The sequence below is a fragment of the Rhinoderma darwinii genome, chromosome 1 (assembly GCF_050947455.1).
Source record: "Rhinoderma darwinii isolate aRhiDar2 chromosome 1, aRhiDar2.hap1, whole genome shotgun sequence".
NCBI classification, from domain to species: Eukaryota; Metazoa; Chordata; class Amphibia; order Anura; family Rhinodermatidae; genus Rhinoderma; species Rhinoderma darwinii.
Genome location: NC_134687.1, coordinates 590,315,258 through 590,459,436, shown reverse-complemented (window position 1 = coordinate 590,459,436; position 144,179 = coordinate 590,315,258). Strand labels below are relative to the sequence as shown.

Sequence of the window (144,179 nt, the reverse complement as noted above, 5' to 3'; positions counted from 1 at the left end):
AGGGGCTTCGTGTTAGCCAGTAAAAAGGCTATTAACTAACCCCTATTATTACCCCGGTTCTCACTGCCGCGAGGGGAGTACGATCCAGTACCCGACCATCTGAAGCGACGGTAAGGCAGCAGGGAGGTCACAGGCTGGTTTTACCAGGTTGGGAAGGGATAAAAAACGTGGCCCTTCCCACCCTGGGGATGCTAGGCTGCAGCTGCTTTATTGTATCTGGCTGGTTGTGAAAAATAGCGGGAACCCCACGTCTTTTTAAAAAAAAAAAATAGAAAAAAAATTACGTGAGATCCCCCTCCATTTTTCATAACCAGCCAGATACAATAAAGCAGCAGCAGCCTAGCATTACCAGGGTGGGAATGGCCATGGTTTTTGGCCATTCCGAGCCTGATAGTACCAGCCTGCAGCCACGCCAGTACCTGCCCTTCTCTTCAGACGGTCGGGTGCTGGATCGTACCCAGCTCTTCCCGGTACTCCTGGTGGCGGTGGGTACCGGGGTAATAATAGGGGTTAGTGATAGCCTTATTACTGGCTAACACTAAGCCCCTTCTTAGTAATGGACGCTCTCAATCAGACAGCAGCCATTACTAAGGCGGTAATTATTAAAAAACAGAGACATAAAGAAATTTATTTTATTGAAATGACAACTCTTCCACACAATCCACTTTAACCATTTTATTAAAAAAAAAGAAATAAAGCTTAAATCAGCAAAGTAGTCCAACGAATCTACGACGTAGTCCAAATGGTCCAGCGGAACCTGCAAAACAAAAATTAGCAGTATGAAAAATAAAAATAAAGTTGGCTGTCCCCACAGACATATGAATAAATAGCTACCTTCGGGCACATATTAAAATAATTAGAAAAATTAGGCCCATAAAATAAAACATATCAAATAAAAAATAATAATTATAACACCTTGCTTTTAAAGAGAACCTTTCACCTGCCCATACATGTGCAGCTGAGTGCAGCATGTAATGGGGAGGGCTGCACAAACTCTGGGGCATTTTACATTTTTTTCTTAGCCTCCTTTGCTATTTAGATATCAGTGCTGTAATATTTGGCGCCCGATATTTAAATAACCCCATGAACTGTCAATGGGGAGGTAATTGGCAAGGGGGCGTGTAACATCGCTGTGACACTGTCCAATCAGCTACGGTCAGCGTAACGCTGACCGTAGCTGTAACAGCTGTAACAGCAAGAGCTGGAGAGAGAGCGCGTGTGCGCAGCTCCGCCACCACTAAGGAACACAAGAGGAGAAGAAGAGTGTGAATTCTTCTTCATCTGTTCCATGGCATCAGAGCTGTGCGCGCACGCATGCTCTCACTCTTTAGCTCTCGGCAGACAAGGACGACGACAAGACTGATCTCTCACCTGAGATCACAGTCTTGTACTTGCCTGGAAAAAAAATGTAAAGTGCCCCAGAGTTTGTGCAGCCCTGACCATTACATGCTGCACTCAAATGCAAATCTGTGGGCAGGTGAAAGATTCTCTTTAAAGTGTAACAACTTTTTAAAAAACTTTTGACATGTCAGAAGTTTTGATCAGTGGGGTCCGAACACTGAGACCCCCCACTAGTCGCTAAAACGAAGCAGCAGAAGTGCTCGGGTGAACGGTGTGCCGCTTCAATTCTGTTTGGCTTTCCTTGGAGCAGTGTACGGGCTCAATAGAAAGTCTAGGAGTCCATACACCGCTCACTCGGCTGAAAGTCGATCATAAATGAAGCGGCACAGTGCTCACCCGAGCCCTTCTGCGGTGGGGGCCTCAGTGCTCGGTCCCCCACCGATGAAAACTTCGGACATGTCACTATGATATATAAAGATATCTATTAATGCGATTGGTGCAAGTTTTAATTACTTTTTATTGAAAATGATTTGCACTTTTTGAGATACAGCTGCTTTGTATCCTGTATACAGAGCAGCTGTATATAGCGCTGAGACCTGAATCCATTAGGTAGCACATTACCGATCACATCTAAGTTATGTACTTAGATGTGATCGGTAACAGCTCGATCCTGCAGGACTCCCGGACACTGAATCAGTCAGTCCCGCTGACCTGACGGATACAGGATACAGCGCTATATACATTATATAATATATTTATTTTAATTAGCGGGGGCAGGTTTATGGGGAAGGATTAGGGCCTGTTCACATCAGCGTTGGCTTTCCGTTCCGGGTTTCCGTCGGGTGAACCCCGCAACGGAAAGTCAAACTGAAACCACAGCTTCCGTTTCAGTCACCATTGAAATCAATGGTGACGGAAACATTGCTAATGGTTTCCGTTCGTCACCATTCCGGCAGGTTTCAGTGGGAGTGGCTATTATTATTTAAAGCACCTGCTCGCCCTTTCATCAGCGTTTCTGACCTGGCTGTGTCCATTTGTAAGTATGGCCTTTTTCGGTGTTTTTGTATATGTCCCCTTGTTTTTATCGGTTCTGTTTGTGCATCAGGAACGTTCTGTTCCAGTTTAGGAGTTAGGGACTCGCAAGTCTGGGGATCCTTGTCGTGGATTGCGAGCTTGCGTCCTTTTGGCCAAAATGATTACCAATACCCCAGGTATTTTTCATTATTATGTATATTCGCTTCTCTTGGACACAGCCGGGTCTTTGATGCTGGGAGAGCATGGTGTGTTGTTGTTTGGCATAGCAAGCAGGGTAGCCCGCTCTATGAATTATCAAGGCGTCACAAATAGGCTTCTACCTGGCTATACACGTTGTGCCTCATGACGTACACACTATCCCTCCATGTTTCACTCACTTGCACCCCATTATCCATTTATTTCTATTGAGGCACTTCACTCATTACTGCCCCCTATATTTCACTTATAGTATTACACTTGCACACACACTATTCATTTATTATTTCTTACTACACATCCCATGCACCACACACCACTCCCCTCAAGACTAGTGGGAGTGGCTATTATTATTTAAAGCACCTGCTCGCCCTTTCATCAGCGTTTCTGACCTGGCTGTGTCCATTTGTAAGTATGGCCTTTTTCTGTGTTTTTGTATATGTCCCCTTGTTTTTATCGGTTCTGTTTGTGCATCAGGAACGTTCTGTTCCAGTTTAGGAGTTAGGGACTCGCAAGTCTGGGGATCCTTGTCGTGGATTGCGAGCTTGCGTCCTTTTGGCCAAAATGATTACCAATACCCAGGTATTTTTCATTATTATGTATATTCGCTTCTCTTGGACACAGCCGGGTCTTTGATGCTGGGAGAGCATGGTGTGTTGTTGTTTGGCATAGCAAGCAGGGTAGCCCGCTCTATGAATTATCAAGGCGTCACAAATAGGCTTCTACCTGGCTATACACGTTGTGCCTCATGACGTACACACTATCCCTCCATGTTTCACTCACTTGCACCCCATTATCCATTTATTTCTATTGAGGCACTTCACTCATTACAGCCCCCTATATTTCACTTATAGTATTACACTTGCACACACACTATTCATTTATTATTTCTTACTACACATCCCATGCACCACACACCACTCCCCTCAAGACTAGTGGGAGTGGCTATTATTATTTAAAGCACCTGCTCGCCCTTTCATCAGCGTTTCTGACCCACAGTATAATGCCCCACATAGCTGCCCCCCATACTGTATAGTGCCTTCCTTATCAGCCCCCATACAGTATAATGCCCCCCATATCAGCTCCCCATTATAACGGTTCTCACCGGTTTGTTTGTGGATCCTCGTTGTCGTCTGGGAGATGGTGCTTGGAACCCAGGCAACGCTTGGCACAGCGGGTAGAGGCGGTCGGAAGGATAAGCAGAAGTCAGGACAGACGGCAGGCGTAGTAACGGGTATGGCAGCAATAGGTCAAGGCATGCGGCAGACGTCGTAACGGGTATGGCAGCAATAGATCAAGGCAGGCGGCAGACAAGGATAGTCAAGTTGAAGCAGAGGTCAGTAACGGGAAATCCAGACAAAGGCAGAAGGAACGGAAACAGGGAACTCACGGGGAACTTGGTTGAACTAGCAGGGATGGTAGGGAGGAGGAACCTTGAATAGGAAGTTCAGGGAATTAAGGCGCGCGCTGGCCCTTTAAGGCAGGACGAGTCAGCGCGCACGCCCTCTAGTGGCAGCAGCCGCACATTGGGGATGCCGACCGCGGAAGGAGGTGATGGCTGCACTCACCTGACGCCGACCAGGGCCAGCAGAGCGTCCGGACCGGGTAAGTGGAGCTCGGGACGAGCAGCTGATGAGGGAGGGTGCCGGAACCGGAGCGGAGGCCGTGGGAACGGCGGGAAACGGCACGGCAGCCGTTACACCCATACATTATAATGCCCCACATATCAGCTCCCCATACAGTATAATGTCCCCATATCAGCTCCCCATAGAGTATAATGCCCCAATATAATATCCCCATACAGAATAATGCCCCCTATATCAGCTCCCCATACAGTATAATGCCCCCAATATCAGCTCCCCATACAGTATAATTCCCCCATATAAGCACCCCATACAGTATACTGCCCCCCATATCAGCTCCCCATAAAGTATAATGCCCCCATATCAGCCCCCCATACAGTATAATGCCCCCATATCAGCCCCCCATACAGTATAATACCCCCCACCATATCAGCCCCCTATACAGTATAATACCCCCGCCATATCAGCCCCCCATACAGTATAATACTCCCCGCCATATTAGCCCCCCATTCAATATAATACCCCCCGCCATATATGCCCTTCATACAGTATAATGCCCCTATATGTGCATAATAGAAAAATAACATAATTACTTACCTCTTCCGGTCTGTGCTATGAGTGACAGCGCAGACAGGCGCGATGACGTCACTACATCGCGCCTGCCTGCGTCGAGCCGCTCAGGGCGTAGTGAATGCTGGAGCAAGGCGCCGTCAGCTCCTTGCTCCAGCATTGAATGGAATTGGGACCTCGGTGAGTGATTCGCGACCACCCGGAGGTCTTTACACGACGCCCCAGGGGGACGCAACCCACAGTTTGTATTGTATTTTGTTGTATTGTGCAGTTTGTGGTGGAGAGAGGGGGGGAGGGGGGTAATTGAACCCCATCCCCTCTACTCTCCACCGCAAACACAGACAGCACAATACAACACAATACATTACAATACAACCCAATACATTATAATACAGACTCTGCAGCTCACCTGTAGTCCTCAGCACCGGCTCTTCCAAGCTTGCTGGAACGCCCCTCACGTGACGTTATGGTCATATGGTACACTAAGTGTACCATGTGACCGTAATCAGGAAGTGCCTGCTTCACTGCACAGAAAATGTATAGCAACGGCTTAGGGGCCCGGTCGCAACTGTGACCGCTGCGACCCCTATAGCTACGCCACTGCATATAATGTATTGGGAACCTGGAAAAAAATCTTTGTGGGGTGGAATAGGAAAAAAACTGAGATTCCTCAATCTTTTGAGGGGTTTTGTTTTTACGGCTTTCACCGTTCAGTAAAAATGACGATACCAAATTTATATATATATATTTTTAATGTTTTCCTACTTTTTTTTGTTTTACAAGGAAGAAATGAGTTGTTTAAAATAAAATTAGTGTTTTGTCGCCATATTCTGAGAGCCATACTTTTTATTTTTCCGGCGATTGAGCGGTATGAGCTCATTTTTTTTGCGGGGCTAGCTGTAATTTCTATCGGTACCATTTTGGGCTACATGAGACTTTTTGATCACTTTTTATATAATTTTTTGTGTGATATGAAGTGAACAAAAAACAGCGAATGTGTTCGGGGATTCCGCTTCAGGAGTTTCCCCTGATGTCACTGCCCAGATATGGACAGAGACATCAAGCGCTCTGTCCAGGAGCGGAATCCCCGAAAACACGGGGATTCCGCTCCTTCAAGGAGATAAAATGGGGCTAGCACATAGCAGAGCGGGGAGATACCTCCCTGCTCTGCTATAGTGGCGTCGCTACAGTAGTAGCAGCCGCAGCAGCAGCAGCTGCTAGCGGCGCCATGGAAGGTGTCGCCGGGCCAGGGCGCTTTTAACAAGCAGGGGAAGGGAGCCAGCGCAGCGCTCCCTCCACCTGCTGTACACCCCGGCCCTGCCACACAGTGTACAGCGTAGCCATTCGTCTGAATGGCATCAACTCCTTCTCCTCACATGCACTCTGCGCTGTGAGGAGGAGATAGAGCGCAAGCCACGGAAAACCCGGCCATCACTCGGGACACATTCCGGTGAAGGCCGTGTATTACCCGGCCCCATAGACTTCTATGGGAGCCGGGCGGCCGGGGTACCCGGCCGAAAATAGAGCATGTCCTATTTTTTGACGGCCGGTTTTCCCGGCCGTCAAAAAATCGGTAGTGTGAATAGCCCCATTAGGGGTCTATTATACCTAATGCAGCCGGGTGCCGGCCGATTTATGAACGGCCGGCACCCGGCCGGGAAAACCTGTCATGTGAATGAGGCCTAACAGTTGAAATTTTGATGTGTTGACTTTATATCCTGAATAAGACCCAAATTCATGTAGTGACTGGAAGATGATTGGGACATCAGGGCCAGAGGCTCCAATGCCAGTTTAAACAGTAGAGAGGATAGAGGGCAGCCCTGTCTTGTACCTTTATATAAAAAGAAGGGCTGGGATAGGAAACCTGTTGTATAGATTCTAGCTTTTGGGAACTTGTAAATATGGCCTAGTAAAGTTCTAAATACCCCAGTTATCCCCAACTTGTCCAAGACAGCATCCAACAACTTCCACCTGACATTGTCAAAAGCTTTCTCTGCGTCTAACAAAATTAAGGCTGGGTGTTCATTTGGTAATGGTCTGAGATGCACTCGGTCTAACACCGCCAGCACCATCCTGATATTAGTGACTGCTGCTTTACCTTTAGTGAATCCCAATTGTTCTGGGGCTATGAGATGAGGCATTATGTCCGCCAATCTATCCGCTATGATCTTAGAGAGAAATTTAGCGTCAACGTTAATAAGTCATATGGGTCGATAAGACCAGGGGCGTAGCTAAAGGCTCATGGGCCTGGGTGCAAGAATTCAGCTTGGGCACCCCTACCCCTCCCCAACACCATCATCATCAGACCCTTGCACGTGCCTATGCCCAGACGCCTTGCCCAACAGCCCCCATAGTATAATGCCACCAACAGTATAATTATCCCATAGCTGCCCCCAAACAGAATAATGCCCCATGACGTATAATGTTCCCCATAACAGCCCCATACCATACAATGCTCCTCATATCAGCCCCCACAGTATAATGCCACACATAGCTGCCCTCATAGAGTATAGTGCCCCCCATATCAGCTCCCCATACAGTATAATCCCCCATATCAGCTCCCCATACAGTAAAATGCCCCCCATATAAGCTCCCCATACAGTACAATGCCCCCATATGAGCTCCCCATACAGTATAATGCCCCCCATGTGAGCTCCCCGTACAGTATAATGCCCCTCCATATCAGCTCCCCATACAGTATAATGCCTCACATATCAGCTCCCCATACAGTATAATGCCCCTCCATATCAGCTCCCCATACAGTATAATGCCTCCCATATCAGCTCCCCATACAGTATAATACCCCTCCATATCAGCTCCCCATACAGTATAATGCCTCCCATATCAGCTCCCCATACAGTATAATGCCTCCATATCAGCTCCCCATACAGTATAATACCCCCATATCAGCCCCCATACAGTATAATGCACCCCATATGAGCTCCCCATACAGTATAATGCCCCCATATCAGCTCCCCATACTCCCCATACAGTATAATGCCCCCATATCAGCTCCCCATACAGTATAATGCCCCCATATCCGCTTCCCATACAGTAAAATGCCCCCCATATCAGCTTCCCATACAGTATAATGCCCCCATATCAGCTTCCCATACAGTATAATGCCGCCATATGAGCTCCCCATACAGTATAATGCCCCCCATATGAGCTCCCCATACAGTATAATGCCCCCCATATCAGCCCCCCATACAGTATAATTCCCCCATATCAGCCCCATACAGTATAATGCCCCCATATGTGCATAATAGAAAAATAGCATAATTACTTACCTATCCCCGTTCCCTTGTCGTGTGGAGGATCCTTCACCTCCTCCGGTGTGTACTATTAGTGGCTCGTCGCAGACAGGCGCGATGATGTCGCTACATCCCGCCTGCCTGCGTCAAGCCGCTCAGGGCACAGTGAATGATGGATCAAGGAGATGTCAGCTCCTTGCTCCAGCATTGAATGGAACCGGGACCTCGGTGAGTGACTCGCGACCCACCGGAGGTCTTCACACGAACCCCCAGGGGGACGTGACCCACAGTGTGTAATGTATTGTGTTGTATTGTGCAGTTTGCGGTGGAGAGAGGGGGGGCTGCAATTTAATGGGCCCCCCCTCTCCACCGCAAACAGCACAATACAACGCAATACATTACAAGGCAACACAATACATTACAAGGCAACACAATTACAACACAACACAATACTGGTCCCACCTCATAGATGGGCAAGATGCCAAGCGTTGATGAAACTGCTCATCATACCGCCACCACGCTAACCCCCCATAAGTCTTACACGCATCCCAGATACCCTCCACGTAGCAAAACAAAGACGTGCACTTATCAGGAAACTTCGCCCCCATACACTCGCAAAAACACAAAACGCCCGCAGCCAATCACCAAACGTTTTCGGAATTTTTCGGTACCAACGTTTTCTCTCCTATTCCTCCCGCTTCTTCTGCTTTTGCACCCCTTCCGTTTCCTTCGTCTACGGGAACTCGTCCAATGGCAATAGCGAGAAAAGCTCCACGTACTCCCCTTTTTCAATCTTCTCCCAGACCTCGGTCTTCAGATGAGCCCCCAAAGGGCCTGAAAATGCCAAATAAGAGCCCCTCTGGGCCACATCCGCCACTGGACCCATCCCCACTCCCGCCGCAGACCTGTCTCTCCCCATAGACGTTTCCCTGACCTGCGACAAACATTCTTCCTGCTCCACCCCACTAACCACTTGGGAAAAAAACACTGATCCCACAACCGACCGCCAAGCCCCCCCACCCCAGGGTCAACCCCTGGCCCTGAATTAACACCCCGAGTAGTTACCAGGTCCCTAACCTCACCCAACACCTTAACCAATTCGCCAGGCGCCCCACAGCACTCACCTCCACCTCCTGAAGACCGACCACCTGATCCAACGGTGTACTCCAATGCCTGCCGCTCCAACTGCCGCTCCACTGTCCTTCCACCCGGTTCAACGTGACTCCCACCAGCAGCATCCATCCATGACGATCGTCCACCCTGCGGCGCCGGCAACAAAGCCTCCCACCCTGCGGTCAAACTAAAGGACATCATCTACACGATCATCCCGCGCCTGCCCCGTCCTCATAGCCGCATGCCCCAAGGATGGGGACCCGGCCGTAGCCTCAGGAGCCCACTCATCTTCTTCCATGTGATGCACCACCGCCTCTGGTGAAATGCCTTCCAGTGGCCGCGTGCCACCCACCCCTGCCACACCATTACACTCGCTCAGGCTATCCCTCACCGCAAGAACGGAGCCCCTTTACATTCCATGAAGTCAGCTGCATGTTCTAAATTTAGTAACAAAGATCAATAATGACTTTTAATATACAGCTATGCATAAGCGTGGTTGTCCCATTGCTGTGGTTATCACTCGATTGTGTCTGCTCCAATTTTCTCCCAACATTACAACAATACCATATATAGACAATATCATATGAACTGACACAGAACATACTAAACCATAATACCTAACCATAAATGCCTGCTTCTTTCTCCCCAATGTAGGAATCTTTTCGGCATACATAACTTCACTTTTTTCTGGGTTGTGGCCCTTCCCCCCTTCACCCCCCCTCTCCCGCCTCTATGTGTATACTAGTTGACATTCACTGTCTCCAGGAAATGCGTGACACCCAGGTGATATCACATGTCTAGGAGGCAGTCTATCAGGAGAATAGAATAGTGTGTGTAAATGTTCATTTATACGGTACAACCGTTCCCCACTCAATGAAAAAATTCCAGAGCTACCGTTAAAACAAAATGTAGAGCCACAGCCATATCAAAAACATTTTATATACTTATCAGTCCAGTGTTATCGCAGTCGGGTTTTCTGTGCGGTGGCGTTGTTGAGTCTTAGAAAACCTTGCCCGTGTTTGGATGATGTTGGAGGTGCCACCTCGGACCAAGAGCGGTCCTGGAAAGGAGAGACTGAGGATGGGGGATTAGCCACTCCGGCACCTTGTCTTGTGGTCGTTGCAGACACTGTTCTGGGACTCTCTGTTACGGGATTCTTGCCTATGAATGTTGCTGAATCTTCAGTCGAGTCGAACACCTTAATGGATCCATCCGGCTGTGTAATCCTCGAAATGGCCGGGTACTGGAGTTGAAATTTGATTTTACACTTATAAAAAGTGGTAAAAACTCTGACAAAGTGTGACTTCAGCTGAATAGTCGGCAAATAAAATTATTTTGGCACCCCGGACATGTAAAGGGGTGTTGCGGCTTCTGAAGTTACGTAGGAGTTCTTCCTTATCATTATAATACAGGTAGCGCATGATCACCTGTCGTGGTCAGGTTTGCTTTGGTTCTTTAGCATTGTCCAGCGACACAGGAGGACCCACACGATGTGCCCTTTCCACCCTGCAGAACCTGGTCAGTCCCAGCGCTTCAGGGAGTTCAGTTTCACAGATCTTTTGTATGTGCTGCTGCTTTATATGCTCAGGTTAACCGACTATCCTGCGATTGTTCCTCCTGGAACGATTCTCAAGATCCTCCATGCAATCTCTAAGTTTGTTGTTTTCTCGTAGCAAGTCTTTGATGCAAGTATGAGTCCCTGCTGATTCTTTCTCCAGAAGGCCAACATGTCGCTCCAACTCATCAAGTTGTGTACCGTGTGAGGTTACCTCAGTCTGGCTTTGCTTTGCTGCAGTGTCGTCGTTACCGTGGCTATTAATGAGTCCCTAATATCAGGGGCCAGGCGACTTGGAACCTCAATCGCCAGTTTTCTGTAGTCCAGTGGTAATTCGGCTTCAGCCAACATGGGGGTAAGGTCCTCTATATGTACTGGGCACCTGTGGTCTGCTCCGAGGTGAGGTCTGATGCGGCGCCGCCATTTTGTATGCGGCCGCGCTTTGCATGCTATGTCCTGCCAGGCGGGTGGTGATATGGCTGCCGCTCCGAAGGAGGTAACACTCCATACCCCCGTTGCCTCCTGCCTCCGGACCTTCAGCTATCCGTTAAGGTATGTTTCTCTTGCGGGTGGGTGGCTGCAGAGGGTCAGGGGAGTTAGGATTCGGGAAGCTCACCTATCTCCGTCCTCAAATCCCAGCGCCAGAACCGGAAGTTGATACTTTGTGTATGTTCTTTTTGTGGTACATAGAGATTAACATTTTTAGTACAAAGAGAATAGTAAAAATTTGCAAAAAAATAAAATAAAAATGAATACAAGTCTATAATAAAAATCAGAAAGCCGACATACACAGTGTTTTGGTTTGTGGTGTTTATGGGGTCAGTGGCATTTTTATCAAAATTCAGCATGCTCTAGATATGATGTTCTTTCTGGCATTTTTTTCCATAGGCTTTTTTATACAAATGAAAAAATGGCAGGTAAAATGACACTAAATAAAAAACACCACCAAAAACACATGTAAAAACTTATTTACATGTTTATATATATATATATATATATATATATATATATATATATATATATATACTGTAAAAGAAGGCCTAAGACATATAGTAAACATTATTCTAGATAAATCTAAGCTTTTATTAACAGACAGCACACTGACCCATAGAAGTCAATGGGGCTATTCACACATCTGTTCTTTCCAACCGAGCGTATGTCTGTTGCAAGAACCTCACAGCGTGCCATATTCTGATCTGTTTTTTGCTGAGAAAACTGCCTATTTTTCAGGGTTCAGTTGCTAAAGAAATGCAGAAAAAGAAAAAAAAAGTAAAACCTAGAAGTGCTTGCAGAGGAGAAAAACAGACGAGAAAAAACCCATGACACACGGAAATCACACGGATTCAACATTGATATGGATGAAAAATAGTCTGTTTCCTGCGCACAGACACTCTCGTGTGAATAAGGCCTTATGGCACAGATTTTTGAAGCGCTCTTGCTTTGGATCTGGTGCCATCTAGTGTTAGAATTTATTCATACATATAAAAAATATCAAAATAATTGATACAAACTGTCTATCTATATTACTCTATTTCCGTGCATAATAAATAGTGGTGAATTAATATGGAAAAGCCCTGAGGCCATGTGAAAAAAAAAAGAAATGTAAAATTCTAAGTAAAAAAAAATAAAGAAACCTCAGGATTCTAAGATTTAAAACACAAACAAACTGAATTCTTAGATAAACATGGACAAACTTTTGAGATAAAACATTATTAGATAAAAAGTTATGATTCTGATGTAACAAAGTCAGATTGGTAATGTGTGGAAGATGCAGTGACCCTAGGTTTTAGCAAATATCTATTTTTAGTGAAAGGAATCCAGTGTAATATGAAGATTCCTCGCTTGGGACCAACCTGTGACGGGGATTCCGAGTAACGGGAATTCCGCTCAATCAGTAGCCACTGACGTCACTGTCCATATAAGGACAGTGACGTCAAGGGCTTCCCCGAGCACAGCGCTTAAAGTAGCGCTGTACCCGGGGAGTCCTTGGCGAGCAGAGGAGCTCCCTCTGCTCCTCAGCTCTGAACGAATTCTAAAGCAGGGAGCTGATGGTTCCCTGCTTCAGAATTGGGTTCAACTGTATCTGCGTCCTGAGGACGCAGACACAGTTGACAGCGGGACATACCCCAGGCCGCCCGGGACAGTGGCATACCTCCCAACTTTTGAATTCGGAAAAGAGGGACATTTTTAAGCCACGCCCCCTAACCACACTCAATATCCCGCATAAACACATAAAATCACTGCCAGATCCTTCTGCAAATAACAAGCGCACATTCTCACTGCAGATCTCTAGACTGTCTGGATATCACAGATATTATGGATCCGGTTATGTCGTCTTTATGTTACTTTTCCTATCTTGGGTATAACATTTGCTCATCACGGCGGCAGCTGCAGGACAAACCAAAAGGCTGAGAACAATGAAAGTCCAGAGGGAGACCCTGTGGTTGATGACTTTTCAATTGACAGGTAGCAGAGTTACATGATGGGGATTTTTTTTTCCAGTTGTGTAACTCTGCCACCGGTCAATGAAAAAAATCATCCACCAGAGCCCCCCTGTAGATTGCTCCACACACAGCCCCCCTGTACATAGCGCCAGACACAGCCCCCTGTAGATAGCTCCACACACAGCCCCCCTGTAGATAGCTTCACACACAGCCCCCATGTAGATAGCTCCACACACATCCCCCTGTACATAGCGCCAGACACAGCCCCCCTGTAGATAGCTCCACACACAGCCCCCCTGTAGATCGCTCCACACACAGCCCCCTGTAGATAGTGTCACACACAGCCCCCCTGTAGATAGCTCCACACAAAGCCCCCTGTAGATAGCTCCACACACAGCCCCCTGTAGATTGCTCCACACACAGCCCCCCTGTAGATAGTGCCAGACACAGCCCCCCCTGTAGATAGCTCCAGATACAGCCCCGCTGTAGATAGCTCCACACACAGCCCCCTGTAGATAGCGTCAGATACAGCCCCCTGTAGATAGCTCCAGGCACAGCCCCTCTGTACATAGCTCCACAAACAGCCCCCCTGTACATAGCGTCAGATACAGCCTGCTGTAGATAGTGCCACACACAGCCCCCCTGTAGATAGCGTCAGACACAACCCCCCAGTAGATAGCGCCAGACACAGCCGCCTTGTACATAGCGCCGGTTACAGCCCCCCTGTACATAGCGTCTGATACAGCTCCCCTGTAGATAGCTCCAGATACAGCCCCCCTGTAGATAGCTCCACACACAGCCCCCTGTAGATAGCGTCAGATACAGCACCCTGTAGATAGCGCCACACACAGCCCCCTGTAGATAGCTCCAGGCACAGCCCCCCTGTACATAGCTCCACAAACAGCCCCCCTGTACATAGCGTCAGATACAGCCTGCTGTAGATAGTGCCACACACAGCCCCCCTGTAGATAGCGCCAGACACAGCCCCCCAGTAGATAGCGCCACACACAGCCGCCTTGTACATAGCGCCAGTTACAGCCCCCCTGTACATAGCGTCTGATACAGCCCCCTGTAGATAGTGCCACACACAGCCCACTGTAGATAGCTCCACACACAGCCCCCTGTACATAGCGCCACACACAGCCCCCTGTAGATAATGCCACAGCCCCCCTGGTAGGTAATGCCACACAGCCCCCTGTAGGTAATGCCACCAAGCCCCCTGCAGGTAATGCCACCCAGCCCCCTGCAGGTAATGCCACCCAGCCCCCTGTAGGTAATGCCACACAGCCCCCTGTATGTTGCACTCACCCCCCCCCCCTTTCCAGGAGAAGTCACTGACTTCAATGTCCATATATGGACAGTGTAGTCACTGACTTCTCCTGGAGAGGAATCCCCGGCCACAGGGTCGGGGATTCCGCTTCAGAAGTGAGTGACGTCACTGTGTCCATATATGGACAGTGTGGTCACTCACTGCTCCTGTAGCGGAATCCCCGGCCTCAGGGTCAGGGATTCTGCTTCAGAAGTGAGTGACGTTGCTGTGTCCATATATGGACAGTGTAGTCACTCACTACTCCTGTAGCGGAATCCCCAATCCCCGACTCCTACAGGGAGCAAAAAAAAGACCCTCCTCCTCCTCACATGCACTCTGCACTGTGAGGAGGAGGAGGAGAGAGAGCGCGAGCGATGGAAGATATGGCCGTCACTCAGGACACATTCCGGTGATGGCCGTGTATTACCCGGCCGCATAGACTTCTATGGGAGCCGGGCGGCCGGGTAAACGGACGAAAATAGGGCATGTCCCATTTTATGACGGCCAGGTTTCCCGGGCCATCAAAAAATCGGTCGTGCGAATAGCCCCATTAGGGGTCTATTGTTCCTACTGCAGCCTGGTGACAGCCGTTTTATGAACGGCCGTCACCGGGCCGGGAAACCCTGTCGTGTCTACTGCTGCCAATCTCCGCTCTGCTTTGACGTCACTCACACTCAGAAGAAGGCAGGAGTCTTGCAGCGGCGTTCTCACTGGTGTCGATGCCGGCCCGGGAGTGAACCAGTCCAGTCACCTGACTGGTGAGGTCAGGTGACAGGTCAGGTGACTGGACTGGTCCACTGACGGGCCGGCATTGATCCCAGTGAGAACACCGCCGCAAGACTCCTGCCTTTTTCTGATCGCTGCTTCAGTCAGCAGCGATCAGCTGTTCTGATACAGCACCCAGCGGGACATTTACAGACCGCCCGGGACGGCGGGACAGCGGTGAGAAACCGGGACTGTCCCGCCGGATCCGGGATGGTTGGGAGGTATGCAGTGGGACACTGCCCGTAATCTGGGACTGTCCCGCTGAATCCGGGATGGTTGGGAGGTAGGCCTTTATATACAGCCAGAGCGGGGAAACTATGCAGGCAGTTGACATTAGTATTGCAAGCAATCCAACGATCACTGGTTGAAGTACCTATAAAAAGTTAAATAAAAAATAAAAAATGTATAAAAAAATTTAAATATTAAGTTAAAAAGAAGATTTTCCTAATTTTTCCCCAAAAGCAATGTAAAGAAAAAGAAATTAACATAATTGGTATCTCCGTACCCATATCCGTACCGAACTATTACAATATAACGTTATTTAACACGCACGGCGAATGCCGAACATAGAAAAAATAAAATGCCAGAATCGCTGTTTTTTTGGCCACTTCATCTCACCCAAAAAAATTGAATAAAAAGTGATAAAAAAGTTTTATGTACCAATAAAAACTAAAGCTATAACATCGCTCAATCAACAGAAAAATAATAAAGTTAGAGCTCTCATATGTGTCGACACAAAATAAATGAAATTTTTTTTAAAATTTGATTTTTATTAATTTTCCACATAAACAACAGGGTAAACAAGGCAGTGCACTACAAAATTCGTACAAATATAAGTACATTATCATTATCTAGTACAAAGGCTTCGGATATGAGGTGAAGGGACAGGAGGGGAAGGTTAAGCTTCCTGCTCTCAGCCTCTCTAGACTTCCCCGTTGCGACCCTCCCTTCCACTGATCACCAGAAAGTTCCTTTATTAGAACTTTCATCTTCGAAGAGGAAACCCACACAGGGATTATTAGTACCAGCACTTATTATCTGTTGTATGGACTGAATTATCACAATTGAGGGCCTAGAAAGAATCTCAATATCTCCCAGTTCCAATGGAAGTGTGAGAATGTGGGACTGAAAATGAAAGCTCCTTGCCACCATCAAAATAACCGGGCCAGATTAGGGTGTCCATGTTACAGAGCAGTTACCTGAAGCCCTTAAGGACACTCATCCTTTTTGCATCCTGAAGCTCATCACTTTTTATTTTTTGTTCGATGTAGCTACATGACACTGTTATTTTGTGTGACTTTTTTGCACTTGTAGGTGTCATTTTTTGTATATTTACATTATTGTTTAATTTCTATACATTTTTATTTTGGCAAAAATGCAGAAAAAAAAGAAGTTTTCATATTTTTTACAGCATAGACCAATCATCATAAATGATGCCATAAATTTGTTGTGCTAGTTGTGATGGTCGTGATGATACCAAATATGTGCATATTATTTAATATTTTAGGCCTTATATTTATAAAGTTAACTTATTGAAGAAAATGTGCATTTGTATGTATTTTTTTTTTTTTACAGATTTCTTTATTCAACATTGCTTTTTTTTTTTTTACTTCATTTTAATGTACTGGCATATATATATATATATATATATATATATATATATATATATATATATATATATATATATATATATATGCCAGTACATTAGCCTGTGTACTGTACAACAGGAAATACGGTCATGCAGACCTGGGGTCCTTCAGTCTGGCCATACAAGGTATTTCCTGTGACGCGATCAAAGAGGAGTCCCGCCTTCTCGTTTTCCCTTTGAATGCTGTGATCAGCTTTGATTGTGGCATTTAAGGGGCTAACGGCAAAATAAGAGGTTTCTCTAATCTTCGCTGTTAGAGCGGGGCTGTGGCTATGTATAACAGACTTTGCCCTGCTCCTGATTGCGTGTGCACACCTGTTGCGCCCGCACGATCAGCATCAGTCATTTTTGGGAACATATTGTAAATTGTAGTTTATTATTTATAGGAATTTTTTTTAGTATGGGGAACTGCACAAAAAAAGAAATTCCACCCTTTTTTTTTTTTTACTGGGTTCACTATTAACCCCTTAAGGACGCAGCCTAGTTTGGGCCTTAAGGCTCAGAGCCCATTTTTCAAATCTGACATATTTCACTTTATGTGGTAATAACGTCGGAATGCTTAAACCTATCCAAGCGATTCTGAGATTGTTTTCTCGTGACACTTTGGGCTTCATGTTCGTGGTAAAATTTGGTCGATATATTCAGTGTTTATTGGTGAAAAATTGCAATATTTAGAGAAAATTTTGAAAAAATTGAATTTTTCAGAATTTAAATGCATCTGCTTGTAAAACAGACGGTTATACCACCCAAAATAGTTACTAGTTCACATTTCCCATATGTCTACTTTAGATTGGCATCGTTTTTTTAACATTCTTTTATTTTTCTTGGACGTTACAAGGCTTAGAACATAAACAGCAATTTCTCATATTTTTAAGAAAATTTCAAAAGCCTTTTTTTTAAGGTACCTCTTGAGTTCTGAAGTGGCTTTGAGGGGCCTATGTATTAGAAACCCCCATAAAACACCCCATTTTAAAAACTAGACCCCTCAAAGTATTCAAAACAGCATTTAGAAAGTTTTTTAACCCTTCAGGCATTTCACAGGAATTAAAGCAATGTGGAGGTGAAATTTGCAAATTTCATTTTTCTTGCTGAATTTCAATATTATTCCATTTTTTTCTGTAACACAGAAGCTTTTACCAGAGAAATACTACTAAATATGTATTGTCCAGATTCTGCAGTTTTTAGAAATGTCCCACATGTGGCTCTAGTGCGCTCGTGGAATAAAACACAAGCCTCAGAAACAAAGGAGCACCTAGTGCATTTTGAGGCCTCTTTTTTATTAGAATATATTTTAGGCAGCATGCCAGGTTTGAAGAGGTGTTGAGGTATGAAAGCAATGGAAACCCACCAGAAGTGACCCCATTTTGGAAACTAGACCCCTCAAGGAATTCATTTATGGTTGTTGTTATCATTTTGACCACACCGTTTTTTCACAGCACCTATTTGAATTGGGCTGTGAAATTAAAAAAATGATATTTTTTCCATTAAGATGTAATTTTTGTTCAAAATTTCTTATTTTCACAAGGAATAAAACACCCCATTTTGTTGCCCAATTTGTCCTTAGTGCGGCAATACCCCATTTGTGGTGATAAACTGCCGTTTGGGCCCATGGGAGGACTCAGAAGGAAAGGAGCGCTATGTGTTTGTTGGAGTCCAGATTTTGCTGGATTGGTTTTCGGGTTCCATGTCGCATTTGCAGAGCCCCAGAGGTATGAAAGCAATGGAAACCCACCAGAAGTGACCCCATTTTGGAAACTAGACCCCTCAAGGAATTAATTTATGGTTGTTGTTATCATTTTGACCACACCGTTTTTTCACAGCGCCTATTTGAATTGGGCTGTGAAATAAAAAAAATTATATTTTTTCCATTAAGATGTAATTTTTGTTCAAAATTTCTTATTTTAACAAGGAATAAAACACCCCATTTTGTTGCCCAATTTGTCCTTAGTGCGGCAATACCCCATTTGTGGTGATAAACTGCTGTTTGGGCCCATGGGAGGACTCAGAAGGAAAGGAGCGCTATGTGTTTGTTGGAGTCCAGATTCTGCTGGATTGGTTTTCGGGTTCCATGTCGCATTTGCAGAGCCCCAGAGGTATGAAAGCAATGGAAACCCACCAGAAGTGACCCCATTTTGGAAACTAGACCCCTCAAGGAATTAATTTATGGTTGTTGTTATCATTTTGACCACACCGTTTTTTCACAGCACCTATTTGAATTGGGCTGTGAAATAAAAAAAATGATATTTTTTCCATTAAGATGTAATTTTTGTTCAAAATTTCTTATTTTAACAAGGAATAAAACACCCCATTTTGTTGCCCAATTTGTCCTTAGTGCGGCAATACCCCATTTGTGGTGATAAACTGCCGTTTGGGCCCATGGGAGGACTCAGAAGGAAAGGAGCGCTATGTGTTTGTTGGAGTCCAGATTTTGCTGGATTGGTTTTCGGGTTCCATGTCGCATTTGCAGAGCCCCAGAGGTATGAAAGCAATGGAAACCCACCAGAAATGACCCCATTTTGGAAACTAGACCCCTCAAGGAATTCATTTATGGTTGTTGTTATCATTTTGACCACACCGTTTTTTCACAGCACCTATTTGAATTGGGCTGTGAAATTAAAAAAATGATATTTTTTCCATTAAGATGTAATTTTTGTTCAAAATTTCTTATTTTAACAAGGAATAAAACACCCCATTTTGTTGCCCAATTTGTCTTTAGTGCGGCAATACCCCATTTGTGGTGATAAACTGCCGTTTGGGCCCATGGGAGGACTCAGAAGGAAAGGAGCGCTATGTGTTTGTTGGAGTCCAGATTTTGCTGGATTGGTTTTCGGGTTCCATGTCGCATTTGCAGAGCCCCAGAGGTATGAAAGCAATGGAAACCCACCAGAAGTGACCCCATTTTGGAAAGTAGACCCCTCAAGGAATTTATTTATGGTTGTTGTTATCATTTTGACCACACCGTTTTTTCACAGCACCTATTTGAATTGGGCTGTGAATTAAAAAAATGATATTTTTTCCATTAAGATGTAATTTTTGTTCAAAATTTCTTATTTTCACAAGGAATAAAACACCCCATTTTGTTGCCCAATTTGTCCTGAGTGCGGCAATACCCCATTTGTGGTGATAAACTGATGTTTGGGCCCATGGCAGGACTCAGAAGGAAAGGACCACCATTTGGCCTACTGGAGCTTTTCTTGTGCGAAGTCATGTATGCAGAAGCCCCTGAGGTACCAGTACAGTTAAAACCCCCGAGAAGTGACCCCATTTTAAAAACTACACCCCTTAAGACATTCATCTAGTGGTGTAGTGAGCATTTTGACCCCACAGTTATTGTGTAAAAGGTAATGCGCAGCAGATGGTGCAAAGTGAAATTTGCAATTTCCTATGCATATATGCCATTTCAGTGTCTGATATATTGTGCCCAGCATGTGCCACTGGAGACATACACCCCATAAATTGTAATGTGGGTTCTCCCGGGTACGGCAATACCCTACATGTGGCTGTTATTAGCTGCCTGGGCACACGACAGGGCTCAGAAGGGAAGGACCACCATTTAGCCTACTGGAGCTTTTCTGGTGCTAAGTCATGTAGGCAGAACCCCTGAGGTACCAGTACAGTTGAAACCCCCGAGAAGTGAACCCATTTTAAAAACTACACCCCTTAAGACATTCATCTAGAGTGTAGTGAGCATTTTGACCCAACAGTTATTGTGTAAAAGGTAATGCGCAGTAGATGGTGCAAAGTGAGATTTGCAATTTCCTATACATATATGCCATTTCAGTGTCCGATATATTGTGCCCAGCATGTGCCACCGGAGACATACACCCCATAAATTGTAATGTGGGTTCTCCCGGGTACGGCAATACCCTACATGTGGCTGTTATTTGCTGCTTGGGCACATGGCAGGGCTCAAAAGGGAAAGATGAGGGGGATAAGCTGTGCGGAGTGCATCAGGGTAAATTAAAAATCAAGGGATGTATGGTAAATTTTAAAACAATCTTTCATACAGAGCCCTGGTTTTTCGGGACACGTGTCGCATTGGTATGTTGTGTCCTTCCTTATCCCCCTCTTATAGCACACTTTGCACCTCTTTTGACTTTTTCCCTTCTTGCCAGTTTGGGGAACTTCTCCTGGAAAGTGTTGCCCTGGTACGATGCGTGTGGCCTCGCTTCCAGAAGTACTGGGTGCCCCTCCTTCCTGGTCGCCAAAAATTAGGTTCTTTATAACCACCTCTTGAAATTCCAGGAAAGTTCCCCTCTGGCCTGCACATCGACGTAGCACGTACGCATTGTACAATGCCATCTGTATGATGTGCACGGCCAGCTTCTTATACCACACCCTCGATTTCCGCGTAGCGCTGTAGGGCTTCAGGACTTGATCTGACAAGTCCACCCCTCCCATGTACCTATTGTAGTCCAGGATGCAATCTGGTTTGGGGGTCTCTGTACTGGTACCTCGTACAGGTACATGGGTACTGGTGTGGCCGTGTATTGTTGTCAATACAAGGACATCTCTCTTGTCCTTGTACTTGACACACAATATGTTGCTACTAGAATGTGCCCTGCTCTCACCCCTTCTGAGTGTTTGCCCAAGCAGTGTTTTAGGGAGGCCTCTAAGATTTTTTCTAGCAGTGCCGCATGCCGCAGTCCTTCTGGAAGCGAGGCACTTGAAGAGCGGGACGCTGGTATAAAAATTATCCAGGTAGAGGTGGTAACCCTGGTCCAGCAGTGGGTGCACCAAATCCCACACAATTTTTGCGTTAATTCCCAGTAAGGGGGGGCATTCTGGGGGCTGAATACTGCTGTCCTTCCCTTCATATATCCTGAATTTATATGTATACCCTGATGCACTCTCGCACAGCTTATACAACTTCACGCCATACCTTGCCCTCTTACTTGGCAGGTACTGGCGGAATTGAAGCCTCCCTTTAAAATGTACCAGGGACTCATCAATGGAAATACACTTCTCGGGGGTGTATGCTTGGGCAAACCGGGCACTGAAATGGTCTAATAGGGGTCTCAGTTTATATAAACGGTCAAAACTGGGGTCATCTCGGGGTGGGCACTGCTCATTATCGGCATAATGTAGGAAGCGAAGTATTGCCTCATAACGCATCCTGGACATGGCCATACGGTACATCGGGGTGTGGTATAGGATGTCCGTGCTCCAGTAGGTCCTAATGGATGGCTTTTTTAGAAGCCCCATGTTCAAGAGCAGTCCCCAGAACTTGCCCAACTCTGCTGCGTCTACAGGAGTCCACCTCTGGGATTGGGCATAAAATGAGTTGGGGTTCTTGGTGATATACTGTTGGGCATATAAATTAGTCTGGGTGACCATTAGCTCTATAAAGTTATCAGTGAAGAAGAACTTGAAAAAGTCCATCTCACTGAACCCTGCCGTGTTAAATTTGATGCCTGGGCTGCCCGTGTACTCAGGGATTTGGGGTTCATAATGGTCTGGTGTGGGCGTCCAAATGGGGTCACTTCGCTCAGGGGTATCACTTGTTGTGGGGTCACTTCTCTCAGGGATTTCTACTATGGTGGTGGTCCTGGGGCGTCTCCTAGGGGGTCCCTCCTCTTCATCGCTGGATGAGGAGGTAGACAAATAAAATAGTGTATCGCCATCCGACGAGTCTGTGTCGGAGGCCAGAAATGCATACGCCTCTTCAGCAGTAAATGTCCGTTGGGACATGCTTGTTGTGCTAAGACAAAATTTATATACTGCAAAAAAATAAATCCCTAACTGGGAGCAATAGGATAGCACAACTAGCACAAATGTGTGTTTTGTTTTTAGAGAGCAAGTGGACTTCCCTGACACTAAAGCTAACTAGGGCGAGGGTTCCTAACACTAAACCTAACTAAATTTTATGTGGACTTCCCTGACGCTAAACCTAACTACGGCGACGATTCCCTGACACTAAACCTATCTAGATTATTTCAAGCTTCCCTGACACTAAACCTAACTACGGTGACGGGTGCCTGACACTAAACCTATCTAATTATTCCGAGCTTCCCTGACGCTAAACCTAACTACGGTGATGGATCCCTAACGCTAAGCCTATCTACGGTGACCGATTCCTGACGCTAAATTCCCTGACACTATACCTAACTACGCTTTTTGACGGTTCCCTGACACTAACTAACCCTAATACTAAACTAACCAGTTAAATTTTCAAAATTGGCTAAACTAACTATTTTTTTTTGTTTCTTTTTTTTCTTTTTATATTTTTTTTTTTGTTTTATGTTTTATATAGAAAAAAATGAAAAAAAAATCCCCAGGGACCAAGAAATGTGGTCCTGAAGACTGAAAAGTGGTCAGTGATAGGAGATCACTGACCAAAAAACGTGGGTAGAACTCAAAGAGGAAGGGAACAGGAGTGGGTAGTGGATGGGGTGGTGGGAAGCAAAAAAAACGTTGTTTTAGAAACTTTTTTTCACTTTTTTTCACTTCTTTTCTCTCTGACTCTCTGCTCACAACCGATCTCAACGCCTCGCTAACTCCAACAGGGCGTTCAGGGCGGTTGCAGCAGGATGTGAGGTCAGAGAGAGGAAGTGACGAGAATGATCGCTGCTATTGGCTAGTTACTCACTGACTAGCCAATAGCGGCGATCGGCGAGGCGGGACCATAGTAAATGGTCCCGGCCCATTATGCTGTGATAGCCTGCTGTCAGAAACAGCAGCTATCACAGCTCATGAACGCGCCGAGCGCGCGCACCGCTGTGCTCAATGAGACCGATCGCTGATATTGGCTAGTTACTCACTGACTAGCCAATAGCGGCGATCGGCGAGGCGGGACCATAGTAAATGGTCCCGGCACATTATGCTGTGATAGCATGCTGTCAGAAACAGCAGCTTTCACAGCTCAGGAACGCCGGGCTCGAGCACTGCTGTGCTGAATGAGACCGATCGCTGCTATTGGCTAGTTACTCACTGACTAGCCAATAGCGGCGATCGGCGAGGCGGGACCATAGTAAATGGTCCCGTCCCATTATGCCGTGATAGCCTGCTGTCAGAAACAGCAGCTATCACAGCGCATGAACGCGCCGGGCGCGCGCACCGCTGTTCTAACTGCAAGACGTACTATTACGGCATGGAGCGCGAACGATAGAGCTGCCATGACGTAATAGTACGTCAAGGAGCGGGAAGGGGTTAAAATGAATAAAAAACATTACCTTATTGTATGGATCGAGACGAGTATGGGAATTAGTATTTATTTTCATTAATTTACTGTATTAAAAAAATTTAGTTTTTTGTATTTTGTCGTGTTGCAGTATGATTTTTCTTTCCTTTTTTATTGTCTACTTTATTTTTTTTTCTAACTTCTTTTGTCGCAGGGAACTTTAAATATGTTATTTAATGAAAAAACAAACCAAATATAATGTACTGTCATATGTCCACAGTATGTGATGATACATTACTGCTTGTGCAACTAAAATGCACATGCATCTGATGGAAGCCTATAATGACCTAAATGTTTTAAAGATTTTTTTTTCTTCTGTGTTAGTAATTTGTTTCAATAAAGTTGGTGCCTGTTATATAAAAAAAAAAATATACAATATTGATGGGATACTGTAGCATATATTATCTATTAGGGCATGCCTTGGGGAGCACATGAAAAATTGGTATTGTTGAACAATCGACTGTCAGAAAATCTGTTTGGTTTCTAGTTAAAACTCCCAAACTCACCCCCTATTCCACCAACCTCATGAGTTTTCTCACTAGCCTCCTATATATTTTAGTGTCATTCAAAATACTCAAAGTTTGTTTAGCATATAAATAACCTCCCCTTTTTTTAGCCATTGTAATAACCAAATTTCAGTTTAAAAAAAAAATTATAATACATTGGAATACCCATACATTCTAATGCATTACTGACTGTGCATGTTTAAATGCCTGCCTCAGATATGCCCTAAAGGAATTATTTTAGGACACCCCTGGGGGCATTTGCCAGGCCAAGGGCTGTCCCTTTAAACTGTCCGCCCTCGCGAATGCTAACAATCAGGGGAAGCTCTTTTGGGATGCCGCAATCGCTACTGATCACGCTATCACATGCAGTGGCGGATTAAGTAAACCATGGGCCCTGGGCTGTTCCACAAGCTTGGGCCCCCTTCTCCACCACCGCCCTGCCACGTCATGTCTATATTAAACACCACCTTTCTGTGTGAGCATTGACAAATGAGTGCTACGATTCCCCTTGTCAAAGGGCTGTGTCCCTACACACTGACAGTCTCCAACCATTGCTGACTGTATCACACTGTGTAGGGACACATCCTCCTGACAAGGGGAATGGTAACACGCATTTGTCTATTAGTCCTGGGTACACAAAGATATGTAGAATACAAGGATTTCCTATAACAGACATGTCAGGAGAGGTGACAGATCTATAAATGCAATGACTCACAGGAGATGTCTTCACTGATGGGTCGTTCTCTTTTCTTCTCCATCTGACACAGACCGTTATGGCGACTTCTCCTGATGACTGCAGAGTTTCATGATGAGAAATCTTTTCCCCTTGATTCTGTAGCCATTTTCAGCATCTATAGCAACATAAAAATTCAGACATAAACACCATAAATTGTCTTATACCCCAGACCCCTAAGCAAATTAAGACCCCAGGTCCATACATTAACTCAAACCAATAAATTCAGTCCCCAAGAGGTAACTAAACTTTTAAAAAACATTTGGCGTGTCATAGTGAGAGTGATATGTCAGAAGTTTTGATTGATGGGGGTCCCAGCATTGAGACCACCACCGATCACTAAAACAAAGCAGCAGGAGTGCTCGGGTGAGCGCGGTTCCACTTAATTTCTGACTGTCTTTTCTCGGCGCGGTGTACGGACTCATAGACTTTCTGTTGTGCCCATACACCGCATGCTCGGCTATCACAGGAAAGACGATCAGAAACAAAGTGGCTCCTCACTCACCTGAGCGCTTCTGCCACTTTGTTTCAGCGATTGGTGGGGTCTCAGTGCCTGGACCCCCACCGATTAGAACATTTGACATGTCACTATGACATGTAATTTTTTTTAAAAAGTTTCGTTAGTTACCCTTTAAGCAGTCAGACACCCCTCCCCAGTGCATCTGACTGACTGCTGAGTGCCCTATGGGAGGGTCTAAGTGTCTGACACTTAGGGCAGATTTACACGAGCGTGTGCGTTTTGCGCACGCAAAAAATGCGGCGTTTTGCGCGCGCAAAAGGCACTTAACAGCTCCGTGTGTCATCACCATATGATGCGCGGCTGCGTGCCTTTCGCGCAGCCGCCATCATTATGACACTCTGTACGTTTGTAGCACCTGGTGCTTTTCTGTTTGCAATCATAGTTATACTGCTGTTGAGCAAATCACGCACGTCCCACGGAGGTGCCTCCGTATGGCATGCGTGATTTTCACGCACCCATTGACTTCAATGGGTGCGTGATGCGCAAAAAACACAGAAATATAGGACATGTCGCCAGTTTTACGCAGCGGACTCACGCTGCGCAAAAATCACTGACAGTCTGCACTGCCCCATATACTTGCATAGGTTCGTGCGACGCACGTGAAAAGCACGCGCGTTGCACGGACGTATTACACGTTCGTGTAAATCTGCCCTTATGGCTCTTGGGGGGGGGAGGAGTTATTCCCCTATAGAACCCTGAACAGTCAATCAAACGCTCTGCCCCCCCCCCCTGCAGTATAATAACTACTGAGGGCTCCATGGGGGAGATTATACTGCAGGGGGGGGGGGGGGGGGGGGGTTCTGAGCATCTGACTGACTGCAGGCGGCTCTATGGGTGGGAAATTATTTTGCACACAAAAAATGTGAGATTAAACACCCTATACACGATTCACACTAACACCACACACTATATATTCAAACCACACACACTACACGCACACACTATATATTCAAACCACACACACTATATAGACTTACATTATAGACACTATAAACACAGCACACTATATACACAGCACACACTATATACACAGCACACACTATATAGACTTACATTATGACACACACACACAAACACACACTACATAGACTTACATTATAGACACTATATACACAGCACACACTATATAGACTTACATTAACTAACACACACACACACACACACACACACACACACACACACACACACACACACACACACTTACCAGTCTCTTCCTCTGCGGTGCTGGTCTCTGGCAGCCTCCAGGACCTTAATCATGTGACTGTGACGTCACCACAGGTCCTTCACCCTCTAGTTTCAGTTTTGCCGTTATCAGGCAGCTGCTGGAGGTTTAGACAGGAGGGACAGTGCACAGCAGCACAGAGGAGCAGACTGTCAGGGAGACTCCAGCACCTGCCCATCACAATCTCTGACAGTCTGCTCTCTACAGCTGATGTGCTGTGCCCCTGTTCCCTGGCCGCAAATGACTCCCCCTGCACATTCCCCCCTCCTCTTCATCAGCACGTGGGACCAATGATCACTAGAATGCGGCCGGCAGCAGCAGCCCTGGAGAGTTTTGTTTCACTTGTGTGCGGTGCGGTGCGGTGTGGGAAGCTATGGGCCCCCTGCAAGCCTTGGGCCCCGGGCGACCGCCCGAAACGCCCATATGGGGATCCGCCACTGATCACATGGATTAAACAACCGGGAAGCCAATCTCTGCTGTTGCCACTCCCCTGCGAGTGATTCCATGGGCACAACCATTGTGCCCCCCACAGTGCCCAAAATGTATGGTGCTAAGTGCTATGTGATTTTTTTTAAGTTTAGTGTAATGAGCAGTTTGTCATGCTATGGTTAAGAACCAGTGAGGTCTAATAAGCGGAGCATTTTCTCTGCTGTTTTTAGAACAATGGATGTTGTGATGCTGAGTTTTTAATTGGTATACTGGAAAAACGTTAAGTTTTATACTGGAAGAGTCATGTTTTCCTGGTGGACTCTGATTCATTGAACAGTGAAATTGTATGATCTGTGCACTCTAAAGAAGCACATGAACCTGGCTTAAACCGCTGGTTAACACGGGTGAGCTGATTCTATGGATAGGTCATAAATGTAATTTCCTAAAATCCCCCTTTAACATTTCCATAATTTGATCATCAACCACAAATACCCCACACCAGCTATTACTAAAGTTACTATGTGGTTGGCATTACTTGATAAATACTTTGTTGATGCCACCCCCAATGATGTACTATCATACAGTATACAAATAACCATACTATACAGAGCCTGATTATAAATGCCTCACAGTAAGGGGCCAAAATAATAGTCCCATACATTGGCTAAATAACCCTTCCATTCAGTTGTCTAAAAACAAAGTTATACAGCACTGCACCCACCATACCCTACAAATATAATAGTGCCTAAGTAGCAGTGCCGCCATATAGTGCTCAAATAATACCCCCATACAGTGACAGCCCATACATAAAGCGATCTACAGTGCTCTACAATGTCTAAACAATACTGCTATACAATAAATATTAGGATTCATAGGGGACGCAATCCATGTGTGCCAGACTATCTGTGGAGCCCCCATCAGCACACCCCTAAGGCCGGTATAGTCATTTTTATATAACTAGCACTATTCTATCAACAATACAATTAGGCTCTAAATATTTGACTACTTTGTGGCCGGCACTATTATATCTGCATTACTATGACTATGGCCCAATTGCATAGACTTTACCTCTTAGCTAGCCATGATATGTGGTTACTACTATAACGTTGACCCTATTAGACTAGATCCTGCTGGCTATCCTACTCAGATCAAAAGAGGTTTGGCCAGGATGGATTTTTCTTTAGGCTGACATTCCATTGCGATGAGCGGCGCCGAAGGTGTTTGACAGCCTCCCCCCCATACCCACTCTCTAGTAATATAATTGCTGATTATAGGAGGAGGGGGTCGGGAAGGTTAAACCAGCAGAAAATCTACTTCTCCAGAGGGAGATTACCACGCAGCAGACACATAGAACTGGACATATGAAATTAAATATAATTAGACAAAAGACGGTTTTATACATTTATTTTGTTAATAAGAGTTGAATTAATCATTAAGCATTACAAAAATTCTCCTTTAATAAAGAATCCCGTTTTTTTTTCCCTATTCAATTGAGATATTAAAGGTATGGTCTCATCAAGACATAATCAATCATCTAATATCATCTAGAATACTATTCAATTACATTTCGTGAGCTGCCGATAAGTGCCCTGCAATACTTCCATTTCACCAGAGTCATAGCTAGACTATCCTTCACGAAGGGCAAATATTCAATTCTGCCCTAGACCTGGCAATGTGGTTTGTCTCTGGCACCCATCACCTTCCTATCTATGACAATGGTTTCACTACAGCAGTAAAACATGTAAACCATTTAAGAAAATCATCATCATCATCATTATCATCATCATCATCATCATCATTATTATCATCATTATCATCATCAATCATTATTAAGTTATTAACCTCATCCTGTTGTGATTACTAATAATTCAGATTTCAATCACTCTATTGAATTGCTTCTCTCTTGTGTTTGTTCAGTAACCTTGTATCTCGTGGCCATGTCTATCCAATTTTGTCTTTGGAGATTTCTCTTTAACTGCGGCAAATATTGATCTAGGTTCTTCTGCATCTGTAAAACACAGAGAAAGGATTTTATAGTGGATACCAGCAAAAGCAAATCCCTGCTGTCTCACAGTACTTTTAGACCACTCTCTCTCTCTTGTACAACATTTGTATCTACATATAGAGAAATGGTGGTCACCCAGTCAGGAAGACAAGTGGTTGCTAGGCAACATGAAATAAAAAACCTGCAGAATACATTTAGAGGGCACTTCCTATTACATGAATTCCGTAAGGGTCTACAATACTTCTTATAATATACAATTACTGCAGTGGAGTTGTGCTTTTATAATCTTGTATAAACAAAACTACTATTAGATTTAGCAGCAACCAAAATATTCACACAAACAAAATAACTTAACTCCATGTGTAAGTTCTGTGTCCCAAGTGAATTAAGATAGTAAATAAAGGTCGATATTTATAAATATTCTTATCGCCAGGGCTTAATGAGGATATTAAGTTGTGCGTGAACCAGGGTAAAATCATGGTTGCAGCAAAAAAAAGTTAATGACCACCTTGTGACACAAAAAGTCTGTGTAAGAAATGTAGCGATATTTACTTGAGACTCTTTTGTTCAACTTCTTTCTGTCTGCAGCCCTCACTTGGGAGAACTCATTGCATATAGATGTCTAAATTTCCTACTAAAGTCCATAATAGCTGTACAAATCTGTATATACTAAACTCCATCTAGTAGTGGCACCAGGCAGCCAGAATTTTTGACTTACTGTAGCAGTAATCTGACGCAGACGCCGTTAACTGCTGGTTTGGTTTTTATAGAAAATATTCTTTAACCCCTTAATGACCAGGCCATTTTGCACGTTAATGACCAAGGATTATTTTTTGTTTTTTCACGGTCGCATTCCAAGTCTCGTAACTTTTTTTTTATTCCGTCGACATAGCCGTATAAGGGCTTGTTTTTTGCGGAACGAGTTGTATTCTTAACTTTATTTTAGGAGAGAATTGAAAATAAGCAGCTATTCCAGCATTGATTTTCACGTTATAAATTTACGCCGTTTACTATGCAGCGTAAATAACATATTCACTTTATTCTATGGGTCGGCACGATTACGGGGATACCAAATATGTAAAGGTTTTACATGTTTTCCTATGTTTACACAATAAAAAGTCTTTTAGAAAAAAATTACTTGTTTTTGCATCGCCGCATTCCAAGAGACGTAATTTTTTTATTTTTCCGTCGATGTGGCCGTATGTGGGCTTGATGTGTAGTTTTCATTAGTACTATTTTGGAGTACATAGGACTTATAGATTAATTTTTATTTCATTTTTTATGGGGGGAATGGGAGAAAAGAGAGAATTTTGCCGTTGTTTTTGGACGCTGTTCATCCGGCGGTTTAATTAATGTGTTCATTTTATTGTTCAAGTTGTTACGATCGCGGGGATACCATATATGTGCATGTGTTATTTGTTTTGACACTTTTACTAAATAAAACCACTTTTTGGGCAAAAAATTAGTTTTATTTGATTTTCACTGTAATTTTTTTTTTCTCACAAACTTTATTTAACTGATTTACATTTTTTTTTTAGTCCCACTGATCGCATATATAATGCTTTGGTATACTTAGTATACCAAAGCATTATTGCCTGTCAGTGTAAAACTGACAGGCAATCTGTTAGGTCATGCCTCCGACATGACCTAACAGGCATTTGCTGAAGGCAGACCTGGGGGTCTTTGTTAGGCCCCCGGCTGCCATGGAAACCCGACGGCGACCCGCGATTTCTTTGTGGGGGCGCCGATGGGGTGACAGAGGGAGCCATTTAATGGGTTAAACTGCCGGAATCGGAGCGCGCTTCGATTCCGGCAGTTGCAGCAGGAGCCAGGCTGTGTATAACAGCCGTGCTGCTGTCGCTGATCGTGTGGGTACACTCTCAGTACCCGCGCCATCACAGGACAGATATATCCGTCCTCCTGCGCGAACTAGCAGCTGCAGATGACGGATATATCCGTCCTTCGGCGTTAAGAGGTTAATATACATTTCATTAAAAATAAATTGAATAACAAATGGTTAATCTGAAAACCTTAAGGTGTCTTTTGATTTATTATTTCATCCCTCCCACACTATGGTTGCAGACAATGGGCTTTTTCTTTAGGATTCAGGGTGAACACTAAGGAGAATATTATGTTCCCTAAATTAAACACATCCATCAAGACCAACCTCTACCCCCCACATTAGGGCTACGTAGCGTAATTACTCTTAGCCCTCACTGATTCTACAACACTACTCTCCTAAGAAAAAAAATATCTTAAAATCATGGATCTGTCTTTATGGAAGGGACACTGGGAGCCCGCTCCTCTTGGCGGACAACGGCGGTGGTGTAGCTGGCATCTATTGCAAGTTCACCATTGTTTTAAACTATAGACGTACACTATAAATATAAGCTGTCCATTACCTCTGATTGTACTGCCGACTGAATACCATCACTGTTTATCTTTCCTCCTATTGCTTGCGATATGGAATTATATAATCCTCTCTTTCCTTGATTCTCTTCATGGTACACCGAACTAGGAGCCATGAGCTTCCATAGGAACTCCCCTGATTGGGGGCTGAAAGACAATGAGAAAGAGGTTATTGACAAGTTATTGAATGGCAGCCATTCCCCAAGTCATCTTCATCTAAATATAGTCAGTTGTTTCTTAGTTTTATAAGTTGATGCAAAAGCTGAATGACTAGAATGGCTCCACTACAACTCCCAAACACGGTATTCTCCACTTACCAACAGTCCCATATCACTGTATAACTAGGCAGGGGGCCCTAGGGATACTGGATGACAACCCAGAAAAATCAGCCATATTGCTGAAAAATGGCAAGAAAAATTATTTAGCACAAAACACAACGCAAATACAGGACTTAACTCCTTCCCGCTTTGGCCACTTTTGACCTTCCTGACAGAGCCTCATTTTTCAAATCTGAGATGTTTCAATTTATGTGGTAATAACTTCGGAATGCATTCACCTATCCAAGCGATTCTGAGATCGTTTTCTCGTGAAACATTGGACTTTATGTTACTGGCAAAATTTGCTCGATACATTCAGTATTTAATTGTGAAAAACACCAAAATGTAGCGAAAAATTGCAAAAATTAGCATTTTTCTAAATTTAAATGTATCTGCTTGTAAGACAAACAGTTATACCACACAAAATAGTAGCTAATTAACATCCCCCATATGTTTACTTTAGATTGGCATAATTTTTTGAACATTCTTTTATTTTTCTAGGATGTTACAAGGCTTAGAACTTTAGCAGCACTTTCTCCCATTTTCAATAAGATTTCAAAAGGCTATTTTTTTACAGGGGCCAGTTCAGTTAGGAAGTGGGTTTGAGGGCCTTATATATTAGAAACCCCCAATAAGTCAGCCCATTTTAAAAACTTCACTCCTCAAAGTATTCAAAACAGCACATAGAAAGTTTCTTAACCCTTTATACGTTTCACAGGAATTAAAGGAAAGTAGAGGTGAAAATTACAAATTTTTTTTTTTTTTACAGAAATTCATTTTTAATCAATTTTTTTTGTAACACAGAAGGTTTTACCAGAGAAACGCACCTGAATATTTATTGCCCAGATTCTGCAGGTTTTAGAAATATCCCACATGTGGTCCTAGTGTGGTAATGGACTGAAGCACCGGCCTCAGAAGCAAAGGAGCACCTAGAGGATTTTGGGCCTCCATTTTATTAGAAAATATTTTAGGAAACTAGACCCCTTGAGGAAATTATCTAGGGGTATAGTGAGCATTTTTACCCCACAGGTTTTTTTGAGAAATTATTGGAAGTAGGCCGTGAATATGAAAATCTACATTCTTTCAAAGAAAATGTAGGTTTAGCTAATTTTTTCTCATTTCCACAAGAACTAAAGGAGAAAAAGCACCACAACATTTGTAAATCTATTTCTACCAAGTAAAACAATACCCCACATGTGGTAATAAACGGCTGTTTGGACAAACGGCAGAGCTTAGAAGGGAAAGAGCACCATCATAAGAGAAGAAGCGCCTTTTGGCTTTTGGAGCACAGATTTTGTGCTGGAATGATTTCTTGGCACCATGTCACATTTGCAAAGCCCGTAAGGTACCGGTATAGTGAAAACTCCCCAAAAGTGACTCCATTCACTAAACAACACCCCTTGAAGAATTCATCTAGGGGTGTAGTGAGCATTTTGACACCACTGATGTTTCATAGATTTTATTAGAATTGGGCAGTGAAAAGAAAACGTAGTTTTAGCTCAAAAGTTTTCATTTTGTCAACAAATAAAGGAAAAAAAGAACCACAATGTTTGTAAAGCAATTTCTCCCGAGTACGGCAATACCCCATATGTGGTCATAAACCGCTGTTTGGGCACACAGTAGGGTTCAGAAGGGAAGGAGAACAGATTTTGCTGGATTGGTTTCTTGTCGCTATGTCGCATTTGCAAAGCCCCTGCGGGACCAAAACAGTAGAAACCCCCCAGAAGTGACCCCATTTTGGAAACTACACCCCTCCAGGTATTCATCTAGGAGTGTAGTGAGCATGTTAACCGTGCAGGTGTTTTGCAGAAATTAGTGTGCACTCGATGTTGCAGAGTGAAAATGGGATTTTTTTTTACCATAGATATGCCAATATGTGGTGCTCAGCTTGTGTCACCATAACAAAACAGCTCTCTAATTATTATGCTGTGTTTCCCGGTTTTAGAATCACCCTACTTTGCGCCCTAATCTTTTGCCTGGACATTTGACAGGGCTTAGGAGTGAAAGAGTACCATGTAAAATTGAGGCCTAATTTGGTGATTTACAAAGTATTGGTTCACAATTGCAGGGCTCTGATGTGAAATAATAAAAGAAACCCCTGAGAAGTGAACCCATTTTGGAAACTACACCCCTCAAGGCATTTATTAAGGGGTGAAGTGAGCATTTTCACCCCACAGGGGGTGATTGTGCTGCAGATGGTGCAAAGTAACATTTTCAATTTTTCCCTAGATATGCCATTTCAGTGGCAAATATGTTGTGCCCAGCTTGTGCCACTTTAGACATACACCCCAAAACTTGTTAAAAGGGTTCTCCCGGGTATGGCGATGTCATATATGTGGAAGTCAACTGCTGTTTGGGCACACTGTAGGGCTCAGAAGAGAGGGAGCGCCATTTAGCTTTTGGAGCGTGGATTTTGCTCGGTAGTAGTTTTGTTTGAGTATTACTGGTATTTCAGTTTATTATGTGGGGTTACATGTAAGCTGGGCAGACTACATCAGGGGAATAGTCAGGTGGTATAATAATGAGGTAAACAATAACATAATCCATAAATATTTGTTACGCTGTGAAGCAATCCTTTATGCACAGGCCAGTATCACATTGATAAATGTCCTTTCTTATCCCCTTTTGGTCCACACTCCGCACCTTTGCAGTTTGGGGAATATTGCTAGGAAGTGTTGTCCTGGTATAATACGGACACCCTCGTTTGGGCCCTCCCCTTCCTGGTTCCCTAATTTTAGGGCCCTGATAAATCGCCACTTGAAACAGAAGAAATGTTCCCCTCTGGCGTGCACAACCGCATATTTTTCTTTCCTGACTTATTCAAGCCTTAACTTATTTTATTTTTTCATAGACGTAGTGATATGAGGGCTGTTTTTTTTTTTCAGGACGAGCTGTAATTATTATTGGTACCATTTTGGGGTACATGCGACTTTTTGATCACTTTTTATCCTTTTTTTTAGGAGACAAGGTGATCAAAAAACAACAATTCTGGCATAGTTTTTTTTAGTTTTCTTTATATAGCGTTCACCATGCGTTATAAATTACATGTTAACTTTATTCTGTCCGATTCCGGCGATACCTAATTTATAGCACTTTTTTATGTTTTACAACTTTTTGCACAATAAAATAAATTTTGTAAAAACAATGTATTTTTTCTGTCGCCATGTTGTAAGAGCTATAACTTTTTAATTATTTTGTCGATGGAGCTGTATGAGGGCTTGTTTTTTGCGAGACGAGCTATAGGTTTTATAGGTACCATTTTTGGATACATGCGATTTTTGATCACTTTTTACTTCAATTATTTGGAAGACAGTGTGACCAAAAAAACAGCAATTCTGGCAGTATTTTTTTATTTTTTATTTTTACGCCATTCACTGCGCAGGACAAATAACATAATATTTTTATAGTTCAGGTTGTTATGGAAGCAGTGATTCAAAATATGTATGGTTTTATTTATTTATTTTTAATAATAAATGGCTTGATAAGGGAAAAAGGGCGATTGTGTGTTATTTCATTACTTGAAACTTTTATTTTATTTTTTACAACTTTTATTTTTAGTTTTTTTAAACTTTTTTTTACACTTTTCTTTAGTCCCACTAGGGGACTTGAAGGTCCAACTATTTGATTGATGTTTTAATACAATGCATAACCTCTGATTAGGCCTCCGTTAAGGGCCTAATCGGCTTCTGTAATGACAGACAGGAGGCCATTGTAAGGCCTCCTGTTGCCATAGTAGCAGTCGGCAGCCTTGCAATCGCATGGCCGGGCTGCTGATTAGCTACAATCCCCTAAGATGCATTTAAGGGGTAAATGGCAGGGATCTGAGCCAGCCACACTCCTGCCGTTACAGCAGGGTGTCCACTGTAACATACAGCGGGCACCCACTGCTGATGACGCCGGCAGAGCCGGCGCTATCTTTCTGATGGCACCAAAAGCCTTTTAGCGGGGCATAGGAGGCTTCCGTTGCTGGCAGACCGGGATGCCAATATTAGGCCTCCGGTTGCCATTGCAGCCACCGGAAACCCAGCGATCACGTTGCTGGGGTGCCGGTGGCTAAAAACTCCTCACATGCTGCGATCTCTATTGAACGCAGCATCTGAGGGGTTAATTGGCCGGATCGGAGGCTAGCTCCTGTCCTGGCCATTACATCAGGGTGCCAGCTGTAACATACAACTGGCACCCGGCGGTGATAGTGCGGGCTCAGCTCCTGAGCCCGCACTATCACCGTGACTTAATAGTACTGCGCTTTGCAGGAAGCACTGCCCGACAGCGCCATATATATACGTCGGATGTCGGGAAGACGTTAAAAGAGTATTCACAGCTTACAATATTTACGCCATATACATGTGATATGCCATCAATATATGATAGAGGCGTGTCCCGTCACTGACACCCATTCTGAAGGTCGGTGAGGGCCTCAAAGTCCGTGACTATGCCCTAATTGTTTAAATTGGGAATACCACTTTAAAGATTATAAAATAAGGCTGTAGTACATTTTGGAGTCAATCTTTTCCTTTCAAGTCCAAAGTTTTAATTCTGCTAACTTTAATTGCCAAGGTTGCAAAATATTGTGAGAATTACTATGTTACATTACAGTCATACAATGACAGTTGTCAGATGTCTAACTAGGGGAGTGTAATTCCAAGGGCAACCAGCAGAAATATGAATGTAGCTTTGGATGTGACTGGAGAATAAGACCTTATCTTACTCAGGATCAATACACTGTAAGGAAAAAATATTTTCAAATTTACTCAGCATGAAATGTAGATTCAATCTGTAAAATGTTAATAGTCAGATTACACTTTAATATAATACATTTATGAATTGGAGACACAAGTCTGGGAGAAAAACAGAGAAAAATACTTTACCTTTCCTTGACTTGAAGTTCTATAAATTCAGTTGATGGGTCTTTCCCTGGGTATGAATCTGTGGATACATCCTTATCATCAGTTCGATATAAGATCCATCTAATACCTCGGCCTTCTATCAGGTCACTTTTGGTGAGAATGTTGAGCTCCAATTCTATGTTATCGTAGCTGCCTTCCAGCAATCCCTTCATATATAGAGAAATTTCCTCTTGGCTTGGCTCCTCAGGGGAGGTCTTTTCTAGATCTTCTTGGTTCCTTTTATGAGCCACATTATGGCTTATGTGAAAATACATCTTTGGTGTCTTATGAAGCCAGACTGTTGCAGTCTCCATTAACTTCTTAGTAGGTGTTTTGATATAGTTAACTTCCCATATTTTTCTCAGGAAAAGTAGAAAGTTGTTCATCAACTGCTTGGCAAGTTGTACAGATATGTGGTTGGTTATTAAGCTATGTATCTCAGTCGTGACTTTTAGCACGTCTGGGAACCTGCTACGTCTATCCTGCTTGTATTCAGTAGTATCAAGACTAGTAACCTGTGGAACTATGACCTCATCCATCAATGAATTTACAGGGATATTTCCTAAAATGTCTCCTATTTCTTCACTATGCTTTTCAATGCAATCTTTAAGTTGGGCATCGGTTTCCATGTCCTCGGTTACCATTAGTTTGGCTACGTTGCCTGCAACATCTTTCAGTTTTTGTAAGTACATTTGATAAATCTCATGTTCACCAAATATGTCTGTGAAATCCAAATTGGCCAAATTTACTAGTTTCTCTATTAGACGTTTCTTAATGGAATCCTTAATCTTAGAATTCTCAGGATTTTCAGCTTTTAAAGTTGATTCCGGGACAGAATTTATCACAATTATTTTTAGAATAAATGCCTTGAGTGTCTCATTGGTCTCCAAGTGTTTGGTAGTTATATTAAAAAATATATCTTCCAAGAGTTGGTTCATTGTTTTCCCTGTAAAAAGATTTGATTCATATTTCAAGGCGTTGGAAATTCCGTGCTTGTTGAGTTCAGTTCCAGTAAGTCTAGCACTCTGGAATATGAGGTTCTTTGAGGCTGCATTGGACGCCAACCCTTGGATTGATGTAATTACAGAGTTTGTGGTAGCAGAAGAGGTTTCTGTTTCTTCATTGTTAATTGAAATATTTGAAGTTATTAAGTCCTTTGCTGCAGAAAGACAGTTCTCTATAATGTCCTTAACAATTTCTGCAACGTCTTCTGCCACTTTAGCTACCTTCATCAAACAACTGACCCCGGCTGTCACGAGTGATATTCCAATACTCAAGGCCTTAGAAACTGCCCATTCTGCCCAATCAAAACTCCCTTTGACCATTCCTTCTATTCCTTCTGTCATGTCACTTATACCTTCTCCTATAAGACCCAGTCCAATTTGACTTGCCGTTCCCAAAGATAAAACACATGTCAAAATACCAGCAAACAGCTGCAAAGCACCCAGCAGGAAACAAATTAAGGCATCAATGCAAAATTTTGGCTTTTCTTCCACTTCAAACACGAATGACATCCCATACTCATAGAAAATAGACATCTCATCTGTCTCTACTTTTCCACTGTTTGTAGGCTCGGTTAGTGAGAAGATGCTGGATTCCTTGGTTATTGCATCTTTATTTTTAGACTGTAAATCATGTAGTTTCTCAAGTGACTTCTCAATGTAGTTCTTCCATGAGTTAAGTAAATTCATTCGTGTATTTATTTGTATAATAAAATTTGTCTCCGGGTTGTGAGGCTCAAATTTTGTCTTTTGAGTGAACTTTCCAAAAACATTGGTGTTGCTAGTTTCCGAGACATAAATTTCCATAGCCTTCTTTGCTTCAGTCAGTAAATCAATTGCCTTTTTTTTATAATCCTTTTCTTCCAAATTGATAATGATGAATGCTTGATTGTAGAGAGAAATGGCTTTGTACACAGAATCAACCTGTTCTACTTCTCTCCAAAATTTTAAAGCTCCAAAGTCACGTTTTTTGTCATTAATATGCAAGTATGTGCGGTCCATGGCTACTTTAATGAAGTCATAGAAATTTTCCGTTTTTAAAAGTGATAGGTGCGCCTTTCTCTCTGCCAGAACTTGCACAAGATTTGTTTTTAGTGCTTCCACGTCTTTCTGGTTATTGATATCATCATCATGCATCGTGAGCCATAGGGCCCATGTCTCTTTTAGGGCATTAAGGCCTGGCAGGTAGTCTAACATTTTACAGTTTTCAAATATTTTTACCAATTTACATGTATCTTGAATGTTCTGGAAAGCCTCTCTTTCATCCTCCGTGTACATTGAATGGAACTCCTCTAAGTATTTACAGAAGATACTGAAAAGTTCCTGACGGATGTCAACTTCTACGAGCTCTTCCTTTTCCATGCCTTCAATTTGTTTCCTTTCATAGAATGCTCTTATTCTCCTCATTTCTTCCATTGATTGTCCATGGTATGCGGGAGCTAAGTCTTGTTGATTTAATATCATCTGCACCATACCAGGATTCCCTTTCCGAGACGTGCGCCCAAATATTTGTTTTTCAACTCTTCTATTAGTTGGAAAATGAGCAAGAATCACGCTCAGTCCTCCGCTTTGGTTCACTTCTTTCGTAACCTTAAAATCTGTCCCTCTGCCCCCTAGGTTGGTGGCCAAAATTACGTCACCTGGTTCAAAGATTTCCATTTCTATGTTGTGTTTATCACTTCTGGTGTACAAAGTAATTTTGCCAGGGTTTGACACTGTCTTTAGTTCCAACAACTTGTGCTGAAGCTCATCTGCAGTTTTTACATCCTCACAAACAACTAGAGCTGATTGCCCACCAGTCCAAATTGTTGGACCTATTCTTTCCTTTACATACCTGCATATTTCTTTGAGCCAAGACTCCCGACCTCCTTTCACTTGGATAACAGGTAGCTCCAGTTTTTTAGTGAAACGATGAGTGGGCATAAGGTAACTGGATGTTTTGTAGTGTTTCTTCAAAAAGTTGAAGTCAATCTCTTCCCCTAGCGTTCCTGATACTCCATATATTCCAGAACCACAAATATATTTTTGAAAGAAATGAAAATTGGACATGAAGTTGGTCACACTAGATAATGGAGATAAGGCTAATTGGTGTTTTAGCTCCAGGAACTGCTGAAGGCCATCACCCCAGCGTTTGTTTTTCTCTAACACACCAGTGGATTTAAAGTCGATTGGAATTATACAGTGGTGTTCAGGTGAACTTATATTGTCTCTGCTATCAATTGTGTATTGTCTGCTTTTTTTCATCACTATAGCCCGTAGAGCATTCTCTACAAAGACAGGGAGTCGATTCTTGATGTAAACCATCAAATGTTTTGGCAATAGAATGACATTCTCATCTCTTTTTTCTGTCATGGTAATGGGGTTGTAGGTATCAGAATATCTTACTATGGAAGATATTTCTTCCACCGATACGTCTATAAGCTCTTTTTCAGCCATAAGCAAACAAGCCTTTCCCTGTTCCATAAGGAGGAGACTGATGGAAGTTTCAGCTTCACAACTTTCCCCAATGAAAGAAGCTTTCCCATCTTTGAGTACATAAAACTTAAATTGTATTATATTTTTCATTATTTTTCCAAAGACTGTCAGCAATACTTTTTGTTCTTGTGGCCCGAATTTACTTAACAGCTTTTCCAACTGAGTATTTTCTAGATTGTTAGGATTCAGTTCAGAAGATGAACAATCTTTGACTTCCCGTAGATCTTTGTCGCTGATCAGACCCAGCTGCAAGGCGCATGTAAGAACATGTATGGCATTAAAGTGCGCTGATGTATTTTGCCCAAATAATGCATCTGTTGTTAGTTTGTGAAAGTACTGTATTCCAGTGGCCCAAACTATGTCACCTGTTTTTGCCTCTTCAATTCTCTGGCACGTGCAAACTCTTGCCCAGATTGCAGTCAGTAGCTGGTCTAAGTGTCTCATACCAATGGTTTCATGAGACAGAAAAGTTATTTGTGCTCCACTGTCTAAAGTCATATAATCCACTTCATCTACAACAGCGATGTCAAACTTACGTTGACCTCTAGTTGTTTTCTTTTCAAATTCTTGTCTTAAGATGTCTGCAGCAAAGTTCTCCACCGTTCCATATACAATCGATGCAGTGTACGCACTAGTTATTGCCTTATCTCTATCTCGTGAATCCATTTCATCCAAATGTGGTGGAGGGATGACACTGGACGTCACATCAAACTTTACATACAATTTACTCCATTCTTCTTGGTCACGCCGAGCCAAAATTGGGTTGCTGGTAACTATGTCTACTGTTTTTCCTCTCAGTGATTGTATTAGCGCAAACACTGCCACAATACATGATTTTCCTTCACCAGTGGCAATTTCCAATAGACACCCTTTACTGTCAGGGGTATCTAATAGCAGCAAAGTCAAGATAGAGGCAAACTGAGTAGCTCTAGGAAAATACCCACTTGCTTTCTTTGTTGGGTCTACAGAAGGGACACATGTAGTGTCCTCTACCGCTACAGCTAATATTATCAATATTTTTATCATCTTTTCCACATTAGGTTTTGTCACGTCAAATTCCTTGATCAGTTCTATTACTTCTTTTTTCATTTCCGCATCTAGATCTTTTAACTCATGTTTAGGAAGCTCCATCATAAGTTTCTCCAAAACCTCCTCAAGAAAATCAAGAATATTTTCTGAATGCCCAAGTTCTCTCATTTCCTTCATGATTGCCTTCACGTCTTTGTCTTTTTCATCCTGAATTGTATCGTTCAAATACAGGAAAGGGTCATTTTGCTCCAGAGCGGTGATTGTTGATTTGATATCTATCTGGTAAGTTTGAATTTGTTGTAGCATTTTCTCGACTACAGTCAGAGAGGTTCCATTTCTGGAGACGGTAAGATAAAATCTTAGAACCTCATCTGGGTTCCATATCTTATTGTTTAAGATCAGTGCTATATTTTCCTTACAGGCATCTGTAAAATTTTTAATGATGTTCAATAAAATGTCCCCCACTGCAGTCTTACTGTCTTTGTAAAGCTTGTTAGCAACACAAATGAGAAAAAATGTCTTTGCCCCTATAAAGTCAGAGAACAGCTCCTTATCTGCTGGGGAATCACTCATGGTGACATCTGCAATAGCTTTCAGAATATGAAAGTTTTCTGTTAATGAGAGTCTCTCAAAACCAAAAATCTCATCTAAATTTTCAAAGGCCTTGATGGGTAAGTTCTGTTTATTTGCGTAGTCAGATGCCAGTTTATACCGGGAAACAATCAGTCTCTCCATTAAACTTCTGGACTGCATTTCTTCATTCTCTTCTATGTTATAATCTCTCAAGAGTTTTAGGAAATTTTCCTTTACCTCTGTAGCCTGTGAAACACAATAAAGTAGTCAGAGTATTGATCTGTACAACCTTTTATAAGAGTGTTACAGTATAAAGTTTGTAAGAGATGAAAAAAAATATTTGTAAAATTACCTTCTAACAATATAATCTCCTAAAATCATATGTGTTTAGAGAACACATATGATGCAATAAGAATTAGTGATATACCTGCTATAGAAAGGCAGTACCATGACTATGGACAAGACTCCTATTTAACATTTCTGGGCAGTACCCCTTGAAGAAGCATGTGAGTTATTCAGAGCTGCTCCTAGCCTGGTTGAGTCTTGCCAGTATAGCATTGTATGTTTCATTTGTGTGGTGCTGGGCAGTAAACTTTCACCCTTGGGGGCACTTTCTTTAATACAATTTTGGTTTACAGTATGTTCACATGTTAAATTTTTGTTACGTTTTCGCTGCATTTAAGGGAGCATTAAAGTATTTTCTCCAATGTTCTATTTCTTGCATATTGGAGGACATGTGGTAAGATGGTGACTGGGGGGAGAGGGGTTAATAAGGGGAAGACATTTTTCCCCACTGAACACTTTCTCATATTAAAGATCCAAAGAATATTGCATTTAGATATAGAGGAAAGGTGTATGCTTTTCTATTATAGGTTTTCTAAGAATTGGATTTAGAATTTGGGACAAGTCGGGTGAGTACTCAACTATTATATCTCACAGATTAGAACTGCTGCTCTGACTGAGCAGCTAAGAAGAGTTAAAGGCTATGTCCACCTTCACAACCAATCTTTTGTAACAGACACCAAACAATTCCTGGCTTGATTCTATTCATAATTCCTTCCATCTGTCCCCTACTATTTGCTTACCAAATGTATATTAGTAATAATTAGGGGACTGATGGAAAACAATATGAATCCAGGGTCAGACTACACAGAATTGTTTGTTGTCTGTTGTCATGTAGACAAATAGGTTTGAATAGGAGCTGGATACCCTTGCTGCTAATCCCTCACAATGTGAATACACAAATACTTTGTAATTATTCTTATTTGAGGGAAGTGGCATACTCCTTCTCCTCCAGCAGCCTGTAGTACCCACCCCTGCAGGCTCTCTGTGAATGGCCACAATATCCTCAGTCACAAAAAAACCATCTAGTGTAAAACTGCAGATAGTAGACAGCACCTTTTCAATCCTATAGGGAAGGGGAAACCACCAAGTGTTGTATTTCCTTGTAGTTCCTTGTGAAATGAATGGACCAAGTGATTTCTATGGATGTTAAAAGTAACTGGAAACAAAGTGCACCCTGGCAAGGGTCTTGCTAAATGCTGAGGTGAAAAATAAAACTGCCCCTCCCTTCATTGGGGTAGGGCAAGTGCAAAGGTGGACTGTATATCTGCATAGTTGCTACCCCCTACTGGGGTGTCATCCATAGAGTCAAGGGCATACACGTGGCTGCTATGTGGCTCCTAGAGATAGTGTGCTCAGCCCTAGTTGGCTGCATACTTTATTTTAATGTTTGGTGAAAACCTATCTAGAAATCTCCTTTCCACAGGGTCTACAATGTTAGAAAACATGGGTGGGGAACGAACCTGAGGATCGTGTAAACAAGATTGGGGGCATATCATCACATCTAATGTGGTTAGGTGTGTGGTAATATCAACTTGTACCAGATAGGAGCCTTATTTAAATCTTTGCTATGGGGACTACAACCCTTTATTTACACCCCTGGCCTAATAGATGGTACACCTCTTCTTACTGGATTTAGAAGAAGGGCATTGTACCAAGGTGATTTTCATGACTTTACCTCAATCTGCTTTTATTTGACAGTATATGAAAAAATTAGATTGTTACCTCATTCATCTGAACCCCGAGTGCATAGTCTTCCGCTTCTTGGTGCTGGATGTAAAATTGTTCTTGAGCTTGAATTGCTTTGTTTTTCCTCATTTGCTGCTTCTCAAAAGATTGTTCAAGATTTTCTTCAAGAGCTTTATTCTCCTTCTCAATCTGCTCCTGAATCTGTCTCTCCCTCGCCATTTGTACTTCTTTCCTTCTTCTCTCCTCTTCTTCCTGCCTTCTTCTCTCCTCCATTTGAAGTCTGTCTGCTGCTTGTTTACCTTTAATCACACAACACTCTACATGATCAGAAGGACCATGATGGGATTTGTGGAGAACACTGCAAATATTCACCTTTCACATTCATGTTGCCGTCTTCACCCCTATTAGTGGTGGCTAGAAATTCATTATTACTAAGAACAAGGATAAAATGTAGAGAATGCAATAAGCTATAACTTGCTAAATAAATTTTTGGGATTCTTCAAATTCATAATGACCATGATGAAGTGTGATAGAAAGATAGATAGATATGAGATACATAGCTTATAGATAGATAGATAGATAGATAGATAGATAGATAGATAGATAGATAGATAGATAGGTAGGTAGATAGGTAGATAGATAGATAGATAGATAGATAGATAGATAGATAGATAGATAGATAGATAGATAGATAGATAGATAGATAGATAGAAGTTAAGCATTCTCCAACAATGGTAGTGTCAGTTGCTGCTGCATTCTCACTGCACGATGGGCAGCGTGTCGGGCTTTCTAAAGCATTGGCGACGATGGAACGCCATTGTTCTTCTTTGCTTGTGCTGCACAGCTCAGGCCGCATGATAGGAATATGGAGCAGCATGTGATGTCATTCCTCCTGGAATTTAAAGGGTCCCTAGTTTTGCAGTGTTTAGCTATCATCCCTGATGGCGAGTTCCCTGGTGTTTGTTTCTATTGTTTCCTGTGATTTTCCTGTGTTTTACCCGGCTTTTGTTTTGACCGCTTGATCTGACTTATCCGTGTACCAATCTCTGGCCTTGCCTCCTAAATCTGATTACTGGACCTGATGTTGCCTACCTGTTACCGACCTGGATCTGTTTAAATACGAAATGGTTCACACCCGCCATCTGCAGCCAAACCATCTGTTGGGCAATATCCCGGGGACCGCAACTTGAGAATTTAACAGACAAAGTCCAAACCTCCTTGCGGGGGGTAAGGGTGAAGAATGGGCTATTCCTTAGACTCTGCAACAGATGTAAGCCTTCACAAAAACTCATTAACACTTCCAGCCATTCATTGTTCCAAACTTTTTCTGCGCTGTGCACAACTCCTTCTCCAACAAGTCTGCATGGTACCACTAAAGTCTGTCCCAAAAAAATCAGGAATGGGCAGGCACACTATATAAGGAGTGATAGTCCATGCCCTAAGAAAGTGACTGTAACTACCAAAGAAAGTAGGGCAAAAAACAGATATGCCCATCCAAAGATATATCAAAATGATAGTGTAAAGGATCTGCCAGACACAGCTTCTGTGTCGATGCCCGTGGTTAATCAGTCTGCATCTGCTCCTAGGTCTGATAGAGTGACTTGAGCTGCTACCACTCAGGCTGGTAAGCTGAGGAGTGGGAGAACCTATCACAGCCTGGCCAGATGATTCTAGCTCCCGCCCTCGGTCTATGTATACCTTCATTTGCTTCTTGTCTTTGCCTGTGAATCTCTCTTGCTTCCTGGCTCTGCTGTTCCTGCTAATACTACTGTCCTCTGCTTCACATCGACCCTGGCTTTACTGACTACGCTCCTGCTCTGCCTTTGGTACCTCGTACACTCCTGGTTTGACTTGGCTCGTTCACTACTCTTGTTGCTCACGGTGTTGCCGTGGGCAACTGCCCCATTTCCCTTAGCTTCTGTGTACCCTTGTCTGTTTGTCTGTCGTGCACATATTGAGCGTAGGGACCGTCGCCCAGTTGTACGCCGTCGCCTAGGACGGGCTGTGCAAGTAGGCAGGGACTGAGTGGCGGGTAGATTAGGTCTCACCTGTCTGTCTCCCTACCCCGAAATTCTGTAATCACAGGCCCATTGTAATGATAGGGGTAGGGAAACGGACAAGTCAGCCCTAATCTACCCGCCACTCTGTCCCTGCCTACTTGCAACGACCCGCCCTAGGCGACGGGGTACAACTGGGCGGCGGTCCCTACGCTCAGTAAGTGCACGAGACAAACAGACAAGGGTACGCAAAGCTAAGGGAAATCAGGCAGTTGCCCACGGCAACACCGTGAGCAACAAGAGAGGTGAACGAGCCGAGTCAAACCAGGAGTGCACGAGGTACCAAACGCAGAGCAGGAGAGTAGTAAGTAAGCCAGGGTCAGTATGGAGCAGGATCAAATAGTCAGGAGCTGTAGCTGGGCCAGGAAACCACACGAGAAGAATCACAAGCAAGGAGGAACAGGAAAGGCAGGTATAAATAGACAGAGGGCGGGAGCTAGCTGAGTCTGGCCAGGCTGCGATAGGCTCTCCCACTCCTAAGCCTGCCAGCCTGAGTGGTGGAAGCTGGAGTCAGTCTCAGAGACATAGACTCAGGTGCCGACTGATTACCTATGGGCGTTAACCCCGAAGCTGTGCCTGGCAGATCCTTTACAGTACCCCCCCTTTTATGAGGGGCCACCGGACCCTTTCTAAGTGGACCTGGTTTATTGGGGAAACGAAGGTGGAACTTCCTGACCAATACCCCAGCGTGAACATCCCGGGCGGGTACCCAAGTCCTCTCCTCAGGCCCGTTTGCTCTCCAATGGACCAGGTACTGGAGGGAGCCTTGGACCATCTTGCTGTCCACAATCTTGGCCACCTCGAATTCCACCCCCTCAGAGGTGAGAACGGGAACAGGAGGTCTCCTCGAGGGAGCCAAGGACGGGGAGCAGCGTTTAAGGAGGGAGGCATGAAACACGTCGTGTATTCGAAAAGATGGGGGCAACTCCAGTCGGAAGGAGACAGGATTGAGGACTTCAATGACCTTATACGGCCCAATAAACCGGGGAGCAAATTTCTTGGAAGGGACCTTAAGGCGCAAGTTCCAAGACGATAACCACACCAGATCCCCGACCATAAACAAGGGGTTAGCAGAACGTCTTCTATCAGCCTGAGTTTTTGTACGCTCTGGGACGCCTCTAGGTTCTTCTGAACCTGGGCCCAGACTGTGCACAGTTCCCGATGAACGACCTCTACCTTGGGATTGTTGGAACTACCAGGTGAAATGGAGGAGAACCGTGGATTAAACCCAAAATTACAGAAAAAGGGGAGACCCCTGACGAGTTACTGACCCGGTTATTGAGGGAAAATTCGGCGAGGGGAATGAATGAGACCCAATCATATTGACAGTCAGAGATAAAACACCTTAAATATTGTTCTAGAGATTGATTAGTCCGATCGGTTTGGCCATTAGTTTCAGGATGGAAGGCAGAGGAGAAGGACAGATCAATCTCCAACTGTTTACAGAAGGCTTTCCAAAACAATGAAACAAATTGTACCCCTCTGTCTGAAACAATATTGACAGGGACCCCATGGAGACGCAGGATGTGTTTGACAAACAAGGTAGCTAACGTCTTGGCATTGGGTAGTTTCTTGAGGGGCACAAAGTGGCACATCTTACTGAAGCGGTCTACTACAACCCACACCACCGACTTGCCTTGAGATGGAGGCAAATCGGTGATAAAATCCATGGAGATATGGGTCCAAGGTCTCTGGGGAATGGGCAAAGAACGTAGTAAGCCCGCTGGTCGGGACCTGGGAGTCTTGGACCTAGCACAAACCTCACAAGCGGCGACGTAGGCCTTAACGTCTTTGAGCAACCCAGGACACCAATAGTTTCTGGCAATGAGGTGTTTGGTACCCAGAACGCCTGGATGACCAGATAGTGCGGAGTCATGGTTTTCCCTAAGTACCCTTAGCCGGAATTGCAGGGGAACAAACAGCTTGTCCTCAGGAAGGTTCCCGGGAGCTGAACCTTGATCAGCCGCAATTTCTGAGACTAAATCAGAATCAATAGTAGAAATGATTATACCAGGAGGCAGAATACAAGCAGGATCTTCCTCCGAAGGGGGGCTGGCCATGAAGCTACGCGACAGTGCATCGGCCTTAATATTTTTAGACCCAGCCCTATAGGTAACCAAAAAGTTGAATCTGGTAAAAAATAGCGCCCATCGAGCTTGTCTGGGGTTTAGCCTCCGGGCAGATTCTAGGAAAACCAGATTCTTGTGGTCGGTAAGGACCGTTACCTGGTGCCTAGCCCCCTCCAGGAAGTGGCGCCACTCTTCAAATGCCCATTTAATGGCTAAGAGTTCGCGGTTGCCAATATCATAGTTACTCTCAGTGGGCGAAAACTTCCTGGAGAAGTAGGCACAGGGACGGAGATGGGTGAGGGACCTGGTACCCTGGGACAAGACAGCCCCCACTCCCACCTCGGATGCGTCAACTTCCACGATAAATGGCTCCATTTGGTTGGTCTGAACCAGCACCAGGGCCGAGATAAAGCACTTCTTAAGGACCTCAAAAGCCTGGACAGCCTCAGGAGGCCAGTGGAGGAGATCAGCACCTTTGCGAGTGAGGTCCGTAAGAGGCTTAGCGATGACCGAGAAGTTAGCAATAAATCTCCTGTAATATTTAGCGAACCCCAAGAAACACTATAACGCCTTCAGGGAGCCAGGTTGGACCCATTCCGCCACAGCCTGGACCTTGGCGGGGTCCATGCGGAATTCATGAGGAGTGAGGATTTGACCCAAAAATGGTATCTCCTGTACCCCAAACACACATTTTTCGGTTTTCGCAAACAGTTTGTTTTCCCGAAGGACCTGGAGCACCTTCCTGACACGCTAAATGTGGGAGGACAGGTCCTTGGAAAACACCAGTATGTCATCAAGGTACACTACAAGAAAAACCCCCAGGTAATCCCTTAAAATTTCATTTATGAAATTCTGGAAGACCGCAGGAGCATTACACAACCCAAAGGGCATGACGAGGTATTCGAAATGACCTTCGGGCGTGTTAAACGCAGTCTTCCACTCATCCCCCTCTTTGATGCGGATAAGGTTATACGCCCCCCGTAGATCAAACTTAGAGAACCATTGGGTCCCCTGAACCTGATTAAAGAGATCAGGAATCAAAGGAAGGGAATACTGGTTCCTTACAGTGACCTTATTCAAGTTACGGTAGTCAATGCATGGCCTAAGACCACCATCCTTCTTCCCTACGAAGAAGAAGCCAGCACCTACCGGAGAAGTAGAGGGGCGAATGTAACCCTTGGCCAGGCATTCCTGGATATACTCTCTCATGGCTTCACGTTCGGGACAAGAAAGATTAAATATCCTACCCTTAGGGAGCTTAGCTCTTGGTACCAATTCGATAGCGCAATCGTATTCTCTATGAGGAGGTAACACTTCGGAGGCCTCCTTAGAGAAAACATCAGCGAAGTCCTGCACAAACTCATGTAGCGTGTTCACCACCTCAGGGGGAGAAATAGAATTAACAGCAAAACATGACGTCACACATTCATTACCCCATTTGGTAAGCTCCCCAGTATTCCAGTCAAACGTGGGATTATGCAACTGCAACCAGGGAAGGCCTAAAACCAAATCGGACGATAATCCCTGCATCAACAGTACAGAGCACTGCTCCAAATGCATGGAGCCAACAAGGTGTTCAAAAACAAGGGTATGCTGTGTAAAATAACCATTAGCAAGAGGAGTGGAGTCGATACCCACTACCGGAACAGGTTTAGGCAAATCAATCAAAGGCATAGCTAGAGACATAGCAAATTCCACAGACATGATATAAGTAGAAGACCCTCAATCCACGAAGGCACTGCCGGTAGCAGACCTACCACCAAAAGGGACCTGAAAGGGAAGCAAGATTTTATTACGTTTCATATTTACGGGAAATACCTGTGCGCCCAAGTGACCTCCCCGATGATCACCTAGGCGCGGAAGTTTTCCGGCTGCTTATTCTTATGCCTAGGACAGGTGTTCACTTGATGCTTGTCATCCCCACAATAGAAGCAGAGACCATTCTTCCTGCGGAACTCTCTACGTTGTCGGGGGGACACGGAGGCCCCGAGTTGCATAGGTACATCCGAGTTTTCCGTGGAAGAGCGAAGCAACGGGACCTCGGGAGGCATCATGGGGGAGTCAGAGGGGAAAACACAAAAACGTTCAAGTTGTCGTTCCCTGAGACGTCGGTCAAGTCGTACCGCTAAAGCCATAACCTGGTCTAGGGAGTCAGAAGAGGGATAGCTAACTAGCAGGTCTTTCAGGGCGTTCGACAGACCCAACCTAAACTGGCACCTTAAGGCAGGGTCATTCCACCGAGAAGCTACGCACCACTTCCTAAAGTCAGAACAATACTCCTCAACAGGTCTCTTACCCTGACGTAAGGTCACCAGCTGACTCTCGGCAAAGGCAGTCCTGTCAGTCTCGTCATAAATGAGTCCGAGAGCAGAAAAGAAACGATCAACGGAGGAAAGTTCAGGGGCGTCAGGAGCAAAGGAGAAGGCCCACTCTTGGGGCCCTTACTGGAGCCGGGACATAATTATACCCACCCGCTGGCTCTCAGAACCTGAGGAGTGAGGCTTTAAGCAAAAGTAAAGCCTACAACTCTCCCGAAAGAAGAGAAAAGTCCTCTGGTCACCTGAGAACCGGTCAGGCAACTTGAGGTGGTGTTCAAGGGGTGAGGTGAGGGGCACTACCATGGTAGTGTCAGGCTGGTTGACCCTCTAAGCCAGGGCCTGGACCTGTAGGGAGAGACCCTGCATTTGCTGGGCCAGGGTCTCAAGGGGGTCCATAGTAGAGACAGGGACCAGGGTAAACTAGGTAATGGGCTTGTGATTATGTAATGATAGGGGTAGGGAAACGGACAAGTGAGCCCTAATCTACCCGCCACTCTGTCCCTGCCTACTTGCAACGACCCGCCCTAGGCGACGGGGTACAACTGGGCGGCGGTCCCTACGCTCAGTAAGTGCACGAGACAAACAGACAAGGGTACGCAAAGCTAAGGGAAATGCGGCAGTTGCCCACGGCAACACCGTGAGCAACAAGAGATGTGAACGAGCCGAGTAAAACTAGGAGTGCACGAGGTACCAAACGCAGAGCAGGAGCGTAGTCAGTAAGCCAGGGTCAGTATGGAGCAGGATCAAATAGTCAGGAGCTGTAGCTGGGCCAGGAAACCACACGAGAAGAATCACAAGCAAGGAGGAACAGGAAAGGCAGGTATAAATAGACAGAGGGCGGGAGCTAGCTGAGTCTGGCCAGGCTGCGATAGGCTCTCCCACTCCTAAGCCTGCCAGCCTGAGTGGTGGAAGCTGGAGTCAGTCTCAGAGACATAGACTCAGGTGCCGACTGATTACCTATGGGCGTTAACCCCGAAGCTGTGCCTGGCAGATCCTTTACACCCATATACCTTTTCTACCCTGGTTCCTAAACTACTATGGACCCCCTTGAGACCCTGGCTCAGCAAATGCAGGGTCTCTCCCTACAGAATCAAGCCCTTGCTCAGAGGTGCGACCAGCGTGATGCTAATCAGGTAGTGCCCTCCACCTCACCTCTTGAACCTCACCTCAAGTTGCCTGACCGGTTCTCAGGGGACCGGAAGACTTTTTTCTCCTTTCGGGAGAGTTCTATTTCCGTCTAAGGCCCCACTCCTCAGGTTCTGAGAGCCAGCGAGTGGGTATAATTATGTCCCGGCTCCAGGACGGCCCTCAAGAATGGGCCTTCTCCTTGGCTCCTGACGCCCCTGAACTTTCCTCTGTTGACTTTTTTTTTCTGCTCTCGGGCTCATCTATGACGAGACTGACAAGACTTGCCTTTGCCAAGAGTCAGTTGGTGACCTTACGTCAGGGTAAGAGACCCGTTGAGGAGTACTGTTCTGATATTAGGAAGGGGTGTGTAGCTTCTCGGTGGAATGACCCTGCCTTGAGGTGCCAGTTTAGATTGGGTCTGTCGATTGCCCTGAAAGACCTATTAGTTAGCTATCCCTCTTCTGACTCTCTAGATCAGGTTATGGCTTTAGCGGTACGTCTTGACCGACGTCTCAGGGAATGACGACTTGAAAGTTTTTGTGCCTTCTCCTCTGGCTCCCCCATGATGGCTGTTGCTTCGTTCTTCCACGGAAAACTCGGATGAACCAATGCAACTCGGGGCCTCCGTGTCTCCCCAACAACGTAGAGAGCTCCGCAGGAAGAATGGTCTCTGTTTCTACTGTGGGGATGACAAGCATCAAGTGAACAACTGTCCTAGGCGTAAGAATAAGCAGCTGGAAAACTTCCGCGCCTAAGTGACCATCTAGGAGGTTGCTTGGGCAGTTATTTCCCGTAAATATAAAACCTAATAAGATCTTGCTTCCCTTTCAGGTCTCTTTTGGTGGTAGGTTTGCCACCGGCAGTGCCTTCGTGGATTCAGGGTCTTCTGCTAATATTATGCCTGTGGAATTTGCTATGTCTCTAGCTGTGCCATTGATTGATTTGCCTAAATCTGTCCCGGTAGTGGGTATCGACTCCACTCCACTTGTCAATGGTTATTTTACGCAGCATACTCCTGTTTTTGAACTCATTGTTGGCTCCATTCATTTGGAGCAGTGCTCTGTACTGGTGATGCAGGGATTATCGTCCGATTTGATTTTAGGCCTTCCCGGTTGCAGATGCATAATCCCACGTTTAACTGGAATACTGGGGATCTTACTAAATGGGGTAATGAATACATGACATCCTGTTTTTCTGTTAATTTTATTTCTCTCCCTGAGGAGGTGAACACTCTACCTGAGTTTATTCAGGATTTCGCTGATGTTTTTTCTAAAAAGGCCTCCGAAGTGTTACCTCCTCATAGAGAATCGATTTGGTACCAGGAGCTAAGCTCCCTAAGGGTAGGATATTTAATCTCTCTTGTCCCGAACGTGAGGCCATGAGAGAATATATCCAGGAAAGCCTGGCCAAGGGTTACATTCGCTCCTCTACTTCTCCGGTAGGTGCTGGCTTCTTCTTCGTAGGGAAGAAGGATGGTGGTCTTAGGCCGTGCATCGATTACCGAAACTTGATTAACGTCACTGTAAGGAACCAGTATCCCCTTCCTTTGATTCCTGATCTCTTCAATCAGGTTCAGGGGGCCCAATGGTTCTCTAAGTTTGATCTTAGGGGGGCTTATAACCTTATCCGAGTCAGAGAAGGGGATGAGTGAAAGACTGCGTTTAACACGCCCGAAGGTCATTTCGAATACCTCGTCATGCCCTTTGGGTTGTGTAATGCTCCCGCGGTCTTCCAGAATTTCATAAATTAGATTTTATGAGACTACCTGAGGGTATTTCTTGTAGTGTACCTTGATGACATACTTGTGTTTTCCAAGGACTGGTCCTCCCACATTGAGCATGTCAGGAAGGTGCTCCAGGCCCTTCGGGAAAACAAACTCTTTGCTAAATCAGAAAAATGTGTGTTTGGGGTGCAGGAGATACCATTTTGGGGTCAAATCCTCACTCCTAATGAATTCCGCATGGACACGGCCAAGGTTCAGGCTGTGGCGGAATGGGTCCAACCTGCCTCCCTGAAGGCGTTACAGTGCTTCCTGGGGTTTGCTAACTATTACAGGAGATTTATTGCTAACTTCTCGGTCATCGCTAAGCCTCTTACGGATCTTACTCGCAAAGGTGCTGATCACCTCCACTGGCCTCCGGAGCCGGTCCAGGCTTTTGAGATCCTTAAGAAGTGCTTTATCTCTGCCCCAGTGCTGATTCAGCCTAACCAAATGGAGTCATTCATCATGGAGGTTGACGCCTCCGAGGTGGGAGTGGGTGCTGTCTTGTCCCAGGGTACCAGGTCCCTCGCCCATCTCCGTCCCTGTGCCTACTTCTCCAGGAAGTTCTCGCCCACTGAGAGTAACTATGACGTGGGCAACCGCAAACTCTTAGCCATTAAATGGGCATTTGAAAAGTGGCGACACTTCTTGGAGGGGACTAGGCGCCAGGTAACGGCCCTTACCGACCACAAGAATCTGGTTTTCCTAGAATCTGCCCGGAGGCTAAACCCGAGACAAGCTCGATGGGCGCTATTTTTTACTAGATTCAACTTTACTAGGCACCAGGTAACGGCCCTTACCGACCACAAGAATCTGGTTTTCCTAGAATCTGCCCGGAGGCTAAACCAGAGACAAGCTCGATGGGCGTTATTTTTTACTAGATTCAACTTTGTCATCTATAGGGCTGGGTCTAAAATATTAAAGCTGAGGCACTGTCGCTTAGCTTCATGGCCAGCCCTCCTTCGGAGGAAGATCCTGCTTGTGTTTTGCCCCCAGGTATAATAATATCCTCTGTTGATTCTGACTTAGTTTCCGAAATTGCGGCTGATCAAGGTTCAGTTCCCGGGAACCTTCCTGAGAACAAGCTGTTTGTTCCCCTGCAATTCCGGCTAAGGGTACTCAGGGAAAATCATGACTCTGCACTATCTGGCCATCCAGGTATCCTGTGTACTAAACACCTCATTGCTAGAAACTATTGGTGGCCTGGGTTGCCTAAAGACGTTAAGGCCTACGTCGCCGCTTGTGAAATTTGTGCTAGGTGCAAGACTCCCAGGCCCCGACCAGCGGGCTTACTATGTTCTTTGCCCATTCCCCAGAGACCTTGGACCCATATCTCCATGGATTTTATCACCGATCTGCCTACATCTCAAGGCAAGTCGGTGGTGTGGGTGGTAGTAGACCGCTTCAGTAAGATGTGCCACTTTGTGCCCCTCAAGAAACTACCCAATGCCGTTAGCTACCTTGTTTGTCAAAAACATCCTGCGTCTCCATGGGATTCCTGTCAATATTGTTTCTGACAGAGGGGTACAATTTGTTTCATTGTTTTGGAGAGCTTTCTGTAAAAAGTTGGAGATTGATCTGTCCTTCTCCTCGGCCTTCCATCCTGAAACTAATGGCCAAACTGAGAGGACTAATCAGTCTCTAGAACAATATTTAAGGTGTTTTATCTCTGACTGTCAATATGATTGGGTCTCCTTCATTCCCCTAGCCGAATTTTCCCTTAATAACCGGGTCAGTAACTCATCAGGGGTCTCCCCTTTTTCTGTAATTTTGGGTTTAATCCACGGTTCTCCTCCGTTTCTCCTGATGGTTCCAACAATCCCGAGGTAGATGTCGTTCATCGGGAACTGTGCACAGACTGGGCCTAGGTTCAGAAGAACCTAGAAGCGTCCCAGAGCATACAAAAGACTCAGGCAGATAGAAGACGTTCTGCTAACCCCTTGTTTGTGGTCTGGGATCTGGTGTGGCTCTCTTCAAAAAATTTGCGCCTTAAGGTTCCGTCCAAAAAATGTGCTCCCCGGTATATAGGGCCGTACAAGGTCATTGAGGTCCTTAACCCTGTCTCCTTCCGACTGGAGTTACCCCCATCTTTTCAAATACACTACGTTTTTCATGCCTCCCTCATTAAACGCTGCTCCCCGTCCTTGGTTACCTCGAGGAAACCTCCGGTCCCTGTTCTCACCCCTGAAGGGGTAGAATTCGAGGTGGCTAGGATTGTGGACAGCAGGATGTTCCAAGGCTCCCTCCAGTACCTGGTCCATTGGAGAGGATACAGGCCTGAGGAGAGGACTTGGGTACCCGACCGGGATGTTCATGCTGGGGTATTGCTCAAGAGGTTCCATCTTCGGTTCCCCAATAAGCCAGGTCCACCTAGGAAGGGTCCAGTGGCCCCTTATAAAAGGCGGGGGGTACTGAAAAGGATCTGCCAGACACAGCTTCTGTGTCGATGACCGTGGTTAATTAGTCTGCAGCTGCTCCTAGGTCTGATAGAGTGACTCGATCTGCTACCACTCAGGCTGGTAAGCTGAGGAGTGGGAGTACCTATCACAGCCTGGCCAGACGGTTCTAGCTCCCGCCCTCGGTCTATGTATACCTTCATTCTCTCTTGTTTGCTGGCTCTGCTGTTCCTACTAATACTACTGACCTCTGCTTCATATCGACCCTGGTTTTACTGACTATGCTCCTGCTCTGCGTTTGGTACCTCGTACACTCCTGGTTTGACTCGGCTCGTTCACTACTCTTGTTGCTCATTGTGTTGCCGTGGGCAACTGCCCCATTTCCCTTAGCTTCTGTGTACCCCTGTCTGTTTGTCTGTCTTGCACATATTGAGCGTAGGGACCGTTGCCCAGTTGTACGCCGTCGCCTAGGACGGGCCGTGCAAGTAGGCAGGGACTGAGTGGCGGGTAAATTAGGGCTCACTTGTCTGTCTCCCTACCCCGACATTACAGATAGCAAAATTTTATTGACACTAAAAGGCTAAACAAGTTACAAACGTATGCAAAGGTACAGACAGTGATCCACAATAAGATACACTGTAAAGTGTGCATAAACCCCAAAGTAGATCAGACATGCCGGATTACATGAGAAGTCCCAATAAGGATCCCACTTCAATGCATATAACAATTCCTAAAATGTGATAGGTCCATCAAAAATGTGACATACAATCCAATAAGGCACATACTGAAAACATCATGACAATCAAACAGTTAGTTTAGGCCCGGCAGGGGGGCACACACTAAAATACAACAAAGACCAGCCCCATGCATATCGCCAGGCTGCCCATGAGGATGCCAGGTTTTGTCTGTACCTTTGCATACAATGCTTTTAACTTGTTTTTCTTTTTGGTGTCATTTTGCTATCGTTTTGATATATATTTGCATGTGCATATCAATATTTTTGCCCTACTTTCTTTGGTAGTTACTGAAGTCTGTCCCTGCTATGCTGTGCTACCTGCTACACTGTCTTTGGGACGTTATCCAAGTTCTGACCATGCTAGCCAGGGACGGGCATCCATGAAAGCTCTCGGCCTTATAGATTAATTCAAAGCATTACAGCTACATGTTACGTCTTCACATCATTGGTGTACAGAGAGGATAGGTGGCCCCATAGAAAATATCAAAATTAGTAATATTTTTTTGTCATCCAGGACAGTTTCATTTAATAACATAAACATTTCATAACATAATATAGTGTTGGTGATATATATATTATTTGTGGCAGATTATATTTACTTATTTGAATTATATTTAGTGACATTATTGTTGACTTTTGCTTTGTGTATGTTGTGTTAAATGAATGTCCACTCTTTATTGACATTTGTTTTCTCTAATCTTTGCATCCACAGATGTATCAAATGGCAACATTACAAATGCCAACATTACAAACTCTATTTACTCTATTTTTGCATAGCTCGCTATGGTTTTTTACGCTATTTATGTAGCACTTAATTCCAATAGTATGTATGTAGGAAGAAAGCTGTCAATCAATGGCTGGAGGGCAGGGGGAGACCGTTACATAGTTACATAGTTAGTACGGTTGAAAAAAGACACATGTCCATCAAGTTCAACCAAGGGATGGGAAAGGGGAAGTAAAAAATTTCTACACATAGGAGCTAATACTTATTTGTTCTAGGAAATTATCTAAGCCTTTATTAAAGCCATCTACTGTCCCTGCTGCGACCAGCTCCTGCGGTAGACTATTCCATAAATTCATCGTGTTTTTGCCCTCCCAACCTGTGTTTGTTCTTTACAGTGTATGTAAAATATAACTACAGGGTGGGCCATTTATATGGATACACCTAAATAAAATGGGAATGGTTGGTGATATTAACTTCCTGTTTGTGGCACATTAGTATATGGGAGGGGGGAAACTTTTCAAGCTGGGTGTTGACCATGGCGGCCATTTTGAAGTCGGCCAATTTGTATCCAACTTTAGTTTTTTCAATGGGAAGAGGGTCATGTGACACATGAAATGCCTCCCAATCTGACCCCCTTAGACGTTTATCTTTGGGGTCATCTGAAGGCAATTGTCTATGCTGTGAAGATACGAGATGTGCAGCAACTGAAACTACGGATACTGGAAGCCTGTGCTAGCATTTCTTCTGCGGTGTTGCTATCAGTGTGTGAAGAGTGGGAGAAGAGGGTTGCATTGACAATCCAACACAATGGGCAGCACTTTGAACACATTTTATAAGTGGTCAGAAACTTGTAAATAACTCATGAAAGAATAAAGTAACGTTAAAACCAAGCACACCATTGTTTTTCTTGTGAAATTCTCGATAAGTTTGATGTGTCACATGACCCTCTTCTCATTGAAAAAACTAAAGTTGGATACAAAATGGCCGACTTCAAAATGGCCGCCATGGTCAACACCCAGCTTGAAAAGTTTCCCCCCTCCCATATACTAATGTGCCACAAACAGGAAGTTAATATCACCAACCATTCCCATTTTATTTAGGTGTATCCATATAAATGGCCTACCCTGTATATTATGATCACTGTTACCGAGGTTTTCACGAACATTGACGTTCCCAACAAGCTCTGCATTATTAGAAATGACCAGATCCAACAGAGCTTCACCTCTAGTCGGGTCTTCCACAAACTGTTCCATAAAATTTTCCTGCAACAGGTTGAGGAATTGTCTCCCCTTTGCAGTTGAAGCCGAACCATGACACCAATTAATATCCCAGTAATTAAAATCTCCCATTATCACTACAGTACCCGCCTGTGCAGCCTGCTCCATCTGTTTATATAGCTGACCTTCCATCTCCTCAGTTATATTGGGGGGTCTATAGATTACACCAAAAGTAATTTTTTCAGTGTTTACCTCCCTTTGTAATTCCACCCACAAGGTTTCAACCTCCTCACAATCTTCACCCTCTAATGTCTCATTCACACTCACCTTCATATCTCTTCTCACATACAGACATACAGCACCAGCTTTCCTATTCGCCCTGTCTTTCTAAAACAGTGTGAAACCCTGTAGATTTACAGCCCAGTCATGTGAAGAGTTCAGCCATGTTTCAGCAACACCAACTATATCTATATTTTCTTCCAGTACCAAGGCCTCCAGCTCCCTCATTTTGCTTGCTAGACTTCTGGCCAGTGGCGTAGCTATAGGGGTCGCAGCGGTCGCAGTTGCGACCGGGCCCCTAAGCCTGAGGGGCCCACGGGCCCCCCTCGCCACACTTAGAGTGACCGCTTAGATAAAATAGATTTTTACACAGCGACAGGTGCAGCAGCGTGTGTACTCCCCCCTCCCTTCTTGTGCTCTGAGGCACTGGATTGGAGGAGACGGGAGGAGGAGTCTAGATACACACACTGCCGCACGCTGTGTAAGGAGAAGCTCATGTCTCATCGCAGCTCATTTCCCCCACATCCATGTGTGTTCTGGACAGGCATCAGTTACATTGTCTTTCTTTAGTGGTTTTTCCCTATACTGTGTTTGTGCTTTGCTGTCTCTCTCTGTTCTTTCTATCCTGCAAATAGAGGACAGAACTGGAGGATTCAGCAATGAGAGCAGCGCAGACTGGACACTGATAAGAGGTTACTGAGGGTCATAATTCATTACAGGACAGCTCAGCCTCCAGTTATCGGGAAGACACTGATAAGGGGGCTAGAGGTTACTGTGGGTCATGAGTGCACATTACTGGAGGTCTGGAGCTGTGCTGTAATGTGAAGCGCACAGCTCTTCTATGCCAGTGTCCATTAGGAAGCTATAGATAATAAAGAGGCTGCTCCTACAGGTTTATAAAGTTGTTTTTTTTGCCAGAATCATAAATTACCACCTATCCTTAGGATAAGTGATCATTTTGTTTTCGCTGGGACCCCCACCAATCATGAGAACTGGGGTTCCAAACCCCCCATTCCTCCTCACTGTAAGCAGGACATTGAATGGAGCAGTGATCGTGCATGCACTCTACTTGCTCCATTCAAAGTCTATGGGAATGACAGAAACAGCCGAGTACAGCGCTTGGCTGTTTACGTCATTATCATAGACCGTGAATGGTGCGGCGGGCGTATGCTCAACAGCCGCTCCATTCAAGCTCCTCTTTACTGCAGGGGTGCAGTGAGAAGGATCTGAGGGTTTGGGACCCCTGGTCTCTCGATCGCCTCCAGCAATAAGAGAATGATCAAATATACTGTGGATAGGTAATAATTTATGATTCTGGGAAAACCATTTTAAATATGTTGCAATTAATACAATTATCAACTGCCCAGGTGGAATTTATCCTGTGTAGGAGGACATAGGGGGTAGCAATCCCTTTGTGGGGGCAAAAAAGTTGGTATTATGACTGTATAAGGCACAAAGGAGGGTATTACTGTGGGGCACAAAAAAGGCATTATGATTTTGTGGTGGGGGCACTATTACTTTGTGGTGGGACACTATTACTTTGTAGGGAACAAAAGGGGGCACTAGTACAGTTTGGGCCCCAATTGGCCACTATTAAGGTGGAGGGGGCACTAAGAGGGCTATTGGGGCTAGCAGCACAATTTGTAGTTTGTGTGAAGCGACAAGTTGTGGCTGGAAGAAGTCTTGCCGGTCTGGCCTGGATAGAGTAGAAAAGAGAAATCGGGATACAACTGTAGTGTATTAATTTTTCACTGTGTAGAGCTGGTATTTGACCTTTATTTGGTGACTTCATTATTTAGGTATACTATCATACATAGAACTGCACCGCTTTAAGCCTGCCGTGTTATAAAAGTTGTTTTATTCGTCTCTGATGTATATATTTTTGTTTTGAGGGGTTACTTTAGAGATCCAGTAATGCAGCTGAAAGTTAGAGAGAAGATGCATAGGGGGGCCCAAACTGAAATTTTGCACCTGGGCCCATGAGCCTTTAGCTACGCCCCTGCTTCTGGCATTTCTACATTGGCGTCCCTCCTCAGCCCTAGTTTAAATACTCCCCCACCCCAGCTAGAATTCTCTTCCCCAGCACAGCAGACCCCCTTCCATTTAGGTGCAAATCATCTGCAGAATATAGTTTGTACCCCAATGAAAAGTCAGCCCAGTGCTCTAGGAACCCAAAGCCTTCTCCTCTACACCAAGACTTAAGCCATGCATTTAACTCCCTGAGCTCCCGCTGTCTTTCCTGTGATGCGCATGGCATAGGCAGTATTCCTGAGAATACTACCTTGGAGGTCCTTCCCTTCAGCTTGTAGACTAGTTTTTTTAAATTATTCTTAAGGCTCCTCCACCTACCATTTATTCTGTCGTTGGTACCGACATGGACCACGACAGCTGGATCATCACCAGCCCCTCCCAGCAATTTGTCCACCCGTTCTACCACATGCTGAACCCTGGCATCAGGGAGACAGCAAACCATTCGGTTGAGGCGGTCTTGGCGACAAATTATTCTTCCTGATTATAGAATCCCCTACAACTATCATTTGTCTTGCCTTACCTGCATTACCATCCCGCCGACTACTAGCTGGGCTGTTCTCCCGGCTGTTAGGGAGATCAGTATCCACTAGGGCTACCATTTCTGAGACCGACACCCTAGCATCATCACCCAATTTGGCAATTTTGCTTGGAATGTCAGAAACAGGATTGGCCTTCCTTTTCTTTGACCCCTTTCTACTGCCCCTAACTACATTAATCCAGCTACTTACCTGAACCGGCTCACCCATGTCTTTACCCTCCAGTTCTACCCCACTAACTGCATGCTCAGTGAGCAGCAAGCTCAGCTCAAGATTGTCTATCTTCCTCAGTGTTGCATTCTGCTCCTCCAGATCTCTAATGCGAGCTTCCAGGCGAACAACATGCTCACATCTGTCACAGAGGTATTCACCGTGGAACTCCGGCTCCAGTCGTGCATACATATGGGAAACTATGCACTGAAGAAAACCTCCAATCTTGCTGTCCATTATCCCAGTTACAAAAAAACAGCGAACAATTGTTAAAGTAATAGAAAAGAAGAGTACGTACAGGGGCTTTAACTCCTCTTTTCAACTCCGGTTTTATAACTCTACTTATATCACAAGCCACTTAATTCAGCAAGCTCAGAACAGAGCCAGCTCAAACTGAGTTCTGCAGGCTAATTTATACCACCTGTGTCCAGGTGGTAGCTCATGAATACACAGGACTCCTAGCTCACAGCACTCACACAGCACTGCAACTAATAAACTGTAAATTTGACAAAGAACGACACCACACACATAATAGACACACTGCTGAATTGAGAGTGCCCGTTACTACTTCTTGCTGACTTCAGAGACATGGTCACAGATTTCCTTAAAAAATAAATCAAATTTAATTAAGCTGATCAGCTCCCCCTAGTGAGTGCTTCAGGCAGCCCGAATTTTAGCATTTAAAGGGGTTTTCCCATAATCATTATTTATCACGGTAAGTCAGTTCCTGGGATATGTGGGGTTTTTATTGGTTGGACCCTCCTGTGGATAGGTAATAAATATTGATTATGGAAAAAACATTTTAAGTCTTTGGAGGGAATTTATTAAGACTGGCATTTCATATACCAGTCTTGATCTAAAACACGCTGGAGTAGGATATGCCTGATTTATATATATATTAGGCGCTTCTCTGGCTGTCTGTGTGCTATAATTTACGCCAGTTTCTGGGGTAAATTATAGTAAATTTTTTGCACTAAGCACCACCCCGTTTTTGGGTGTTCAACCACAAATTGCGCCTTATGTGCCGTTTGCACCTTTTCTACACTAGAAAAATTGCATAGATCGGATAATGAATTCCCCCTATGTCTATACAGGGAATGTGGAGCACTGTATAAAAAAAATAGAGCTCTGAGACCTATAAAGATATATTATAAAATGAAGCAGAAAATCATGGACCTAAAAACGACACAGTGTTAAAAGGTGGATTTTCCCTTTAAATGCTGATTTGCAACAGATAAGGCATACACAGTATATCATAAAGTAACAGAAACCAATATACTTTTTGGAAATGTTGGTTCTTCTCTTACCATAGTTGGGACATGTTGGTATGTGTCCTCCATGGTCACATACAAACTCCAGTATTGACTGGTTATGGCCTTGAACACGGATAAAGAAGGTGGGGTGATGAATGCCATTGTAGTCACGATGCAGATCTGAATAGTGCCGGGTGTTGTGCTCGTTATGATCTCCACATTTTATATAAACGTGACTCGGAAGGGCAAGTTGCCTAATTTCAACTTTACTGTATGGTGTGAGTCTTCCGTGCTCCTAAAACAGATATAAGAAGGAATTTAGCACCTTATTATTATTTTTTTATTTTTTTTTCACACTAATTAAAGATCCATACTGAAACGTATTGGACAATATTTGTTATTCAGTTTATGTCAGTATTGGGGGCAGAGATTGTACAGGTCAAAAGGTCGCATCCAAAATTGTTCAAAATTTGCTACATTTGACTTTTCACTTCAAAAAAGAAAAATAGATTGAAAAGTGGATGTGGTCTAGCTGTAAATGTCCTTTTTGACTGATTTATCAAAAGCAAAGGTTAAAAAAGGCGCAAATTAGTGGCACAAATAGGCAACTGCTCTTAGTAAGAGTCAAAGGAAATTTCAACATTCAGATAATTCCAAATGCACCAGATTTATGAAAATGCGTGTGCCTTTTAATAAATTAGCGAGAATTCTCACCCACTACCCTCTCCTGTTGCACTGGTGCAAAAATACTCCATTATTAGTATATGTGGGCTATTCTCTTTTTTTCTAATCTGTTTTTATTTTCTGATTGTATAATTTTATAATTGATTTTCTTAAATAATTATGGGGGCAGCAATCTTGCCTGAATTGCTGTTCTGAGATTTGCTTTACTGCAAGCCTGGACATCAGAAAATGACCCATTGACGTCCATGCCAGGATCACACACACGCAGGTTTGATGCAGTTTTTGGCTCTTTTTTGGAGGAGTAGATCCAAAAAGCCCAAAAAACAGAACCAAAAGATTTTTGAGCCAAACACAGAATTGGACACAAAAGAAAGGAGATGGATCAGTTTTTTCTTTATACCTTTGCTTCCTTTTGGATCAACGTCTGGCTTTGGCTCAAAAAACAGAGCCAAAAACTGCCACGAAAACGGCATCAATACTGTTTGTGTGTGTGATCCTGACCATATGGAGAATTTTGTGGGCATGATCTGTGCCATGTGCAGCAGTCACTGTGCTGGGAGGAAGTGGCCATTACCTTTTGTTAATGATGTGATTCTGTGCATGGCCGGCCTTAGGTACGTGCGACCAGTGAGGTGGCACAGGGCGCTGCCCGCCGCACTGTAAGGGGGGCGCCACCGGGAGTACCTGCCCCTGGCTGTCCCGCGCCCTGGCCACCGCTCGTCCGCTCACCCTGTCCTGCGTCCAGAATGACGAGACAGGCCGCAAGACAGGGAGGAGACACCGCACTTCCTGTGTGCTTCCAGGGCTGGTGGAGACACTGAGGGAAAATTTTCTCCAGGGTAGCTCCAGCTCCAGCAGGAAGCGTTTGCCGGAAGCCTAGCAGGTAAGTCACTGATTGGACTGAATGTGGAAACTGATGGGGTTCTAAAAAGGGCAATAATGGCAAATGGACAGAGGATTCAGTGCCACCTTGGTGCCCATTTGCCACTTATTGCCCCTTTAGTGTCCTTCTATTCAGTGCCCCCTTGATGCCCATTTGTCATTTTGTTGCCCCGTTATTGTTCTTCTGTGACAAAAGATGCTACAGGGGCAGCAAATGGCCATCAAGGGGCCACCAAACAGAAGGACGCTAAAGGGGCAATAGGTGGCAAATGGGCACCATGGTGGCACTGAAAGGCACTAAAGTGTTAATAAATGTAAAATGGGCACATTTACCATTTGTTGCCCTTTTAAACCCTGTTCATATTACGTGAAAAGCAATGTACACCTTTGAATTTTTTTATTCTATAAAAATCAGTGTGTTTGGTGCAACTTTGTAATTACATTTAAGGCTTCATTCACATATGCGTCAGGGCTCCGTTCAGGCGTTCCATCTGAGCTTTCCGTTAGAACGGAACACTGACTGAAACAAACGGAAACCATAGGTTTCCGTTTGCATCACCATTGATTTCAATGGTGACGGATCCGGTGCAAATGGTTTGCGTTTGTCTCCGTTGTGTAAGGGTTTAGTCGCTTCGACGGAATCAAAAGCGCAGTCGACTACAATATTGATTCAGTCATGGTTCCGTTCTGATGGAAAGCTCAGATGGAATGCCTGAACGGAGCCCTGACACACATGTGAACGGAGCCTTATTTAACTATTTTAACTTTTTGTGATACAGCTGTTTTGTATTCTGTATACAGAGCAGCTGTGTCTAGCGCTGAGACCTGAGTCCGTCGGGTCAGTGGGACTGATGGGTTCAGTGTCAGCGGGTCCTGCGTGTCAACTGTTTATAACTTAGATGTGATTGATAACAGGTGGATCCTGTGTGTCAGAGACACAGGACCTGCTGACACTGAACCCGTCAGTCCCACTGGCCTGACGGATTCTGGTCTCAGCGCTAGATACGGCTGCTCTGTATATAGAATACAAAGCAGCTGTATCACAAAAAGTTAAAATAGTTTTTAATAAAAAGTATTTTTTTAGAAAGTTGCACAAAACACACTGATTATTTAAATAAAAAACAAAACGATTTCAAATGTGGGCATAGCCTTTAAAGTGGTTGTCCGGAATACAAATTAAACATTTTGTTGAAGCAGCATGACTTGGATAAATAGAGTCAAGTGATCCATAAGACCTCCTTACCCTTTTAGGAATAAACACACGACACCAAAATTGGATTTTAATGGCCATAGCAGCCGTTTATTAATACAAATTTTATGAAAATAAAATTTTATAACCAAACATTAAATAACCAAGAATTCCCCAAAATTGGAATTCTTCCCAAATACACATAACAGACCCTTAACAGGGTCAATATAAATAACATCAATAACATGACCAGGGGAAGCCCTTGAGGTTACCGCCACTTAGAAAAAATAGCCATCTGCCGCCACCACTTGCTTTTACCTCCAGCCGTAACCCGGCTCGAAGGCACCGCTCACTTCTGCAGATGGCTTTGCCCATAAAGCGCTTCAAAGGGGTAACACCCTAAGAAGCCTTCCACATATTTTGGGGGACGCATACCCCTGATGCGACCCGCCCCACCAGTTTTACTGACCATCCTCAAGGACTCCCCCCGCCAGCCACTGTGACAAACAACAAATCTCCCACAATGCCTTTCAATATGCACCATCCACCTCTCACACTTCACATTAAAAAAAACAGTAACATAAACGGCGGGTGGGCTGGACTTCTGCTGCTGATGCTTCACTCGCTGTCTCCCTCGATCTGAGGAAAACAGCGGGAAGCCGTGCTACTCACAACCTCCTCCCATCCTAGTCACTCCCCTTCACTCCCCTAACAACCGCTACGCAACCTCATTAACTCCTTCCTACCCATTCCCTCCTATCCTGTCATGGCGGCCTCCCCTTATTCTTGCAGGGCGGCAGTGCGGCCGCTCCTTGACTTGGATAAGTAGAGTCGAGTGATCCATAAGACCTCCTTACCCTTTTAGGAATGAACACACGACACCAAAATTGGATTTTAATGGCCACAGCAGCCGTTTATTAATACAAATTTTATGAAAATAAAATTTTATAACCAAACATTAAATAACCAAGAATTCCCCAAAATTGGAATTCTTCCCAAATACACATAACAGACCCTTAACAGTGTCAATATAAATAACATCAATAACATGACCAGGGGAAGCCCTTGAGGTTACCGCCACTTAGAAAAAATAGCCATCTGCCGCCACCACTTGCTTTTATCTCCAGCCGTAACCCGGCTCGAAGGCACCGCTCACTTCTGCAGATGGCTTTGCCCATAAAGCGCTTCAAAGGGGTAACACCCTAAGAAGCCTTCCACATATTTTGGGGGACGCATACCCCTGATGCGACCCGCCCCACCAGTTTTACTGACCATCCTCAAGGACTCCCCCCGCCAGCCACTGTGACAAACAACAAATCTCCCACAATGCCTTTCAATATGCACCATCCACCTCTCACACTTCACATTAAAAAAAACAGTAACATAAACGGCGGGTGGGCGGGACTTCTGCTGCTGATGCTTCACTCGCTGTCTCCCTCGATCTGAGGAAAACAGCGGGAAGCCGTGCTACTCACAACCTCCTCCCATCCTAGTCACTCCCCTTCACTCCCCTAACAACCGCTACACAACCTCATTAACTCCTTCCTACCCATTCCCTCCTATCCTGTCATGGCGGCCTCCCCTTATTCTTGCAGGGCGGCAGTGCGGCCGCTCCTTGACTTGGATAAGTAGAGTCGAGTGATCCATAAGACCTCCTTACCCTTTTAGGAATGAACACACGACACCAAAATTGGATTTTAATGGCCACAGCAGCCGTTTATTAATACAAATTTTATGAAAATAAAATTTTATAACCAAACATTAAATAACCAAGAATTCCCCAAAATTGGAATTCTTCCGAAATACACATAACAGACCCTTAACAGGGTCAATATAAATAACATCAATAACATGACCAGGGGAAGCCCTTGAGGTTACCGCCACTTAGAAAAAATAGCCATCTGCCACCACCACTTGCTTTTACCTCCAGCCGTAACCCGGCTCGACGGCACCGCTCACTTCTGCAGATGGCTTTGCCCATAAAGCGCTTCAAAGGGGTAACACCCTAAGAAGCCTTCCACATATTTTGGGGGACGCATACCCCTGATGCGACCCACCCCACCAGTTTTACTGACCAACCTCAAGGACTCCCCCCGCCAGCCACTGTGACAAACAACACATCTCCCACAATGCCTTTCAATATGCACCATCCACCTCTCACACTTCACATTAAAAAAAACTGCAACATAAACGGCGAGTGGGCGGGACTTCTGCTGCTGATGCTTCACTCGCTGTCTCCCTCGATCTGAGGAAAACAGCGGGAAGCCGTGCTACTCACAACCTCCTCCCATCCTTGTCACTCCCCTTCACTCCCCTAACAACCGCTACGCAACCTCATTAACTCCTTCCTACCCACTCCCTCCTATCCTGTCATGGCGGCCTCCCCTTATTCTTGCAGGGCGGCAGTGCGGCCGCTCCTTGACTTGGATAAGTAGAGTCGAGTGATCCATAAGACCTCCTTACCCTTTTAGGAATGAACACACGACACCAAAATTGGATTTTAATGGCCACAGCAGCCGTTTATTAATACAAATTTTATGAAAATAAAATTTTATAACCAAACATTAAATAACCAAGAATTCCCCAAAATTGGAATTCTTCCGAAATACACATAACAGACCCTTAACAGGGTCAATATAAATAACATCAATAACATGACCAGGGGAAGCCCTTGAGGTTACCGCCACTTCGGAAAAATAGCCATCTGCCACCACCACTTGCTTTTACCTCCAGCCGTAACCCGGCTCGACGGCACCGCTCACTTCTGCAGATGGCTTTGCCCATAAAGCGCTTCAAAGGGGTAACACCCTAAGAAGCCTTCCACATATTTTGGGGGATGCATACCCCTGATGCGACCCCCCCATCAGTTTTACTGACCAACCTCAAGAACTCCCCCCGCCACTGCGAAATGGGCCTTGACCACCTCAAGCCCATGAGCTCCTCCACACCAACACCCCTCTTTCAATCCCGTCTGCCAGGGCCAAACTCCACAAATCCATCCCCACCTCATTCAAATGCACCCCATCCTGTCTCCAGTAACAACCCACACCCGATTCCAGGTCCCTGTGTCTGACCACCACACCTCCATTTTTGCCACAAATGCCAACACCACCCTATTAACCTTTATCCTGGCCTTATTCAGCCTCTCCACGGATCGGGCCAAACGCCATGTCCTTCTGGGCACAATATCCAACCAAACTATAATAAGCCTCGGGTGTAACGCCCATAAGCACAACAAATCATGCTTAATGTCCCTAACTAAATCCTGAAAGGGGCGAACACCTAAATCGTTCCCCCCAACATGCAACACTAACATCTCGGGAACCCAAACCATCCCTCTAAAACCTAACCAATGCAGAACAGCATCATCCCACGGAATCCTCAGTTGGCGTCCATCAGGGCGAACGTCTGCCCTCAGTGCGCCCCAATACACAAAGGAGTGCCCCAAAATCCAAACCAGACAAGGGCGTGAACCTGTAAAGAGAAAAACACATACTACTTACAATCCCATTCACACTCCATCATACACAGGCTTAACGTACACCCCAGCCATCTTTTAACAGACTTACAGCAGCTGAGGCCGAACGTAAGAGCGGAAACGGTTAGACTCCCATCTCCCAATACGCCTAACCCCTGCCTCATCCAACCCCCATCTCACGACTTCAGTCGCCATGCCAATTCGAAAAGAATGGGAAGAGTAATCAGTCGCCCGTATCCCGATTGCCAGCAAACAGCGCTTGAACACCGCATCAAACTGGAACCTAGATAAAAAAGACCCATCCTCATGTCGCAATAACGGAACCCCCGGTGACCCCACCTGTACACCCAAGGCAGAAACGCAATGTACTGGACACATCACCGAACCCTCAGTCGCAAACAACACTATCCGCCTCCCCCTGCCTGTCGGGTGAGTTTTTGACCTGCGCAGCACGATCTCCACCCTATCCACAAACAGCTCCACATCATCCTGACATATGCCTCCCACACGCGACACACTCGGCAACACCAATTCACCCACTCTGAAAGCCCCAAAAAAGGCTAACGAAAAAGCCAAGCGAAACAATCGGACTTCGAAACCCGAACTACACACCCCCTCCACCGCCGTACCCAACAAATAAAGAATCCGGAACTAAACTGGCCGCCGCCTGTCAACCGACACTCTCCCCCTTCGAATCCCTTTCAATGCTTGCACCGCTAGAAATTCCTTAGTCACATCCGAGACTCCATTCAACTTCAGACCGAACGCCACCGCAGATACAAACTTGTTCACTTTTGACACTGACACACCTGATTCATACGCGTCCCCCAGCCAATACAACAGGGCCACTAATCTGTCCCGGTCAGACCGGACGTCACCTAGTGCTCCCAACCAACACTCCCATTGAGCCCAGCCAGCCCGATATGCTGCAAACGTAGAACTCGCCAAAGATCGCTCAATCATTGCTTCTGCTGCAGAGAAACCAAATCCCATAGATGATCCGGGCACACCTTGCCGATCCGATCTGCTGCCGGCGCCAGCTGACGAAAACGATCCCACTGCGAGCGAGAAAGGGCATCAGCAACACAATTGTCAACCCCCGGCACATGCACCGCCACCACCCAAGCATTCAATGACAAACAAACTAGCACTAAATGCCGCAAAAGTTGAACCACCGGAGGAGACGACGCCGAGATATTATTAATAGCCAAAACCACCCCCATATTATCGCAATGGAAACGGATCTTCTTGTCCCTGAGCCTATCCCCCCAAATGGTCACAGCGACCACAATAGGAAATAGCTCGAGCAGGGCCAAGTTTTTTGTCAGACCGTGCTCAACCCAGCTATCAGGCAACCCCCCAGCACACCACTGGCCCCCACAATAGGCCCCAAAACCGCCCCCTCCAGCGGCGTCCGTAAACAAGTCCAAGTCCACGGAATCAAGAGCCCCGGCCATCCAAAGAGACCGACCGTTGTATTGCCCCAAAAACCGATGCCACACTTCCAAGTCGGCCCCGATGTTCACCGCTCAACCTCACAAAATGATGCGGGGCCACCACACCCGCAGTTGCCGCCGACAAACATCTACTAAAAACCCTGCCCATGGGCAATATCCGGCACGCGAAGTTCAACTTCCCCAAGACAGACTTCAAACTGCGTAACGTAACCTTCTTAAGCCGAGACAACGCCTGAACCTCCGCCCGCAGAGCCGTCAATTTGTCCTCTGGGAGCCTGCATTCCATCTGTAAAGGATCTGCCAGGCACTACTTCTGTGGATACTCCCAGGATTAATCAATCGACACCTGAGGCCGGACCTCTTAGACTGACTCCGGCTCCCACCAATCAGGGTGGCAGGCTCAGGAGTGGGAGAGCCTATCGCGGCCTGGTCAGTCGGAGTTAGCTCCGCCCCCTGTCCATTTATACCTGCCGTTTTCTCTTCCTCATTGCTTGTGATTCTTCCTGGTTTCCTGGCCCTGCTACAGCCTTGCTCCAGCCTGCTACTGCCTTGCTTCAGCCTTGCTACAGCTTCCGCTTATCCTGCTTCGCTCTGACCCCGGCTTGCTTCCTGCTCCTTGCTCTGTGTTCGTATACTTCGTGACATCCTGATTCTGACTGGCTCGTTTACCACTCTGGTTTCCTCACGGTGTTCCGTGGGCTACTGCCCCTTCCCTTGCTTGTTCCCCGTTTGTATTCCCTTGCACTTAGTCAGCGTAGGGACCGCCGCCCAGTTGTACCCCGTCGCCTAGGGCGGGTCGTTGCAAGTAGGCAGGGACAGGGCGGTGGGTAGATTAGGGCTCACTTATCCCCTTCTTCCGGCCATAACACCATCAACACCGGATTAATTTCAATGCCCAAAAACCGAATAACCGTGACCGGCCCCTCCGTTTTGTCCAGAGCCAGCGGGACTCCAAACTCTCGCATGACACCTTGCAAAGCATACAAAACATTGGCGCACACCCCTGAACCATCCGGGCCAACACACAGAAAATCATCAAGGTAATGAATGACAGATCTTACACCTGCGACTTCCCGAATTACCCACTCCAAAAAAGAACTGAAAGCTTCAAAATAGGCGCATGACAGCGAGCAACCCATAGGCAAACAACGGTCCACCAAAAATTCCCCTTCCCAAAAACAGCCCAACAACCGTTGACTCTTGGGATGAACCGGCAATAGCCGAAAAGCTGCCTCAATGTCTGTTTTTGCTAACAAGGCACCTTCACCCGCCTCCTGAACCAAAACTACCGCCTTATCAAACGACGCGTACACAACTGAACGCAACACCGGATCAATCCCATCGTTCACTGAAGCCCCCCGGGGGAAAAGAAAGATGATGTATTAAACTAAACTTGTTCGGCTCACACTTAGGCACCACACCCAACGGGGAAACAACGAGATCCAGCACTGGTGGTTCCACAAAAGGTCCAGCCATGCGGCCCAAGGTCACCTCCTTATGCAGCTTATCCGACACCACCCCAGAGTGTTGATAAGCGGACCGGTGATTCCGACGAGTGACCGGAACAACATAAGAGGGGGGAGGAATCACAAAACCGACACTAAAACCATCCGCAATCAACTGCGCCCCAGCCCTATCCGGATACCTACTTAGAAAGGGAGCCATCTTTTCCAACTTCACCGGCGTCACCCCCTTGACCAGCTGTACCCCCTGTTCCACTTCCCTTTTTTCCTTTTCGCAGACATTTTGACATTTGTGTGTTATCTGTGATGTTACATAGGACTGCAGGTAACATCTACTACATTATCTGTTCTCAGAGTTATAACTGTGTGTTAACTGTGGTGTTAAATAGGACTGCAGGTAACACTACTACATTATCTGTAATCAGAGGGTTATCAATGTGTTATCTGTGGTGTTACATAGGACTGCAGGTAACATCTACTGCATTATATGTAATCAGAGTTATCACTGTGTTACCTGTGGTGTTATATAGGACTGCAGGTAACATCTACTACATTATCTGTACTCAGAGAATTATTACGGTGTTATCTGTGGTGTTACATAGGACTGCAGGTAAATATCTGTTCTGTGTATATATGTGCCTGCGTGGGTTTATTTTGGCCTGTATGTCCATATATTTACCTATATGTATTTGTATAAGACCCATTATGTGTGTATATACGTGTGTGTACGTGTGTGTGTGTATACGTGTGTGTGTTTGTGTTCGTGTGTGTGTGTATACGTGTGTGTATATATAATGTATGTATATTTGCCTGCCTGTATGTCTAAAAATGTGCCTCTATGTATGTATAGTATATATGTTCCAGTATCTATCTATCTATCTATCTATCTATCTATCTATCTATCTATCTATCTATCTATCTATCTATCTATCTATCTATCTATCTATCTAATCTGTATATGTGGTTAATTTTTTTGTTTTGTGGGGGGCAGCAATAGAGAATCCCGCACAGGCCACCATCCAACTAACTGTGTTATCTGCCTCCAGCTTTATAATAGAGGTGTTAGGGTATGTTCACACGCAGTGTTTTCAGAAGTAATTCGGGCGTCTTACGCCTCGAATTACGCCTGAAAAAACGCCCCTAATACGCCTACAAACATCTGCCCATTGCTTGCAATGGGTTTTACAATGTTCTGTTCCCACGAGCCTTTATTTTACACGTCGCTGTCAAAATACGGCGCATAAAATGACGGCTCGTCAAAAGAAGTGCAGGACACTTCTTGGGACGTTTTTGGAGGCGTTTTTCATTGACTCCATTGAAAAACAGCTGCAAAAACGGCCGTAAAAAAACGCTGGGAAAAACGCGAGTTGTTAGGGTATGTTCACACGCTAGACTAAATACGTCTGAAAATACGGAGCTGTTTTCAAGGGAAAACAGCTCCTGATTTTCAGACGTTTTTTAAGCCTGTCGCGATTTTCGTGGCATTTTTCGCTGCGTTTTTTACTACCGTTTTTGGAGCTGTTTTCTATAGAGTCTATGAAAAAGGCTCCAAAAACGTCCCGAGAAGTGACCTGCACTTCTTTTTCACAGCCGTTTTTTTTCACGGCCATTTTTCAAAACGGGCGCGTAAAAAACGGCCCGTCGGAACAGAGCGCCGTTTTCCCATTGCAATCAATGGGCAGATGTTTGGAGGCGTTCTGCTTCCGATTTTTTGGCCGTTTTTCAGCCGTTTACGGCCCGAAAAACGGACGAACACAAGCCGTGTGAACATACCCTTAGGTTGGATTCACACGAACGTGTATTGCGTCCGTGCGGGCCGCGTGGTTTTCATGCGCCACGCACAGACCAATACAAGTCTATGGGGCAGTACAGACAGTCCGTGCTTTTTGCGCAGCGTTTGTCCGCTGCGCAAAAAGCGCGACATGGTCAATATCTCTGCGTATTCAATGGGTGCGTGAAAACCACGCAGGTCGCACGGAAGCACTTCCGTGCGAACTGCCTGTTTCGCGCACCAGCTGTCAAAAGGATAACTGTAAACAGAAAAGCACCACGTGCTTTTCTGTTTACAAACATCCGAATGGCGTGTCATAATGATGGCGGCTGCGCGAAAACCACGCAGCCGTGCATCATATGATGCTGCCTCACGGAACAGGTAAGTGGCTTTTGCGCAAAAACGCCACGCACGGCTGAATCAGCCCTGTGTCCGCTGCGTAAAACTCACGACATGTCCTATATTTGCCCGTTTTTCGCGCATCACGCACCCATTGAAGTCAATGGGTGCGTGAAAACCGAGCACAGCACACGGACGCACTTCCGTGTGCCGTGCGTGATGCACGCTACAGTAGTCAAAACTATGAATGAAAACAGAAAAGCACCACGTGCTTTTCCGTTTACAAACATAAAAACAGTGTCATCAAGATGCCGGCTGCGCGAAAAGCACGCTGTGCTGATGACACACGGGCCTTTTGCGCACGCAAAACGCCGCGTTTTTTTGCGTGTGCAAAGCGCACACGCTCTTGTGAATCCGGCCTAAGGATGAGAACAATTATGGGGAGGGAATCATATGTTGTATATGTGAGTGTTTTTGTAACTTTTAATAAATTAGCTAATGGCTTATTTAAAACAATTGTTGCTTCAAAAGTATGTTTTCACTTCTGTTCGCATAATATGCAATGTCGGTGACTGTAGATCTTCTTACCTTGACGCTGTTTAATGCAACTTGATAGGAAAAACAGTAAGAATAGTTGTATGGAGTCTCATTCTTCAGAGTCAGCATTGTAGTTCTTTAGGATCTACTTAACCTGAAACAGAACAAGCAATGTGATACAAAACGAAAAAAATAAATAATAATAATTTCAGGGTACGAACACACAAGGCAGATATGCTCCGTATGCTCCGTAAAACTACACAGCCCAGGGTGCTGGAAGGTGTTTAGTTGGGAAAAAAATGCACCAAATTGTGGTGCGGTTTTTCAGCGGCATGTCCACTGCATATACTTACCCGGCTGTAGTCATGGCGTCGCGTCCCTCTCTTCTGAGCGTAACCCGGCCTCCTGGGATGACGCTGTATTCCATGTGACCACTGCAACCTTTGATTAGCGACAGCAGTCACATGGGATAAAACTTTATCCCAGGAGGCCGGGCTATGCTCAGAAGAGGAAATCGCATCGCTAGGACTACGGCTGGACTGGACAGAGAAGTATAGAGAACTGGGTACGTTTAAGCTTTTTTTTCCAGAGTTTGTAGGGGAAATGCAACTTTCCTCTGCAAAAATCGCAACATTTGCAATTGGTTGCAGGTTTTACCTCCCCATTGAATTCAAAACTAGCAATAGAAAGGTTTTTTACGCAGCGTGTGGGTGAGATTTTTTACAATTTTTTACTCTGCTGCTAGTGTATTACACTGCGGATTTTCTGCAATGAAACATGTTTCGGAAAATCCAAAGTATTTACGCTACATGTGAATATATCCTTACAGTGACAAATCTCCAGTCATTCTAGAAGTCTTGTGACCTTTTAATTTTAATTTAGTATACATTCTTAAACAAATAAGTAAGAGCAATAATGAGTCTTATCAACGGGTGTGTATGTGTGTGAACACGGGCCCTGAGCTCCTACTTGGTAATTTTATGAGTTCCTCTTTTCTCACACGTCCTGACACAGCTGGATATCGAAGTGCTTTAGAACCACTAAAAATGTAATTCTTATTTATATTGGTGGAGCAGTGGACCAGTCTAGGATTTGTGCCTAAAGATGAAATTTTATCATTTCCTTTTAAAAAAAAAAAAAATCTAGCTTTTACCTCAGAAGAGAGGAGCTCACCACACCCTCAAGGTCTCACCTACGTGGTCCCCTGATCTTTTGGTAGATGACTCCTTCAGCCTGTTTGGACTGTCAGGTCCCAGGCAGTGTTTATATATTTATTTCTTATTTTTTTTTATAAATAAATTCTTTATGTAATGTATTTAAAAGCAGTGGTTTATATAATAACAGGGGAAGGGAAAAGAGGAAATAGGGAAAAGGTTATCTGAGCAGACGTCCAGTCAATAAAAAGAGAATGTTTTTGAAGCCAAGGAAGACTCAAGGACTGGGAATTTCAGTACGTAGAATGTGCTCTTACTTGTATGGAGATAGGCTCGGTGACGTGGTGGATAACCTTGGATAATATTTTCCCATCTACAGATGAAATAGAAAGCGGCTTGTCCAGTTGGAACACTGGGATCTCATAGCGAGTAACCAGTGATTGGCCGAGAAACTTTACCACAGAACCAGAATCCAGAAATGCTTGGACTGTGAGGGTATGTTCACACTGCTTATTTTCGTAAGCTCCGAAAAACATCAGAAAAATCGGAAGCAGAACGCCTCCAAACATCTGTCCATTGATTTTAATGGGAAAAACTGTGTTCTGTTCGGACGTGGCGTTTTCTTACACAGCCGTTTTAAAAACCGGCCGCAAAAAAGAAGTGGATGTCACTTCTTGAGCCGTTTTTGGAGCCGTTTTTCATTGACTCCATAAAAAAAACCCTCCAAAAACGGCCGTAAAAAACGCTGCATAAAACACGAGTTGCTAAAAAATCGGCTGAAAATCTGTAGCTGTTTTCCCTTGAAAACAGCTCCGTATTTTCAGACGTTTTTTTTATTAAGCGTGTGAACATACCCTAAAGCAAACTCCAAAAGTGGACAAACTGACTGTTAAAGTAATTTTTTGAGAGGCACACACATACCCCTGTAGATTGCGCCACACACAGCCCCCTCTAGATTGTGCCACAGCCCTCCCCTTAGTAGTGCCACACAGCCCCTTGTATATAATGCCACACAGCTCCCCCATGTGTCTAGTGCCACACAGCTCCCCCTTGTGTATAGTGCCACACAGCCCCCCAAGTAGTACAAGGCAATGGCGCATCCGAGAAAGTTGTATCAGCCAGGGGGATGTCAATCAAACATGGAAAGGTGGGTTTGGATGCAGGACTATGTGACTCTTCAGGATAGCGGCACCGACCCATGACTCTTTAATGAGTAATTAGCATATAGTGTGCGCCGTTTTAAAAGTTGATTTTTATAGATTATGCTGCATCTGAAAAAAACAATACATTTGGAAATATTGTCAGGTCATGTATTACCGCATCGTGGCGGTTCAAGGGGTTAAAACTACCAGACAGGTTCCCATTAAATATACAATGAATTGAAAACAATTCCATCTGCCCTGCAATTTTGTTATTTTAAATATATCCTTTATAATTACAGCTCCAGAACCAAGCTCATACATATATACAGTACCAGAACCAAGCTCAGTACATAAATACAGCACTAGAACCAAGCTCTGACATATATACAGTACCACAACCAATCTCAGTACATAAATACAGCACTAGAACCAAGCTCAGTACATATATACGGCACGAGAGCCAAGCTCAATACATATATACAGCACCAGAACCAACCTCAGTACATAAATACAGCACTAGAACAAAGCTCAGTACATATATACAATACCAGAACCAAGGTCTGTACATATATACAGCACCAGAACAAAGCTTAGTACATAAATACAGCACCAGAACAAGCTCAATACATACATACAGCCCCAGAACCAAGCTCAGTGTAACGTCGATGGCCGTACGCTCTGATGGCCGCGGCCATGGACGTGTGAGTTCTCGGCGGCATCTCCCTCCTGAGAGACGCCGCCACTCACTTCCTGGTTCAGAGACTGTCTCCCGCAGGGCGCGCGTGCATGGCCTTAAAGGGCCAGTGCGCGTCCAGTTGCAGAGAATCTGCAATTAGCCCAGAATGCTGCTGGACTATAAAAAGGGCTCTGCCCTCTTGATCATTGCCTGAGCGTTGTTCTGTTACTTAAAGTTTGTCTTGCAAATGGTCTCCTAGTCTTTTCCAGTTCCCAGTGTTACCCGTTCCTGTACCCTGTATCCCGTGCTACCGTGCCTCTGTGCCGTCTAGAGTTGAAGTTGAGTTGTGTCTTCCGCTGCATTTACTGCGTCACACGCTATCGACAGCCAAATGCATGCATTGTTCCGATGTGCCCGACCATCCAGCGCCTTACAATGACGCTGATTGGCTAGCGGCGTGATTATATCATCGCGCCGCTTCCATGCTTGAAAGGCGCTGATTGATAGGGCAAGTCATTCTGCCCCGCCAATTAGCGTCATTGGACAACGCTCGTTCAGCTCCAGCAGACCTGCTCAGAAGAGAGCAGATCTGCATCGGCAGCGAACAGCGTGGGAACGGGATCATGTGAGTACGTAAAGTTTTTTTTTCTTTTTCTCATAAAACTGTGAGTGGCATTATCTATAGTGGGGGCTCTATCTACAGGGGGTCATCTATATGTGGGCCACTATATACAGGGGGGTCCATATGTGGGGATGTGGGGCACTAGCTACAGGGGCGGTCTGTATGTGGGGCACAATCTACAGGGGAGGTCTATATGTGGGGATGTGGGCCATTATCTACAGGGGGGTCTATATGTGGGGCACTATCTACAGGGGGGTCTATATGTGGGGCACTATATGTGAGACACTATACAGGGGTGGGCTATATGTAGAGAACTATCTATAGGGGTGCTATTTTTTAGGGTACTTTCCATAGGGGTGGGCTGTATGTGGGACACTATATACAGGGGTGGGTTACCATTGGGGCACTAGCAACAGGGTGGCTATATGTAGGGCACAGTCTACAGGGGTGGGCTATATGTGGGATACTAAATACAGGGGCAGCTATATGTGAGACACTATCTACAGAGGTGGGCTATACGTGGAGCACTATCTATAGGGGAAGCTATATGTAGGGCAGCACGGTGGCTCAGTGGTTAGCACTCTTGCCTTGCAGCTCTGGAGTCCATATGTGGGCACTATCTACAGAGGGTTGTATGTGGGATACTATCTACAGGGGCTTCTATGTAGGTCACTATCTACAGAGGCTCTATGGAGGTCACTATCTAAAGGGGGCTATGGGGGCACTGTCTAAAGGGGGCACAGTTTGTGTGTGTGACAGTGTATGGCGATATTATAGTTAAAGGTGCAGTGTACGGTGCTTTATTATATTTAGAGGTGTTGAGAATTTTAACTTTGTTTATAGGTGCAGAAATGTTTAAAAACTGAGAAGCTGAAGACATCTGAGCGGAAAACTGCAGAAATGGGTCATGGTCGGTAGAAATCCATCATAGATGTCTGGACCGGAGGGAGAAGATAATGACTAGAATCTGAGACGTCACCGGTGAGTCACTTAATGTAAATGTTTATTCTGCCTCAGTATTGTAGTCGCTGTGTGATCTGCAGCGAGATGATGGTGGTATGATTTTTTTTGTGAAACAGCATCTCCCAGCATATCCTCACCATTGTTCGGGCCATGCTGGGAGCTGAAGTTTTACGCCATACAAACCTATACGGCAGTGGTTGCACTACATTGAGTTGTATTTGTTCTGGTGTTGTATATATGTACTGATTTTGGTTCTGATGCTGGCTTGGTTCTGGTGCTGTATATGACATTGGTTTTGGTGTTGTGTATATACAGTATGTAATGAGTTTTGTTCTGTTGCTGTATATATGTACTGAGCTTGGTTGTAGTACTGTATTTATGTACTGAGGTTGGTTCTGGTGCTGTATTTATGTACTGAGGTTTGTTTTCGTGCTGTATATATGTATGGGCTTGGTTCTAGTGCTGTATATATGTACTGAGCTTTGTTCTGGTGCTATATATATGTGCTGAGCTTGGTTGTAGTACTGTATTTATGTACTGAGGTTGGTTCTGGTGCTGTATTTATGTACTGAGGTTTGTTCTGGTGCTGTATATATGAATGGGCTTGGTTCTAGTGCTGTATTTATGTACTGAGCTTTGTTCTGGTGCTGTATATATGTACTTAGCTTTGTTCTAGCACTGTATTTATGTACTGAGCTTGGTTGTGGTACTGTATGTATGTCAGAGCTTGGTTCTGGATCTGTAGTTATATAGGATATATTTATAATAACAAAATTGCAGGGTAGATGGAATTGTTCTCAATTCATTGTATATTTAATGGGAATCTGTCAGGTAGATTTAATCCCTTGAACTGCCACCATGCGGTAATACATGACCTGACAATATTTCCAAACATTCCCTTGTATGTTTTTTTCAGATGCAGCAAAATCCTTAAAAACCACTTTTAATATGCTAATTACACATTAGGGGGTCTTGGGTCATGGGGCAGTGCCGCTATACTGAAGAGTCACATAGTCCTGCCTCCAAACCCACCTTTCCATGTTTGAGTGACATCTCCCTGGCTGATACAACTTTCTCAGATGCGCCATTGCCTTGTGGCACTATACACAAGGGGGGGGGGGTCTGTGTGGCACTATACACAAAGGGGGGCTGTGTGGCACTTTACACAAGGGGGAGCTGTGTGACACTATACACAAGGGGGAGCTTTGTGGCACTATACACATGGGGGAACTGTATGCCACTATTTATAAGGGGAGGGCTGTGGCTCTATCTACAGGGGGCTGAGTGTAACACAACCTACAGGGGTCTGTGTGTGGCACTTTCTACTAAGGGGGGGAGGGGCTGTGATGAACTTTCTACTAAGGGGGGGCTGTGTGGCACTGTATACAAGGGAGGGGGCTGTGTGGCACTATATACAGTGTGAGCTGTATAGCGCTATATACAGTGGGCGCTTTTTGGTGATATCTACAGGGGGGCTGTATGGCACTATCTACAAGGGGGAGATGGGGGCGCTATCTACAAATGGGGTGTGACACTGTCTATAGGCGGGGCTATATAGCACTGTCTACAGGGGGGCTGTATGGCACATTCTACAGAGGGCACTATTTATAAGGGGCTTGTGGCACCCGGGGGGGCCCCGGTCAAGAGTTTGATATGGGGCCCAGTCTTTCCTAGTTATGCCCCTGCCCTGTATATAGTGTCCCACATATCGCCCACCCCTGTAGATTGTGCTCTACAAATAGCTCCACCTATAGATAGTGCTCCACATATAGCCCATCTCACTAGATAGTGCTTCACATATAGCTCCCCCTGTATATAGTATTCCACATATAGCCCACCCCTGTAGACAGTGCCTCACATATAGCCCCCCTGTAGATAGTGCCCCACAGGTATAGTGCCCCACATATAGCCCACCCCTGCATATAGTGTCCCACATATAGTCCACCCCTGTAGATAGTGCCCTACATATAGCTCCCCCTGTATATAGTCTTCCCCATCCCCACATATAGACCCCCCCTGTATATAGAGCCCCCACTGTAGACAATGCCACTCAATAGAAAAAAAACAAAAAACTTTACATACTCAACTTGGTTCTGTTCCCGCGCTGTCCGGTGGCAATGTAGACCTGCTCTCTTCTGAGCAGGTCTGCTGTAGCTGAACGAAACAAGCGGCGCGTCGTTGAAAGGCACTGATTGGTGGGGCAAGTCATTTTGTAAGATGCTGATTGCCCGGCCATTCAGCGCTAAAGCATGTATTTGTACCTGCGTGCTATAGACACATGTACAATTACTGCAAGAAGGGGTGGCTGTCACTACCACCAGGGCCCTCTCCGGTGCTAGAGACGCCACCGGGCATGAGAGGGCCCGGCCCATAAATGTTAGAGGCTCAGCGGCGAGTGCCCCGTAGTAGCGTAGCTACCGCTGTAGAACCAATAACAGCTGCTAGCGGAGCCACCGGGTATATGGGGGGCGTGTTGGCGGGCGACATGGGCCACCTCATACCACTGGCCCCGTAGCAGCCGCTATGGCTGCTACAGCGGTAGTTACGCCACTGATCCCGACCTGTCAGTTCATCCTTGATGCGACCTGCCAGATTTTAACAGAATGTTAAGCTTTGCTGTGCCATTGTAGTTCTGTGGCTACAGTGCATACAAACAGAGGAAATATGTCAGTCTTTCCTCTACTCCTTCCTTTTTATATCCAGTTTTCATTTTGTCTAAAACAACTGCATCCAAAACTGCATCAAAATGGCATGTATGAATCAAGCTTCACATAGCTGAAAATAAAGTTACCAAGTTGCAGTTCATGTATTAGACACTAGACAGTGCCAGAGATTCATTGTAGCGCACACACACACACACACACACACACACACACAACAGAATATACTTACTGACCGCATTCGAGCATTGTGCCTGCTTTTTTCAGTCTTTTACCTGGTTTATATTTTATTTATACAGCAGAAGATGCATCACAGTAAACCGACTGAGAAAAAATAATTATTCTTCGCATGATTGGATCAGGTCAAGTAACCCCTTACATGCTGGAGTTGACAGCGTAGGAAATGTGATCCTCTTGCGGCAAAGACTCTTTTCTCTCTATACTAATCAGTAAATTATCTAAAGGAGAAACAAAGATTAGATTCTAACTATCTGGCTAGATGTCCATGTCTTCCCTCTTTTGCAAAGGAGTAAAGAAAGGGATCAAGCAAGGACCTTTCCCGAAATCCAAAGAGAACCAGTAGCAGGAGACTGACTCAATTTTAGCTTTTCCCATGTGGCACTCTTTTTCTTTTTTTACCCTTAAAAAGATATGTTCTACTGTATGTTCCAGGTTGCCTTTCAAAGGTTCAGGTTCTGGTCGATCAGCACTGCTTAAAGACTATAGAAACCTATGAATGGTTTTTTTAATCATATTAAAGTAATGTATTTTATTTTTCTTAGCAATTTTTTAATTGACTGTTATGAATTTGTTTTGTACTTTTTACGACACAGCTTGTTTGTATACATAGAAGCTGTATTGTTCTCTTTTAGCCGATTCTGTCAGTTAAGCTGAACTGACGGCTTGGCTCAGAGTCGGTACTGCGTGTCCCTGAAAGACAGGATCCACCTAATCAGGGCCGGCGTCAGCACCCGGCGAACCCGGGCAAGTTCCCGGGGCCCACCGCTGGACAGTGATGTCAGGAGGAGAGAAGGAGTCCCGAGCAGAGCGCTAGAAGCGGCTCAGTTTTGGGAATCCGTCTCTGGGGAAGCCCCAGACATCACTGTCCATATATTGACAGTGTTGTCAGGAGCAGAGCAGTGTCCCAGGCAGAGTGCTAGTAGCACTCTGCCCGGGACTTTGGCTTTGGGATTGCCACTGACATCACTATCCATATTTGGACAATGATGTCAGGGGCTTCCCCAGAGCCGGAGTACCAGAGCAGGACCTTTAGTAGCGCTTTACCCGGGACATCAGCTCTGCTCCAGACATCACTATCCATATATGGACAGTGATGTCTGGAGCATAGCAGGAGTCCCTGACAGAGTGCTAGTAGTGCTCTACCCGGGACAATGGCTCTGGGGTTGCCCCTGAAAACACTGTCCATACATGGACAGTGACGTCCAGGGCTTCTCCTGAAGCGGAGCTGTGTGGCACTACCTGGAAGGGGCCCTGTGTGGCACTACCTGGGAGGGGGCTGTGTGGCATTATTTACAGAGGGCAATAAATTTATAGGGGTACAAACTGGGGTGGTAATTTCTATATGGGGGCATAAACAGGGCCTAACGTCTATATGGGGGGCACAAAGTGACATTTTCTGACATTTTACTGCCGACGTGAGTTCCCCCGCAAAGGGGCCTACTAAGTCTGTGTCGCCCAAGGGCCCACATAAACCGGGAGACGGCCATGCACCTAATAACGATCACATCTTAGTTGATAACCCATCGTTATGGGACCGCAAATATCAAGATTTCTCAAACCAGGTGACATTTGTCCAATCTTCACAAACGGGAAAACACACACACACACACACACACACACACACACACACACACACACACACACACACACACAAAGCAGCCTATAAAAGGGAAGGGAGTGGAGTCTTTCCAACCCTATCTACATATTGATGTGGTCTTCAATGTTTGATGTTCAGAGAGCCTCTTCTGTAGACGACTGCTGTATCACACATTTATTTGTGTAGGTGTCACCTTCCTGTCACCCACCTGTGGATATGATATAAATGTTTATGGTCTAAATATCCTTTTATACTTACAAATGATGCTGGTTGAATATATGGAATGTCGTTCAATCTAAAGCAGCAATGAGACGTTCACATCACAAATTAATCTGTGCTCACCTTTGTGTGCAATGATATATGTATTTTTCTAGAAATTTTTACAGTCAATTCAGTGTCTGCATCTGTTAGCGAGGTTTCACATCTCTGTAGCTCATTGAACATTTGAGTATGTGAGCGATCTATAATCCATTGGCAATCTGCTGCGAAGTTATCTATCACTCATCATTTTATAGATAGCATGCAGCAGGATGAGGGCCATGCTACTACTACTGTCAGATGTTATTGCTGAGCAGGTGGTATTGTTAACCTAACTACACTACTGTATGTAGTTACATAGTTACATAGTTAGTACGGCTGAAAAAAGACACATGTCCATCAAGTTCAACCAAGGGACGGAAAAAGGGAAGGGAAACATTTCTACACATAGGAGCTAATACTTTTTTGTTCTAGGAAATTATCTAACCCTTTTTTAAAGCCATCTACTGTCCCTGCTGTGACCAGCTCCTGCGGTGACTATTCCATAGATTCACAGTTCTTACAGTAAAGAAGGCTTGTCGCCTCTGCAGGTTGAACCTTTTTTTCTCCAGACGGAGGGAGTGCCCCCTTGTTTTTTGAGGGGGTTTTACATGGGACAGGATTTCACCATATTTTTTGTATGTGCCATTAATATATTTATATAAATTAATCATGTCCCCCCTTAGTCGTCTTTTTTCAAGGCTAAATAAGTTTAATTATTTTAATCTTTCCTCATAACTTAGATTCTCCATGCCCCTAATTAGCTTCGTTGCTATTCTTTGTATTTTTTCCAACTCCAGGGCATCCTTTCTGTGAACTGGAGCCCAGAACTGAACTGCATATTCTAGATGAGGCCTCACTAATGCTTTGTAAAGTGGCAATATTACATCCCTGTCCCGTGAGTCCATGCCTCTTTTAATACACGACAATATCCTGCTGGCTGTAAAGGATCTGCCAGACACAGCTTCTGTGCCGACGCCCGTGGGTAATCAGTCTGCACCTGCTCCTATGTCTGTGAGATTGACTCCATCTTCCACCACTCAGGATGGCAGGCTTAGGAGTGGGAGAGCCTATCACAGCCTGGCCAGACGGAGCTAGCTCCCGCCCACTGTCTATTTATACCTGCCTTTCATGTTCCTCCTTTGCCTGTGATTCTGCTCTGCTTGTTTCCTGGCTCTGCTGCTGCTGCTTGAACTACTGATCCTCTTCTTGTTATTGACCTTGGCTTACTGACCACTCTCCTGCTCAGCGTTTTGTACCTCGTGCACTCCTGTTTTGACTCGGCTCGTTCACTACTCTCGTTGCTCACGGTGTCTCCGTGGGCAGCTGCCCCGTTTCCCTAGCTTCTGTGTACCCTTGTCTATTTGTCTGTCGTGCACTTACTGAGCGTAGGGACCGTCGCCCAGTTGTACCTCGTCGCCTAGAACGGGTCGTTGCAAGTAGGCAGGGACTGAGTGGCGGGTAGATTAGGGCTCACCTGTCTCCCTACCCCGTCATTACATAATCACAGGCCCATATACCTAGTCTACCCTGGTCCCTGACACAACTATGGACCCCCTTGAGACCCTGGCCCAGCAAATGCAGGGCCTCTCCCTACAGGTCCAAGACCTGGCTCAGAGGGACAACCTGCATGATGCTACCCTGGTAGTGCCCCCCACCTCACCTCTTGAACCCCACCTCAAGTTGCCTGACCGTTTCTCAGGGGACCGGAAGACTTTTTTCTCCTTTCGGGAGAGTTGTAGGCTCTGTTTTCGCTTAAAGCCCCACTCCTCAGGTTCTGAGAGCCAGCGGGTGGGTATAATTATGTCCCGGCTCCAGGACGGGCTCCAAGAATGGGCCTTCTCCTTGGCTCCCGACGCCCCTGAACTTTCCACCGTTGATCTTTTCTTTTCTGCTCTCGGGCTCATTTATGACGAGTCTGACAAGACTGCCTTCGCCGAGAGTCAGCTGGTGACCTTACGTCAGGGTAAGAGACCTGTTGAGGAGTATTGTTCTGAATTTAGGAAGTGGTGTCTAGCTTCTCGGTTTAATGACCCTGCCTTAAGGTGCCAGTTTAGATTGGGTCTGTCGAACGCCCTAAAAGACCTGCTAGTTAGCTCTCCCTCTTCTGACTCCCTAGATCAGGTTATGGCTTTAGCGGTACGACTTGACCAACGTCTCAGGGAACGACGACTTGAATGTTTTTGTGCCTTCTCCTCTGACTCCCCCATGATGCCTCCCGAGGTTCCGTTGCTTCGTTCTTCCACGTAAGACTCGGATGTACCTATGCAACTCGGGGCCTCCGTGTCCCCCCAACAACGTAGAGAGTTCCACAGGAAGAATGGTCTCTGCTTCTACTGTGGGGATGACAAGCATCAAGTGAACAACTGTCCTAGGCGTAAGAATAAGCAGCCGGAAAACTTCCGTGCCTAAGTGATCATCGGGGAGGTCACTTGGGCGCACAGGTATTTCCCGTAATTTTATGAAACCTAATAAAATCTTGCTTCCCTTTCAGGTCTCTTTTGGTGGTAGGTCTGCTACCGGCAGTGCCTTCGTGGATTCAGGGTCTTCTGCTAATATTATGTCTGTGGAATTTGCTATGTCTCTAGCTATGCCATTGACTGATTTGCCTAAACCTGTCCCGGTAGTGGGTATCGACTCCACTCCTCTTGCTAATGGTTATTTTACACAGCATACCCCTGTTTTTGAACTCGTTGTTGGCTCCATGCATTTGGAGCAGTGCTCTGTACTGGTGATGCAGGGATTATCGTCCAATTTGGTTTTAGGCCTTCCCTGGTTGCAGTTGCATAATCCCACGTTTAACTGGAATACTGGGGATCTTACCAAATGGGGTAATGAATGCATGACATCATGTTTTTCTGTTAATTCTATTTCTCTCCCTGAGGAGGTGAAAACTCTACCTGAGTTCGTTCAGGACTTCGCTGATGTTTTCTCTAAAGAGGCCTCCGAAGTGTTACCTCCTCATAGAGAATATGATTGCGCAATCGATTTGGTACCAGGAGCTAAGCTCCCTAAGGGTGGGATATTTAATCTCTCTTGTCCCGAACATGAAGCCATGAGAGAGTATATCCAGGAATGCCTGGCCAAGGGTTACATTCGCCCCTCTACTTCTCCGGTAGGTGCTGGCTTCTTCTTCGTAGGGAAGAAGGATGGTGGTCTTAGGCCAAGCATTGACTACCGGAACTTGAATAAAGTCACTGTAAGGAACAAGTACCCCCTTCCTTTGATTCCTGATCTCTTCAATAAGGTTCAGGGGGCCCAATGGTTCTCTAAGTTTGATCTACCGGGGGCTTATAACCTTATCCGCATCAAAGAGGGGAATGAGTGGAAGACTGCGTTTAACACGCCCGAAGGTCATTTTGAATACCTCGTCATGCCCTTTGGGTTGTGTAATGCTCCTGCGGCCTTCCAGAATTTCATAAATTATATTTTAAGAGACTGCCTGGGGGTATTTCTTGTAGTGTACCTTGATAACATACTTGTATTTTCCAAGGACTGGTCCTCCCACATTGAGCATGTCAGGAAGGTGCTCCAGGCCCTTCGGGAAAACAAACTGTTTGCTAAGACCGAAAAATGTGTGTTTGGGGTGCAGGAGATACCATTTTTGCGTCAAATCCTCACTCCTCATGAATTGCGCATGGACCCCGCCAAGGTCCAGGCTGTGGCGGAATGGATCCAACCTGCCTCCCTGAAGGCGTTACAGTGCTTCCTGGGGTTCGCTAATTATTACAGGAGATTTATTGCTAACTTCTCGGTCATCGCTAAGCCTCTTACGGATCTCACTCACAAAGGTGCTGATCTCCTCCACTGGCCTACTGAGGCTGTCCAGGCTTTTGAGGTCCTTAAGAAGTGCTTTATCTCGGCGCCAGTGCTGGTTCAGCCCAACCAAATGGAGCCATTCATCGTGGAGGTTGACGCCTCCGAGGTGGGAGTGGGTGCTGTCTTGTCCCAGGGTACCAAGTCCCTCACCCATCTCCGTCCCTGTGCCTACTTCTCCAGGAAGTTCTCGCCCACTGAGAGTAACTATGATATTGGCAACCGCGAAATCTTAGCCATTAAATGGGCATTTGAAGAGTGTCGTCACTTCCTGGAGGGGGCTAGGCACCAGGTAACGGTCCTTACCGACCACAAGAATCTGGTTTTCCTAGAATCTGCCCGAAGGCTAAACCCGAGACAAGCTCGATGGGCGTTATTTTTTACCAGATTCAACTTTTTTGTCACCTATAGGGCTGGGTCTAAAAATATTAAGGCTGATGCACTGTCGGGTAGCTTCATGGCCAGCCCTCCTTCGGAGGAAGATCCTGCTTGTGTTTTGCCTCCAGGTATAATCATTTCCTCTATTGATTATGATTTAGTCTCCGAAATTGCAGCTGATCAAGTTTCAGCTCCCGAGAACTAAAACGGAGAGGACTAATCAGTCTCTAGAACAATATTTAAGGTGTTTTATCTCTGACTGTCAACATGATTGGGTCTCATTCATTCCCCTAAGTACCCTTAGCCGGAATTGCAGGGGAACAAACAGCTTGTTCTCAGGAAGGTTCCCGGGAGCTGAACCTTGATCAGCCGCAATTTTGGAGACTAAGTCAGATTCATGGGTGAGGGACCTCGTAACCTGGGACAAGACAGCACCCACCTCGGAGTCGTCAACCTCCACGATGAATGGCTCCATTTGGTTAGGCTGAATCAGCACTGGGGCCTAGATAAAGCACTTCTTAAGGACCACAAAAGCCTGAACCGCCTCCGGAGGCCAGTGGAGGAGATCAGCACCCTTGCGAGTAAGCTCCGTAAGAGGCTTAGCGATGACCGAGAAGTTAGCAATAAATCTCCTGTAATAATTAGCAAACCCCAGGAAGCACTGTAACGCCTTCAGGGAGGCAGGTTGGACCCATTCCACCACAGCCTGAACCTTGGCAGGGTCCATGCGGAATTCATTAGGAGTGAGGATTTGACCCAAAAATGGTATCTCCTGCACCCCAAACACACATTTTTCGGTATTAGCAAAGAGTTTGTTTTTCCGAAGGGCCTGGAGCACGTCCCTGACATGCTCAACGTGGGAGGACCAGTCCTTGGAATACACAAGTATGTTATTAAGGTACACTACAAGAAATACCCCCATGTAGTCTCTTAAAATCTCATTTATGAAATTCTGGAAGACCGCGGGAGGTATTCGAAATGACATTCGGGCGTGTTAATGCAGTCTCCTACTCATCCCCCTCTCTGATTCGGATAAGGTTATAAGCCCCCCGTAGATCAAACTTAGAGAACCATTGGGCCCCCTAACCTGATTGAAGAGATCAGGAATCAAAGGAAGGGGATACTGGTTCCTTACAGTGACTTTATTCAAGTTCCGGTAGTCAATGCATGGCCTAAGACCACCATCCTTCTTCCCTACGAAGAAGAAGCCAGCACCTACCGGAGAAGTAGAGGGGCGAATGTAATCCTTGGCCAGGCATTCCTGGATATACTCTCTCATGGCTTCATGTTCGGGACAAGAGAGATTAAATATCCTACCCTTAGGGAGCTTAGCTCCTGGTACCAAATCGATTGCGCAATCGTATTCTCTATGAGGAGGTAACTCTTCGGAGGCCTTTTTAGAAAAAACATCAGCAAAGTCCTGAATAAACTCAGGTAGAGTGTTCACCTCCTTAGGGAGAGAAATAAAATTAACAGAAAAACATGACGCAATGCATTCATTACCCCATTTGGTAAGATCCCCAGTATTCCAGTTAAACGTGGGATTATGCATCTGCAACCAGGGGAGGCCTAAAACCAAATCGGACGATAATCCCTGCATCACCAGTACAGAGCACTGCTCCAAATGAATGGAGCCAACCATGAGTTCAAATACTGGGGTATGCTGCGTAAAATATTAGCAAGTGGAGTGGAGTCGATACCCACTACTGGGACAGGTTTAGGCAAATCAATCAATGGCATATCTAGAGACATAGCAAATTCCACAGACATAATATTAGCAGAAGACCCTGAATCCACGAAGGCACTACCGGTAGCAGACCTACCCTCAAAAGAGACCTGAAAGGGAAGCAAGATCTTATTAGGTTTCATATTTACGGGAAATACCTGTGCGCCCAAGTGACCTCCCCGATGATCACTTAGGCGCGGAAGTTCTTCTGGCTGCTTATTCTTACGCCTAGGACAGTTGTTCACTTGATGCTTGTCATCCCCACAGTAGAAGCAGAAACCATTCTTCCTGTGGAACTCTCTACATTGTGGAGACACGGAGGGCCCGAGTTGCATTGGTTCATCCGAGTTTTCCGTGGAAGAACGAAGCAACGAAACCTCGGGAGCCATCACGGGGGAGCCAGAGGAGAAAGCACAAAAACGTTCAAGTCATCGTTCCCTGAGACGTCGGTCAAGACGTACCGCTAAAGCCATAACCTGATCTAGAGAGTCAGAAGATGGATAGCTAACTAACAGGTCTTTCAGGGTGTTCGACAGACCCAATCTAAACTGGCACCTCAAGGCAGGGTCATTCCACCGAGAAGCTACACACCACTTCCTAAAGTCAGAACAGTACTCCTCAACGGGTCTCTTAACCTGACGTAAGGTCACCAGCTGACTCTCGGCAAAGGCAGTCTTGTCAGTCTCGTCATATATGAGCCCGAGAGCAGAAAAAAAAAATCAACGGAGGAAAGTTCAGGGGCGTCAGGTGCCAAGGAGAAGGCCCATTCTTGGGGCCCGTCCTGGAGCCGGGACATATTTATACCCACTCGCTGGCTTTCAGAACCTGAGGAGTGGGGCCTTAGACAGAAATAGAGCCTACAACTCTCCCGAAAGGAGAAAAAAGTCTTCCGGTCCCCTGAGAACCGGTCAGGCAACTTGAGGTGGGGTTCAAGAGGTGAGGTGGGGGGCACTACCAGGGTGGCATCAAGCTGGTTGCCCCTCTGAGCCAGGGCTTGTACCTGTAGGGAGAGACTCTGCATTTGCTGAGCCAGGGTCTAAAGGGGGTCCATAGTTGTGTCAGGGACCAGGGTAGAAAAGGTATATGGGCCTGTGATTATGTAATGTCGGGATAGGGAGACAGACAGGTGAGCCCTAATCTACTATGTTCAGGACCACAGTGTATGGTGCTATTATATTCAGGACCACAGTGTATGGTACTATTATACTATTATATTATTTTTTTATTTATTATTTTTTTTTTTTTTTATATTTATTTATTTATATTATATTTTTTGATTTAATCATATTTTGTTGTTTTTAATTTTGATGGGGACAGTCAATGGAGACAATTTTATAGACATACATTGTATTGTATTATTGATAACGATATACTGTTGACACTAAGTACCCTGGTCCCATTTGGGAGCACTAGGGGTAATAGGTGTATTACTACTCGACAAATACTATTGGTTAACAATCCCTTGATATAGAGGGTTGGCTCTGATGTTGTAATACACGCCCTGAGGAAGTCACGTCTGTGACGAAACATGTTGGCAATTCTGTGACGTCACATACCGGTGAATGGCAACTTGGAGGTAACTAACCCACATGGATACTATGCATGAGACTTGGACGTAGCACATGATGAATGGACGGAAAGCTGGGAAGCTGCGCACTCCTGCACTCCTATTTGGAGTTAAGACTCCTTTGAGCTGGATACAAGGACACAAGGATATTTCACCTAAGTGTGAACCTTACTGGCAATACAAGCTGTCAAAACTGGGAAACGCATTGCTAGCACTTGCCCTGTTGTGGAGGATACAGCTCTGACTTGCCACTTCCTGCTTTTGCTTGTCTCAGGAGGGGATTCGGTCCTGTGGACTCTCACATGTTGGAGTGTCGACACACCTGCTGCATGATTATCTTTCCCTGTGCTGGGAGGTTACAGAGGAACGGCACGGAGTGGACTGATCTCTATCTGCTGCCTGCAGTTACTTTACACTGGAGCTTTGAGGAGACACGAGAGCTTTATTTTCTCATGGAGTGACCTGCTCGTTTTCATCTGTAGAGAACCCTATGGACTTCCACATATACTACCTATTGATAAGTATATACTCTTGCATATATTCATGTGTTCTATGGGTTCATTGCATGTATATCTTTGCTAGTAAGCCCATCTGTATACTGCTATCTGATCAGCAGGATTGCTTATATCCATGGATGTTATGTAATTTGTAAATGACCTTGGTTAGTATGTTGCCTCCATTTACTACATTGTATCTGATTTATCCACTTGTGTGGCCTGTATTGAAGTAACTTATTACTTGATACTATTTGTTATATGGCCATGCTAAATGAGAATTTTTCTTAAATCTGATTTCTTTGCCATTCATTACCCGGCCGGGTTTGTGATGTCTGTTTGTAGGTTTTTGTGCAAGATTGCATAATTTTAAATATATATATAAATAAACTTTTGATAATTAAATTGCGACTTTATTGAGCCGAGTGCCTTTTTTACCAGGTTTTGTTTTTTCTTTTCCTTACATTTCCATGTCTGGTTGGCACCGTATATATATATATATTTACATATACTGAGCTCTTTAGTCCAGAGATCCTTGTTCTTTTTGTTTATATATGGTACTATTATATTCAGGAGCACAGTATATGGTACTATTATATTCAGTAACACAGTGTATAGTACTATTATATTCATTAGCACAGTGCATGGTAGTATTATATTCAGGAGCACAGTGTATGGTGCTTTTATAATTAGGGACACAGTGTATGGTGCTATTATAATCAGGGACACAGTGTATGGCGCTATTATAGTTAGAGATGCAGTATATGGCGCTATTATATTTAGGGGTGTAGTTTGTTTATAGGTGAAGAAATGTTTGAAAAGTGAGAAGCTAAAGACATCTGAATGGAAAACTTCTGAAATGGGGCATTGCTGGTAGAAGTCATCATAGAGATCTGGACCAGATGGAGACGTCACCTGTGAGTCACTTAATGTAAATTCTGCCACTAATGAGTACTGTAGTCATTGTATGATCTGCACCGAGACAATGGGTGGTATGATGTTTTGTTTTTTTGAGGCTGCTAGTGATGTAGAACAGCCAGGGGGATGTCAATCAAGATCTGGGGGGCGGCATTTAAATTTTCGTCTCAGGCAGCAGAAAAGCTAGAATTGGCCCTGTTGTAAAGGAGCAAAGCCCCCATTTTAGTATTAGATGACCACGCTCTCTAGGAGCTTTATTATACTGCAGTTCACTATCACAGTGTAGAGTTGGGCTGTAAAATGACAGTGTGAAATGGCGAGGACTGTGCTAGCAGCCCGCTTATTTAAGTGGGTCTGGCAGAAGGGGGTTAATAGCCATTACTATCTGCCAAATATATGATTGTTTTATGTAAAAGCTTCTTTCTCTTCTAAAATTTCACTCAGACAGGAGACGGGAGGAGAGAGAGAATTTTATACAGAACAGACCCCAGGAAAATGTGTTACTACAACAAACTTTTCCTACGAGTGCTATGATTAGTTGTCATAGTGATCATGTTATTGGTCCCAATGATATCACTAGGACCAGAGGCTGTTCTTAACGTCCTGATCCGGGTGTTGGGGCTGCTATGTTGGACACAAACGCCAGCAGAATGGACCTAAATATAAGTTGTTTCTGCACAAAGCCTAGCAAATGTGGATGTATATTTACAGTAGGCGGTCCTGAAGTGGGTAATAAAAATGCAATTTTTGTTTTTGTATATAAAGTTGTTGGCTTTATTTTTCTTTATATATTTCTTTAAAAGAAAACATAGTAAAAAGAAAATCTAAAAGTTATTAAAATATATAAAACATACATAAAATGAATTTTGGTGTAAAGAGAATATAGTTAAGGTTTACAGGTATATCATTTACAGAGCCAAACAGGCTACAATTTAGTTAAACATAAAAAGTGGATTAGGCATATTACACAGTTATTACCCATGAGAAATATAGGCACTTAAAATGCTATTGGAAAATACATTATTAATGAACGTTAACAGTAAAAAAGGACTCAAAAGAAATAGAGTTTAGATATATTACTAGTGTAATATATTAATGTAAGTCTTACCTGGTATGGGGAAGTGAAATGCAGAGACAGAGATGTTGCAACTCTTCTTGGTGCTTCTGAATATATAATGACAATGAGAAAACTTATAGCAGAGCTGGAGAGTTACACTCGCTATGTCAAGACTGACCAATGGCTATGAGGATACCGGATTTCTGTAATGGCCAATGAGTGACTCAATTGCACACACCTGCCTTTGGCTTTTAGAAATGACCAAACATTAAGACTGAATTCATACATTGCAATAAAAATGCATTTCTTTGCTGTAAGCGCACCAAAACCGAGCTATTTCTCTGCGATTTTTAGATAATTGTGGTAAAATGGAAATACTTACTGTGCAGGCGGTAAACACTAAAGGTTTGAAGCTTCTATAAGGGCAGCGCTGGTGATCCAATCAAAAGCTCTTTCTATGCTTAAGATATACAAAAAATACCAGAAAAACTCAGTTGGGTGTACAGAAATGAAAAAGTTCTAAGAAAGAAGACTATCAATGGGAAACTTTTATACTAGGTCAAGTTGCTTGGAAACAAAATAGTTAAATTAAAAAGCAACAATTAACAAGTCTTTATAACAGCAGAATGATGAAAACGGCACCATTTTATATAATGCTTCCAATTAACGCATCGTACCAAGCCTATCCACAAAATAAAATATCTAATTATACAATAAAACTTTCTAAACCGGTCACTTTGAATAGTTACTGGGAAGTCGGTCTTACAGAGATACAGTACCCACATACTTGGAAAAACTTTGAAGCTGAAGAAGGTGACATTTATTTTAGGATTGCCTAGCGGAGCGCTCAAGAAAATCAATGGGAAGTCAAGGTATTACAATTCTGTTAGAGATCTCGTAAAATATATCAATGAGAAGACTGAGAGTTACAAGTACACAACTGTCGATGTAAAATTGTCATATGACAATATCGAAACAGTTATCATTACAGGCATACAGTACATCCTTTCATAGCCAGTGATAAACTGACAGGGATAATTCCCGGCTGTCACCAATGCAGCTGGCAAGGGCTGCATTGTGCTAAAATAAAAAACGGCTTTTACACATTATATGTCTATACAGATATAATCGAGCATTAAAGAGTCGGTATTAGTTTTGTATCCCTGTTGAGAACCCTTTGAAATTGCAGGCAATAATAATGACATGATCAAACAGCATTACATGAAACCTGACTTTGTCGACATTAGTAAAAATCATTTTGATCACATAACGATTGAAAAAAAAATGAACAAAACATAAATGAGCCATTTAAGTACAGGAAGATTAAACTATACTTTTGCCGGGATCCCACTAATTAAAAAGGCAACATGGTGGTCATGAAAAGCTATGGCGAGCCACATATTTACACTTGCTACTATAGGTCACAAGCTGCTCATGGATTACAAGGTTTTCATGGCAATAAATAAAATATCTGGAAAAGAAAGTTCCAGGTTTAGTTTACATAACTAAAAACAAGCCTAAAAGAACACAGTAACATTCTCGCGTAGTGCGGCCTGGCACCATTAGATCAGGGACTAAAAAGAAAAAAAAAATATCCGCGCTGCACCCACGTAACATATTTTAATTGTTACAACAAGAGTTCTCGGCATCATAGCTGTCATGCCCATGGCCGCGGGCCGTCAGGCTCACTCACCTCCTGACGCCCGCAGCCATGGAACTGTGAGCGCTGGTCCCTATCTCCTCCTCAGGAGACGCCACTGCTCACTTCCGCTTCTCCAAGCCGGGTCAAAATTAGCCCATGAGCCCCTGGACTATAAGAGGGGCTCAGCCCCTTCCTACCTTGCCTGAGCCTTGTTGTCGTTACCCTAGTCTGTCTAAGCAAATGGTCTCATAAGTGTTTTCCAGTACCCAGTGTTTTCCCGTTCCTGCTACCTGTAACATGTATCCCGTGTTATCCTGATCAAGTACCGTGTTGAGCTGAAGTCGTGCTGTGCTGAATACCACGCCTGTCCTGCTACACCATGCCTGGTGCCTGCCCGCTGCCTACTCCCAGCCGAGCCTTTCTTGCTACTGTCTGAGCTGCCACAGATACACTATATGAACTATAGACTGTGACCTGTGTCCTGTTGGCCAGCTGCCATACCGTCAAGGCGGTACAGTCCAGTGGGTCCACGTACCCAACGTGACAATAGCGTTCATTCATACAGCCTCCGTGCAATGTGCCAAATCAGAATGAGATCTTTTTGAAATACAACCTAAACAGACCAGCATTAAAAAAAACACTATTTAGACCTAAACAACACATTACTCCAAAAATGACAATACATTGATCGCTGAAGGAACCAGTGTGAACCTGACCAACGTTCCCATAATTCAGTCAATAAGATGTTTCACTGGATGACAGACTTATATCTCAATCTAACATCCTATATCCATATAGGGTCTACAGTGCATTTGGAAAGTCTTCAGACCCTTTCACTTTTTTCCAATTTTGTTATGTTGAGGCTGTTGGAAGAGTTTGAAATTCATATACTAAAAGAGTTAATACAAAGATATATTGGCGTGATTGACTGATACAAATAAAGGCAAAACTGCCAGGACACTTGGTCAACTGCCAAGAGATAACTATGTATGCATATCTCTATATGACCGGAAGCCCACAAACTGTCTTTAGCCAGTCTGAGCCACAGTAAGCCCTAATATGTCTATAAAAACCAGGGCTTATGAGATGAAACACAGACAACTGCTTGGCAACCATGTAGCGTGTGTTTTGTTGTCTCCTTGCCGGCAAGAAATAAGGAAACCTACTTCTAATTCAGATGACTTCGTGCCTCACTTGATAGATCTAGAAAATTCTCCCGTCGTCTTAGGTCTTCGAGCAGGAATCGAACATCTCCAGACCTCGCCTGAGGAAGAAGTGAAACCCTTCTATATCAAAGACCTTCGACTGAGTGTAGTAAAAAGCGGCCAGTCCCTCCAGGACTGAGGTGGAGTGACTGATTCTGAGTAGTCAGAGGAGAATTGAGGAAGTTTTGATTTGAATTAAGGTAATTATACTGCATCATTAATGTATAACTAAATCTAGGGCGGTAAACTTAGTACCTGGGGGTGGTAAAACCTATGCAATAAAGACGGTAATCTCTGTGAATAGTTCATAGTCTATGTCAGAATACTACAGAAATAAATAACTTAATGCAACATGTTAAAGATATAACCAACTATAGTGAGAAATAACTACATAGAAATATATCAAATTATCTTCTGTTTGTATTGTGTCTGTAAATTGTATGTTTTTGTCTAAATGTGGCAAAAGTGAAAGTTGAGACAGTCTTTCACATGACTTAAGGTACACTACCGTTCAAAAGTTTGGGGTCACCCAGACAATTTTGTGTTTTCCATGAAAACTCACACTTATATTTATCAAATGAGTTGCAAAATGACTAGAAAATATAGTCAAGACATTGACAAGGTTAGAAATAATGATTTTTATTTGAAATAATAATTTTCTCCTTCAAACTTTGCTTTGGTCTTGGAATGCTCCATTTGCAGCAATTCCAGCATTGCAGACCTTTGGCATTCTAGCTGTTAATTTGCTGAGGTAATCGGGAGAAATTTCACCCCATGCTTCCAGAAGCCCCTCCCACAAGTTGGATTGGCTTGATGGGCACTTCTTGCGTACCATACGGTCAAGCTGCTTCGACAACAGCTCTAAGGGGTTGAGATCTGGTGACTGCGCTGGCCACTCCATTACAGATAGAATACCAGCTGCCTGCTTCTTCCCTAAATAGTTCTTGCATAATTTGGAGGTGTGCTTTGGGTCATTGTCCTGTTGTAGGATGAAATTGGCTCCAATCAAGCGCTGTCCACAGGGTATGGCATGGCATTGCAAAATGGAGTGATAGCCTTCCTTATTCAAAATCCATTTTACCTTGTACAAATCTCCCACTTTACCAGCGCCTAAACAACCCCAGACCATCACATTACCTCCACCATGCTTGACAGATGGCGTCAGGCACTCTTCCAGCATCTTTTCAGTTGTTCTGCTTCTCACAAATGTTCTTCTGTGCGATCCAAACACCTCAAACTTCGATTCGTCTGTCCATAACACTTTTTTCCAATCTTCCGATGTCCAATGTCTGTGTGCTTTTACCCATATTAATCTTTTCCTTTTTTTAGCCAGTCTCAGATATGGCTTTTTCTTTGCCACTCTGCCATGAAGGCCAGCATCCCGGAGTCGCCTCTTCACTGTAGACGTTGACACTGGCGTTTTGCGGGTACTATTTAATGAAGCTGCCAGTTGAGGACCTGTGAGGCGTCTATTTCTCAAACTAGAGACTCTAATGTACTTGTCTTGTTGCTCAGTTGTGCAGCGGGGCCTCCCACTTCTTTTTCTACTCTGGTTAGAGCCTGTTTGTGCTGTCCTCTGAAGGGAGTAGTACACACCGTTGTAGGAAATCTTCAGTTTCTTGGCAATTTCTCACATGGAATAGCCTTCATTTCTAAGAACAAGAATAGACTGTCGAGTTTCACATGAAAGCTCTCTTTTTCTAGCCATTTGGAGAGTTTAATCAAACCCACAAATGTAATGCTCCAGATTCTCAACTAGCTCAAAGGATGGTCAGTTTTATAGCTCCTCTAAACAGCAAAACTGTTTACAGCGGTGCTAACATAATTGCACAAGGGTTTTCAAATGTTTTCTAATCATCCATTAGCCTTCTAACACAGTTAGCAAACACAATGTACCATTAGAACCCTGCTCCACAACTGCCAGACAACAGTATAAATTTTTTGAAAACCTGCGAAAACTGAAATTTGGACAAAGACAGACCATCTGCATGGACCAACAAGGATGCCGACCCCTCAGGTCTCACCGCAACAAACTCCTGAAAACAGTGCACCGGGCACACCCTTGATCCTGGTAATTCATACAAGCACACCAAAAACCCTTTTCCCTCTTGTTCTGTCTTTGATCTACGAAGCAAGCATGCCAAGCAGGAGCCATCCCATTCAACGTCTGTGTACAATAAACCCCCAGCCACACGCTTACTTCCGACACCAACTCCGATATCCGGAAAGCCCCAAAGAAAGCTAAAGAAAAAGCCAGCAGTATGATGGGGAGAATGAACCCCTGCGGTGGCACTAGCCAACCGCCTACAAAACACCCGCCCCATGGGCATAATCCTACATGCGAAATTCAAATGTCCCAACAATAATTGCAAATCCCGCAACTGAACGCACTCGCCACCAACTCTCTCAACTCCAGCAATTTATCTTCTGGTAAGCGACATTCCATTTTGTCCGAATCAATAGCTATCTCCAAAAACTTGATTACTGTCATAGGTTCTTCAGTTTTTTCGGGCGCCAGAGGTACCCCAAAGTCATTTGCCACCCGTTCCATAGTATGAAGCATTCCTGCACACACATAGGTAGCTGGCGGACCAATAAACAAAAAATCATCTAAGTAATGCAGCGCTGATGGCACCTGCGCCTCACTCCGAACCACCCACTCCAAAAATGTGCTAAACATTTCAAAATAAGCACAGGAAATGGAGCAGCCCATCGGGAGGCAACAATCTACGAAATATCATCCTGCCAATAACAACCAAACAAACAAAAACTGTCCGGGTGTACCGGCAATAAACGAAACGCGGCCTCAATGTCAGTTTTCACTAACAGTGAGCCCTTCCCATACTTGTGAACCCAAACAACCGCTGCATCAAAGGAAGTGTAACTAACCACGCACAGGGCAGGATCAATGCCATCGTTCATCGACTCCCCTTCCGGATAAGATAAGTGATGAATAAGGCGGAATTTGTTAACCTCCTTTTTAGGAACCAAACCCAACGGGGAAACCCGCAAACTAGGAACATGCGGGGAGGAAAACGGGCCAGCCATGTGGCCCAACGCCACCTCCTTCATCAACTTATCAGTAACCATATCAGGCCGCGCCAAAGCAGACGACAAATTGCGGACCACCCCATCTCGTACCGCCGACGTACAAGGAATCCGAAAACCCTCTGAAAAACCCAGAAACAACAACTCTGCCACTTTTTTATTTGGATACTCCCTTAAAAATGGAAGCATCCTTTCCACCCTCACCGGCGTCCCCCTCTTCTGCTCAGCATCTCCCTGCCTGCCCTAATGCTTCTTGAAGCATCTGGACAAACCATGGGCGCCTCCACAACCGGAGCACTCGTGCTTGTACCTACAGTCCGGTCCAAACTTACAATGCCCCTCATTAAACTGCCAGCAACATCTTTTTCCCGAGGAAGCTGACCGACCCGTTGCTGACCCCTGCCCACCGGCCGCATCCCGAAAGGTCTGATGCCCCTGTTTTGGAGCCGACATTAATCGCATCCACAGACTAATGTCCTTGTGATCCCATCTCAAGGAAGGGCGCACCGACTTCCGCTGACTAAACTGCTCGTCATACCGCAACCACGCATTACTGCCATATAACCGGTACGCCTCCCCCACTGAATCCATGTAGCAAAACAGCGCCAAACATTTCTCCGGCGCCTTTTCACCCACCATGCTAGCCAAAATAGCGAAGGCCTGCAGCCAATTTGCAAACGTCCTAGGAATCAAGCGATAACGACGCCGCTCCTCTTCCTCCTTCTTACTCTCATCCGGTTTCCACCAGTCCAGGTTAAACTTCTCTAACGGCAATAAAGCAAAGATCTCCACATATTCATCCTTCCATATCTTCTCCCTAATCTCAGCCTTCAAATGCGCCCCAAGCGGGCCCTCAAAATACACATATACTTCACCTTTCGCAGCGTCAGCCAAACGCACGTCCACCACCACTTTTTTGGATGTACCAGCCCCCGCATGCACCGCCTTATCCACTTCCACCATGGAGCTCGCAGCCGGCACCACCTCACTAGCAACCGCCACCCCTGCTGCAGCTGCACTTCCACACGCCTCACTAACAGCGCCCCACACCCTCGCTGGAGGCTGCCCTACACCCCCCATACCTTTTGTGAAATATTTCTGCATACCCTTAAAAAACATTTGCATATGAGACACAGAAAACATCCCCCCCACCCATCCCCAGCACCACACCAGTGGTAGACTCACCCGGCCGTCCCTGAGGTGACCTCCCAGCAGCCGTATCCACCGATCCAGACGTTCCCGCTATCAATGTCGGCGTTCCAGGGGATTGGTGCTCCTGCACCCCTCTCACCCCGTAGTCGTCTGACATCCTGGCCGCTGGAGTCCTAGGCTCAGCAGACACCGGCCCGTCCAACGTCCTGCCACCCGCTTCTGGCGTGGCATAGAAAGAACGACAGCCCTGGCTCCCATGCCCTTCTGCAGGGCTGTCATCCGATTCCACTTCCCCTCTCACTGGGAGGCAAGATGGCCGCTGCCCTCCCCTTCCGGAAGGGGCATGACATCACCAACAGACCCGACTGGGTACTTCCGGTCCCCGCCGCACGCCTCCTTGCTCCAGCAGGAGGCGACCGCATCCTCCAATTCGAGCCCGCCCGCCTTTTCCTGCAGGCCGGGCCTGGCGTCCTCTCTTCATTCTGATGAGCTCCTCCGGTGCCCGGAACATCGGCGCCGGAGAGGGCCATCACTTCCGGTCCCGTCCTCACTTTTGGCCTTGTCGTTGAAGACAGGAGGAGGGAAGATGGCCGCGGCCCCCCCTCTAGTCACCTCCAATCCCGCCCGCCTGCCGGGATTCCTCCCAGACCTCCTAGGCCCTGTGCATGGCGGTCGCTCAGGACCCGGAGGAGGAGGGTCCCTGGTGGGGCGTTATCTCAGGTGAAGGCCTCTCCGGAGGCCTGGAACGCCTGCTTCTGCGTCCCTCCACGCTCGACGCTTCTGCCGCTGGATCAGGAGGAAGAGCCCCAGAGAACAGCTGCTCCAGCCATCCAGGACCGTGCTGTAGCGCTGCGTCTTTGATCCTGGCCATCATGGACTCCAGTGAAGCATCCATGATAAGGTAAGTGAAGAAAATGTTTTTTTTTTTTTGCTAAGTCTGTAGTATAACACACAAATCTTTCTCCTGTTGTCCAGCGGGAAAGAGGGCTGCCTCTATCCCACATGGAGTTATATACACTATACTCCTCCCACCACATATAGATACATTCCTACACCAGCCCCCCTGTACTTAACCCTTTAAATCCCTATACACATAGCCTCGAACTTAATAGCCTAAAACCCAAACCACCTTGTCATGCGCTCTCTCCATTACGGCTGCGTCTACATTACGTTGGGCTTACTTCTCGTCTCGTGGTCACCTTGGGTGAGCGACATCACTGTATTACTAAGAAAGAGAAAAGGAGACACGGCGCCACATAGTGCAATAAAAGGAGAGATATAAGGAGAGCACCTAAGTTATTAGAAACTGCTCACCTTGATTGTAGATACTGGCAGGTATCACAATAGGGAAGATATAAAAAGCAAAAGCTGCAGCCGGGTCCACAGACACAACAAAACTGTGTTTGTTGTCAAATTGATAAATGAAAAGAAAAACAAAAAATGGAACCAAAGTGGAGCTGCTAATGACAGAAAAGAGGCCAGGCAAAGTTCATAATTTAATGAGGGTGTGCAGGGTCGACAAGCTACGCGTTTCAACGCCGGACCGGCGTCTTCATCAGGCTATACAGACAGGGCAACTAACAGCAGTTTAAATACAGCATAAGTAAATTACAATTAGTTGCAAAGCGAATAAAAGACCACCCAAACGGCGGGTCAAAAGGCATTTGTTACATCACAAATAGCGCAAATCGACAATATCAATTAATTTTACCAAGTTTAAAATAGAAAGCATTATACACATACCAAATACGATAATAATGATGATGATGTAAACAGATAAAAACGAATATGTAAAAACATAAATTTACTGAAAATGGACAATTAAAATAAAATAAAATAAAATAAATGTGTATATATCACTCACCCATATGGTGATTGAACAGAACCTATGTAGATGATGCTAGGACAGAAACAGTCGTGATGCATGATCCAGAAGAAATGGATAAAACACAGGCGGCGCTGAGACAGCATCCCTGGCGTCAAGGCAACCATGAGAATACCGGGGCCAAGGAAGACCAAAAAGGATTGTGACACGCAAAGTGGTACGCATGGGGAAAAGGAGCGAGAATTAGACTCGCATCGGCAGAATGAAGATATGGAGGCAAAGGTACACAGAGTCCAAACCAAAATAGGTAAGTAATTAGAATTGTAATTAAAATTATAATTATTTGTAATTATTTTGTATAATAAGTAAAGTAAAAAATGAAGGGAAAGAAAACTGGGATAAATTACATGTAATAAGAAATAAAATGAAATGAAATGACATGGACAAGGATGAAAAATGCTAATCTAATACAAATATTAAGATAGGTGAAAAGAAAGATATATATATATATATATATATATATATATATATATAAAAGGGAAATATAAAAAGAGCATAATTAAGGTGTAAACAGAAGAATTAATTCAAGGATAGGGCATAATAAACAAGAAGTTTGAAGACTCTAAAGCCAAAAGGATGTTGTATAAAGAGTAATTGACCATATATAGTAAAAAATACATAAATATCATTCCAGGGTAGACTCTGACAGGTCATTGGGACCATTGGGATGCAAGGTCACTAGCTTATATATCCAATAGTTTTCCCTTTGCTTAAGGCCGGGTTTACACGAGCGTGTGCGTTTTGCGCGCGTTACACATGCGTTTGCCATGCGTATATGCTGCGTTTCTGCGTTTTTTACGCGCATGCGGCCTGTGTTTTAAACGCGCTTAAAAAAAGGAGGGAGGCGTTAATGAGAGGCCAGCCTACGAAAAGGCACCCTTGCCAAACACCTGCTTACTGGGTGCACATGTTCTGAGCCTTTTTTCATCGTGAGCAAAAAGAGTTTCTTTACATAGTTGACTTGTCTTGCAATCCACATTTATGCCTTGTCCGTCGCTGGCCCGTGTGCTGCTAGCGTGGATGATTTCGCGGAGATTTCGCGATTGGCGTCCCATGCTACAGGACCACCCGCGTAGAAGAGGGAGGATTTGGGTTCATCCTCATGTGGCCCAACGTACCTCCAAAGGGCACTTTCATACCCTCTATGAGGACCTCCGGCGTCACCCAGAGAAATTTCGAGCCTTTTGCCACATGTCTGTGGCCACGTTTGATATGCTGCTTGCGCAGATTCGTACAGGAATCACCTACCAGGATACAAACATGCGGCGCTGCATTTCCCCAGAGGTATGTGTGTTTCTGTAATTAGTGCTTACAGGATGCTGTGTGGGTTTCATGTCACACATAACATGTGTTCTTTGTTGTTTCTGGTTTTCCTGTCATGTTGATTTTTGGTCACAGGCAATAGTTACCATTCTTTACATTTTGAATTTCTTCTGGGAGTGACCACCATTTCCTTCATTGTGACATCCACCTGTGTCGTGCTGTGGCAGAGATTAACAGGTTCCCGACCGCTGGCCGTATTTATGCGGTCAGGGTCTCTGAAGTCCGCCGTATAGACTAATTACGGCGGCACTTCAGAGACTGTGCATGCGCGATCGCGTGCACACAGCTCTATGCCCCGGCTGTTGCTAACAGCCATGGGCACTGGGCAGAATGTCAGAGGCCAATCTTTTGAACATGTGATCGCTGTGACAAGAGATGAGCAAACTTATCAAAAGTTCGGTTCGGCTAGTTGGCCGAATTTCCCAAAAAAGTTCGATTCGGACCAAACTAGTTCGGACCGAACCTGTCCTTTCCGTGCGCCGAGCATGCTACTGTCCAGGGTGCTGATAGAGTTAATGGGCTGCACTAACTCTTTCAGCAACCTTGACAGTACATGCTCGGAAAATACAATTTTAATGTAATAAAAAAATAATAATAATACGTTCATACTTACTTTCCTCCTGTCCGGCCTCCAGCGATGACGTTCATCCATGTCGCCGCTGCAGCCAATCACAGGCTGTAGTGGCGGTCACGCACGTCAGGATGATGTCAGAAGGCCGGCCTCCAGGGATGACGCTTCATCCCACGTGACCGCCTCTGCAGCCAATCACAGGCTGCAGCGGCGACATGGATGAAACGTCATCGCTGCAGGCCGGACAGGAGGAAAGTAAGTATGAACGTATTATTATTTTTTTTTTGGCATGTATGTATGTTGGCATGTATGTATGTTGTCATGTATGTATGTATGTATGTATGTTGTCATGTATGTATGTATGTATATATGTGCATGTATGTTGGCATGTATGTATATATGTGCATGTTTGTATGTATATTTGCATGTATATATTTGCATGTATGTATGTATGTTTGCATGTATGTATGTATGTATGTATGTTTGCATGTATGTATGTTTGCATGTATGTATGTTGTCATGTATGTATGTTGTCATGTATGTATGTTGTCATGTATGTATGTATGTATGTATGTATTATGTATGTTGTCATGTATGTATCTATGTATGTATGTATATATGTGCATGTATGTTTGCATGTATGTTGGCATGTATGTATATATGTGCATGTTTGTATGTATATTTGCATGTATATATGTATGTTTGCATGTATGTATGTGTCCCCCCACCCTTGTAATGCTAGGCTGCTGCTGCTGTGTTGTATCTGGCTGGTTATAAAAGTGGGGGGGACACCACGTCATTTTTTTAAATAATTTATTAATTTAAAAAAAAAAAGACATGGGGTTCCACCCAATTTATCATAACCAGCCACATACAACACAGTGTTATTAGCCTGGGAATGGACAAAACCAGTGGCCCTTCCCACCCATGTAATGCCAGACTGCTGCGGCCTTGTATATGGCTGGTTATTAAAAATGTGGGGGACCCGTCTATTGTTAAATTTTAAAAAAAAAACGACGTGGGGGGTCCCCCCCTTTTTTATAACCAGCCCGATACAACACAGCAGCAGCAGCCCAGCATTACAAGGGTGGGAAGGTCCACTGTTTTTGGCCCTTCCCAGCCTCATAATACCAGCCTACGGCCGCCCCAGTACCCGACCATCACAACAGATGGTCGGGTACTGGATCGTACCAAGCTCTTCCCGGCACCCCTGGTGGTGGTGGGTATCGGGGTAATAATGGGTGGTTAGTGCTAGCCTCTGCACCGGCTAACACTAAGTACCGCCTTAATAATGGACGCTGTCAATCAGCCAACTGCCATTATCTAGGCACTAATAAAGTTTAAAAAAAACACAAAGACAATTCTTTTTTATTGAAATAAGAAATCCCCAACAAAACCCTCGTTAACCATTTTATTAAAATTTGAAAAAACGTAGATCTACGCAGTAGTCCAACGAATCGAAGATGTAGTCCAATCAGTACATCAAAATCTGCAACAACATAAAAAAACAGTTATCAATGTGAACAATAGCAATACTTCTACTCACCTACACACATATATACACGCACACACAAACAAACAACCATACACAAACCCACACATATATACACAAACACAACAAGATATACACACACACACACACACACACACACACACACACACATACACGAACTCACACATATACAAACAAAAACACACATATCCAAACACACACATATACACAAACACACACACACATATACACAAACACATATACACAGTTATACACAAACACAACAAGATATACACAAACACACACACATATACACAAACTAACACATATACACAAACAAATATACAAACAAAAACACACATACCCAAACACACACAAACACACACATATACACAAACAGACCCATATATACACAAACACACACATATACACAAACACACACACACACACACACACAAACATATGCACAAACACACCCATATATACACAAACGCAAACACACACACATAAACACACACCCATATACACACATATACACAAACACACACATATACACACAAACACACACATATACACAAACACACACATATACACAAACATGTACACAAACAGACCCACATATACACAAACACACACACACACAAACATATACACAAACACATATACACAAACACACCCATATATACACAAACACACACACATAAACACACACCCATATACACAAACACACACATATACAAAAACACACACAAACATCTACACACAAACATATACACAAATACACCCATATATACACACACACACATTTACACAAACATATACACACACACATATACACAAATACACATATAAAAACAAAAACAGACAAAGACACATACCCAAACACACATATATACACAAACACACACATACACAAACACACACACACTGTTTCTTTTAAATGCTGCTGGGGAACCCGCTCGATCCACTATATAAGGCTGTGCTACAGTGCAGCATTTAAAAGAAACAGGATCCTGACCTGTCCATAGAGTTTAAGGCAGCACAGAGTATTTTAGGAGATGAGCGTGCAGATTCAGTGCTGCTGTGAACTCTGCTCTTACCATTACGTAGCTCAGTTGTACCTCTCCTCCACTCCTGTCCTCAATAACACCTTCACATGATTGGCAAGTCACCACGTAATGGTAAGAGCAGAGTTCACAGCAGCACAGAGTATTTCAGGAGATTAGCGTGCGGATCTTGTGCGGGGTGGTGACTTGCCAATCACGTGAAGGTGTTATTGAGGACAGGAGTGGAGGAGAGGTAACAGACTGAGCTACGTAATGGTAAGAGCAGAGTTCACAGCAGCACAGAGTATTTCACGAGAGGAGCGTGCAGATTCTGTGCTGCTGTGAACTCTGCTCTTACCATTACGTAGCTCTCAGTCTGTTACCTCTCCTCCACTCCTGGAGCTGTTACCAACAGCTCTGGGCACTGGGCAGAGTATCAGGGACCAATCTGATGGTCCCTGAACATGTGGTCGCTGTGAAAACCTATCACAGCGACCACATTTGTTTTATTTTGACTTTTCTGGCAGCAAATTTCCTGCCTCTTTTCTTCTCAAACATTGTTTCAGTGTGAGGAGAAGAAGAGACTTGAGAGAATTGCTGCCAGAAGATTACAGTTACAAAAAAAATACAGTTACACTATAAAACATTCTCTGTATAGATAGATTTCTATCTATCTATACAATCTATCTATCCATCTATCTTTTTTTCTATCTATCTACCTTTCTTTCTTTTATTCTATTAGAATAGGCAGGTAGGGAGTATATAATTATATATATATCCACATATATATAATATATATAGCAATAGCGGTTTATTTTTTTGTTAGCGGTAGTGTAGATATATATAGCAGTTAGTTTGTGTGTTTTATAAGAAAAAAATAAAATAAAATTTGTTTAGTTAGTGTTAGTGACGTTATGGCGAGGAAGTTGTTTAGCGCCGAGGAGGCATACGCCATGCTGTGGTCTGAGTCGGAGACCGCATCAGAGATGGCGTCCGAGATGGAACCTGTTTTAGGTAGTGACGATGACAGCGTCACTTCAGGTTCATCTTCAGGGGACGTTGTCCCTGATGCAGTTGAAACTGCAGAACATGAAAGCGCAGGGCCAAGTAGCGCTGTAGCACGGGACAGCCTGGTCCCTCCAGTCCAGGCTCTTGTATGGGCACCTTCCCCATCATTTGGGCCTAGAATCCACGGATTTACTGCCACTCCTGGAATAACCGTGGACAATACAAATTTTGTCCAAATGGATTACTTCCATTTATTTATAATGGACGACATCCTAAATCAGATTGTCCACGAAACAAATTTATATGCCACTCAATATATAAGGCAGAAACCTTCATCCACCCATGCCAGAGATTGGACGCCCACCAATTTGCAGGAATGAAAAAAAATTTTGGGGCTCACCCTAAATATGGGTATTGTCAAAAAGCCCTCCATTAGGTCTTACTGGTCAACAAGACCCGCCCAAGCCACCCCAGTATATTCTGCAGTAATGCCCAGGTCTCGTTATGAGACAATAATGAGATTCCTCTACTTCAATGACAACGCACAGGCCCCCCCAAGTACCGATGCAAACCGGGATCGGTTGTTCAAAATAAGACCGCTAATAAATTCCCTCAATAATTTATTTCTGCAACTCTACACCCCTGAGCAGAATGTAAGTGGGGACGAATCCCTCCTCAACCTCCATGGCAGACTTAGCCTTCGCCATTATCTACCTTCCAAAAGGGCAAGATATGGCGTTAAGCTCTACAAATTGTGTGAAAGCGGGTCAGGATATACCACCGCCTTCAGGATTTATGAAGGGCGGGACCGCTCAATAAATGTTCCTGGATGCCCCCCTGATCTCTCCACCAGCAGCAAAATTGTGTGGGAGATAATGCAGCCTCTGCTTCACAAGGGGTACCACCTGTACTGCGATAATTTTTATTCGAGTGTGCCCCTGTTTAGGCATTTGCATGCTGCAAGGACTGGGGCATGTGGTACCATGCGCAAAAACCGAATTGGTTTTCCACAGCAATTAGTGGGGAAGCGCATGGTAAAGGGGGACTCCTGTGCTTATGCATCTGAGGAATTGCTGGCGGTCAAGTACAGGGATCGCAAAGATGTGTATGTACTAAGCACTATTCATACTGCAGGAACAGTGGCAGTGAGGGAAAGAGGGGCAACATCGGACAAGCACAAACCAGTGAGCGTGTCCGAATATAACAAGTACATGGAGGGGGTGGATTTAAGCGACCAGGTTTTACAGCCCTATTTAGTAAAACGCAAAACTAAAACCTGGTACAAAAAAGTGGCCATTTATTTGTTACAGGTGGCCATCCACAACTCATTCGTGCTCTACAAAAAAAACAGAGGCAGAGACACATACCTGGATTTCCAGGAAAAAATTATTGAAGGCCTCATATTTGATGTTCAGGACACCCGAGAATGCCCCCAGTCTGAGGATGTCACGCGACTGACTGAAAGACACTTCATCAGTCGGATTCCCCCAACACCAACCAGAAGCAACCCCCAGAAAAAGTGCCGCGTCTGCAGAAAAGACGGGCACCGCAAAGATTCCCGATATTTCTGTCCCTCATGTCCCTCGCAACCAGACCTGTGCATTGAGCCATGTTTTAAAAAATACCACACTGTTCTGCATTATTAGATTTTAGTTAATTCGTTGAAAATATATTTGCCCTACATTACGTTTTTATTTTTCCCCTGATTTTACTCCAAGGGTGAGGGAGGGAATGGGTGGGGGGTGGATGTCATGTTTGCATGTTTTCTAAAGTTCATCTGCTGAATAGCTCCATTTGCATAAACCTGCAATTTCTTATTTTAGAAAACCCAAAAAAATAAATTCCCATTATACCCCTAGATGAATATTTTGGGATTTCTGCTTCAAGAGCAGATATTTTGGAAGTGTTATAGAAACTCTGTTGAGTTTTGTAAAACCAGCTTTGAAAAAAAGCGATTTGTGAAATAAGCTTCTTCTATCGTCCGCCCTCCTACTTCTCTATGTGATAAATAAGGCACACATATTTGGTATCCCCATGCACGGGAGAAGTGGAAGAATGTGAAAGGAGATTAACTTTGGCCGTGGTCTATGCCGTGTGTGAAAAATGCTGGTATAAACTGGCGCATTTGCTAAAAAATTGATAATTTTATTTTGATCCATCTTATTCAAGAAACTTTCAGAAGAAAACTGGACTGTCTAAAAATATGATAAACCCCTTGAAGGAAACCTTGTGGGGTCTACTTGCGTGAATGAAGTAATTTATGGGGTGATTCTAATCTTTCAGCAGCATTAGGCACCCCAGAAAACAGTATGCGGCTATAAAATCAAGTGCAGAATTCCTGGACCGAAAAGGCCAAAAAGCCTCCTTTAATGCCAAGCCCTGGCACATGCCCGTGAATAAAGCACACATATTTGGTATCCATTCATGCACGGGAGAAGTGGAAGAATGTGAAATGGGATGAATTTTGTCCGTGGTCCATTCTGTGTGTGAAAAAGCTAGCATAAACTGACGCATTTGTTAAAAAAAAAGCTAATTTTATTTTGTTCCATCTTATTCAAGAAACTTTCAGAAGAAAACTGGACTGTCTAAAAATATGATAAACCCCTTGAAGGAAACCTTGTGGGGTCTACTTGTGTGAATGAAGTCATTTATGGGGTGTTTCTAATGTTTCAGCAGCATTACACCCCCCAGAAAACAGTATGCTGCTGTAAAATCAAATGCAGAATTCCTGGACCAAAAAGCCTCCTTTTATGCCAAGCCCTGGCACATGCCCGCACAATGAATAAGGCACACATATTTGGTATCCCCATGCACGGGAGAAGTGGCAGAATGTGAAAGGAGATGAATTTTGGCCGTGGTCTATGCCGTGTGTGAAAAATGTTAGCCTAAACTGACGCATTTGCTAAAAAAAAGCTAATTTTATTTTGTTCCATCTTATTCAAGAAACTTTCAGAAGAAAACTGGACTTGCTAAAAATATGATAAACCCCTTGAAGGAAACCTTGTGGGGTCTACTTGTGTGAATGAAGTCATTTATGGGGTGATTCTAATGTTTCAGCAGCATTACACCCCCCAGAAAACAGTATGCTGCTATAAAATCAAGTGCAGAATTCCTGGACCGAAAAGGCCAAAAAGCCTTCTTTTATGCCAAGCCCTGGCACATGCCCGCACAGTGAATAAGGCACACATATTTGGTATCCCCATGCACGGGAGAAGTGGAAGAATGTGAAAGGAGATTAATTTTGTCCGTGGTCCATACTGTGTGTGAAAAATGCTAGCATAAACGGACGCAATTGCTAAATTCTTGCATTTTTTTTCAATTTTGCCCACTTTAGAGAAAAAAATAAAAATGATATGTACTGACAAATGCCACTAAAACAAAGCCCTATCTGTCCTTTAAAAAGAGTGTAAAATTCAAAGATTAACTTTATTCACCTGCTGAGTTATAGTCATCTAAAGAAGCGCATAGCAAAATTTTAAAATTTGCTCTTGTCATTTAGCTGTAAAACAGCCTAGTCCTTAACCGGTTAAAGACCACGGTCATGCCTCAGCCCACGGCAGAACAGTGGCTTAGAATTTGTGACTAATTTCTTACTGCAACACAATTTCCTCGTTGTATTGGTGCCCTAGACGGGAAGCACATTCGTGTGAAGAAGCCCCCACACACTGGCTCCAGATACTATAACTACAAGCAGTATTTTTCTATAGTCTTGTTGGCCTTGGCGGACAGTAATTTTTGTTTTACCATAGTAGACATTGGGTCGTATGGAAGCTCTGCTGATGCACGCATATTTCGCTCGTCCAGAATGGGTAAACGTCTTATGAATAATCAACTTGCTGTGCCTGAACCTACCATCCTCCCTGGCTCCAGCGGGCCACCAATCCCATATGTCATTGTTGCAGATGAGGGTTTTTCCCTGACAAGGCAAGTAATGCGCCCATTTGCAAGAAGGGGCTTGGATGAGCGTAGACGCATCTTCAATTACCGGATATGCAGAGCGCGAAGATGTGTAGAATGCGCCTTTGTTATTATGTCTAACAGGTGGAGGATGTTTATGACAATAATGCAAATGTCACCGCAGAATGTGACACGTATCATCCAAGCGTGTGTAGTTCTGCATAACTTTAGCTGCATACATGATGCTAGTTTTGATGCTGAATATATACACACAAATGCAACCACCACCAACATTGTGTCGCCAATTCCACTAGGGAGAGCGGTAACATCTGGACTCCGAGTGCAGGAAAGTTTTGCCGCATATTTTGATAGCCTTGCTGGAGCCGTACCATGGGAGCTCGATGCCATTTAAAGGGTGCCATAGTTATTAGTATTATGTCCAAAGGTCCTTAGTGACCCGTGTTTTGTCTTTTATGTTCGGGGCTTGTAGTGTTAGGGACTCGCAATACATGAGGACCCTTGACGTGGGTTGCGAGCTTATATCTGTTTGGGTTTGGACTTGGCATTTATCAGGCAAACAAGTGATTGCATCATAGGCCCTACCATTGATTTCTCATACAATCTCAACTGTCCTTTGTGCATCAAATGTGAAAGCACTTCACGGCAACATTTAAATATCTTTTGAATAATGCCAAACCCCAACAAATGAACTAATACCTCAATGAACGCATGCTACAATGTTGGGCCCTGGTAAAGAGTGTGTGAATGTACACTAACATGACGATTGAGAAACATTGTGAAAATGAGGAGTAGAAAAGAATGTCCACACTCAATAGCAAATCTAAACAGCAGAGTTTATGTTCACGCCACAGAAAACCCCAAGTGCAAACATATGAAAAAACAATTGTTAACTTGGCACCAACATGATGCAACAACAATAAGAACCCAACACTGAAGTCAGGAAACAAAAACCATTACTTCATCCCACACGCACTCCTACAAGTCCTGGTATTGATGAGGCGGGGAAGTGTATGCGCCCATTTCAGCACCACTATGCTGTCCATGGGCCTGTAGTGGTGCTGATGCTGCGCCTGGTAGCTGTGGCTTTAGAAAGCAGATGCATAGGTTTCTGCTGCTCTGCTGTAGGGCGCAAAATTGCGCTCACGGCCAGCCACAGGACCAGGGGAAAAGCGGGCAGGCAATGGCCTGTACTGGTGTTGGCGTGCGCTGGGGGTGGCCGGTTGGGATGGGCCTGGTAAATTTGAGCCGACTGAAGGCTCGGGTAATCCTCACCAATGCTCTATTGCATAGAAGCACTGCGGAGGATTATTGGGTGGTATCGCACTGTCAATTAAGGAGATAATTGCCGACTGGCGGCACGGCAGCCTATTGTTCGGTACCTTGCGCAGGAGTGGCACGATGCTGCAGCCAAAAAAGTCGTAGCTGTCCTCATCTGCCGCATGACGCAGGTTTTCCAGGACCCTGCCGTCCACTTGCGCACCACCGGAAGCCATGTGAGTGCGTCGGCGTCTGGCTGGTGCACGATTTTGTGGCATTTCATCCGTTGGGACTTGTGATGGGCCAGACACTAGTGGCGCAGTGTCCTCAGGTGTCGGCTCCGGTGTTAGGGGCAGCAGGCGACTGGTGTGAAGTTGCGCTTGGGACTCCGCATGGTCAGGTTCCTCTCCCGATTCGTTTCGATTGTCGGAGGTTCTAGAATATAAATGCATAATGAGAAACAACTTTTCTACAACGAACAAACATGCTGTTTTGAGGACATGGCATGTGCAAACAAAGATTTGTTCAGGCGCCAGTAGGATTACTTATGCTCGCATCTCCATAATATCTTTCAGGAACATGAGCTGGTCTGTGTAGAGGTACCTCCTTTTCTTTGAGGCACCATCTCCACTTCTGCCTGTGTCGCCGTACTCCCTACGGAATTGATCCCTGCAGCTCCTCCACCGGGTCCTCACATCATGTACTGTAGGATGAACCACAAAAACATGGTCAGTCATTGTGTTACAGCACACACAGCTATACTTCAAACAAATTTCCGGTCCTTACACCGAAAAATACATTCCACAAGGTGACGATGCAGCAACACAAAAGAAACGTTGGCAATTTGGGAAAATGTTCGCACAGGGACACACTACAGAATATGGATGACATTTCATTCTAGAAATACATGTACTCACCAATTCTCTGACCGTCTCGCGTGCTGCTTTTATCCCATTTGTTCCTGAATAGCGACTGGGCTATGTGGTCCCATGCCACTTCTTTGGCCGACCGGTCATGGTAGGACTCGGCACGGGTGTCCCACACCTCGGGCCTCTCCTGCACAAGGCAGATTAATTTCTCTACATCCAGAGCTCGAGGCATGGCTGCACTTCTCTGTGTGTAGCTAGGTATGGGCCAAACACGTTCTAGAATAAAGCACTTCCTGGTTTGTGCTTGTTTGGACAAGTTTTCTAAGTCATTTACATTCACTTAACAAGTGATGCGTGAAAAAAGCACGTCCCACGGAGGTGCCTCCGTGAGGCATGCGTGATTTTCACGCACCCATTGACTTCAATGGGTGCATGAAGCGCGAACAACGCACGAATATAGGACATGTCGTGAGCTTTACGCAACGGACTCACGCTGCGCAAAAATCACGGACTGTCTGCACTGGCCCATAGACTAACATAGGTCCGTACGACACGCGTGAAAATCACGCACGTTGCACGGACGTATATAACGCTCGTGTAAATGAGCCCTAAGTCTGATAAATCTATTGGATATGTCTACAGGAATCTGTTCTATAGGGGTAACTGTTATGCTGTCAAAGTTACAATCATGCTTAAATGTACAGTGCCGAGAGACACTTTGCTTTAAGAAACATTTTTTAACATTCGATCTATGTTTGGTCATTCTGTTCCTAAGTGTTTGGGTCGTGCGTCCCACGTATTGTAAATTGCACATACATTGTAGCAAATAGATTACAAAATTGCTTCCACAATTCAAACAGCTCTTAATAGGAAAGATTTCACGTGTTACTTGTAGAACAATAGTCTGTACTTTGTTTGCAATACTTAGACAACAAAGACATCCAGTACGTCCACAGCAGAACGAAATATTTTTAACTGTAAACATTTTTGTGACATTATGTTTAATACTGTGTAGCTTGCTTGGTGCAATCAGATTTCTTAAAGTTTTAGCTCTTCTATACGTGATTTTTGGTTTAGCCGGAAGGATCGTTTTTAAAAAAGGGTCATTGGTGAGAATATACCAGTGCCTCTTGAGAATTGATGAAATTAGTTTACTGCCATTGTTAAAAGAAGTAATAAAATTGCATTTATGGTCACTCTGATTGATTTTTTTTATTATTATTATTACTCAATGCTGCTGCTCTAATACAATCCATTTGCAGAATCAAAAGCAAGGAATCTGACACAAATGGATTGTAGTAGAGCAGCAGCAAACTACACAGTATTAACCCCTTAACGCACCAGGACGCACCGGTACGTCCTGCATTGAAGTGCTTTAAAGGGAATGTGTTGCCAGAAAAACATGTTGTTTTTTTTTTAATTAAACATTTAGTGTGTAGGTGATTAAACATTGTTCAAATTTTTTTTATTTTTTTCACGAGCCAGGAAATATTATAAATTAGATTCTAATTTATAATATTTCCCATTGCTGGTCACTAGATGGAGCTATTCCCAAAATTGCAGCATTGCAAGTGGTAAAGCAACCACATTGCTTTTTGCTGCAAAATTGGGTAAAAAGCCCTCGCTCTAGTGAGCTCTCACCATCCCCCCCTCCTTTATCCTGGCTAGTGCCGGGATAAACGAGGGGTTTGAACGGTCTAACCTCCTACACTGTGTGTCGCCATTTTTTGAGCTAACACACAGTGTAGTAGGTTTACATACAGTAGTAAACGTACACAAACACGAACATACATTGAAATCTCTTACCTGCTCCTGCCGCCGCGGCTCCCTCCGGCCCGTCCGCTCCGTCTGCTGCCGCTGGTCCAAGTGCACAAGTCCGGAAGCCGCGACCGGAAGTAGTAATCTTACTGTCCGGCCGCGACTTCCGGTCCACAGGAAAATGGCGCCGGACGGCGCCAATTTCAAATTGGACTGTGTGGTAGCGGCGCATGCGCAGTTCCCACACAGACGGCGTACACAGAAGTGGATGGGACGGGAGCCGTTCGCAGTCCCTATGGGACTGTGGCTGCCGTATTCCATGTCTGTATGTGTCGTTAATCGACACATACAGAAATGGAACAAAAAATGGCAGCCCCCATAGGGAAGAAAAAGTGTAAAAATAAGAAAAAGTAAAACACAAACACACAAATAAATATAAATGTTTTTAATAAAGCACTAACATCTTTAACATATCAAAAAAAAATTTGTGATGACACTGTTCCTTTAAGCCACAGGGACGTACCGGTGCGTCCTGGCTAAAAACTGTCACCCTGTCAAAGGACAAGGTGACAGAACTGTGCCGTCAACTGTTTATGACAGTTGATCGGCACAGTAAGACGGCAGGGGACCATTCACAGCGGTCTCCTGCCGGCGATCGCTGTGATTGGTCAGTCAAAGCAGACTGACCAATCACAGCTCCATGACGTAGTGTATGTGATGACGCTGGCTCAGAAGCTGAGCCAGCGTTATCACCGCCGGGAATCAGCAGTCCAACGCCCCTCTGCAACGGCCAGGACATTTCATCAGTCGGATTCCCCCAACACCAACCAGAAGCAACCCCCAGAAAAAGTGCCGCGTCTGCAGAAAAGACGGGCACCGCAAAGATTCCCGATATTTCTGTCCCTCATGTCCCTCGCAACCAGACCTGTGCATTGAGCCATGTTTTAAAAAATACCACACTGTTCTGCATTATTAGATTTTAGTTAATTCGTTGAAAATATATTTGCCCTACATTACGTTTTTATTTTTCCCCTGATTTTACTCCAAGGGTGAGGGAGGGAATGGGTGGGGGGTGGATGTCATGTTTGCATGTTTTCTAAAGTTCATCTGCTGGAGAGCTCCATTTGCATAAACCTGCAATTTCTTATTTTAGAAAACCCCAAAAAAATAAATTCCCATTATACCCCTAGATGAATATTTTGGGATTTCTGCTTCAAGAGCAGATATTTTGGAAGTGTTATAGAAACTCTGTTGAGTTTTGTAAAACCAGCTTTGAAAAAAAGCGATTTGTGAAATAAGCTTCTTCTATCGTCCGCCCTCCTACTTCTCTATGTGATAAATAAGGCACACATATTTGGTATCCCCATGCACGGGAGAAGTGGAAGAATGTGAAAGGAGATTAACTTTGGCCGTGGTCTATGCCGTGTGTGAAAAATGCTGGTATAAACTGGCGCATTTGCTAAAAAATTGATAATTTTATTTTGATCCATCTTATTCAAGAAACTTTCAGAAGAAAACTGGACTGTCTAAAAATATGATAAACCCCTTGAAGAAAACCTTGTGGGGTCTACTTGCGTGAATGAAGTCATTTATGGGGTGTTTCTAATGTTTCAGCAGCATTAGGCCCCCCAGAAAACAGTATGCTGCTATAAAATCAAGTGCAGAATTCCTGGACCGAAAAGGCCAAAAAGCCTCCTTTAATGCCAAGCCCTGGCACATGCCCGTGAATAAAGCACACATATTTGGTATCCATTCATGCATGGGAGAAGTGGAAGAATGTGAAATGGGATGAATTTTGTCCGTGGTCCATTCTGTGTGTGAAAAAGCTGGCATAAACTGACGCATTTGTTAAAAAAAAAGCTAATTTTATTTTGTTCCATCTTATTCAAGAAACTTTCAGAAGAAAACTGGACTGTCTAAAAATATGATAAACCCCTTGAAGGAAACCTTGTGGGGTCTACTTGTGTGAATGAAGTCATTTATGGGGTGTTTCTAATGTTTCAGCAGCATTAGGCCCCCCAGAATACAGTATGCTGCTGTAAAATCAAATGCAGAATTCCTGGACCAAAAAGCCTCCTTTTATGCCAAGCCCTGGCACATGCCCGCACAATGAATAAGGCACACATATTTGGTATCCCCATGCACGGGAGAAGTGGCAGAATGTGAAAGGAGATGAATTTTGGCTGTGGTCTATGCCGTGTGTGAAAAATGTTAGCCTAAACTGACGCATTTGCTAAAAAAAAGCTAATTTTATTTTGTTCCATCTTATTCAAGAAACTTTCAGAAGAAAACTGGACTTGCTAAAAATATGATAAACCCCTTGAAGGAAACCTTGTGGGGTCTACTTGTGTGAATGAAGTAATTTATGGGGTGTTTCTAATGTTTCAGCAGCATTAGGCCGCCCAGAAAACAGTATGCTGCTATAAAATCAAGTGCAGAATTCCTGTACCGAAAAGGCCAAAAAGCCTTCTTTTATGCCAAGCCCTGGCACATGCCCGCACAGTGAATAAGGCACACATATTTGGTATCCCCATGCACGGGAGAAGTGGAAGAATGTGAAAGGAGATTAATTTTGTCCGTGGTCCATACTGTGTGTGAAAAATGCTAGCATAAACGGACGCAATTGCTAAATTCTTGCATTTTTTTTCAATTTTGCCCACTTTAGAGAAAAAAATAAAAATGATATATACTGACAAATGCCACTAAAACAAAGCCCTATCTGTCCTTTAAAAAGAGTGTAAAATTCAAAGATGAACTTTATTCACCTGCTGAGTTATAGTCATCTAAAGAAGCGCATAGCAAAATTTTAAAATTTGCTCTTGTCATTTAGCTGTAAAACAGCCTAGTCCTTAACCGGTTAAAGACCACGGTCATGCCTCAGCCCACGGCAGAACAGTGGCTTAGAATTTGTGACTAATTTCTTACTGCAACACAATTTCCTCGTTGTATTGGTGCCCTAGACGGGAAGCACATTCGTGTGAAGAAGCCCCCACACACTGGCTCCAGATACTAGAACTACAAGCAGTATTTTTCTATAGTCTTGTTGGCCTTGGCGGACAGTAATTTTTGTTTTACCATAGTAGACATTGGGTCGTATGGAAGCTCTGCTGATGCACGCATATTTCGCTCGTCCAGAATGGGTAAACGTCTTATGAATAATCAACTTGCTGTGCCTGAACCTACCATCCTCCCTGGCTCCAGCGGGCCACCAATCCCATATGTCATTGTTGCAGATGAGGGTTTTTCCCTGACAAGGCAAGTAATGCGCCCATTTGCAAGAAGGGGCTTGGATGAGCGTAGACGCATCTTCAATTACCGGATATGCAGAGCGCGAAGATGTGTCGAATGCGCCTTTGTTATTATGTCTAACAGGTGGAGGATGTTTATGACAATAATGCAAATGTCACCGCAGAATGTGACACGTATCATCCAAGCGTGTGTAGTTCTGCATAACTTTAGCTGCATACATGATGCTAGTTTTGATGCTGAATATATACACACAAATGCAACCACCACCAACATTGTGTCGCCAATTCCAGTAGGGAGAGCGGTAACATCTGGACTCCGAGTGCAGGAAAGTTTTGCCGCATATTTTGATAGCCTTGCTGGAGCCGTACCATGGGAGCTCGATGCCATTTAAAGGGTGCCATAGTTATTAGTTTTGTGTCCAAAGGTCCTTAGTGACCCGTGTTTTGTCTTTTATGTTCGGGGCTTGTAGTGTTAGGGACTCGCAATACATGAGGACCCTTGACGTGGGTTGCGAGCTTATATCTGTTTGGGTTTGGACTTGGCATTTATCAGGCAAACAAGTAATTGCATCAGAAACACATAGGCCCTACCATTGATTTCTCATACAATCTCAACTGTCCTTTGTGCATCAAATGTGAAAGCACTTCACGGCAACATTTAAATATCTTTTGAATAATGCCAAACCCCAACAAATGAACTAATACCTCAATGAACGCATGCTACAATGTTGGGCCCTGGTAAAGAGTGTGTGAATGTACACTAACATGACGGTTGAGAAACATTGTGAAAATGAGGAGTAGAAAAGAATGTCCACACTCAATAGCAAATCTAAACAGCAGAGTTTATGTTCACGCCACACAAAACCCCAAGTGCAAACATATGAAAAAACAATTGTTAACTTGGCACCAACATGATGCAACAACAATAAGAACCCAACACTGAAGTCAGGAAACAAAAACCATTACTTCATCCCACACGCACTCCTACAAGTCCTGGTATTGATGAGGCGGGGAAGTGTATGCGCCCATTTCAGCACCACTATGCTGTCCATGGGCCTGTAGTGGTGCTGATGCTGCGCCTGGTAGCTGTGGCTTTAGAAAGCAGATGCATAGGTTTCTGCTGCTCTGCTGTAGGGCGCAAAATTGTGCTCACGGCCAGCCACAGGACCAGGGGAAAAGCGGGCAGGCAATGGCCTGTACTGGTGTTGGCGTGCGCTGGGGGTGGCCGGTTGGGATGGGCCTGGTAAATTTGAGCCGACTGAAGGCTCGGGTAATCCTCACCAATGCTCTATTGCATAGAAGCACTGCGGAGGATTATTGGGTGGTATCGCACTGTCAATTAAGGAGATAATCGCCGACTGGAGGCACGGCAGCCTATTGTTCGGTACCTTGCACAGGAGTGGCACGATGCTGCAGCCCAAAAAGTCGTAGCCGTCCTCATCTGCCGCATGACGCAGGTTTTCCAGGACCCTGCCGTCCACTTGCGCATCACCGGAAGCCATGTGAGTGCGTCGGCGTCTGGCTGGTGCACGATTTTGTGGCATTTCATCCGTTGGGACTTGTGATGGGCCAGACACTAGTGGCGCAGTGTCCTCAGGTGTCGGCTCCGGTGTTAGGGGCAGCAGGCGACTGGTGTGAAGTTGCGCTTGGGACTCCGCATGGTCAAGTTCCTCTCCCGATTCGTTTAGATTGTCGGAGGTTCTAGAATATAAATGCATAATGAGAAACAACTTTTCTACAACGAACAAACATGCTGTTTTGAGGACATGGCATGTGCAAACAAAGATTTGTTCAGGCGCCAGTAGGATTACTTACGCTCGCATCTCCATAATATCTTTCAGGAACATGAGCTGGTCTGTGTAGAGGTACCTCCTTTTCTTTGAGGCACCATCTCCACTTCTGCCTGTGTCGCCGTACTCCCTACGGAATTGATCCCTGCAGCTCCTCCACCGGGTCCTCACATCATGTACTGTAGGATGAACCACAAAAACATGGTCAGTCATTGTGTTACAGCACACACAGCTATACTTCAAACAAATTTCCGGTCCTTACACCGAAAAATACATTCCACAAGGTGACGATGCAGCAACACAAAAGAAACGTTGGCAATTTGGGAAAATGTTCGCACAGGGACACACTACAGAATATGGATGACATTTCATTCTAGAAATACATGTACTCACCAATTCTCTGACCGTCTCGCGTGCTGCTTTTAGCCCATTTGTTCCTGAATAGCGACTGGGCTATGTGGTCCCATGCCACTTCTTTGGCCGACCGGTCATGGTAGGACTCGGCACGGGTGTCCCACACCTCGGGCCTCTCCTGCACAAGGCAGATTAATTTCTCTACATCCGGAGCTCGAGGCATGGCTGCACTTCTCTGTGTGTAGCTAGGTATGGGCCAAACACGTTCTAGAATAAAGCACTTCCTGGTTTGTGCTTGTTTGGACAAGTTTTCTAAGTCATTTATATTCACTTAACAAGTGATGCGTGAAAAACGCACGTCCCACGGAGGTGCCTCCGTGAGGCATGCGTGATTTTCACGCACCCATTGACTTCAATGGGTGCATGAAGCGCGAACAACGCACGAATATAGGTCATGTCGTGAGTTTTACGCAACGGACTCACGCTGCGCAAAAATCACGGACTGCCTGCACTGGCCCATAGACTAACATAGGTCCGTACGACACGCGTGAAAATCACGCGCGGTGCACGGACGTATATAACGCTCGTGTAAATGAGCCCTAAGTCTGATAAATCTATTGGATATGTCTACAGGAATCTGTTCTATAGGGGTAACTGTTATGCTGTCAAAGTTACAATCATGCTTAAATGTACAGTGCCGAGAGACACTTTGCTTTAAGAAACATTTTTTAACATTCGATCTATGTTTGTTCATTCTGTTCCTAAGTGTTTGGGTCGTGCATCCCACGTATTGTAAATTGCACATACATTGTAGCAAATAGATTACAAAATTGCTTCCACAATTCAAACAGCTCTTAATAGGAAAGATTTCACGTGTTACTTGTAGAACAATAGTCTGTACTTTGTTTGCAATACTTAGACAACAAAGACATCCAGTGCGTCCACAGCAGAACGAAATATTTTTAACTGTAAACATTTTTGGGACATTATGTTTAATACTGTGTAGTTTGCTTGGTGCAATCAGATTTCTTAAAGTTTTAGCTCTTCTATATGTGATTTTTGGTTTAGCCGGAAGGATCGTTTTTAAAAAAGGGTCATTGGTGACAATATACCAGTGCCTCTTGAGAATTGATGAAATTAGTTTACTGCCATTGTTAAAAGAAGTAATAAAATTGCATTTATGGTCACTCTGATTGATTTTTTTAATTATTATTATTACTCAATGCTGCTGCGCTAATACAATCCATTTGCAGAATCAAAAGCAAGGAATCTGACACAAATGGATTGTATTAGAGCAGCAGCAAACTACACAGTATTAACCCCTTAACGCACCAGGACGCACCGGTACGTCCTGCATTGAAGTGCTTTAAGCCACAGGGACGTACCGGTGCGTCCTGGCTAAAAACTGTCACCCTGTCAAAGGACAAGGTGACAGAACTGTGCCGTCAACTGTTTATGACAGTTGATCGGCACAGTAAGACGGCAGGGGACCATTCACAGCGGTCTCCTGCCGGCGATCGCTGTGATTGGTCAGTCAAAGCAGACTGACCAATCACAGCTCCATGACGTAGTGTATGTGATGGCGCTGGCTCAGAAGCTGAGCCAGCGTTATCACCGCCGGGAATCAGCTGTCCAACGCCCCTCTGCAACGGCCAGGACCGGAGCTAGGCTCGGATTCGGCCGATTAATCCCTTCGATGCATCGATAAACGTGATCGATGCATCGAAGTGGCTTCTAGCCTGTCGGCAACCACGATTGTTGCCACGGGCGTGGGTGTCAGCTGTTTGTCACAGCTGACATCGTGCCCTAACGGCCAGGACTGGAGCAAGGCTCCGATCCGGCCGATTAACCCTTTAGATGCAGCTATCGCTGCATCTAAGTGATTAGATCGTACCCTATGGTTGCGAATAACAACCATCGGCACCCGCGAGTGTTCCGATGGTTGCTATGGCAACCATAGCCTAACAATCGCTTCTTAGTACGGAAGCCTATTAGGCCCCGCCGGGAGGCGAAGCCTAATAGGCTTGCTGTCAGTGAATAGCTGACAGCTCTAATACACTGCACTATGTAGGTAGTGCAGTGTATTAGAATAGCGATTTGGGCTTCATGCCTTCAAGTTCCCTAGTGGGACACAAAAAAAAGTTAAAACAAGTTAATAAAAATGTTGTAAAAAAGTAAAAAAAAAATATGTTTCATGTTAAAAAGCACTATAACAGCCTTTTTTCCTATAATTAGTCTTTTATTATAGGAAAAAACTAAAAACATAAAAAAGTACACATATTTGGTATCCCCGCATCCGTAACGACCCAAACGATAAAAATATCAAGCTATTTTACCCGTACGGTGAACAGCGTAAAAAAATGAAATAAAAAACTTTTCCAGAATTGTTGTTTGTTAGTCACTACCCCTTGCATGTACCCCAAAATTATACCATTAAAAAACGCAGCCCATCCCGCAAAAAACAAGCCCTCCCGCAGCTTTTTTGACGGAAAAATAGAAAAGTTATGGCTCTCAGAATATGGTGACACCAAAAATAAATTATTTGAAACACAAGTGATTTTATCGTGTAGACGCTGCAAAGCATAAGAAAAACTATTTATATATATATATATATATATATATATATATATATATGGTATCGCCGCAATCGTACCGACCCGCAGAATAACGTAAAATTGTCATTCATAGCGCATGGCGAATGCCGAAAAAAATAGATAATAAAAAATATCAGAATTGCAGGTTTTTGGTCACCTTGCTTGCCAAAAAAATGAAATACAAAGTGATCAAAAAAATCGCATGCACCCCAAAATGGTACCAATGAAATCTGCAGATTGTCCCGCAACAAATAAGCCCTCACACGGCTCCGGTGGAGAAAAAAATAAAGAAGTTTTGGCTCTCAGAATATGGCGATGCAAAATGTGCAAAGTGTCCAAAAGCGGATAAGATCGGGCGCCATTTATCAGTGCGACACCAGCCACATACCTGTGGATAATTATTTATTTACCCCATTATTATACTCTCTTATTATACCCCTGATGTTCTCCGCACAGATTACATATGCCCCCACATCATAACTGAAATACCAGCAAAACCCCAAACAAAACAACTAGCAAGCAAAATGCACGCTCCAAAAGCCAAATGGCGCGCCCTGCAGCGTGCCCAAGCAGCAGTGTACGTCCACATATATGGCATCGCCATACCCGGGAGAACCCGCTTAACAGTTTGAGGTATTTGTCTTCAGTGGCACGAACTGGGCACAAAATATTGTGCACTAAAATGGCACATATCTGTGGAAATTTTCACTTTGCACCATCCACTGAGCATTCATTTCTAATAGAAAAAAACAAAAACCTGTGTGGTCAAAATACCTTGAGGGGTGCAGTTTCCAAAATGGGGGTCACTACTTGGGGGTTTGTTTTACTATTTCACCTCAGAGCCCTGCCGTTGTGGGCTAATGCTGCGAAAATCACCAAAATAGGTCTCACATGCGCCTTTCACTCCTAAGCCCTGTCATATGTCCAGGCAAATGATAAATGCCTTGAGGGGTGTAGTTTATAAAATGGGGTCACTTCTCATTGTTTTACACTCTACTCTGGTACCTAAGAGCGCTCTGCAAATGCGACATGGCGCCCCTACACCAGTCCAGCAAAATCTGTGCTCTAAAAGCCACATGGCACTCCTTCCATTTTGAGCTCTGCCATGTGCCCAAACAGCAGTTTAGGGCCACACATGTGGTATTGACGTACTCGGGAGAAATTGGGTAACAAATTATGTGTTGTTTTTTCTCATATTACCCCTTGTGGGAAAAAAAATTGGGTGCAAAACGACATATTTTTGGGAAAAAATTTTTTTTTTCATTTTCACTGCCTCATTCTAAAACAAGCTATGAAACACCTGTGGGATCAAAATGCTCAGTACACCCCTAGATGATTACCCTGAGGGGTAAAGTTTCCAAAATTGAGTCACTTCTCAGGGGTTTCTACTGTACGGGTGCTTCAGGGGCTCTGCAAATGCGACATGGCGCCCAAAAAACAATCAACCAAAATCTACATGCCAAGTAGCACTCCTGCCATTCTGAGCCCTGCGGTGTATCCAAGCAGCAGTTTATAACCACATATGGGGTATTGCCGTACTCGGGAGAAATTGCTTTACAATTGTTGGGGCGCTTTTTCTCCTTTATTCCTTGTGAAAATGAAAACAGTTCAACATTTTAGTGGAAAGAATGTAGATTTTCATTTTCACTGCATAATCCCAATAATTCAGCAAAAAAACTGTGGGGTCAAAATGCTCACTATACCGCTAGATAAATTCCACGAGGGGTATAGTTTCCCAAATGGGGTCACTTTTGCCGGGTTTGCACTATTTTGGCCCCTCAGTGGCTTTGCAAATTTGACATGGGGCCGCAAACCATTCCAGCAAAACTTGAGCTCCAAAAGTCAAATGGTGCTCCGTCCTGATATCTTTCTTTTCACCTATCTTATTATTGGTATTAGATTAGCATTTTTCATCCTTGTCCATGTAATTTCATTTCATTTTATTTCTTATTACATGTAATTTATCCCAGTTTTCTTTCCCTTCATTTTTTACTTTACTTATTATACAAAATAATTACAAATAATTATAATTTTAATTACAATTCTAATTACTTACCTATTTTGGTTTGGACTCTGTGTACCTTTGCCTCCATATCTTCATTCTGCCGTTCTGTCTAATTCTCGTTCCTTTTCCCCCTGCGTACCACTTTGCGTGTCACGATCCTATTTGGTCTTCCTCGGCCACCGTATTCTCATGGTTGCCTTGACGCCAGGGACGCTGTCTCAGCGCTGCCTGTGTTTTATCCATTTCTTCTGGATCATGCATCACGACTGTTTCTGTCCTAGCATCATCTACATAGGTTCTCTTCAATCACCATATGGGTGAGTGATATATACACATTTATTTTATTTTATAAATGATTTATTATCATTATTGTTACAATTGTCCATTTTCTGTAAATTAATGTTTTTACATATTCGTTTTTATCTGTTTATATCATCATTATTATCGTATTTAGTATGTGTATAATGCTTTCTATTTTAAACTTGGTGAAATTAATGGATATTGTCGATGTGTGCTATTTGTGACGTAACGAATGACTTTTGACCCACCGTTTGGGCGGTCTTTTTTTCGCTTTGCAGCTAATTGTAATTTACTTATGCTGTATTTAAACTGCTGTTAGTTGCCCCGTCTGTATTAGCCTGATGAAGACACCGGTCCGGCGTTGAAACGCGTAGCTTGTCGACCCTGCACACCCTCATTAAATTATGAACTTTGCCTAGCCTCTTTGCCATCATTAGCAGCGCCACTTTGGTTCCATTTTTTGCTTTTCTTTTCCTTTATCACTGTCTTATGGACTGCATTTTGGTAAGCGACTCTAGGCGTGCAATGAGCACTGCATTCCAGGGAGAATAATGATTTGGTAAGCGGCCTTATTTATAAGGTGCAGCGAGCACTGTTATTCACAAACTAACCGTAGTTCATCCCAACATATAACTAATATTCACATGAGACTCCTTGAATGATATGTTGTGTGAATGTATGAGGATTAAATAAATAAAATACATTTGTAAGGTTCACTATAAGACAAAGGACGAAACCAAATCAAAGTTATAAATGAATGTTACAAATTCTGTCTGTCTGTCAACACACAAGTGGATTAGTGCCCATTGTACCGAGGGGTTCATCTTAAGTATAGTTGGTCTCTTATTGTTTACTATAGTAATGATAGTTAAAATAGCCAGTAATATTATCAATGGACAGAGACCCACTAGATGAATTTAAATTTCTTGCCCCCATTGCCTCTGCGGGTTTACATTAGCCAGCTATGGGGAAGGTTTGCAGAATAGTGAGGTTGATCAAAAGGAGAAATAAAATTAATCAAACAGGATTTGGTCCACTATCACCTAGTCTTTCCACCTTCAACGTATTTAGATTAAACATACATAATATTCCAACTGTAGAAAAAACCATTGGGACCTTGTTAAGTGACCTTGAAGATGGAAAATTATACGTTCCCAAAAACACATCATTTAGGTGCCCAATGAATAGAGAACAAACTGAGACATATATACAAATCACTAAAGTAGACATCCGCCTGAAAGCTTATCAATTGTAAAATGGGGAATGTGTCAGGAGAAAGATTGGGATGTGGTTGTTTCTGTTGCTGTCAGAAAAATTAGAGTTTAGAAAGTGATGTGAAATACATGCACAAGATGGATCCAGAGAGTATTAGGTACGTAGATAAATGGAAAAATAAATTTAACTTCACTAACAAACGAAGTTTCATTGCATGCCAAAAGTTAGTAAAAGATATTGAAAGTTGCAGTGAGAAAGATATAAGTAAGTATGGCCTAGATCAGGGGTCTCAAGCACACGGCCTGGGGGCCGCATGTGGCCCCTGGGGCTGTCATCTGCGGCCCGCGGGACACAGAGCCGCTAGTATCGACTCTGCTCCGAGACTCTGGAATTCCCTGACATCGCTGTCCACATATGAACAGCGATGTCTGGGACTTCCCCAGAGCCAGAGTCCCAGGCAGAGCGCTAGTACAGGCTCTGCTCCGTGACTCTGTGGAATTCCCTGACATCGCTGTCAACATATGGACAGTGTGTCAGGGTCTTCCTCACAGCGGAGTCCCGGGCAGAGCGCTAGTATCAGCTCTGCTTCGGGACTCTGTGGAATTCCCTGACATCGCTGCCCATATATGGACAGTGTGTCAGGGTCTTCCCCAGAGCGAAGTCCCGGGCAGAGCGCTAGTATCGGCTCTGCTTCGGGACTCTGTGGAATTCCCTGACATCGCTGCCCATATATGGACAGTGTGTCACGATCTTCCCCAGAGCGGAGTCCAGGGCAGAGCGCTAGTACAGGCTCTGCTCCGGGACTCTGTGGAATTCCCTGACATCGCTGCCCATATATGGACAGTGTGTCAGGGTCTTCCCCAGAGCGGAGTCCCAGGCAGAGCGCTACTGTCGGCTCTGCTCCGGGACGCTGTGGAATTCCAGGCAATCGCTGCCCATATAAGGACAGCGTGTCAGGGTCTTCCCCAGAGCGTAGTCCCGGGCAGAGTGCTATTATAGACTCTTCTCCGGGACTCTGGGGAAGCCTCTGACATCGCTGTCCATACATCGACAATGATGTCAGGGGCTTCCCCAGAGCAGGATTCCCAGCGATGTCTGGAGCACAGCTGGAGTCCCAGTCTACAGGGGGCACTGCTGTGGCGGCATCTACAGGGGGCACTGCTGTGGCGGCATCTACAGGGGGCACCGATGTGGCGGCATCTACAGGGGGCACCGCTGTGGCGGCATCTACAGGGGGCACTGCTGTGGCGGCATCTACAGGGGGCACCATCTACAGGGGGCACCGCTGTGGAAGCATCTACAGGGGGCACCGCTGTGGCAGCATCTACACAGGGCACCGCTGTGGCAGCATCTACACAGGGCACCGCTGTGGCAGCATCTACACAGGGCACCGCTGCGGCAGCATCTACACAGAGCTCTGCGGCAGCATCCACGGAGGCCACTGTGGCACTATCTAAAAAGGGGCTGCCCAATCTTGACATGTGTGCTAACTGAGCCGCCGGACTGCATTTAGTGACACTTAAACTGGAAAGTTGGATTGTTGAAATAAGCACGTGGAGAAATCTCTCAAATGTTAAACCTAGCGGTATTATTATAGTAATGTAGTATTAGTATTATAGTAATGTAGTATTATTATTATAGTAATATAGTGTTATAGTAGTACAAATAACTAATTGATTAACAATAATTTTGTATTGTATCAAATTTGAAATTCATGCGGCCCGACCACTTCACATTCAATAAGGTGATACATCATAGGCTGAAACCCAGACCCTTCCATGAACAATATCCGATGAGAACACAGCCTGTCACTGAGCCCTAGGTGGATGGGCAGAAGCAGTAATGTCCAACTCATCCGGTTTAGCAGGTGAGGATAGTAGCTTGGGGATCAGTGATTAAGTTTTAAAAAATGAGAAAAAGGAGGGTCTTAGATGGAAGCCCGTGTTGTGTCATCCATTTTGTAACAATAACTAATTTCTGTTTTCTTATATTAAAACTATTAAATTCTAGAATACATTTTTGTAACAACTGTTTAAACTTTAGTTCCTCTTTCATAGATGCCTATCAGATAAGGCTAGCCACAAACTGTAACGTTTGTTCCTATTAGATATGGCCCATCAGATATAGCTTAACCCCTTCCCGCATTTGGGCGTAACTGTACGTCCGAAAACCAAGTGATTTCCCGCAGACGGGCGTACAGTTACGCCCTGCAGATAAAGCGAGCACAGGAGCTGTGCGCGCTTTATCTTCAGCGGCTGTCAGCTGTTATACACAGCTGACATGCCGCTGCGATGGCTGTTACCGCCGATCGCAGCCATTTAACCCCTTCAATGCGGCTGTCAATGACGTCCGCCGCATTGAAGTGGTTGACAGAGGGAGGGAGCTTGTTGCTATGGCAACCAGGAAGCCGTTACTAGGCTTCCTGGTTGCCCAGGTACGGTAGCCTATTAGGTCCTGCCCGAGGCAGGACCTAATCGGCTAACTGTCAAATGAAAAATGACAGTTACGATGCACTGCACTACATAAGTAGTGCAGTGCATCGTACCAGGGATCAGAAGACCAGATCTTCAAGTCCCCAGGTCGGTGTAAAAGAAAAAGTAAAAAATGTGAAAAAAAATGTGAAAGAAAAATAAATAAATAAAAGTTAATAAATAATAAATAAATAATAAAAGCAACACTTGTCCTGTTTCCCTGATCAACTCCTTTATTAGAAAAAAAACATGAAAATATGAAAAAAAACTATACATAATAGGTATTGACGCGTTCGGAACGGCCTGATCTATAAAAATATCACATTATTTTTACCGCACGGTGAACACCGTAAATTTTTTTAATAAAAAACAATGACAGCATTTTATTTTTTGGTCGTCTTGTCTCAAAAAAAATGTAATAAAAAGTGATCAAAAAGTTGCAAGTAACGCAAAATGGTACCAATAGAAACTGCAGTTCGTCACGCATAAAACAAGCCATCCCGCAGCGATATCAACGAAAAAATAAAAAAGTTATGGCTGTCAGAAAATGGCGACACTAAAACATGATTTTTTTAGAAAAGAGTATTATTATTGTGGGAACGTAGTGAAACGTAAAAACATTAAATAAATTTGGTGTCGCTGTAATCATATCGCCCCGCAGAATAAAGTGAACATGTTGCTTATACTGCACGGTGAACACTGTAAAAAAGACACGTGCTGGAATGGCTGTTTTTTGGTTTCCTCATCTCCCAAAAAATGTAATAAATAGTGATAAAAAAATCGCATGTACCCCAAAATGGAACCAATAAAAATTACATCTCGTTCCACAAAAAACAAGCCCTCACACAGCTCCGTCACCGGAAAAATAACACGTTATGACTCTCAAAATGCAATGATGCAAAATGATTCTAAATGACGGCCCAGACTCATTTTTAGGTCCAGTAGAATTTCACTAAATACCCCACATTGTCATTTGCTGGACCCCCCAGGTGGACCCCATGGACACAGCGGTGATGAGGAAACTTTAGGACCTTGTGCGGCTTATAGGGCTAGTGAAGAAGTCAAATATAAGGCAACACTGAAGCGCAGATATTTTGTATAATACCCAATTATCCCGGCCTGTGTATAAAGGATTGGTTCAAAGCGTATCACACCAATCCATGGATTATTCATTCTCCCCATTATTACATCATCCTTTTATGACCTGTTGCACTCCGCCAAGCTTACATATACCCTGATGTACTCCGCCCAGTTTACATATACCCTGATGTACTCCGCGCATATTACATATACCCTGATGTCCTCCGCACAGATTACATATACCCTGATGTTCTCCGCACAGATTACATATACCCTGATGTACTCCTCACAGCTTACATATACCCTGATGTACTCCGCACAGCTTACATATACCCTGATGTACTCCGCACAGCTTACATATACCCTGATGTACTCACAGCTTACATATACCCTGATGTACTCCACAGTTTACATATATCCTGATGTACTCCACAGTTTACATATATCCTGATGTACTCCGCACAGCTTACATATATCCTGATGTACCTTCACAGATTACATATACCCTGATGTACCCGCACATATTACATATATCCTGATTTACTCCTCACAGCTTACATATTCCCTGATACCACATATGGGGTATTCTGGAGAACCCGCTTAACAATTTATGGGATGTGTGTCTACGGTGGTACAAGCTGGGCACAACTCATTGGCCACTGAAATGGCATATCTGTGGAAAACAGCAATTTTCAATCTGCAACATCTATTGTTTACTCATTTTTGCAAAACACTTGTGCGGTCAAAATGCTCACTACACCCCTAGATCAATTATTTGAGGGATCTAGTTTCCAAAATGGGGTAATTTTTCGGGGGGTACCACTGTACTGGTACTATAGCTCAATGCAATATGGTGTCAAAAAATGAATCTTATAAAATCTCCACTCCAAATACTAAATGGCGCTCCTTCCCTTAAGAGCCTTGCTGTGTGTCCAAATAGCCGTTTATGACCACGTGTGGGGTATTTCCCTACTCTGAAGAAGTTGCTTTACAAATGTTACGGTGCTTTTTCTCCTTTATTTGTTGAGAAAATGAAAAAATTGGAACTAATGCTGCGTCTTATTGGAAAATAATGTAATTTTTCATTTTCACTGCCCATTTCTAATAAAATATATGAGAGGGGTCAAAATGCTCACTACACCCCTAGATGAATTCCTCAATGGGTGTAGTTTGCCAAATGGAGTCACTTTTGGGTAGTTTCCACTGTACTGCTACCTAAGGGGCTTTGCAAAAGCGACATGGCGCAGAAAAACCAATCCAGCAAAATCTGCTCTCCAAAAGCCAAATGGCGCTCCTTCCCTTCTGAGCCCTGATGTGTATTCATACAGTACTTTATTACCACATATGGGGTATTTCCGTACTCTGGAGAAGTTGCTTTACAAATGTTATGGTGATTTTTCTCCTTTTATTTGATGAGAAAATGAAACATTTCTACCTAAACCTACGTCTTAGTGGAAAAAAATGAAATTTTTCATGTTTACTGCCCAATTCTAATGTAATCTATGAAACACCTGGGGGGTCAAAATGCTCACTACACCCCTAGTTGAATTCCTCTAGGGGTGTAGTTTCCCAAATGGAGTCACTTTTGGGGGGTTTCCACTGTTCTGGTACCTTTAGGAGCTTTACAAATGCGACATGGTGCCAAGAAATCAAACCAGCAAAATCTGCACTTCAAAAGCTAAATGGCATGCCTTCCCTTCCGAGTCCTGCCGCTTGCCCAAACAGCAGTTTATAACCACATGTTGGGTATTTCCGTACTCTGGAGAAGTTGCTTTACAAATATTGGGGTGCTTTTCCTCATTTATTTGTAGAAAAAAAAAATTTTTTTGAGGTAAAGCTACATCTTATTGGAAAATAATGTAATTTTTCATTTTCACTGCCCAATTCTAATGAAATCTATGAAACACCTGTGGGGTCAAAATGCTCACTACACCCCTAGATGAATTCCCCAAAGGGTATAGTTTCCCAAATGGAGTCACTTTTGGGGGGTTTCCTTTGTTTCGGCACCACATGACCTCTTCTAACCTGACATGGTGCCTGAAATATAATTTAAGAAAAGGAAGGCCCAAAAATCCACTAGGTGCTCCTTTGCTTCTGGGGCTTTTGTTTCAGACCCGTAGCACACTAGGGCCACATGTGGGATATTTCTAAAAACTTCAGAATCAGGGCAATAAATATTCAGTTGTGTTTCTCTGGTAAAAACCTTCAGTATTACAGGAAAAATGGATTAAAATGGAATTTCTGCAAAAAAAAATGAAATTTGCAAATTTCCCTTACACTTTGCTTTAATTCCTGTGAAACACATAAAGGGTTAAGAAACTTTCTAAATGCTGTTTTGAGTACTTTAGGGGGTGAAGTTTTTAAAATGGGGTGATTTGTGGGGGTTCCTAATATATAAGACCCTCAAAGTCACTTCAGAACTGAACTGGTCCCTAAAAAAATAGGCTTTTGAAATGTTCTTGAAAATGTGAGAAATTGCTGCTAAACTTATAAGCCTTGTAACGTCCTAGAAAAATAAAAGGATGTTCAAAAAACGATGCCAATCTAAAGTAGACATATGGGAAATGTTAGCTAGTAACTATTTTGTGTGGTATTACTATCTGTCTTACAAGCAGATACATTTGAATTTAGAAAATGCAAATTCTTTGCAAATTTTCTCTACATTTTGGTGTTTTTCACACAAAAATATTGAATATATCGACCAAATTTTTTCACTAACTTAAAGTACAATATGTCACGAGAAAACAATCTCAGAATCGCTTGGATAGGTAAAAGCATTCCATAGTTATTACCACATAAAGTGACACGTCAGATTTAAAAAATGAGGTTTTATCTTAAGGTCCAAAAGTGGCTGCGTCCTTAAGGGGTTAAAGACAAAATGTAATGATAAATAAATCAATAAATAATGACATGGCAACTCGAATACATTAGGTGGATATAGCTTATAAATAGATATATATATATATTATAGAGAGTGGGGATCGACACCAAGTATGTGTCTAAGCTATAACATATAGGTTATATCCCATATTTTGCCAATGTCGGCACATTAATTTAATGGAAAAATGCCGGCTGTCAAAAGAACTCTTGTGAGTTACCAGATTTTTCTGTAATGTCTTTTTTTGTGTAAAAAAGCACATAATTCGTTCCTGGTGGTAGGATTAAAACAAAATATCATGAAAAAAGGGGTGTGAATTACTTTTTTTCCCCAAATTAATAGTGAAGTACATTATGAACAAGCATATGCCGGTTTTTAACAGTGTCCTATTTTGGCAAGGTAGGGATCGCATATTTCGTTCCTCATAGTTAGAGATGAAACTAAAAAAAGTAAAGTTAACATTATAATGGACAAGGTGCAGATAAAATAATAAATAACAATAATAGTAAAACATGCTTATATGTAATGGCAGCATGTATATATATATATATATATATATATATATATATATATATATATACGGAGATAAGCAGCACTCTGCGACAGATTCCAACACGGTAATGGGCGCAAGCAGGTAATCCATATCCATGGATTATAAAACATAAACTAAAGAAATCCCACAGCGCTCCGATGGTTCCTAAAAGTATGTGATTTATTCAGTCAACGTTTCTGTCCTGCTGTAGGACCTTTTTCAAGCATAGTGACACAGCAATACATGCAGGTATATAAGACATGTGCCTCATTACCATAATGAGGAATCATTAACATAGTGTACAGACAAAATATTGTACAGGATATAGGTTATCATATAAAAAACATATGCTACAATTGTAAACTGTGTGTACAGTGATAAAATCCAGTGTAAAAATAAACATACATTTAAAAACAAGCTTATTGTAACCTGATTATCATATTAAGGGGCAGTGTCCAACTCCGTATATATGGATAGTAAAGGACCACCAGTCCCCAAAGTATTGTCAGCTTTACTAGAAGTTTTGTCGGTTTTAAGAGGTCAGTGAAGAAACAGAATAGAACTATCTAGAGTCCATACTGTATTGATCATGAACAGCTTGATATCCTCCAAAAAAAAAAAAATGCAAGATGCCCATATCACCAGTTATGAGAATAAATATAACCGCTGAATTTGGCAGAATATGGTCATAATAACAGGCAAAGACAAGCAAAAATATAAAAACCTCAGGTTTTTCAAAAGATATTATAATTATTCACTTCTCAAGGTATTCATCTAGTGGTGTAATAAGAATTTTTAAAGCACAAGGGGTTGTCAGAAATGTATGAGGTTGTAGAGAGTAACAATTGTTATTTTTTTCAGATGTGTCAGTTAGTTACATTTTTTTGCAGTTGGTAACAATAGAGAAACACACGTCTGTTCTGCTTTTTTCTGTAGTACAGAAATATTCTGTATGTTTTATTCATCTAGGGGTGTAATGAGAATTTTTTGTTTTGTTTGGTTAGTTTGTGTTCAAGTTTGTAATGGGCAATAAAGCAAGTGGCATAAGGATACATTTATCAAATTAAAAGGGGCAAAAGTGGCAGTGAATAAATGTGAAAGATGGAAATAAAATTAACAAAATTAATAATCTAAAGAGGAGTGGAAGGTTTTAAAGCAATCTATTATACAAAGGCCAGGTTTGGAGGGGCATGTTTCGCATTGATAGAGAGAATATTTTCGGATTCCTCGCTTGTAGCACACACGACATTTTTTTTTGTGGCCGTAACTTTTTTTCTGAGGGAGGCACCTCTGAAGGAAAATGTTGCCCTCGAACTATTCTTGAGGCTTCACTGGCTGATGTTGAAGGTTCTCCTTCCTCCTCACTGCCTTCAAAAATAAATTTTCGGATGTTTTCCTGGTATTCCAGGTATTTTTCGCCATGGCCGGCAGATCTGTACAAAATGTACGAGTTGTACATCGCTACCTGGACAAGATGCATGACAATTTTTTTGTACCAGGTCCTGGATTTCCTCATCGCATCATAGGGCTTAATCATTTGGTCGGCGAGATCGACCCCCCCCATATATTTATTATACGCCTGTATACAAATAGGCTTTGGGGTCTCATCAGATCTGCCTCGCACAGGGACGAGAGTGCTTGAGTCATTATGTATACTTGTGATCATATGTACATATTTCTTGTCCCTATATTTTAAGAAGAGCACCCCGTCACTGCACATTGCCCTGCTTTCGCCAATTTGTAGTCTTTGGCCTAGGAGTGTCTTTGAGAGGCCTCTCTGATTTTTCCGTACTGTTCCACAGGCTACGTTTTTTTTTACAATCAGGCATTTAAGTAGTGAAACGCTGGTGTAAAAATTGTCAAGGTACAAGTGGTAGCCATGGACTAGCAGGGGGTGCAAGAGATCCCAAACAATTTTACCACTTGTACCTAGGACAGGAGGGCAGTCTGGGGGCTGAATCTTTGTGTCTTTGCCCTCATAAATCCTGAATGTATATGTGTAGCCAGTTGCAAACTCACATAATTTGTCAATTTTGATGCCGTATCTGGCTCTTTTATTGGGGAGGTACTGCTTGAATTTTAGCCGGCCCTTAAAATGAACGAGGGATTCATGAATTGCGATCTCTTTTCCAGGGGTGTATATTTCACTGAATTTGTTAGTAAAATGTGTGATCACAGGCCGGATTTTATAAAGGCGGTCAAAATTGGGGTCACTTGGGGGTGGGCACTGCAGGTTATCGTTATAGTGCAGAAATTTTATTATTGCATCAAACCTTCCCCTGGACATAGTATTGCGGTACATGGGTGTATGGTGCAACACGTCTTTTGACCAATATGATCTCACAGAGGGTTTTTTTGTGGTGCCCATATTTAACAGCAACCCCCAGAATTTATGCATTTCCACTGCATTAACAGGATGCCACCTGTTTGGCTTGGCATAAAATGACTGCGGATTAGCGGCAATAAATTGCTCCGCATATAAATTAGTTTGCATAACAATAAGATTTACAAACTCATTTGAAAAAAAGAGTTTGAAAAAACTTAGATCATCAAGACCCGCTGTGTCTACATGAATCCCTGAAGTAGCGTTAAATTCTAGAACTTGGGGGGTATAATTAACGGGGGGAACCCAGAAATGTTCGCTATTATCAGGGTAGACTTGATGGCGGCCCACTTCGTGACTCTGAGGAATTTCCTCATCATCGCTGGAAGATGAAAGAATAAATTCAGATTCGTCACTAGCGGATTCAGTATCAGAGCACAGCATTTCGTATGCCTCTTCCGCTGTATATGATCGCTTTGCCATACTGCCCTTTATATATATTTTTACACGTGCAAAACTGATACAGCAAAGAGTGTTTGTATCTCTCTATAGTAAAATGAATCTGTTACAATAAACTGTATTGTAACAGTGAACTATATAATTTGAAACAATTTTTTTTTAACTTTTTATATATATATATATATATATATATATATATATTTTTTTTTTATTTTTTTTTTTTAGAAAACCTCCCTAACTATTCCTAGTCAACTATCCCTATCTACCTATACAATTATATCAGACTAACCCCTAATAATCTAAACCTGTATGTGATCCCTAAATTCACTATCAGTAAAATTTCTATCTCTCTCTCTCTGTCTCTCTGTCTCTCCCTCTCTCTCTCTCCTATCTCTCCTCTCTATTCTATCCCTGTCTCTCTCTCTCTCTCTCTATATTATTATAATTATTATTTTTTTTTTTTAAAAAGAAGCTCCCACAAGTAGAAGCACAAGAAGGGAGCAGGGAGCAGGTAAACAGCGGCAGTGGAGGGGTTAATGTGGGGTTAAATTTGCTGGATCGACAGGTGAATTCACACTGTCGCTGGGCATGTCTGATCTCTTCACTTCTCACTCTCGGACTGAAGAGATCAGATGCTGACAGCCCAGTTGCTGTTGTCATGCGCTGTAATTGGTCAGTCACAGAAGACTGACCAATTACAGCGATCGTCGTCAGGGGACCGCTATTATTGGTCCCCTGCCGTGTTACTGTGTCGATCAACTGTCATAAACAGTTGTCGGCACATTTCTGTCACCTTGTCTTTTGACAGGGTGACAGAAATTAGCCAGGACGCACCGGTACGTCCATGTGCTTTAAAGCACTTCAATGCAGGACGTACTGGTGCGTCCTGGTGCGCTAAGGGGTTAATCAAAAATGTGACCATATGTGTAGGGGCAGAGCTATCAGGCCACTCACCAATCACTGACCTTGTGTGCTGCCTATTTTTGTATTTCTGTGGATATTGAGAGCTTGGTCGGCTCCCTGGGATTTGCACCCATCTTTTCTCATTCACCGGTGCTGCTGGACTTTGCTTTTTTTGTCTATATATATATATATATATATATATATATATATATATATATATATATTGATGAAGAGAAGATATATATGTGTCTTGCCTCATGTAGTAAATGTAAGGCCCCTATTGTGATGGGGTAGGGTAAGTGGGTAGAACCCAGTGTCACGGTAAGGGTATATCCGTTCCATCTATTACACAATGCCAACAGATTAAAAAGGGGGTGATACGTGGCATCTAGTTATCCATCATGATTAGTGTTTTCGATGGACTCATTTAATCCGTCCGGGGTCAGGCTATGGTATTTGTAGATCCAGTATGCCTCCCTGTTTTTCAATTTGGAGATCCAGTATGCTCTCCCACCATTCCCCCCCCCTTTTCCCCCATTCCCCCTTCTGTTTCCCTGTGTCAGTTGTTTGCACTGACCTTCTCTTCATGCGTTTTAATTCATTTTGTTTGACACATTTATCACATCGGTCCCTTAATCATTTTATGATTTTTTATATTTATATTTTTTTTTTCGGACCGTCTTCTTCAATATTAATATTTTCTTTCCCACTTCCTTTTTATATTTCTGCCACATCTGTTGCTTTCCTCACTATATGTGTTCAATTTAATAGATGTATCTTTTTAACATTCGTTTTTATGGTCATGACATATACATTTGTTTTTATTCTCACATAACATCACACTATCACAGATAACTATGCTTACTAATATGCTGTAAGAACAAGATATTAGCGTTTTCTTAGTTCTTTTTATTGCACATCAGGCATATGTCAATTTTTTGCCGTAGTCATATTATACATATCATTCTTTCCTCTCACTTTATCGCCGTAACTCAGCGGTGGGCGGGTGCACTGATGAGGGGGGGAGTGGTCCATGCACCTTCCGTCCCCTGTCTATGATCAGGGCGGTATGTGGGAGGCGCTGTCAGTCATCGCCGTCCCACATCCTCCCTGATGAGGCGGTCACCTGAAGTGGGGCGGGTTCCATCTTTGTACCCCTCACTTGACGCCGATTTCCTCCTTCCGTGTTGGCTCCACTTAGTTTTCGTAATTCACAACACATGGGATAGACAGTATATAGGAGTGGGTCCTGCTAGGATGATGCCACCCCCAGACGAAGGCATTTGCCGAAACGCGCGTCGGGTGCGTGCGTCTCCTCTGTGTACAACCATGTCCATTTGTATGTAATCCTATTTTACACTTGTTAGTGACCATATCCTAGTACTTCTGACTCGACTGAGCTTGTTTGCAGCACTCTAGTATCAGTTTTCCAACTATGACATATTTGGCATAATTACTAGACTTTGTCTTTATTACATTTACTAATTGCCATCTTATACCCAGCAATTTCTGATTCTGAAATATCTTCTGATACTTTGTTTGACTGTCTTTATAAGATTTTTCTGTACATCTTGTCTGCAATCTGCTTAAAATAAATGTAAATTATTAATTCTTGGTCTAGCACAGGTTGAGGCCTAATCATTGTGTGACTCATCTTTTTATTCCATCTTTTTAAACTTGTTTATGTTTTTATGTAATAACATTTATATATTCTCACACTTCTACAATGTTGTGTGCCCAAGTTGATCATTCTTCCACTATAGTGTCTTATAGCGTTTTTTGATCAACGCACCAAGGTTAACTTGGTCATTACTAAGGATTCTTTCATAGTGCCATCTATATAGTCTGTAACATTGTATTATAGTTAGATGTTTAAATTTTTGCACTATTTGAATTAAAATCCCTCCGTGGGTATTTATTGCTTTTCATTCCAATTTTTTCTGTGTCCTCACAGAGCTTAATACCTCGGGTCCTATGGATTATAAAGCCAGGGAATGTGCCTGGCGGTCTTTGATGGAACAGGTCTTTAAGGAGGAGTCTCCAATGCTTGGTTTTAATGCTTATGGTAATGTTAGCGAACTCCAGAATACATATAAAAATTTATTACACCGCCGCATGAAGGTTTGGTGGAATAAAACGTTTCTGGAAAACTATTGTTATGGCAGGAAGGAGGTGAAGGGAACAAGTGAGCCCTAATCTACCCACCGCCCTGTCCCTGCCTATAGGCGACGGGGTACAACTTGGCGGCGGTCCCTACGCTGACTAAGTGCAAGGGGATACAAACAGGGAACAAGCAAGGGAAGGGGCAGTAGCCCACGGAACACCGTGAGGAAACGGAGTGGTGAACGAGCCAGTCAGGATCAGGATGTAGTGGAGTATACAAACGCAGAGCACGGAGCAGGAAGCAAGCCAGGGGCAGAGCGAAGCAGGATAAGCGGGAACTGAAGCAAGGCAGAAGCACGGCAGAAGCAGGCTGGAGCAAGGCAGCAGAGGGGCCTGGAATCCAAGAAGAATCACAAGCAATGAGGAAGAGAAAACGGCAGGTATAAATGGACAGGGGGCGGAGCTAACTCCGACTGACCAGGCCGCGATAGGCTCTCCCACTCCTGAGCCTGCCACCCTGATTGGTGGGAGCCGGTGTCCGTCTAAGAGGTCTGGCCTCAGGTGTCGACTGATTAATCCTGGGAGTATCCACAGACGTAGTGCCTGGCAGATCCTTTACAACTATATCCAGAGAAATCTTGTCCCAAGGGGTCTTAGGATCCAGATCTTCCCATCCTTTCCCATCAGTGATGAAGGTTTTATTTCAAAATGGGAAGAGGTATGTAACCAGAGTTCCAAGAAATTCATGGAGCTTCTCGTTGGTCTTAATAAAAAAACAATACTCTCTATGGATGTTGAAATAGAGAATACTCAGGCCCAACTGTTCCCATTAATCTCAGCGGACAATATGTCTAAATTTAAACAAGATCTTGAAGTCCAATTCTCTGACTGGGAAAAAGAGATTCAGGACATTAAAGGGAATGTGTTGCCAGCAAAACATGTTTTTTTTTTTTTTAGTTAAACAATTAGTGTGTAGGTGATTAAACATTGTTCTAATTTTTTTTTTTTTTCACGAGTCAGAAAATATTATAAATTGGATTCAATTGGATTCTAATTTATAATATTTTCCATTGCTGGTCACTAGATGGAGCCATTCCCAAAATTGCAGCATTGCATGTGGTAAAGCAACCACATTGCTTTATGCTGCAATATTGGGTAAAAATCCCTCGCTCTAGTGAGCTCTCAGAATCCCCCCCTCCTTTATCCTGGATAGTGCCGGGAGAAACGAGGGGTTTGAACGGTCTAACCTCCTACACTGTGTGTCGCCATTTTTTGAGCTAACACACAGTGTAGTAGGTTTACATACAGTAGTAAACACACACTGAAACACAAACATACATAGAAATCCCTTACCTGCTCCAGTCGCCGCCGCTCCCTCCGGTCCATCCGCTCCGTCTGCTGCCGCTGCTCCATGTGCACAAGTCCGGAAGCCGCGACCGGAAGTAGTAATATTACTGTCCGGCCGCGACTTCCGGTCCACAGGAAAATGGCGCCGGACGGTGCGCATTTCAAATTGAACTGTGTGGGAGCGGCGCATGCGCCGTTCCCACACAGCGGCTTACATGATAGTGGATGAACGGGCCCCGTTCGCATTCCCTATGGGACTGGAGCTGCCGTATTCCATGTCTGTATGTGTCGTTAATCGACACATACAGAAATGAAAAAAAAAATAGCAGCCCCCATAGGGAAGAAAAAGTGTAAAAATAAAAAAAAGTAACACACAAACACACAAATTAATCCAAACGTTTTTAATAAAGCACTAACATCTTTAACATATTAAAAAAAAAATTGTGGTGACACTGTTCCTTTAAATAAAAAAAATTCTCCAGAGACGTTGGAGACTTCCATAACAATAGAGTATATAGATGGAGAAGAAACCCCATTTCAGGTGGCCGTAGTCGTACCCCATCAATATCATCAGTTTCCTCTCAAAGTGAAACCGACAATGCACTCCATAGATCTAATTATATTTCGAATATCCAACCCAAAAGAAAGCTCACGCAGAGACAGGTGGCTAACAAAAAGCGACCAGACATGCAAGATGTAATGGCAGGAAGGAGGTGAAGGGAAAGTGAGCCCTAATCTACCCACCGCCCTGTCCCTGCCTACTTGCAACGACCCGCCCTAGGCGACGGGGTACAACTGGGCGGCGGTCCCTACGCTGTCTAAGTGCACGGGAGAACAAACAGGGAACACGCAAGGGAAGGGGCAGTAGCCCACGGAACGCCATGAGGAAACGGAGCGGTGAATGAGTTGTCAGGACCAGGATGAAGTGGAGTATACCCAAGTGAGCACGGAGGAGGAAGCAAGCCGGAGGCAAAGCAAAGCGGGTTCAGCAGGACAGCAGCAAGGCAGAAGCACGGTAGAAGCAGGCTGGCGCAAGCAGCAGTGGGGTCAGGAATCCAAAAGAATTACAAGCACTGAGGAGGAGAACACAGCAGGTAATAAAGGACAGGGGGCGGAGCTAACTCCGACTGACCAGGCCGCGATAGGCTCTCCCACTCCTGAGCCTGCCACCCTGGTTGGTGGGAGATGGTGTCAGTCGAACAGGTCTGGCCTCAGGTGTGGATTGATTAATCCCAGGAGTATACCTAGATGTAGTACCTGGCAGATCCCTAACAGTACTCCCCCTTTTATGAGGGGCCACCGGACCCTTACTAAGAGGACCCGGTTTAGTAGGGAAGAGAAGGTGGAACCTCCTGATCAATACCCCAGCGTGAACATCACGGGCAGGTACCCAAGTCCTCTCCTCCGGCCCGTACCCTCTCCAATGGACCAGGTACTGGAGGGAGCCCTGGACCATCCTACTGTCAATAATCTTGGCCACCTCGAATTCCACCCCCTCAGGGGTGAGAACGGGAACAGGAGGTTTCCTCGAGGGGGACCAGGACGGGGAGCAGCGTTTAAGGAGGGAGGCATGGAAGACGTCATGTATGCGAAAGGATGGGGGCAGCTCCAGACGGAAGGATACAGGGTTGAGGACTTCAATGATCTTATAAGGCCCAATAAATCGGGGAGCAAACTTCCTGGACGGGACCTTAAGGCGCAAGTTCCTGGACGACAACCAGACCAAATCCCCGACGACAAACCGGGGGTTAGCAGAACGTCTACTATCCGCCTGAATCTTTTGTGCGCTTTGGGACGCCTCTAGGTTCTTCTGAACCTGGGCCCAGACAGTGCACAGTTCCCGATGAACCTCCTCTACCTCAGGATTATTGGAACAACCAGGGGAAACGGAGGAGAACCTTGGGTTAAACCCGAAATTACAGAAAAACGGGGAGACCCCTGACGAGTTACTGACCCGGTTATTCAGGGAAAATTCAGCAAGGGGAAGGAATGAGACCAAATCGAATTGACAGTCAGAGATGAAACACCTTAAATATTGTTCCAGGGACTGGTTAGTCCTCTCCGTTTGGCCATTAGTTTCGGGATGGAAGGCGGAGGAGAAGGACAGATCAATCTCCAACTTTTTACAAAAGGCTCTCCAAAATAAGGAAACAAATTGTACCCCTCTGTCAGAAACGATATTGACTGGGGCCCCATGGAGACGCAGGATGTGTTTCACAAACAAAGAAGCTAACGTCTTGGCGTTAGGTAGCTTCTTAAGGGGCACAAAGTGGCACATCTTGCTGAAGCGGTCTACTATCACCCACACCACCGACTTGCCCTGAGATGGAGGCAAATCGGTGATAAAATCCATGGAGATATGGGTCCAAGGTCTCTGGGGAATGGACAAGGAACGTAGTAGGCCCGCAGGTCGGGACCTAGGGGTTTTGGACCTAGCGCAAACCTCACAAGC

General features: G+C 44.3%; 1 protein-coding gene across 1 annotated transcript; it reads right to left on the bottom strand.

The window, feature by feature from the left end:
* Window positions 1-28,829: 28,829 nt before the first annotated feature.
* LOC142662002 (uncharacterized) lies at window positions 28,830-94,059 on the bottom strand. Its single transcript, XM_075839805.1, has 7 exons — window positions 94,003-94,059; window positions 74,696-74,798; window positions 62,899-63,139; window positions 44,165-44,427; window positions 37,002-42,343; window positions 31,810-31,963; window positions 28,830-29,410 (listed from the first exon to the last, which is right to left on the bottom strand). Exons 2-7 carry the CDS (start codon window positions 74,771-74,773, stop codon window positions 29,282-29,284), a joined length of 6,207 nt encoding a protein of 2,068 aa, XP_075695920.1. The 5' UTR covers window positions 74,774-74,798; window positions 94,003-94,059; the 3' UTR covers window positions 28,830-29,281.
* Window positions 94,060-144,179: the final 50,120 nt, after the last annotated feature.

Excerpts from the sequence above, each read along its gene's own strand:
- LOC142662002 (XM_075839805.1), bottom strand. The coding sequence starts at position 74,773 with ATGCTGACTCTGAAGAATGAGACTCCATACAACTATTCTTACTGTTTT. Across the intron at positions 63,140-74,695 it reads TTGCATTAAACAGCGTCAAG|GAGCACGGAAGACTCACACC; the intron begins GTAAGAAGATCT and ends TATCTGTTTTAG. Across the intron at positions 42,344-44,164 it reads TCGGGGTTCAGATGAATGAG|GCTACAGAGGTAAAGGAAAA; the intron begins GTAACAATCTAA and ends TGTGTTTCACAG.